The 144179-nt window shown below is 42.2% G+C and overlaps 2 protein-coding genes and 3 long non-coding RNA genes across 6 annotated transcripts; 3 read left to right on the top strand and 2 right to left on the bottom strand.

Annotated features, from left to right (window-relative positions):
• Positions 1 to 6499: 6499 nt before the first annotated feature.
• Positions 6500 to 7479, bottom strand: LOC140351345 (uncharacterized). Its single transcript, XR_011925355.1, has 2 exons — positions 7118 to 7479; positions 6500 to 7071 (listed from the first exon to the last, which is right to left on the bottom strand). It is a non-coding gene; the product is annotated as an uncharacterized lncRNA (long non-coding RNA).
• A 16808-nt stretch (positions 7480 to 24287) lies between these two features.
• On the bottom strand, positions 24288 to 35373 carry LOC140351580 (uncharacterized). The gene is made up of 3 exons (XR_011925375.1): positions 35318 to 35373; positions 24421 to 24486; positions 24288 to 24349 (listed from the first exon to the last, which is right to left on the bottom strand). It is a non-coding gene; the product is annotated as an uncharacterized lncRNA (long non-coding RNA).
• A 24798-nt stretch (positions 35374 to 60171) lies between these two features.
• Positions 60172 to 90231, top strand: LOC140351318 (myoferlin-like). Of its 2 annotated transcripts, XM_072437105.1 has the most exons (54): positions 60172 to 60330; positions 60618 to 60673; positions 60752 to 60843; positions 66753 to 66861; positions 66944 to 67040; positions 67547 to 67716; positions 69853 to 69981; positions 70061 to 70123; positions 70213 to 70263; positions 70387 to 70417; positions 71587 to 71702; positions 72047 to 72173; positions 72256 to 72359; positions 72436 to 72504; positions 72636 to 72679; positions 72756 to 72838; positions 72914 to 72940; positions 73036 to 73151; positions 73508 to 73621; positions 74236 to 74413; positions 74534 to 74658; positions 74734 to 74840; positions 75348 to 75543; positions 75613 to 75768; positions 76864 to 76995; positions 77079 to 77242; positions 77896 to 78010; positions 78651 to 78753; positions 78845 to 78984; positions 79051 to 79215; positions 80525 to 80603; positions 81385 to 81462; positions 82061 to 82242; positions 83541 to 83699; positions 84016 to 84117; positions 84187 to 84348; positions 84451 to 84613; positions 84689 to 84759; positions 84854 to 84868; positions 85775 to 85873; positions 86141 to 86269; positions 86955 to 87110; positions 87228 to 87319; positions 87391 to 87561; positions 87654 to 87802; positions 88342 to 88481; positions 88551 to 88639; positions 88720 to 88815; positions 88876 to 89017; positions 89088 to 89187; positions 89337 to 89530; positions 89599 to 89708; positions 89855 to 90002; positions 90084 to 90231. In XM_072437105.1, exons 1-54 carry the CDS (start codon positions 60243 to 60245, stop codon positions 90120 to 90122), a joined length of 6132 nt encoding a protein of 2043 aa, XP_072293206.1. In that variant the 5' UTR covers positions 60172 to 60242; the 3' UTR covers positions 90123 to 90231. The 2 variants fall into 2 exon arrangements, with proteins under 2 accessions (XP_072293206.1, XP_072293204.1); XM_072437103.1 differs by lacking the exon at positions 84854 to 84868 and having other exon boundaries at positions 84689 to 84777; positions 85778 to 85873.
• Positions 90232 to 90987: 756 nt separating this feature from the next.
• On the top strand, positions 90988 to 122192 carry parga (poly (ADP-ribose) glycohydrolase a). Its single transcript, XM_072437043.1, has 17 exons — positions 90988 to 91059; positions 91143 to 91715; positions 91831 to 91963; positions 92136 to 92258; positions 92332 to 92409; positions 93937 to 94011; positions 99812 to 99904; positions 103289 to 103443; positions 106780 to 106859; positions 106937 to 106997; positions 107219 to 107294; positions 110497 to 110644; positions 114411 to 114489; positions 114563 to 114671; positions 116917 to 117022; positions 119431 to 119559; positions 121840 to 122192. The coding sequence occupies exons 1-17, from the start codon at positions 91043 to 91045 to the stop codon at positions 122019 to 122021; spliced, it is 2217 nt and encodes a 738-aa protein (XP_072293144.1). The 5' UTR covers positions 90988 to 91042; the 3' UTR covers positions 122022 to 122192.
• A 597-nt stretch (positions 122193 to 122789) lies between these two features.
• Positions 122790 to 124690, top strand: LOC140351269 (uncharacterized). Its single transcript, XR_011925347.1, has 2 exons — positions 122790 to 122992; positions 123024 to 124690. It is a non-coding gene; the product is annotated as an uncharacterized lncRNA (long non-coding RNA).
• The last annotated feature ends 19489 nt before the right edge of the window (positions 124691 to 144179 follow it).

Genomic DNA, 144179 nt, shown 5'->3' with positions numbered 1-144179 from the left:
ACTACTGCTGCAGTCCAACATGGCTTCAATACTCGCAGCCATAGCGTCTATATCGCATCCGTCCGTACTACTGCTGCAGTCCAACATGGCTTCAATAGTCGCAGCCATAGCGTCTATATCGCATCCGTCCGTACTACTGCTGCAGTCCAACATGGCTTCAATAGTCGCAGCCATAGCGTCTATATCGCAACTGTCCGTACTACTGCTGCAGTCCAACATGGCTTCAATACTCGCAGCCATAGCGTCTATATCGCAACTGTCCGTACTACTGCTGCAGTCCAACATGGCTTCAATACTCGCAGCCATAGCGTCTATATCGCAACTGTCCGTACTACTGCTGCAGTCCAACATGGCTTCAATACTCGCAGCCATAGCGTCTATGTTAACAAGGGTCTAGTGTCTGCATGTAAATATAGTGTTTGATTTGTCCATCATTTAGTTAGTCACTCCGGTTTAGTTATTAGTTTATTATTAGAGCTATTCTTTACGTTCCTATTCTCTATTTGTAACCTGATCTCCAGCTATAGTCCAGCCAATCACGTCCTCTTACTCTCCACCAATCATAGTTCAGCACCTGACGGGACTTGTGTGTTTAGCAAAGTTGTTGTGTTGTTTTCCCCCTTCGTATGGCACAAGGTGCCTCCGTCTGCTTCCCGTTCCTCGTGTGCTTTTCCTGTGTGTTTGGTCCTTGAGAATGTGAGTTTAATCCTCCTAATGCTTCGTCTTTGTCTGTTTTAACTGTGCTACTATTAGTCATTACCTGTAGTTAGTTTGTCTTATTTATCCGGCTCCATCTCGGCAGTGTAATCTGCGCCGACGATGCGTTCACGGCCCATAGGCTAGCATCACTCCGCAGCACGCTGGCGCTAGTAGTGATGCGTTCAAGGACGATCGGAATTTATAGTTTTTGGCGAGAAAATGGCTGGAAATCATTGCTCTGTTGTGTTGTTGTGAATGTTGCTGCTTATATACTGTTTATTTCCCATTTGAACTTGTTTTAACGTTGCAAACTATTCACACCTTTACTGTCTGTATATTCTATGTTTATCTGTCTATATTCATTGAATTATTGTGTTTTAATATCCACTATTCACTGTACACGAAAGTGAACGTTTGATTTCTCCGCAAACAATCCGGAGCCTCAAGCCGCTCGCTTTTCAGTATTTCGTGGATTAAAAAGCCCTCCTCACTTTCTAGCTCCAGCCTGAACTAGCCTAGCGTAGCCTAGCCGCTAGCGTCATGGCTGGATCTACCTTTACCTGTTTGAGCTGTCATATGTCGAGTCAGAACCCTGGCTCCTTCTCTGATGATAGGTGCGTGAAGTGCAGTGTAGTGGTAGTTTTGGAGGCCAGGGTTATGGAGTTAGAAGCGCGGATCCGCTGTTTAGAGGAGCTTAAGTCCAGTTATAGTTCGGTTTTAGCGCGAGGGCTACCGGACCGCGCTGCAGGGCGTAGCATTAGCAGTAGCAGTAAGGCCGAGCTCAGCCCCTCAGCGTCTCCCGTGCAGCCGGGACTAGACCAGGAACAGAATAGGGACCATTTTGTGACAGTTCGGAGGGGACAAGGCGCTAAACGCCGAACCTCAGAGCGCCGTGAGCTTCACGTCTATAATAGGTTTTCTCCCCTCAGCGATCACACGCCCGCTGAACACACGAGAGAAACTCTTGTAATCGGGAGTTCTATTGTCAGAGACGTGAAGCTGCCAGTTGCTAGCGTTAGGTGTTACCCGGGGGCCAGAATGGGTGACATCGAAGGAAACCTTAGGATCTTAAAGCAGAGTAGGACCCGTTTCCGGCGAGTCGTGGTTCACGCAGGCGGTAACGACGCCCGTCGGAGACAATCAGAGGTGCTCAAAGTTCAAGTAGCCGCGGTGTGTGACTTAGCGAAGTCGATGTCAGACACTGTCATATTTTCTGGTCCCCTGCCCAATCGGATCAATGCTGAATTGTACAGCCGTCTCTCAGCATTCAACAACTGGTTATCCAGATGGTGCCCTCAAAACAACGTTGTCTTTATTGATAACTGGAGTGCGTTTTGGGGAAAGCCCGGGCTCATACGCAGGGATGGCATCCATCCGACTTCTGAGGGTACATCCCTATTAGTTCGGAATTTGACCGATAGTCTTAGTCGTGTTAAGTGACCATCTAGGGATGAGCCCCAGGTGCAGAGCAGCAGTTCAAGACGCTCCTCTGTCGCCGAACTCTCGCCCGTTCTGTTACCTGTGAAGTGTTCAGATTCAAGACAGATAGAGACTGTGTGTGTCCCTCGTGTCCCTCGTGTCCCTCGTACAAATAATGCCAAAAAGTCACATCTCAGAAAAAATATTTCAGGCGTCAGACCAAATAACTTAAGGAAAATAACAATCACAAATGACACAAATACACAAATGAATAAACACGTAAAATGTGGACTGCTAAACATTAGAGCAATTTCCTCCAAATCGCTCTTAGTTAATGAATTAATTAGTGACTATAACATAGATCTTCTAGCTCTAACTGAAACGTGGCTTCAACAAGACGACTACGTCAGACTAAATGAGTCCACCCCACCCACCCATGTTAACATTCAGACTGCCAGGAGCACAGGCCGAGGTGGTGGTGTGGCAGTGATCTCACACTCAAGCCTACTCATGAGCCCTAAAACTAACAATGCATTTCACTCATTTGAAAGCCTTATGCTGTCGATCACATGTCCAAATATGAAAAACCTAAAAGGAGTTTTGTTCATAGTTATCTACCGACCTCCTGGTCCCTATTCAGAGTTTTTAACAGAGTTTTCTGACTTTATATCAAACTTAGTGTTAGCCTGGGATAAAATAGTTATAGTTGGAGACTTTAATATCCACGTGAACATGAGTGATGACGCTCTCAGTAATGCCTTCAGCGCCTTGTTAGACAGCATTGGTTTCACTCAGAATGTAAATAAACCGACTCACACTCACAAGAACACTCTGGATCTTGTCCTAACGTATGGAACAGAGATTAGTGACCTCATTGTCCTCCCTCAAAACCCTATATTGTCAGATCATTTCCTAATTACCTTTCAGTTTATTCTTAAAGATCATCCAGTCCCACAAAATAAAGTTATAATGAAAAGGACAATATCTGAAAAATCTATCTCAAAATTCAAAGAAATAATAGAGCCAATATTCAGTGACATGTCATGTGATCCTGCTGAGAACAGCTTTAGTCCCAGTTTAAGTGATCAATGTGTCGACTTGACCATGAATTCTCTGAAGTCTGCTCTTGACGTTGTCGCGCCGTTAAAACAGAAGGTCATTAGGCCAAAGCGCGCCTCCCCATGGTACAACCAAGAACTGCGTTCACATAAACAAAAAGTTAGAAAGTTAGAGGGATTATTTCGTCGCTCTCACACCGAAGAATCCCTAAAAGCATGGAAAAGTTGCCTGCTGTCCTATAAGCAGGCTCTGCGTAAGGCCCAAACCAGATATTATTCAAATCTAATAGAAGTCAACAAAAGTAACACTAAATTCCTTTTCAGCACTGTAGCTAGGCTAACAAACTGTCACAGTGCAGTAGAGCCCTCAATCCCAGCTACACTTAGCTCTGATGATTTCCTCCTATTTTTTAATAATAAAATAAAAACAATCAGAGATAAATTAGATGAAATTACCCCCGCTATTAGCCCTGAACTAGCCCAAGCTGTAAATCTAACTTCCCATATAAATCCACCTGTAAACCTAGAAAGGTTCACAGCTGTTGATCAAGCAGAGATAACTTCAGCCATTATGTCCTCTAAAAGCTCAACTTGTGTCCTAGACCCCATTCCAAGCAGACTCCTCAAAGACATTCTTCCCCTAATTATAGACCCTATTCTTAATATAATAAATACTTCACTCGAAAGTGGCTATGTTCCACAGTCCTTCAAACATGCAGTCATTAAACCTCTTCTGAAAAAGCCTAATCTAGATCCCGACCTATTGGTAAACTACAGACCTATTTCAAATCTTCCCTTCGTCTCTAAAATCCTTGAAAAAGTTGTAGTAAAACAGCTTTGTCGCCACCTGCAGGACAATAACTTATTTGAAGTTTTCCAGTCAGGGTTCAGAGCCCACCACAGCACTGAAACTGCACTAGTTAAAGTCACAAATGATTTGTTATTAGCCGCTGACGATGGACTGGTCTCAGTCCTGGTCCTGTTGGACCTCAGCGCAGCGTTTGACACCATCGACCACAACATTCTACTGCAGAGGTTAGAATGTGATGTAGGTGTTGGAGGAACAGCCCTCAGCTGGTTTAAATCCTATCTATCTGATAGGTTCCAATTTGTTAATGTAAACCAGAGCTCCTCACCAAGCTCTAAAGTAATTTACGGTGTGCCACAGGGTTCGGTACTCGGTCCAATTCTGTTTACTCTTTATATGCTACCATTAGGCAACATTATCAGAAAGCATGACATTAACTTCCACTGCTATGCAGACGACACTCAGCTGTATTTATCAATGAAACCTGATCAGAGCGATCAAGTAGACAGACTTAGTACTTGTGTGAAGGAGATAAAAACCTGGATGACACTAAACTACCTGCTTCTTAACCCTGAAAAAACCGAGGTCATTGTGCTTGGCCCTAAGCATCTACGAGACGCTCTATCTGAGCAGATAGTCACACTGGACAATGTCAGTGTAGCCTCCAGTTCTACTGTAAGAAACCTTGGAGTCTTATTTGACCAGGAGCTCTCATTTAAAGCTCATATAAATCAAGCTTGTAAAACAGCCTATTTCCATTTGCGCAACATCGCCAAAATCAGAAGAATCCTGCCTAAAAGTGATGCCGAAAAACTTATCCATGCATTTGTAACGACTAGATTAGACTACTGTAACTCCCTGCTTGCAGCGTGTCCTAAAAGCTCCATAAAAAGCTTTCAACTGGTTCAAAATGCAGCAGCAAGATTACTAACAGGAACAAAAAGAAGAGAGCACATTACGCCGGTGCTGAAGTCTCTTCACTGGCTCCCCGTCGAGTTTAGAATCAAATTCAAAATTCTACTCTTGACCTACAAAGCCATAAATGACATGGCCCCATCCTACCTCAAAGATGCTATAGAACCATATCATCCAAACAGAGCTCTTCGCTCTCAGAATGCTGGCCTTCTGGTGGTGCCAAGAGTCTCTAAAAGTACTGTAGGAGGTAGAGCGTTTAGCTACCAAGCTCCTGTGTTATGGAATCAGCTCCCGACCCATGTTAAATATGCTGACACAGTCTCTTCATTTAAGTCCAGGCTTAAAACGTTCCTCTTCGAAATCGCTTATGGTCAGACTAGTTAGGAACAGAAACATAAACCCACAGCTTCAGCTACGCTGCCCTAGGAGTAACTATGCTGGGGGAAGTATGTCAGCTTGAGCACTATCCTCTTCTTCTTCTGACTACTTATGCTATCAAACAATATTTATTTTTTGATTCCACTTGCAAACTGTTCACCGCCTTCTTTTCTTTCTCTCACTCCTGAGGACCTGTGGACCCAGATGCCCCTCCCCTGGTGAAGTGGTCCCTGCCCTGTGTGGACGGTCCCTCATCTGCCTGAAGAGTGGCTCCAGCTCGCTTCCGACGGTCCCTCATCTGCCTGAAGAGTGGGTCCAGCTCGCCTCCGACGGTCCCTCATCTGCCTGAAGAGTGGGTCCAGCTCGCCTCCGACGGTCCCTCATCTGCCTGAAGAGTGGGTCCAGCTCGCCTCCGACGGTCCCTCTTCTGCCTGAAGAGTGGGTCCAGTTCGACTCAGACGGTCCCTCTTCTGCCTGAAGAGTGGGTCCAGCTCGCCTCCGACGGTCCCTCTTCTGCCTGAAGAGTGGGTCCAGCTCGACTCAGACGGTCCCTCTTCTGCCTGAAGAGTGGGTCCAGCTCCAGTCTCCTTGTGTCCGTCTGTCCGTCTGTGAGAGTCGGATCTCTCCTTCACTGGAACTCCTCCAGGTTTCTACGCTTTTTTCCCAAAGAGGTTTTTTTGTAGTTTTTCCTGGCCGAGAAGGAGAGTCTAAGGACAGAGGACCCTGGGACATCGTCCCTCGCCACCACAGACATTGTCTGACTCCCTCGCCACCACAGACATTGTCTGACTTCATCGCCACCACAGACATTGTTGATTCATTTCTCCCTGTGGCCCTCAGAGGCAACTGTTGTTGTGATTTTGGGCCTTACAAAAATAAATTCATTTGATTTGATACTTCTGCATTGTAGAAACCAAACATCAAACCACACATCTAACCCCGAACCTCAAGCAAATAAAGAGTGATAAGCAAAGCTGACGTCCTCCTTTGTTCTGGCCGGACAACCTGGGAAGATTAGGGAAATATATATCCAGTAATTATACAGTCCTTCAGAGGTCGCAAGATTGGGTCTCCTTCCCAACGCCTCATTTACATGGTCCTTCGAGCCGGATTTCCTCAGTTTTCCCAGTCCAACCATGGCTCACCCTCGTCCTCGTCGTGATGTCCATCAGCCTCGCTATCTCGACGACTTCCTCGTATCACTCCCAAGACGTCAGCTTGATCACTCCAACGAGGGAGCAGCTCCTCATCCTTCTGCCCAAATCTACTCTCCCGCTCCAGAGAGTGCTCCACAGAACCTCAGCTCAGAAGCAGTCCTGTCAGCGCTTCAGGAGATGAGAGAGGAGAACAACCAGCTCAGGAGAGACATGCAGAATCTGTTCAGCTCTCTTTCCCAGAGACCTGCTCCTCCACCTCAGCCTCAAAGACAGCCTGATCAGCTTGATGTCAGCGCTGTATCATTTGTGCCAACTCATCCTCCAGAGAACACTTCCACTCCTTACTACTACTCCAGAGAACCAATGGATGTCCATCTACCGCCGTGGCCTGAATCATCACCTCCTCCATTAGATGGTCCGCTGCCTCCACCCCCTCCTCCGGCAACAGACCATCCAGCTCCCGCTCCTCTGTTTCCTCCAATGTACGTCGACCCCTCGTATAATTCAGGTCTGCAGTCCACTCCACAGTATGTTCAGCCATACACCCCCGCTCATGTTCCTCCTTTGACCGAGACCACGTACAGAGGGCCGAAGCCACATATTCCCCCTTTCACCGAAGATGATCCTCGTCAGTTTGCTCGCCTCAAAATCGCACTGGACAATATCTTGCCCCGGGATGCCACAGAGCGATTCAAATACCAGATATTAGTCGATCATCTCAAACATGAAGATGCCCTCCTCGTAGCTGACTCCTATAGCAATAGCTCAACTCCTTATTCCAAAACAATGGCATCACTCACTGAGATGTATGGACAGCCTCACAAACTAGCTCTGCAGCGCATTAACGAGGTTCTTGCAGAGCCTTCCTTAAGGAGTGGTGACAGCAGAGGGTTCCGTCACTTTGGCCTGAAAGTCAGAGCACTTGTCGGCATGTTGGAGCAGTTAGGAAGAGAGGGGCGGACAGAGTTAGAATGTGGGTCACACACATCACGTCTACTATCCAAGCTGCCACATGAACTGAGGACACAGTTCAAACGCTTCATTGACCCCATTCGTAAGCCCATACCCACATTGCTGGACTTTTCAGACTGGTTGGAATGTGAGGTGCGTGTTCAGGATGAAGATGTACCATCTCATTACTCACACTCACCTCGGGACGACCTCCACAAAGCTACCAAGCCCAATTTACAGAGACCTACTGTTCGCCCCACCACAGTCCTGTTTGGCTCTGACCCTGCTTCCAAGTTCATTAAGCCTTCATCACCAGTTAGACCTCAACTCCCCACGTCATCAGAACAACCCCAGAAATACTGCCCCTATTGCAATGATAACATGCATTATTTCAATCAATGTTCTGAGTTCAAGAAATTCACCCCTGGGCAAAGAGCAGCCTGGATCAAGACGGAGAGGCGTTGCTGGAGATGTGGCCGGAACCACTTAGCTGCCCAATGCTACCTCAAAGCTAAGTGCCACCAATGCAGTCAAACTCACCTTGACATTCTGCATGAGGTCAACTCTCCATCAACAGTGAAGACAGAGCGACCAGCTCCAGAGCCTGGGCAGCCCGTCACTTATTATCTAGATCCAGATCATAGAAGCAGCAGTGTTCTGCTGAAGATGGTTAAGGTCATCCTCCACAATGGCCAGCACAGCCTGGAGACTTATGCTATTCTTGACGACGGCTCCGAACGCACAATCATCCTCCACAGTGCGGCCCAAATACTGCACCTCCAGGGACAGAGAGAAGATCTGGCACTGAAAACAATCCGTCAAGATCTAACAACAGTTTCAGGCAATTCGGTGTCCTTCTGCATATCCTCCCCCGTCCATCGCCAGAAGCGCTTCCGCATTCACAGAGCCTTCACTGCCCCAGAACTCGGCCTCTCGAAACATTCTTATCCAGTTGAGGCCCTCCAGAAATCATATCGCCACCTCAGGGGTCTCCCACTCCATTCCTTCAGCAATGCTCAGCCACTCCTCCTAATAGGCTCAGACTACCCTCACCTCCTCACACCAGTTGAGCCTGTTCACTTAGGACCACCAGGTGGTCCCGCAGCCCTCAAGACACGTCTTGGATGGACTCTACAAGGTCCTGCAAAGGTTCTGCGTCACCAGCCCTCTACCCCTCAGCGTCACAGCCGCCGTAGTAATGGACCCCCCTTCCTACATGAGAGTGACTCCTCCTGGCCCCCCTGTCCAGACCTCTCCTGTCCTGATGACCCCGTTGAGCTGCGTAAGGCCAAGTTTTGTGGCCTCATCACTTCTTCCCCTCCTACATGTTTGCCTGACGCTAGCCAGTTCAATAATTTCAAAGAGCTGCTAGACGCTACAGTCCGGGCATGTCACGGGGCGGCCACCGACCACAAGGCCACAGCTGACGAATTCAGACAAGCTGAACTGTCACTCCTCAGACAGGTGCAGAGTGACTGCTTTCCCGGTGAGTTTGCCCTCATCTCCTCCCAACAGACTATCCCGTCCAGCAGTAGACTCCTCACTTTGGCCCCAGAATATGATCCGGAGACTCACCTAATCAGAGTTGGAGGTAGACTACGACGCTGTGACTCCCTCAACACAGAAACATTACATCCCATCGTTCTCGACCCTCATCATCCCATCACAAAGCTGATCATCGCAGACTATGACAGCAAGCTCGCCCATCCAGGTCCAGAGAGAGTTTTCGCCGAGCTACGCAGAAGGTTCTGGATCCTACGTGGCAGAGAGGCAGTGCGCAAGCATCAGCATCACTGTGCAGACTGTCGTAAGTGGCGTGGCCAACCCATTATCCCCAAAATGGCAGATCTCCGGCTGCCCATCTTACGATTACGCCAGCAAGTGGAGAGCATCGTCAACTCCAAGCCCCTCGGTTACACCTCCTCGGATGTAGCAGATCTAGATCCCATCACTCCCAATCTGCTGCTCATGGGGCGGCCGGACCCCCCCACTCCTCAAGCTGTTTCTCCAGCTACGGAGGTCCTCAGCCGGCGTAGATGGAGACACTGCCAAGCTCCTTTGGACCAATTCTGGATCCACTTCATCAGGAACTACTTACCATCCCTTCAAAGCCGCTCCAAGTGGCAACAGGACGTTGAAGACATCTCTGTTGGTGATATTGTCCTTATCGTTGACCAGCAGCTTCCACGTGCCCGGTGGCTCATTGGCAGTGTCACAACTGTTCTCCCTGGACATGATGGCAGGATTCGTACTTGTCATGTCCAGGTCAAAGACAAATCCTATACTAGACCAGTTGCCAAGCTCATCAGGCTCCCATCTCTTCCTCATGACTCAAACTGACTTTATTCAACTTTGCTTCTCAAAGTTGGGGGCGGCTGTTAACAAGGGTCTAGTGTCTGCATGTAAATATAGTGTTAAATTTGTCCATCATTTAGTTAGTCACTCCGGTTTAGTTATTAGTTTATTATTAGAGCTATTCTTTACGTTCCTATTCTCTATTTGTAACCTGATCTCCAGCTATAGTCCAGCCAATCACGTCCTCTTACTCTCCACCAATCATAGTTCAGCACCTGACGGGACTTCTGTGCGTTTAGCAAAGTTGTTGTGTTGTTTTCCCCCTTCGTATGGCACGGTGCCTCCGTCTGCTTCCCGTTCCTCGTGTGCTTTTCCTGTGTGTTTGGTCCTTGAGAATGTGAGTTTAATCCTCCTAATGCTTCGTCTTTGTCTGTTTTAACTGTGCTACTATTAGTCATTACCTGTAGTTAGTTTGTCTTATTTATCCGGCTCCATCTCGGCAGTGTAATCTGCGCCGACGATGCGTTCACGGCCCATAGGCCAGCATCACTCCGCAGCACGCTGGCGCTAGTAGTGATGCGTTCAAGGACGATCGGAATTTATAGTTTTTGGCGAGAAAATGGCTGGAGATCATTGCTCTGTTGTGTTGTTGTGAATGTTGCTGCTTATATACTGTTTATTTCCCATTTGAACTTGTTTTAACGTTGCAAACTATTCACACCTTTACTGTCTGTATATTCTATGTTTATCTGTCTATATTCATTGAATTATTGTGTTTTAATATCCACTATTCACTGTACTTCTGTATTGTAGAAACCAAACATCAAACCACACATCTAACCCCGAACCTCAAGCAAATAAAGAGTGATAAGCAAAGCTGACGTCCTCCTTTGTTCTGGCCGGACAACCTGGGAAGATTAGGGAAATATATATCCAGTAATTATACAGTTCTTCAGAGGTCGCAAGATTGGGTCTCCTTCCCAACGCCTCATTTACAGTCTATATCGCAACTGTCCGTACTACTGCTGCAGTCCAACATGGCTTCAATACTCGCAGCCATAGCGTCTATATCGCAACTGTCCGTACTACTGCTGCAGTCCAACATGGCTTCAATAGTCACAGCCATAGCATCTATATCGCATCCGTCCGTACTACTGCTGCAGTCCAACATGGCTTCAATACTCGCAGCCATAGCGTCTATATCGCAACTGTCCGTACTACTGCTGCAGTCCAACATGGCTTCAATACTCGCAGCCATAGCGTCTATATCGCATCCGTCCGTACTACTGCTGCAGTCCAACATGGCTTCAATACTCGCAGCCATAGCGTCTATATCGCAACTGTCCGTACTACTGCTGCAGTCCAACATGGCTTCAATACTCGCAGCCATAGCGTCTATATCGCAACTGTCCGTACTACTGCTGCAGTCCAACATGGCTTCAATACTTGCAGCCATAGCGTCTATATCGCAACTGTCCGTACTACTGCTGCAGTCCAACATAGCTTCAATACTCGCAGCCATAGCGTCTATATCGCATCCGTCCGTACTACTGCTGCAGTCCAACATGGCTTCAATACTCGCAGCCATAGCGTCTATATCGCAACTGTCCGTACTACTGCTGCAGTCCAACATGGCTTCAATACTCGCAGCCATAGCGTCTATATCGCAACTGTCCGTACTACTGCTGCAGTCCAACATGGCTTCAATACTCGCAGCCATAGCGTCTATATCGCATCCGTCCGTACTACTGCTGCAGTCCAACATGGCTTCAAGAGTGGCTTCCATCGCATCTTCATCCCATTTGTCCACCATCTTTTCCTCCCTTTCAATTTCCAGATGAAGAAACTGTAAAAATACAAACACGTTACATTTTTGTCCTTGTATAAGTAAAACATATGTTTGACTGAAAGAGAATTTTCTGCACAAAAAGGAGATGCTTTTCCCTCCAGAATCTTAGAATGAAACTATACAAAAAAACATACTGAGACTCACTTATGTGAAATGAATGGTTGATAATATTAATAAATCATAAATTACATAAAAGATTGTCCCTGTTTGAAGCTTGGGTGGTATACATATATATAATTTTGGTGCCTTTTGAACACAAACATTATCTGCACAGGGACAGTGAGCTGCTGCATCTGGAATGGATTAACGACTACGACTCTCGTCTACTCTCTGATATTATTGTTGTTGCGGACCTGTTTGAGGTGCGTCTCTCAGTTGACTCGGACGTTGCAGATCTCACAGTGGAAAATGCGTTCCTGAGAGTTTGGGTCCAAGTGCGGGTCCAAGTCCTGGTCCTGGATCGTTTTGTGTTTGTACCTGCAGGAACAGCACAGACATAGTACTTAAAGAAGCACAATCTACTCACTTGAACACGTATCAATACTGAAAAATGTCATATTAAAAAGCACAAAATGAGACATTTCATGGACAGTTTTATATAAATATTATTATTATATTATTGAATTAAATGTTTATCTTTATCAAGACCAAAAAGTAACATTAGAGAAACTATTATTATACAATGATGAAAGTAACTTCAAAAGTAACTTTTGAAGTTACTTTCATCATTGTATAACAATAGTTTCTCTCTCTTATCTAAGTATCTCTGTACTTTACCCAAGTACATTTTACAGTAGATGATTTTTTACTTTTACTTCACATTTGAAAGGAAATATCTGTACTTTCAACTCCATACATTTTTAAACTGGAAAAAAGTAAAAAATTCTTTTTTTCTGATTTGAGGTGTTGTTTTTTTCCAGCTTTGAGCAAACAAAACAGATACATCAAATTCACTAGAAAAAAAGGAAATTGATTCTAATCAATAACTTTTACTTTTACTCGAGTATTTTTGGCATCTTTATCTAGTGGCGGCTGGTGGTACAAATTATAGGGGGGGCTATTTGACATGACCGTTTTTTGTTTTGTTTTTTTAAACGTCCAAAATTGAAATCTTTAACATTGACTGTATGGATGCATATTTTAAATACACATTTACAACTGAATTAATTAAGTAAACACACTTTATTTCCACTTTTGTTAATGATAATACAATGACTTAGAGGCAGATTCCATTTGTGAGAAAATACATTTGACATAAAATTACATTTGGCACTTTATAAAATAGAGCTTCAAAATTAATACACCTATGGAGGATTAATCATATATCAACAAAGTTCAGATTTTGGATAAGAATGTTTGACATTTCTGTTTTGTGTGTTTGTGTTCAGGCTATATGCTGTTCACCCTCTCTTCACCCTCTACACTGCAGACTTCAGACACGACACGGACAGCTGTGTCCTGCAGAAGTTCTCTGATGACTCTGCCATCATCGGACTCATCACGGACGACGATGATGCGGAGTACAGAGGACTGGAGCAGGACTTTGTGGACTGGTGTCAGCGGAACCACCTCCTCATCAACGCGGGGAAGACCAAGGAGATGGTGGTGGATTTCCACAGATGCCACTCTACTGCCCCCTCACCAGTGAACATCCAGGGACGGGACATTGAGAGAGTGGACTCATACAAGTACCTGGGTGTTCATCTGAACCACAAACTGGACTTGACTCACAACACAGACTGTACATGAAGAGCCAGAGTCGGCTCTACCTCCTGAGGAGACTCAGGTCTTTTGGAGTGACAGGGCCACTCCTGAAGACCTTCTATGACTCTGTGGTGGCATCAGCTCCTGTATGGTGTGGCCTGCTGGAGCAGCAGCATCACAGAGAGGGAGAGGAAGAAGCTGGACAAAGTCATCAAGAAGTCCAGCTCCGTCCTGGGCTGTGCTCTGGACTCGGTGCAGGAGGTGGGGGACAGAAGGGTCCTGGCTAAACTCACATCTATGGTGGACCATGAGTGTCGCCCCCTGCAGGACACTCTGTCCCCTCTGGAGAGCAGCTTCAGTGAGAGACTGATCCACCCTCGCTGTGTGAAGGAAAGGTTTCACAGGTCTTTCCTTCCTGCTGCTGTCAGACTTTATAACAAACACTGTTAGCCCTGAACACGTGCAATACTTGACATACTTGACTGACTTAATCATGTGCAATACTGACTTAACCATGTGCAATACCATCATATTCATGTGCATTTACTGTTGTACTCACATGCAATAATGTCACATTCATGTGATAACTGATGTAAATAGTGTTTATTTTACCATTACCATTATTATTATTATTTTGTCTTACGCTAGCTGTTTTTATTAGGCCCGAGCGCCACAAGCTGGCGAGAGGCCTATTAATCTCGTAAGGCCGTGCGAAGCACGGCTGCAAAAGTGCGCACGTAGTGCGCACGAAATCGAGCGCGAAGCGCTCGCCCACTTCCAAACACTCACTAACGCACTCCTCCACTCATGCACGCCCCGTGCATACTAATTAGTTGTAGGAAAATGGAACATTACCGTTGTAAACGGGCGAAGCCCGTGCAAAAGTTCGCACTAAACGAGCACTTTACATTACATACATCCCCATATAAAGCACTCATTTGCGCTAAGTAGCTCACGAATACGTTCCCCATCTCTTGCATGTTCCGTGCATATAAGCATGTAATGCAAAAATTGAACATTATTACTGTATAGAGGGCCAAAAACACAAAGTGGGCGGAGCCCACTCAAAATTATCGAAAGTACCCGTCAGTGACCAGGGACCCACACCATGAGGTAGGAAAGCGCGAGCGCTTTCCGAAAATGTATAGTTTATGATATTTGAAAAATGGGAAACATTGTTTTCGCATCGGAATATTATTCTTTCTTTCTTCTTCTTCTTCTTCTTCTCGGGACCAACCCCCCTATTTTTCACCCAGTGAACATTGACGAAAAGTCACAAAAATTTGCACACCTCTAAAAATCGTGCCTCTCTACATTCTGGCTATTTCCCTTTTCTAAAATAAAAAAATTGGCGCGTCAGCGCCACCAAATGTACCAAAAATGCATTGAGAGATGGGAAATGACCCAAAAAAAATCTGATCGTAGAATCATGAAATTTGGCGCAGAGGTAGATGGTGACAAGAGAAGTAAAAAATATTATTACGGCAACGCCGTCCCCCGAACCAAATGTCGGCCATATTGCTTCAAAAATGGCTAAACATGACTTCGGAGTTTTTCCAAACGTCGTACTTTTACGAACTCCTCCCAGGGCGTTGGCCCTAAAAAGCTGAAATTTGGTGAAAATGCTACTGAGGAGTGGGACATCAAAAGTTATCCAAATTACATTGATACCTCTCAAGGTCTCTGTGCGGCGAAGCCGCAAACTGTAACTAAAATTTCAGAAATCTCCCATATTTAAAATTTCTGCCGTTTGCGCAGATAAAGTCCGAATTGCATCAAATTAGAATCAGTTGTTAAACTCTTTGCCCTAAACCTACTTGAAGTGAAATTAATTAATTTGGCGCGACAGCGCCCCCTATAGATTTTATATGGAGGTTAAATGTTTAGTTTTGCGAAATTATCTGAAATTTGACACACAACTTAATTTTAGCATCCCCATCAAAAAAGTAAATGAGACCCATGTCATAATTGTTATGGCTTTGCCGTAGCGATGATCGAAACCTCCCATGTTATTCCAATGGGGAAATCACCAGAACATGCTTACACTTATAAATACTTTCACCAACTCCTCCTAGGGCGTCAGCCCTATTAACGTGAAATTTGGGGAGACTCATCTTCAGGTGTGGACCATCAAAAGTTATCCTAATTTTTATTCTAAGAGTCACGGTCTGTGCGTGAAAGCCGCACATTTTGCCAAGAATTCAAAATAAAATTGCTTTTTGATGGTAAAACAAAGGGGAGAAGATGTGACAGCGTCACAGATTCAGCAGTAGGCGTAATAAAAGGACAATTGGGGCGCGTTAGCGCCCCCTCCTCTTGCGGCGTGGCGGCGGCGTAGCGAGGGCCGATCATTGCCGCTTGCGGCTATATTTTTCTTTTATCTTTATTTTTCCCCTCCATTCCTTATTAGGAAATGAGAGGTTCTGTCTATAGGAGTTTTTGTTTATGAGTTTTTGTTTTTAAAAGTTCTTTTATTAAGAGTGTTTTTTTAAACTTCCTATACGTTATCTGTCCTTTTTTTCTGTATCTACCTGCGTTGAAACAACGAAATTTCCCCATGGTTGGACAATAAAGGAATATCTTATCACATGATATTGTCCTGATTGTGATTTCCAAGTCTGGAAAGATTTCTGGAGTTAGAAACAGCATAATACACATTGCCTTGCACTTCTGGTGCTTCATCAGATCTTTTTTTTTTAAATGCCTGATCATTTGGTCTGAAGTTTTTTTAGCCGGGCAGGCCATCTTGTTGGTCTGTGGCATTTCAAGTTCACATGCAAAAAACAAAACAAAAAACAATGGTTTCACAAAAGATACATTGCTATCTCACCTTCTTCCCATCTGCAACATGCTGGGGCTTCTTTGAGTGCACTGTGTACCCCACTATCCCCATGTTGGTCTCCACATTAGGGCTGACTAGATTATTGTTGTGCGAGGAATTGTGATATCGAACAGGACCGTAGCCAGCTCGGGCGCTCCGTTTCTGCTCCGGAACACAAAGTAGCTGCATCTGTCGGCCTGGATGAGCAGCGCAATACTTTGGAGAACTTTGTGCAGCGCCTTCTCCATTTGGCTGTTATCCTGCATCTCTTTCACCAGCTCAAAGATGAACTCCCGACTCCTGGATGGCGGTGACATCTTTGTAGGAGGACGGTTCTTTCACTTGGACTTTGTTGTTGAATGTGAGAGAGAGAACTGAGGTGGGTGGGCTTTGAGAGACTTTCTCAAAAAAGACAGAAGGCTTTCATATAAATATATTGTCATAACTCATTAGAATTCTATTGGGGGTTATTATTAGGGGCGGGACGTGACACAGTTCTCACAAGACAAGACGAGAATGAGAAAAGATTTTCACATCTTTTATAATAAATCTATCAAAAGCACAATTTTTACTAAACGGATTAAAACAACAATACAAACAAATCAAAGCATAAATAATCATTATACAATTCCTTTTAAAAGAGAAAATACAGATCAAATTAAGATGAGCTGTGGTTCACAATTTTGGCCTCACACTTTTTTATTTATTACATTTCTGCTGACTTTGTAGAGGTATAACTCACCCGCATTATCCCTTTTTTGTTCAAAACACATGTAAATACATGGGGAAAAATCTCACGAGATTATTTTTCCACATGAGTGCAATTTTATCTTGCGTGATCCTGAGGCACAAGGTCTTTTTTTCCCTCCCTAGTCATTATTGTGTAATTATTATGGTAGTTCCTTATTCTGATTCATCTCTATTCATGGGATTCAGTCAAAAGGATTCCATCCTGAGGACCGTTGTCAAAGCAATAGCACTTCAATTCAAATCCATCCATCTTCCGCTTATCTGGGGCCGGGTCGCGAGGGCAGCTCCCCAGACACTTCATCCAACTCCTCTGGGGGGATCCCGAGGCGTTCCCAGGCCCAGAGACATAGTCTTCCCGGGGCCTCTTCCCGGTGGGACATGCCCAAAACACCTCCCCAGTGTGGCGCCCAGGAGGCATCCGGAACAGATGCCCGAGCCACCTCAGCTGGCTCCTCTCGACGTGTAGGAGCAGTGGCTCTACTCCGAGCTCCCCCCGTGTGACCGAGTGAAGTGTATTAAAACTAGGTCCATGCAAAGTTAGGCCTCATTCTGAGACTGGCTTTTAGGAATATGTGTGTTTCTACCAAAATGTCTATTCCACGGAATGTAAGGGGCCCACATCTGATTAACTACCGAATGGGAGATGTCTCCATTGGCTGCGAGGCCTTGAGATGCCTTGTGTACATCTGTGTAAGCGCATGATCTCATTTCTGTAACTTCTCCCCTGGTGCTACCCAAATAAGGATACCTTTACATCTTGTTCTCTCATTGGCTAATCCGTTGGTACATGGATAGGGTCATACCTGTCAGATATTGTTTATCGGTCTTTGTGCGTCTTCAGTATATAAGGGAGGTGCGCCCAGAGAGGGGGGTCCCTGATCATCGGAGACCCGGGCGCTGTTTTCTGCTGTCCTGTATTTGACACTGCTTTCTCTGTAAATAAACTACCTTGAAAAGATTGCAGAGCTTTGTCAACGTGAATCCTTTGTCTACACCCTACGCCCCAAACGAGCATTGATCCAGCCACCACACGAGCTCCTCACCTTATCTCTAAGGGAGCGCCCAACCACACAGCGGAGGAAACTCATTTCGACCGCTTGTATGCGCGATCTTGTTCTTTCGGTCACTACCCAAAGCTCATGACCATAGGTGAGGGTAGGAACGTAGACCGACCGGTACCACAACAGTCCGATGCAGCGACTGCATCACTGCAGCCGCTGCACCGAGCCGCCTGTCGATCTCACGCTCCATCCTTCCCTCTCTCGTGAACAAGACCCCGAGATACTTGAACTCCTCCACTTGGGGCAAGGACTCCCCACCCACCTGAAGAGGGCAAGCCACCTTTTTCCGGTTGAGAACCATGGCCTCGGATTTGGAGGTGCTGATTCTCATCCCAGCCGCTTTACACTCGGCTGCAAACCGTCCCAGTGCATGTTGCAGGTCGGGGTTTGATGGAGCCATCAGGACAAGATCGTCTGCAAACAGCAGAGATGGAATCCTGTGGTCCCCAAACCGGAGACCTTCTGACCTTTAGACCGCGCCTGGAAATTCTGTCCATAAAAACTATGAACAGAACTGGTGACAAAGGGCAGCCCCGGCGGAGTCCAACATGCACTGGGAACAGGTCTGACTTACTGCCGGCAATGCAAACACAGCTCCTGCTCTGGTCATACAGGGACTGGACAGCCCTGAGCAAAGGGCTTTGGGTGCCCAAAGGACACCCCGAGGGACACGGTTGAAAGCCTTCTCTAGATCCACAAAGCACATGTGGACTGGTTGGGCAAACTCCCATGAACCCTTGAGCACCCGACGGAGAGTATAGAGCTGGTCCAGTGTTCCACGACCGGGACGAAAACCGCTCTGCTCCTCCTGAATCCGAGGTTCGACTATCGGTCGGGTTCTCCTCTCCAGTACCCTGAAATAGACCTTACCGGGGAGGCTGGGGAGTGTGATCCCTCTGTAGTTGGAACACACCCTCCGGTCCCCCTTTGAACAGAGGCGAACATGTTGCAGAGACGTGTCAGCCAAGACAGTCCTACAACATCCAGAGACTTTAGGTACTCAGGGTGGATCTCATCCACCCCCAGAGCCCTGCCACCGAGGAATTTGCCAACAACCTCAATAACTTCAGCTTGGGTGATGGACGAGTCAGCCTCTGAGTCCCCGGTCTCTGCTTCCGTGTTCTGAGTTGGACTCCGAAAACACGTTACCCTTTGTGGCTAGGTGTTTTTAATATAGTTAATTTTATTGTATTTCTGTTTCTGTAATTTCTTTGTGATTTTAATGCAATTTTCCTGTTGTGTGAAGCACTTTGAATTTCCTTGTGTATGAAATGTGCTCTACAAATAAACTTGCCTTGCCTTCCTCTTCATAAGACGTGACGGTGGGATTAAGGTCCTCAAAGTGTTACTTCCAACGTCCGATGACATCCCCAGTCGAGGGCAGCAGGTCTCTACCCGCACCGTAAACGGTGTTGGTGAAGCACTGCTTCCCCCTCCTGAGGCGCCGGACGGTTTGACAGAATTTCTTTTGGGCCGACCGATAGTCCTCCTTCATGGCCTCCCCGAACTCCTCCCAGTCCCGGGTTCTCGACTCTGCGACAGCACGAGCTGCGGCCCACCGGGCCTGCCGATACCTGTCAATGACCTCAGGAGACCTACAAGCCAGAGTGGCCTGATAGGCCTCCTTCATCACCCTGACGACATCCCTTACTTCCAGTGTCCACCACCGGGTTCTGGGGTTGCTGCCGCGACAATGGAGGTGGAGAACATGGTCCACTCGGACTCAATGTCCCTAGCCTCCCCCGGGATTTGGGAGACTCTCTCCCGGAGGTGTGAGTTGAAGACGCTACAGAGGGCTCCGCAAGATGTTCCCAACAGACCCTCACAATGCGCTTGGGTCTGCCAAGTCTGTCTTGCTTCCAGCGGATCCAACTCACCACCAGGTGGTGATCGGTTGACAACTCTGCCCCTCTCTTCACCCGAGTGTCCAAGAGGTCAGATGACACGACAACAAAGTCGATCATTGACCTCCGGCCTAGGGGGTCCTGGTGCCATGTGCACTGATGGACACCCTTGTGCTTGAACATGGTGTTCGTTATGGACAATCCGTGGCTTGCACAGAAGTCCAATAACTGAACACCGCTCGGGTTCAGATCGGGGAAGCCGTTCTCCCGATCACCCCTCTCCAGGTGTCACTGTCATTGCCCACATGGGCGTTGAAGTCCCTCAGTAGAACAACAGAGACCTCTCCCAAGGACTCCAAGAAGGCCGAGTACTCTGCACTGCAATTCGGCCCGTAGGCCGACACAATAATGAGACCTGTCCCCCACCCGAAGGCGTAGGGACATGACCCTCTCGTTCACTGGGGTGAACTCCAACACGTGGTGGCTAAGCTGTTGGGCTATAAGCAAGCCTACAGCAGCCCGCCACCTCTTCCCGCGGGCAACACCTAGAGCCCAAACTGTGCGTGGAGGTGAGGCCGACTATATCTAGTCGATACAGCTTAACCTCCTGCAAAAGCTCAGGCTCTTTTCCGAGGTGACATTCCATGTCCCCAGAGTTAGTTTCTGTGTCCAGAGATCTGGTCGTCGAGGCCCCTGCCGTCGATTGCCGCCCAGATCACTCTGCACTCGCGACGTAACTGGCTTTGTTGTGTCTCTGTTCATAAGGGGCTTCTGAACAACTCAACGACCTGTTTTCCTTGGGAGGCCACTGGTCGGTTTAACTCAAATCAAAATAGTGTATCATTTGAATGGAGAAAGGTCCATTGAGGTCCAAATCTTGTGCAAGAAACACTTTATAATAACTATACATTACCTAGCCTAAATAAAGCATGAAGAAAGACTTATTTTGTAATGAACAAATAGTTTATTAAGAATGATTTAGGCTTAGTAACAACTTAATTGATAACCCTAACACCGAACCCCTAATTAAGTATTTACTAAGCCTGAATCATTCTTAATTACCAATTTGTTCAAATAAGTCTTTGTTGGTGTTTTAAATCATGCTAATTAAGTTGTAGTTATCATAAAGTGTTACCAAAAACAGTTTAACAGAGATTACTGTTCTAACTGAAAGAGATTCTAAACCTCAGTGGGATTTTCCTGGCTAAATAAAATAAATAAAAGAAGTGACTTGCTATCTCACCTTCTTCTTTTTTTCTTTCTATTACCGGTAATTGTTTTTTAAAGACATAGCAACAAAACTTCCATAAAACAAACTAACCTTTATAAAGAAATAGAGAAAATAAATATATACAAATTAATCCGTTTATACTTTAGGTTCTCTCCGCATTGCCCCCTAAAGCCCTCTTGACGTGTTGGAGGACCTCCTGTGCGTGACTTGTTGACAAATTCTAGTTATCATTTTTATTTTCTGAAACCTGAATCTTTGTAACTCAGTTTTGGCAGTAGTCCAGGTGGTCGATGAGCTCCTTGTATTGACTTGCGGGATAGACGGCGTGGCACACGGGACACTCTATGAAACTGTTAGTGCCTTCTTCCTCCTCTGTTTGTGTTTGGACAGCTTCAAGTTGCTGCTTTAGATATAAACTGTTCTTCTCTTTCTTGTCATTAAGATCACGGACCAAAATCCTGATCTGAAACCCAAAAGAGTGAGCGGACAATGATTACTTTTGCCATTTTCTATATTGTAAAACTATTCTATTAGTATCTACAAGTCTATTCACTTTGACTGTATTATTGCACGACTCCTACCAAGTCCTTTTCTTTGTATATAGACTAGAACGTTGTCTTGTGCACCATCCTTCAGTGCTGTTAGGTCCAATCTTGAGCTAGGTTCATTGTAATGAGTGCCTAGCTAAAGGACTGTCCTATCGTGGTTACACATCATTTTCCTTCCCCATAACAGTAGCAGAGAGTGGCACATCTATGGGCAGCACAACACGGACTCAGGTATATTTAATTCAAAGCCTGGAAGATAATAATTTCAACTGAGTGTGATCCCAATGTCTGTATCAGTGATAAACGTGATGTAGCTGCCGTGTTCCTGTTATTTATCTGCTTTTCTACAACTGTTTACTAGATTTCCATTTTTAAAAGATATCAGGTACAAACTTATAAGTTATAGATATTTATATTTGTAATTAGACTGTAGAAGCTCTTTCACATTTTAGTTTAGTTCATACTTCCCAACTTATCCCAGGGGGAGATAACGCATAAAAAAGTGAGAGATTGCCCCCCTAAAAGGGAGATTTCAAATTTCATCAGAATTGAGAGATAAAAACAAATAAAAAACGAACGAAGACAGACATTTTACTTTATCTGCTACATTCATACAACCTACACATGCATTTATTTTTTTCCGTCGGTTTGTCATTGTCGGCGCCACTAGGTTCGGCACCACTCACGTCGTTCATGAAGTTGATTTCATATTAAATACCACATGCACACTTTAACTTTGCGATTTGCATTCTGGGACGGAAATACGCCCAGCGTTCTTAGCGTAATAACAACAGACATGGCGGCGTCCTTGTCAGCTGTTTCCCCCGCTCGCCTTCACTACCAAAATCAAGGATAATGGTGTAGAAAAGGTTGATTTTACATTTTTCGATTGAAATATCTTTAAGAGATTTAGTCTCCCAAATCGGGAGACTGCCGACTAAATTGGGAGGGTTGGGAAGTATGTTAGTTATTGTTTTGTGCTTTTACATGATTCACAATTGACACCATTTTGCCACTGATGTCATCTTCATAACCTCTATTCTGTTTGAGAATGATGGATGAAAGCAAAATAGCTCTTCTCAAAGCTGATATTACAGTCTCCAGACTCAACACTGCCTAAAACACGTTAGACAACAAAAGTAAACATTCCTACCCTGCGTTTAAACTTTTCCATCTGCCTCTGAGCATGGTGATAGTGGTTGAAGAAGTACTTCTGCAGACCCGACTGAAAGATGACAAGTAGTTTGACTTTAGCTGACACATTTACACGTTTAAACATACAGCCTCACGTGTGCTTGTGTACCTGCCGCTCTAAAGTAGCAGACTTGTGCCTCTCCTGGTCTTCAGCCTCGATGGCTGGATTTTCCTCCTCATCACTCGTTATGTGCACAGAGTTCTGTGCATCTTTATCACACTGCAGATGCTGCTGGAGTTGATCCACTTTAAACTGCTTTTCTCTGCACCTGTGTATCAAATGAATATTCATGAATGGATTAATCATAATCATAATCACACATTTGGGTCATCATTTTGAATCATGATCATTTGATACTATTATTTTTGTACTGTCAAAAAGTTATGAATAAAGGAATAGATTTAGATTCATGGGTATGGCTTTTATTTTTCAATTACCGGTACATATATTTAGTCATTCTTTTTGGAGCAGTATTGGAATAAACATAATCAAAATACAATAAATGGCCCAGTCTAAGAAGATGGAATGAATGTAAACAGCACATACTTTGTCTGGGCCTTGGTCAGCTCACGCTGCAGGAGACAGACCTGTTCTCTCAGGACGTCTAACTCCTCGCTGCTTTTCTGCATCAGTCCTTCATAGTAACACTCCACTTGTTTGATCTTCCTCTTTTCTGCAATGCCATAATCAGAAGAGCAGGATTAATCAAACTTTCACCATTTCGTACTGGTTTCATTGAGATCTAGTCCAGGTTTAGTTAGTTAAAGGTGGTATGGACGATTTTTTTCAGCAATTTTTTATCATATTTCCTCGTGGCGTGGATAAATCATTAGTCCTGCCACGTATCAATCATAAAACGCACCTATCGCTCACCTGCAGCCGCGTCAGGCTCGTCCCCACGTTTCTGCGTGCCTAAGCACATGGATCTATCATAATATAGTTCCCTCAGTGTACGGGGCAAAATGAAGACGGAGAAAGACAGTTCGAGCTGATGCAGAAGTAGACAGAAATCTACGGGAGACGAGAGATGCGATGTGATCCGTTGAGCTGATAAACAAACGAAAAATCGTCCATACCGCCTTTAAGTGAAGCCACATAATTATATTTAAAGATGATTTCCTGTGCTGTGCTGTTTTCCGTCTGCCTTTCTACAGTACGTAACCCTAATCCTGCTTTCAATTGACTTTTACCGTGCTGTGGAGAGCTGCAGATCACAAGAGCGATCAGTGGATTGTTTTTTATTGATGAAGCATATCACAGTTTAAGACAAAAAATCCAAGAAAAAAGTACAATGGCCTTGACTGCAGAAGAATAAAGATTACTCAAACATGTATGAATCACTCTACTCATTTGAGTGAGAAACAAAAACTTATCGCTAAAAGTTGATTTTGCTTACTATGTCAAAGTTGTTCCAGGTATAAAACTATTGATATTTACCATGTGTATTCTGCTCCCAATGTAACAAAAAGAAACACCAAAAAATGTCATATTTATTAATATGTTAATCCTTAATAGAATCTCTGCGTTTGCTCTCACCATCTGATAAAAACTCATTCCGTTCTGCCTCCCGGAATTGACTGACTTCATGCAGACGCCTCTCCAGCGACAACATTCTGGTCTCCCTCTTCTGGTCATAATTCATCAACTGCATATTTTTCTCAATGGCCTGGAGGCAGTTAGGAAAAGGAAGTGAGAGTGGACATGGACACTTTGTAGACAAAGAAAAATCAAACCTACATCGTTGAGTTTGTTTTGGAGCTCTGTAATAACGGCACAGTCGTCCTGCACATCGACATCACCCTCCTGTTCAAAAGAAAAGACAGAAGGCTTTCATATAAATATATTGTCATAACTCATTAGAATTCAATTGTGGGAGCATGAGTAATATTTTTTAAATTAAATTAAAATAAAGCTTAATTATTTCTCTTTAAAAAAAAAAAAGAGACAAAAGCAGATAAAATTAAGCTGAGCTGTGGTTCACAATTTTGGCCTACAATTCTGCTGACCTTGTAGAGGTATAACTCACCCGCATTATCCCTGTTTGTTCGAACCACATGTAAACACATGTGTACAAAGGACTCTGTAGAACCTGTCGTCTTCTTCTTCTTCTTCTTCTTTGTTGTTGTTGTTGTTGTTGTTGTTGTTTTATGGCGGTTGGCATCCAATTGTTGCATTACCGCCAGACTTTATTCCTCAGACTTTGTCGTAGTCCTCAGACTCTGTCGTAGTCCGTAAAAGAACTCCTTCCATTGCTTTGGTGTTACAAAGCCCATGAGGTCATGATATGTCTTTGTGACTAGAATAGTTGTTGTTGTTTCAGAGACCGACCGGCTTTATTCCAGGGAGACTCTTCTTCATCTTCCTCTCCTTCTTTGACGTTCGGTGCTTCCACCGTACAGCTTTATTCTTTAGGCTTCATTCCATAGGCTTTAATATTTCCACTGATGTCGCTGCTTGGTAGCCGTGCGTCTACGAGACTGGGCGAGGACAGGAGACCACCCCCTTGTTTTATGGCGGCTGGTATAGAAGTGTTACATTACCACCAGAATTTATTCTTTAGACCTCATTCTTCAGTTCAAAGTGGTGTTTTATGGCGGTTGGCATCATTGCACATAAGGTGCTTTATGATGTCACATGTATTCTATTGTGCTTTGACCTCATGTGCCTTTTCTCTCTTATTCTCTCTCTCTCTTTTTTGGAGGGGGGAAGAAGTCTTAAAGAATAAAGTCTAAAGAATAAAGTCTAAAGAATAAAGTTTAAAGAATAAAGTCTAAAGTCTAAGACGTACAACTACAGTAGGTGGTGTTGTTGGTGTTGTTGTTTTATGGCGGTTGGCATCCAAGTGTTGCATTACCGCCAGACGTTATTCTTCAGACTTTGTTGTATCCTTTAGATGTTCTTCTTCCATTACTTTGGTGTTTCAAAGCCCATGTAGTTGTTGTTGTTGTTTTATGGCGGTTGGCATCCAAGTGTTGCATTACCGCCAGACGTTGTTGTTCAGACTTCATTTTCCAGAGTCCGACCGGCTTTATTCCAGGGTTGACTTCTTGGGAGCCACGCTGGCTTCTCTCACTTCGCTCTGGCTGGGAGCAGCGCTGGCTCCTCTCTCTGTATTTACGTGGTGGTAATTTAACACTTGGATACCAACCGCCATAAAACACCAAAGAAAAAGAAGACCTCATGTGCTTTAGAGATAGGGTATAGGGGATTTGAATGCCAAAGACGGAGTCTAAAGAATAAAGTCTAAAGAATAAATCTAAAGTCTAAGACGTAAAACTGCGATGGAATGGGCTGAATCTACTTTACAGTATCATAACATTGTGGTAGCCTCTGACAGCCTCTCTGCACTGCAAAGCATTACATCTGGAAAATCTGATTGCAGACATGATATTCTATATAGCATCTTCTATCAGATACTCTCTCTGTCCAGGAAGATTGTGAGGATCCTTCATTTGGGTTCCTGCACATGTGGGGGTAGATGGTAATGAAATGGCTGATTCACTGGTTAAAAATTGTCTTCATCAATGGATGTGGTGGTTGAAATGAGCAAACTTGAAATCAAGCCTATTATCAGGAGTCGTGTATAAACTTTGGCAGGACTAGTGGAATCATTGTGATACTGGACGGCATCTCTATCAGATACAAAGTAGTGTTGGTTCATGCAGATCCATGGGCAGGAATGCGGGGGAGGAAAGGGCCTTTGCTCGCATTAGAATGGGCCACACTGGACTCAATTGGTCGCTGAGTAGGATAGGCAAACATCCTACAAGTTTGTGTAATCACTGTCATGAACCAGAAACAGTTGAGCATGTGCTGATTCACTGTACGGCTTTTAAAAGAAAGAGAACTGAATTGGCTTTATAGTTTCCAAAATAATAGGCAGGAATTTAATCTGTGGAATATTCTTACAATCCAGTCCCATGGATCATGTAAGGCTATAGTTACTTACTTGTATAACACAGGGTTAATTGGAAGGTTATAGAGCTAGGTGTGTCGTTGTAGTGTTACACAACAATCGCGGATCTCCTGTCCAAGTTCAACTGCCGGATGCCATGGAGGGCGGCAACAACAACGAAAGAGACTCCAAGAGTCAAAACTACAGTGGGTGGCGGTAACACTATGGATACCAACCGCCATAAAACACCAAAGAAGAAGAACAAGAACAACCACACCAAAGACGAAAACAAAGAAGATCCGATCGATCCGTTCAGAGAAGACTCAGAGAAGAAAAGAGACAACCTCTGTGTGCGATACTATGTGCGTCCGGTATGCACTGATTATTGATAAATCTTCAGCTGAGTCTTCCTCGGTCAGAAGGAACACACAACTCCAGTTCACACTTTGAACATTTATTGAGGGGATCAAACATTGGGAGGAGGAGGTCTATATACAGATGGGTTGAGAGGAAAGGTGCGTGGGTGTGTGTGTGTGTGTGTGTGTGTGGTTATCTGAAAAGAAAAACAATAAAAACTGTCAGGAACAGTCACAAACAGGTTGCATTGAATATGGATTAAGGCATGTAGTTACACTCGGCGACCACCAGAGGGAGCCCTGATGCAGTTACATTCGGCGACCACCAGAGGGAGCCATAGTGTAATTGCATTAAATGACCACCAGAGGGAGCCATAGTGTAGTTACATTAAATGACCACCAGAGGGAGCCATAGCTTATAAGAGGTTACAGGTGAAGCTTAACTTTATACAAAGTAAACTGCACAAATATACATAAGGGACTATTTACCAGGAAACATACAGGACAGAGGATTGGATTATGGACATGCATGTGTAGAATTGAAGAACTATTTGTAGGTAGTAACAGGTGGAGCAGAGCCGCGCGCTATCACTTTAACAGGCACGCAAACAAGCATCTGCGCTCTAACTTATAGAACTTTAATATGCATGCATGGTTACAAACAATACTCACATCATATGGACGCACACGGTACCTATACACACAGGATAAGGTTGGATAAAAGGGCAAGATAAAAAGGCCGGAAAAGGGCAGGATAAAAGACAGCGAACCTGGGCTCTGCTCCTCACACAGTGATGGCAAAAACAGTAATGGAAAAACACACGGCATACGGGCCTTAAGGAACTACAATGAACCCTGTTGCATTGTGGGATGTGTAGTTCTTTCCCGGGGGACTTTTAACAGCCGCCCCTGTATTTGCAGGGCAAATACACACATACTAAAGTCCACTAGTCTAGAGAAATGCTAACAGCGTCTTCAGGCACTGCAAGGAAGCTCTACCAGTTTGGTTACAGGGCGAACGTAGGTACTGTCATTAACCTGAACCTCTGCGGCTCTAACAACGCTGTCTGATCCAGGGAAAACTTTGGTGATGGTGCAAACTGGCCACAGTCCTCTGGGGAGATTTGCATCCACTATCATAACCACCTGTCCTACAGCAACATTGTCAGTAGATTTACGCCATTTCTGTCTCAGCTGAAGGCCGGGGAGGTAGTTCTGGACAAAGCACTTCCAAAAGTGGTCACTTATCACCTGGCTGTGTTTCCATCTCCTGTTGGACAGAGCATCATGAGGTCCGTACACAGCCTGAGGTAGTGCTGAGTCACGCCGCCCCATTAGCAAGAGATTAGGTGTGATGGGGTCCGCGTACGCTACATCGGAGGAGGCGTACCCGAGAGGTTTTGAGTTAAGGATACCTTCAACCTCTATCAACGTGGTAAGCAGGACCTCTTCTGCCACAACTTGGTCCTTCAGGACAACCTGCAGAGCCGACTTCACCGACCTTATTTCCCTCTCCCAGGCTCCACCTAAGTGAGGCGCGTACGGTGGGTTAAAGTGGAAGTTGATCGTATGCTTGGCCAACTGTTGCTGTAGTTCTGGGGCCATGTTGTCAAAGGCGGTCTGGAGCTCTTTGTTGCCACCCCTGAAGTTCGTGCCTCGGTCTGACCACAGCTCGTATGGCTTTCCCCTGCGTGTGATAAACCTGCGTAAAGACATAAGAAAAGAGTCAGTGTCAAGGCTAGGCAGGAGATCCAAGTGCACACATCTGGTGGTGAGGCACTTGTAGATGATCCCCCAGCGCTTCTCTCTCCTGTGGCCAATCTTCACCAGGTATGGGCCAAAACAGTCCATGCCTGTGGACCAGAATGGTGGTTTGTACAGTCTCAGGCGAGATGAGGGAAGATCCGCCATTTTTGGAGTAGAAGGAGAAGCGCGCCATCTTCTGCAGTCAACACACTGGTACTGATGTTTCTTAATGGCCTGGCGTCCTCTGATGATCCAGTAGGTGCGCCGTATCTCTGCATAGAGTCTCTCTGCGCCAGGGTGGAGGAGTTGAGCGTCGTATTGTTTGATGACAAGCGTAGTCAGAGGATGATCTGCTGCCAGCACTATAGGATGAATGCTGTCTGGGTCTACATCTGTGGCCTGACGCAGACGTCCTCCAACTTTGATTAGTCCGCTGAGCTTGTCGTATTCAGGAGAGAGAGCCCTCAGACGGCTGCTGGTTGGTACTGTGTGGCCTGTTCGGAGGGCTTGAACCTCTTCAGGAAAACTGTCTGTTTGTGCAGAGCGAAGCAACTGTGTCTGTGCCTCGAGACGCTCGGCTGCAGTGCAGGAAGTGGCCGCCCCATGCAGGGACTGGTGAGTGGCCAGGACCAGGTTGTCCAGCGTTGCATACTGTGCTGGATTTGGGAGGCTTGGAAGTGCAGCGGTATGGCCACAAAATGCTGCTTTCTTGAGCTCCTCACTGCCACAGTCTGTGAGCTCTGTCGGGGTCTGTGGCCACAGGTCCGGTGATCGAGTCAGAAAGTGTGGCCCGTCCGACCAGCGGCTGGAGACAGTCAACTCTGCCAGGTGTTTGCCTCTTGTGAGGTCATCAGCAGGGTTATTTCCAGAGTTCACATAATGCCATTGCTTTGGGGAGGTCAGCTCGTGGATCTCGCAGATTCGAGCCCCGACGAATACCTTGTAGCGGCAGGAGCTGGACTGGATCCATTGCAGCACTGTGGTGGAATCTGTCCACAGGTAGACAGACAGCAGTGAAATTGTGATTTCGGTTTGGAGCACCTTTGCGAGTTGGGCTCCGGTGAGCGCAGCACACAGCTCCAGTCGGGGCATTGACACTTGCTTGCGGGGCGTGACTCTGGACCGGGCCATGACAAATGAAGTGGAGATGTGCACTTGCTCGTTCTTCACTCTGAGATAGGCTACAGCCCCATAAGCCCTCTCAGAGGCATCACAGAAGATGTGGGCCTCATATGTCACACCGTTGCTTTGTTGAGGAGGAGCATAACAGCGAGGAATGGCAATGTGCTGAAGGCTCATAAACGTCTGGGGGCCGCTCTGTTTCACCATCTCGCCACAGGAACCGCAGGAGGGGGCGGTCCTCTGGCAGCAGCCGGACCTGGTGAAACATGGCTTTTATGTCTCCGCTAACAGCCACAGGAAACTGTCGGAAGCGGAGGAGCACGCCGAGCAGCGTGGGGCCCAGTGGAGGTCCTGGCAGGAGGTAGTGGTTGAGGACGGTCCCCTGGAACTCAAAAGAGCAGTTAAAGACAACCCTAGACTTGTTGTTGAGATGTACTATGTGGTGTGGTACATACCAAGATTCAGTAGAGCTATCTATCTGGTCTGGAGTCAGCTTAACAACATAGCCTGTGTCTACTAACCTTTTGATCTCCTTGTTGTAAGTGAGCGCTAGATCAGGGTTCCTAGCTAGCTAACGTTCTGTGGATCTCAGGAGGCCTTTGACTACTTCCAGAGAGACTTTGAGCTGTGGGAAATCTTTCCTCCTAAGCAGGGGAGTGGCATATCTCTCTATCCCTTCTTCAGGAACTCTGATGGTCTTGGCCTCTAACATATCTATGGCTTCTACATCCTCTTTAGAGCGTGTAACCTCCTTCTCTGGTCTGTAGAGGGGAGCGTCTAGTTGCCACAGACGCTGTACATTCTGCTGTAGGGCTTCTGCAGGAGAAAGGCACGATATGTTCAGGCAGTGCACCTCCCCCTGCTGTGTAGGCAGACTGCTGCTTGGACCCTGGATGGTCCACCCGAGCTTGGTGCAGATGGCCACGGGCCCATGGGCTGGCCCACGCAGGACTGGACGGACAGGAGTGATGAGGTGAGCATTGTCAGAGCCAATTAACACCAAAGGCTGCACCTGTGTGAAACCCTCAAGCTGTACCCGCAATAGGTGGTGGTACTTCTCCTTTAAGAGCTCTACTTGGCATGACTGTTCAGCTAGACTCAATTGTGTAGCGGTGAAGGCCTGCGTTATCTTGTAGCGGGTTTTCGGCTTGGACTTCGGTGAGAGCTGAAATGAGACATAGGCTCCCTGTACCTGGATCACATCATGACGGATAGTCCTCAATGAAAGGGTCTCCTCTGCCTGTTCTAAACCTAGGGATTTGACTGCCGCTGGAAGTATGATAGTTTTCTCTGAGCCGTCGTCCAGAAGAGCAAATGTGTCCAGGGACTTGCTGTCATGGTGTAGCTGAACGGGAACGACCTTGAGCATAACACGCCCTGAGTGTCCGAGAGGACCCATGAAGATCCTGCTGGTGCTCACAGTTAGAATGTTAGGGTCGCGTTTCTTAGCTTCAACTAGGTCATGTAGCACTGACAAGTGCTGATCTCCGCAACTGCTGCACGGTTTCTTCAGGGTACACTGATCAGGAAAGTGTTTACGGCCACAGCGCCAACATTTGGATTTCTCTTTTACCCAGGAGGCTACAGCTTTAAGGTCTAGCTTCCTGAAGTCTTCTAAGGTAGTGCTCTGTGCCTTCACAGTAAGGGCAATATGGCTTAAACTTCTGCCTCTGCTTAGAAGGGACAGAAGGAGAAGCTTGTGCCCTGGGCTCTGGCTTTGGTTGTGTTTGAGCAGGGTCTGAGCCATAATAAATGGAGGTAGACTTACTCTTTGACTTGGGCCCTGTAGTGCCTCTTGGGTTGCTTCTCTCTTGGCGTGGCTTGTCTGCCAGCTGAGGTTGAGAGGTGTGTCTTGACAGCTGCAAAACCTGTGATTTCCGTTCCAGCCATTCTGAGATGTCATACATGTTGTATGTGCGGCTGCTACCAGTGCGGATGATACCACGTGTGATGCAGTACTCAATGAAACTGTCCCTGTAGCTTGGAGGGAGCTTGGTGAGTAGTCTGTCGACATGTGAACCACACTGAAGCTCACTGGCTGCCACATCATCTATAGAGCTGAGGAGACCGACCAAGCTGGATACTGCTAGTGAGAAATCTTCGAAGGCCTGAGTGTCACCGGCCCTAATAGGAGGGCAATTAAGTATGGCACCCAACTCACTCTGGACTAACTGCCTAGGTTGTCCGTACCTCTGTTCCAGCGCCCTCATAGCACTAGTGTAGGGAGTGCGGTCATGAATGTAGCGCCGGGCCACCTGTGCAGCACACGGATGCTCTAAATGGTCTAGCAGGATGTGGAATTTATACTCCTCTGTGAGATGAGTATGTGGGCCAAGTAGACTGTCTAGCCCCTTCTTCAGCAATGCAAAGTCACTATCTCTGCCTGACCTGAACGTCGCCAGCTTAGGTTTAGGGATGCCATATGATGAAGCTACTATCATTTCCATCAGGTTTGGCGGGGTTACATCTGCGGTAGGAGGATGATAGGCATTGGCTATATCAGTGGGCGGAGAAACATATTGTTGGTTAAGGGCAATAGGCTGCTGTACTCCTGCCACCCGTGACGGCTGATACAAGGGTGTAGAGTAGTGCCTACTGACATCTGCAGGCGCATGAGGCTGTGCAGAGTTAACCTGGTTAGAGTTGTGTAGAGGAGGCAGATGTTGCAAACTCGGGCTGTACAGGAGTTGGTCCCGACTTGGCTCCATTCTTTCAAGCTGCATTGATTGGGCTACTCGAACGGCAGGTTGTCGCTCAGGATGAATAGCATGATTGGCTCTAGGTGGGGGAGCAGGTAGTGGAGCAGGCCGAACCATCGGAATAACTCTCGGGTGCGGAGCAGGCTGGACAATAAAGCTTGTATTTACTGCAGCAGGTTGCACTGGCCTAAGCAACAGGTTCACGTGTTTCGGTGTCCTGCCTTGAGGTTGATGCTGGTTCAGCTGTAGGCGGAAGAGAAGAAACTGACTGGTGCAGGCACATCACTGCGCTGAGGAAAAGGGCTACTTGACGTACAGTCACGCTCTAGGTTTTCCACGCGCTTGGTTAATGCACTGCTGGTTTCCGTCATGGTGACTTGCATCTCTTTCATGGTTGTCAGCACTTTGTCCCAAGCATTCTCCATCTTCTCCCATCTAGACCTCTCCTCCTTGTCTGATTCTACTGAAATGCTGTCAGATAGGTCCTCTGGATCAGATAAGGCATGTTTGTAGTCTGCCAGATGTCCTGGAAGCTTCCTGCTCCTGCGTGGACGGTGACTACGCTCTGGACTCTTCTCCTGAGGCGTCTCATCTGGATTCTGTGGAGTTGTCATCTCGTTGACTCAGCCAAAGATTATCCGGCTCGAAGGACGACTTGTGCGATACTATGTGCGTCCGGTATGCACTGATTATTGATAAATCTTCAGCTGAGTCTTCCTCGGTCAGAAGGAACAGACAACTCCAGTTCACACTTTGAACATTTATTGAGGGGATCAAACATTGGGAGGAGGAGGTCTATATACAGATGGGTTGAGAGGAAAGGTGCGTGGTTGTGTGTGTGTGTGTGTGTGTGTGTGGTTATCTGAAAAGAAAAACAATAAAAACTGTCAGGAACAGTCACAAACAGGTTGCATTGAATATGGAGAAAGGCATGTAGTTACACTCGGCGACCACCAGAGGGAGCCCTGATGCAGTTACACTCGGCGACCACCAGAGAGAGCCATAGTGTAATTGCATTAAATGACCACCAGAGGGAGCCATAGTGTAGTTACATTAAATGACCACCAGAGGGAGCCATAGCTTATAAGAGGTTACAGGTGAAGCTTAACTTTATACAAAGTAAACTGCACAAATATACATAAGGGACTATTTACCAGGAAACATACAGGACAGAGGATTGGATTATGGACATGCATGTGTAGAATTGAAGAACTATTTGTAGGTAGTAACAGGTGGAGCAGAGCCGCGCGCTATCACTTTAACAGGCACGCAAACAAGCATCTGCGCTCTAACTTATAGAACTTTAATATGCATGCATGGTTACAAACAATACTCACATCATATGGACGCACACGGTACCTATACACACAGGATAAGGTTGGATAAAAGGGCAAGATAAAAAGGCCGGAAAAGGGCAGGATAAAAGACAGCGAACCTGGGCTCTGCTCCTCACACAGTGATGGCAAAAACAGTAATGGAAAAACACACGGCATACGGGCCTTAAGGAACTACAATGAACCCTGTTGCATTGTGGGATTGTAGTTCTTTCCCGGGGGACTTTTAACACTCTGTGTGTATCTGTGAGATTCAATAAAGCTCCTGCCCGTCGCCGTGCTTCTAAATTGTCTTCACTCACCTGAATATTATTTGCCTGACCCGCCAGCCCCTCCCAGATTCTGTTCAAATGCGGAAGTTGCTTTTCACCCCCGTTCCAAAACATTCAAGATGGCGGACCCAGCTCGTGACCGAGTGTTTACTTCTGCTCTCGCTTCGGTTTGAACAATCAGGAAAGTCCGCTTTACTCGCCGTGATGAATGTGCGTTAGATGCGGTTATACAAGGGTGTCATCGCGATTCAGGAGACATTTTCTGCGTTCGGGGACGGATAACGCGGAACACGCCTTGTCGACATGGGCTATGTAATATTCGGTTAAGCGTGTCGCGTTTTTTGCGTCACTTCTGGCTTTATGTGATCGGTTCTGTCTCTGCTCTCTAAACTCCGCCCTAGAAATTGAAATTCTGCGAAAGTCTGTCAAAACATGTTGGGAATGGCTGGTCAGGCAACTTGAATATAGCATTGCTGTCCTGACTGACCCGACACCCTGCGGTGATGGCTAACCAGTATCTAAACATCTAAAATATCAAGATATTACAGTCCTCACTACAACATGTGAAAAAATCTCACAAGATTATTTTTCCACGAGTAAACAATCTTGTGGCAATTTTATCTTGCGTGATCCTGAGCCACAAGGTCTTTCTTCCCCTCCCTAGTTATTATTATTTTGTAATTATTATGGTTGTTTCTTATTCTGATTAATCTCTATTCATTGATTTCAGTCATAAGGATTCCTTCCTGAGAACCGTTGTCGTAGCAATAACACAATTCAAATAAAAATAGTATATAATTTGAAAGGGGAAAGGTCCTCACAAAATCTTTCAAATCAGGAAGGAATCATTCACATGGAAGTCATGCATAACTGCTGACTCCTGCCATCTAGTGGTTTAGAAGAATTAAAACAGAATAGAGTGCTGACGTCTAGTAATGCATCATAGATCTATTAAAATAATGTATGCTTGGAAGCAGATTTATTACATACTAATGTGTAAGCATGTCTGCAGGGGGCACTCTCACTTGCACAATCATCACATCAATATTGGGACCAAAAATGGAAGTAAATCTGGACTAGACCAGGACTAAACCAGTACTAGAACAAGACCAAACAAAGTCTACATTTGGACTCGAACAGAGTTCTAGGACCAAAAAAGTGTAAACGCACCATAAGACACATATATATGACTGAATCAAAGAACATTTACCTGTTCTTTTTCAGCGCTGCTCTCCAGGTAATGACACCTGGCTGAGATGCTCAAAAGCTCGTCCTTTATTTCCTCGATCTCTAGTTGTGATAGCAGTTGCCGCTTGTGGATGTTGGAACACTGAGCTACTAGTTGTTTGGTTGTTAGTGTTCAGTTTTCCCCCCAGGATTTCAGAAGGGCCCCTCAACGGTCAGCAAAATCAAATAATTCAATGTATTCTGGGACATGCGGTTCCTAAGGTCTGTTTTAACTCTGTTAAAGGCGCAATGGACGATTTTTCGGCGATTTGAGAACACAGGCGGAAGTGCGCATGCGCACTCCCCCGTGCAGACTGATACAACACACGTGCGTTTGTTTAGTAGCACGATGGATCGCATCACATCTCTCGTCTCCCGTAGATTTCAGTCCACTTCTGCGTCAGCTCGAACAGACTTTCTCCGTCTTCATTTTGCCCCGTACACTGAGGGAACTATATTATGATAGATCAATGCGCTTAGACACGCGGAAATGTGGGACGATCCGCACGCGGCTGCAGCTGAGCGATAGGTGCGTTTTATGATTGATACGTGGCAGGACTAATCGGCAGTCCATGCCACGAAGAAATAAGACTCAGATTTATGCCAAAAAAATCGTCCATTCAACCTTTAAGAGCAAAGAAACCTCTCTCAAAGTCTGGAAAAAAGAAATGTAATTGAAAAAATTATGCATGAATACTTTTGATCTACAATGATACCTTTCTTTTTCCTCTTTGTTCGAGTAGTCCATATGTCATCAAGGTGCTCTGGTCCCCCAGCTCCTGACGCAGATCTTGTTTGGCCGGGCGACGTCTGAGCTGGCATGTCATTCATTTCGTTTGCTCTCATCATGGTATGAGGAAGGCAGTAGCGCGGACGGTCTTGCCTAAGGACCCCCACTGGCTGTATACATCTCGGAATGTTGGAATGTCATTCGGACTAGAGAAGTGTGGTCGGATGGTGACTAAGAGGGGCAAGGTAGTCCACAGAGAGGGGGTGTCACTCCCAGAAGGAACGGTAGCAGACATTGAGGACAGTTACAAGTACCTGGGAATTCCACAGGCAAATGGCAACCTCGAAGGAAAGGGGCTATGGCCAAATACCTACAACTAGTTTGGCAAGTCCTCATAAGCCAGCTCAATGGTAAAAACAAGTTCCGGGCCATAAACAGCTACGCCCGCCAGTGATCCGATACCCTGCAGGAATAATCAGTTGGCCAAAGGAGGAGATACAAACCACAGATGTTAAGACACAAAATCTCCTGACCATGCATGGAGGGTTCGATCTCAAATCCAGCACCCTGAGACTGTACACTAGCCGTAAGGAAGGAGGCCGTGGACTAGTGAGTGTGAGAGCCACTATCCAGGACAAAACGTCAAAGATCCATAAGTACATCAAAAACAAGGCTCCTACAGATGATGTGCTCAGTGAATGTCTCAGACAATGGAAGAGAGGATGATTAGGTGCTAGAGCAAGGGTGGGCAATTATATTCCTCCGAGGGCCATATTCGAATCCAGGCAAGTGGCGGAGGGCCGGCCCGCGTGTGAAAGAAAAAAAATCCCAAAAATTAAATATCAAATAAAAGATCACTTTTCTGTCAAATATAGGCTATTGAATCTATTATTTAATTCATTTCACGTCATATTCATTAAGAATACAAGTGCAAACAAATGCCTGAGGGCAAAAAAGAAAAAAAAAAAAAAAAAATTTAAATAATATTTGGACAAGCTTTGCGGGCCGGATTGAAAGGCCCTGCGGCCGTATTTTGCCCACCCCCCTCTACATGGGATGTACCACCAGAACATAACTGATGTGGCTGATATAATCAAATCCAACCAATGGCTAGAAAGAGCCGGTCTGAAGGACAGCACAGAGGCCCTGATCATGGCAGCACAGAGGCCCTGATCATGGCAGCACAGGAGCAGGCCCTGAACACCAGATCAATAGAGGCCCAGATCTACCACACCAGACAAGACCCAAGGTGCAGGCTGTGCAAAGGGGGCCCACTACGTCCAATTGGCCCACTATGTTCAATTGGTTCTGCAAAAGTTTTCCTGAGAGAGCTGGTCAGTGGTCAGGTGAAGGCCCTCCCCTACACAAACCTTTGATCAATGAAAAACAACAGGCATTTGGGGTAAATATTGTTAGTGTATTGAAAAAACATTTGATTATTTCAGAAAAAAAACAATGAACACCTCTTTTTCCTCAAGCAAGCTACATGAATATAAGTTTGTTATCTTAAAGGCGCAATGGACAATTTTTTGGCGATTTGAGAACGCAGGCGGAAGTGCGCATGAGCACTCCCCCGTGCAGACTGATACAACACATACGTGCGTTTGTTTATTAGCGCAACGGAGCACATCGCATCTCTCGTCTCCCATAGATTTCTGTCCACTTCTGCGTCAGCTCGAACTGTCTTTCTCCGTCTTCATTTTGTCCCGTACACTGAGAGAACTATATTATGATAGATCCATGAGCTTAGGCACGCGGAAACGTGAGGACGAACCGCACGCTGCTGCAGGTGAGCGGTAGGTGCGTTTTATGATTGATACGTGGCAGGACAAATGATTTATCCACGCCACGAGGAAATATGATAAAAAATTTGCTGAAAAAAAACGTCCATACCACCTTTAAGTTCCCGGTGCAGGACCACACCCCTTTCACACCCCTTCCTGCGGCTACACTATTTAAGCACGGTGTTCATGATTTTCGTGCCCCTCACTCCCACTCTCTTTTATTCTTATTGATGTCCTAGATGGGGGTATCGAGCCCCAGGAGCCTACAGCTCTAATCTACAGAAGCCCCAAAACGGCATACATTTATTTACATTTGTGTTCATGTTTCTCGTACGCCAATAAACACTTTGGATCGTAGCGGGGGTTGTGGTCCTTGCTCATGATATTGTGCAGCCCTATTTATGAGTTTCAATCTTCTCTTAAATGATAAAGCTTCTGGACTTTTTCTCCCATTTTTTAAAAATGGGAATTGCATATTTATATTTTTATTTTTTTCTTAAAGATTTAATCTTGGTTTTGAAAGAGAGTCTGACTAGTAAATGAAGCCATGCATATTTTAGTTAAATGAAGCCATGCATATTTTAGTTTCAATATAACGGAAATGCTGGTGTAAAAAGGCATTAAACTCAGTACTGTAGTAATAAACAGTAATATTGCATATTTTAATCTTTTCCCTACTCCTAAGCGAATATATGATCTCATACATTTTTGTTCTGGCTCCTTATGAGCCATCCAGAGGTTATTTTATGTTGTAAACGCATTTATATGCCTTCTGTTTTGTTTGGAAGAAGTCTGAATTTTACGTTTTTATTTTGGTGAACCGGAAGTTGCCTTGTTCCTCACTTCCTGTTAAAAGCTAGCACAGACGATAGCTGAAGTCAAGCACACATTACCACACTGAGTCCTGAGCCAGCACAGCCTGTACGTTGGTATAAATTACACAACCAATGACTGTGCACTTATAACGCACTATTTGAATGCTGTAACGTTTTGATTTGTACTGAGCCGAGGATGAGGAGCAAGAGGATGTTCTAACGCGATTTGACTTCATGGGCCTAGAAACGCCAAAGTGATGGAAGAAGGACTTCTAAAGGATAAAACAACAAAGACGTCCCATGACCTCATGGGCTTTGTACTTCCAAAGCAATGGAAAAAGAATTTTTAAGGACTACGACAAAGTCTGAGGGGAGGAAGAACTTCTATAGGATACAATAACAAAGGCATCTCATGACCTCTTGGGCTTTGTCAAAGCGCTGGAGGTCAAAGCACTGGAAGAGGAACTTTTAGGACTACGACAAAGTCTAGGGAATAAAGTCTGGCGGTAATGCGACACTCGGATGTCGACTGCCATAAAACAACAACAACAACAACAACAACAACAACAACAACAACAACAGCTGAAGTCAAGCACACATTAGCACGCTGAGTCCTGAGCCAGCACAGCCTGTACGTTGGTATAAATTACATAACCAATGACTGTGCACGTGTGCATGTTAGCGCCGTATGCTAGCGTTAGCATGTTAGCTCACACTCACTGTAAAGGCAATATTTTATTTAATTAATAATTGATTGCATTCTTTGCGTTTCGGTAATTGTGACCATTCAAATTCTGATTTCTATTTGATTCCGATACATCTTGTGGCTCTAGCAGTCAGATTAGATGCATTGGTCAGCATATAATCTGTCTTCAAATAGCACAGGATTAATTTACACAACCTTTGAACTATATATGAGACCTGGTTAGAGACATATTGTATACATAGCTAATTCTTAAAAATGACTTGTTGACAGATTCCAGTTATATTTTTTTATTTCATGAACTCTGAATCTTTTGAGATGTGACACGTCTTAGCTCAGTTTTGGCAGTAGTCCAGGTGGTTAATGAGCTCCTTGTACTGACTCGCGGGATAGACGGCGTGGCACACGGGACACTCTATGAAACTGTCCTCCATCACACTTTTGTAAGGGTCAGGTCAGGTTTTAGGAGGAAGAGGGGGGAGGTCTGAGCGATGAGCCCTGTTCCGGTCCGGGTGATCAGCCTAACGAACAAAAAAACAGATTTAGCAATTATTAAGGTGCTTATGAGCGATTTTTCTCTTCTTGACTAGTACAAAACTACAATGCTTTGCATGTCCGTTCAATTGCCAATCTTTTTAAGGAAAGCTTTTTCCTTAAAGGACCTTTTACGAGACAAAACCTTGATTTCATGTGTCTTACTGAGACATGGCGGAGAGAGGGAGAGTTTGTTCATTTAAATGAACTCTGCCCACCTGGCTGCTCTGTTGCTGCGATGCCCTGCACTGGTCGACGCAGTTGTGTCCCAAAGTCATAAACTCAAACAAACTTTCACTTCTTTTGGATCACAGATGATCAAGGTTGGTTCTTCAAGTTCATTTTACTGTGATTTAGTCTACCGGCCCCCTGGTCCTGCTGCTGTCTATTTAAAGGACTTTAGTGACTTTTTATCTTTTATTATGAAGCTGGAAAATGTTTTAATTCTTTTGGATGTCAACATTTGGGTCGACGACTCATCATGCCCTGCAAAGGATCTTTTAACTTTGACTGAAACATTTAATTTTGAGCAGCATGTCTCTGGTCCCACCAACCAAAAGGGACACACGCAGACCTGGTGTTTTCACTTGGCCTGAGCGTTGCTAACCTCTGTGTGGAGGATGTCCATATGAGCGATCATAGCTGTGTTTTATTTGAATTGAACTTTTCTCCTGAGCCTGTGCCCTCAAACACAAGGTCTCAGAGGTGCATTATCACTGGAAATACAGCTGTCCAATTTTCTGCTATGTTTGATCCTCACATGTTTATGAATTGTCTTGATTTGGACAGCTTAATTCATTCCTTGCAGCCACTGGTTATCCATTTTAGATCAGGTGGCACCTGTAAAATCCACCTCGTCAACACAGAAAAAAGCTTGTCCTTGGATTAATGAAGGTATCCTAAATCTAAAGAGACTATGTCGGAAAACTGAGCGTCTGTGGAAAACCTCCAATCTTGAGGTCCATATGTTACACCTCAGAGATCTTGTATCGTCTTACAATGAAATGATGGAAAGTTCCTGATACTACAGCTAATAACATCGAACAAGAAAAAACCCAAAGTGTTGTTTGACACTATCAATTCTATTGTATGTCCTACAGCTGCAGTTACTCCTGTTTTCTGCAAAGCTGAATCAGGTTTTTCACCGATGAGATTAAGATGATCAAAGACCAAATCCCACTCCTTTTGTGTGATAACCCTGTTTCTGTGGAGCCTGTTCCCTAAAATTGGTCTTCTTTAAGCCTGTCACTCTAGGGGACATCTCAGCTCTGGTGACCAAGATGAAACCCTCCTCTTGTACATCTGATTCCCTGCAGGCTCTTCCTTAAATGTCCCATATCATGCAAAATCGACTTTTCAGAGCTTTTAATCTTCTTACAGTGCTATTGGAGCCTCATATATGTGCCCAAATTGTTTTTTGATTGATTCCTGCAGTTTTTAGCCAGAGTACAGTCTATATCCTCCTCCTCGGATCTGCAGACAAACGGGTGCTACTCACATTGTCACTATTTCCCCCTTCCCCCCACCCTCCTCTCCCTTCCCCTTCCCCCCGCCTCCGTGTCGAGGGGGAAAGGGGTGGTTGGGTGAGAGGCGCCACGACAACTGTTGCTCTACGCGGAGACAACCGTGTACGTGAAAGAGACCACCGCGGTGAAGTTAGTTTCACGTTGGACAGGAGAGCCTGCTGCGCTGTGAATCTTCGGACTTGTGGGGTGGAACTTACAACAAAGTTACATTTGAGTGCTGGCACTATTTCGACAATAAAGACGACGATGGAGCGCGAGAGCTGTAAGTACTAAAGCTACATGTAAATGTGCGACTCACGCATATTTTCTGACGAGGTGTTTGTTATTATATTGTTTTGTGATGTTTTTTATTTATTAGGATGACTGTGCAAGTGCTTGAAATGTGATTATTGCTTTTATTCTTTGATAACTTGGCATTCCCGCTGTGTAGCAACGGCTCAGCCTGTGTTTACATTCACCGTCTCCACGCTGAGACTACCTCACAGGGTGGGCGGGGGACACACGCTCTCGCTGAGACTACCTCACAGGGTGGGCGGGGGACACACGCTCTCGCTGAGACTACCTCACAGGGTGGGCGGGGGACACACGCTCTCGCTGAGACTACGTCACAGGGTGGGCCGGGGACACACGCTCTCGCTGAGACTACCTCACGGGGTGGGCGGGGGACACACGCTCTCGCTGAGACTATGTCACGGGGTGGGCGGGGGACACACGCTCTCGCTGAGACTACGTCACGGGGTGGGCGGGGGACACATGCTCTCGCTGAGACTATGTCACGGGGTGGGCGGGGGACACACGCTCTTGCTGAGACTACCTCACGGGGTGGGCGGGGGACACACGCTCTCGCTGAGACACGTCACTGGTTGGGCGGGGGAGGCAGATTGCTCTTCGTAAGGATCGGGGTCTCAAACCAAGCCGTGTGCATTTCCGGGTTTGTGAATGGGGTCCAAGATATGGGTGATATTTTATTTTATAACTATTATGTTATGGGTGTTGCACATCTTTAAAGTGTTTGATGTTATTGGCCCCTGGGTTACCAAAATTGTAAATCGCTTTCTTTCTACAGGTGTGTTTGCTGGTCCATTTAAACATGCCATAGTAGAGCCATTACTGAAAAAGACAAACTTGAACCCGACAGACCCAAAGGTTTCAGAACTATTTCAAAGCTCCCTTTCATGTCCAAGATCCAAGAGAAGTGGTCTCGGAACAATTGTCAGATTTCCTTGAACAGTCTAACATTCACGACTCTTTTCAATCTGGTTTCAGCAAGCATCATTCTACAGAAACCGCATTGCTAAAAGTGTCCAGTGACATTATGATGTCTGCTAATTCTGGAAAATGCACTGCTCTCGTTCTGTTGGATCTGTCTGCAGCCTTCAACAATGTTGACCATCATATCCTGTTAAACAGATTGAGGGACCTGATTGGACTATTAGGGTCAGTTCTTCATTGGTTTTCCTCATATTTCGGTCGGAGTTTTAGTGCCGCTGCAAACCAAATAATGTCTGATTCTACTGATCTGTTGTGTGGAGTTCCTCAGGGCTACGTTTTGGGTCCTGTCTTATTTTTGCTTTATATAATCCCCCTGGGAATGATCATTAAAGAGTTTAGTGATGTGTCCTACCACCTGTTCGCTGACGATTCAGCTATATTGCGCTTTTAAGCCTTCTGATATCCAAAAGCTGATCTCCTTGGTCAGTTGTTTAGTGCTAATAAAACAATGGCTGAGTCAAAACTCTCTGCAGCTATGTGCAGACAAACCAGAAACACTGATGCCATTCCAGGGATAAACCAATATTTGGGTGATTTAGGCCAGACTGCTTAATAACTTGGGGGTTATCTTTGACAAAGACATGTCTTTAGAGCACCACGCTGTGGACTAGGAACTGTTTCTTTCAGTTGAGGAAAATCTCTAAACTCAGGAAAATGGTGTCTCAAATTGATCTGGAACTAATGCTTTTGTCTCCTCACGCTTTCCTGTCCAAACAAGAAGGAGCTCTCTCGTCTGCAGCTGGTCCAGAACTCTGCAGCGAGGATCTTGACCCGCACAAATAGAAAGGCCCACATTTCACCCATTCTCAAAGCCCTTCATTGGCTGCCGGTCTCCTGCCGGATACAGTTTAAAATTCTAGTCCTGACTTTTAGAGCTTTGCATGGTCAGGTCCCTCTGTACATCAGCGATCTGATCACACCTAATACTCCCTCTCGCTCACTGAGGTCTTTGGATCAGAAACTGCTGTTGGTTCCTCACACTCGTTTTCGGACCAGAGGAGACAGATCCTTCCAGGCTGTTTCAGACTCTGGAATGATCTTCCGCTCTCCCTGCGGTCACTGGACTCTGTGTGAAGCACTTTGTAACTTCTGTCTGTGAAAGGTGCTATACAAAATGTACTTACTTACTTGTGCCTCTCCTTGTCCAGCCTCACGTGGAGGTCTTCAGCCTCAAATATTTGGGTCAAAATTTGTAATCATGACTATTTGAAACTATTATTTTTGTACTGTCAAAAAGTTATGAATAAAGGAATAGATTTAGATTTTTTTTCAATTACATATATATGGTCATTCTTTTTGAAGCAGTATTGGAATAAACATAAATAAAATTAAATAAATGGCCCAGTTTAAGAAGATGGAATGAATGTAAACAGCACTTACTTCGTCTGGGCCTCAGTCAGCTCACGCTGCAGGAGACAGACCTGTTCTCTCAGGACGTCTAACTCCTCGCTGCTTTTCTGCATCAGTCCTTCATAGTAACACTCCACTTGTTTGATCTTCTTCTTTACTGCAATGCCATAATCAGAGGAGCAGGATTAATCAAACTTTCACCATTTAGCACTGGTTTAATTGAGATCTAGTCCAGGTTTACACTTTCAGCTACGCTGCCCTAGGAGCAACTATGCTAGGGGCACTATCCTCTGCTTCTGACTACCTATTCTATCAAACAATATTTAATATTTAATTACACTTGCAATCTGTTCATTGCCTTTTCTTTTTCTTTTCTCACTTCCCTCTATCCCCGAGGGGAGTGGGATAGACTCATCGATGACCTGTGGACCCAGATGCTCCTCTCCTGGTGAAGCGGTCGAGATAGACAGCTCCACTGTCTATCTCGCGTCCGTCTGTGAGTGTCAGATCCCCGCTTCACTCTGGAACTCCTACAGGTTTCTACTTTTTCCCAAGGAGGTTTTTTGTAGGTTTTGCTGGCCGAGAAGGAGGGTCTAAGGACAGAGGACTCTGGAACATGAACATCGACCCTCGTCCCCACGGTCATTTTCAATCTGGTTTTCACTGTCATCCTCAGAGGCAACTGTTGTGATATTGGGCATTACAAAAATAAATTGAATTGAATTGAGTTTAGTTAGTTAAGTGAAGCCACATAATTATATTTATAGATGATTTCCTGTGCTGTGCTGTTTTCCGTCTGCCTTTCTACAGTACGTAACCCTAATCCTGCTTTGAATTGACTTTTATCGTGCTGTGGAGAGCTGCAGATCACAAGAGCGATCAGTGGATTTGTTTTTATTGATGAAGCATATCACAGTTTAGAACAAAAAATCTAAGAAAAAGTACAATGGCCTTGACTGCAGGAGAATAAAGATTACTCAAACATGTATGAATCACTCTAAATACAAATTTTAGTGAGAAATTAAAACTTATTACTAAAAGTTCATTTTGCTTACTATGTCAAAGTTATTCTTGGTAAAAAAACTATTAATATTTACCATGTGTATTCTGCACCCAAAGTAACATTAAGAAACACCAGAAAATGTCATATGCATTTTAATATGTTAAATAATGAATAGAATCTCTGCGTTTGCTCTCACCATCTGATAAAAACTCATTCCGTTCTGCCTCCCGGAATTTATTGACTTCATGCAGACGCCTCTCCAGCAACAACATTCTGGTCTCCCTCTTCTGGTCATAATCCATCAACTGCACATTTTTCTCAATGGCCTGGAGGCAGTTAGGAAAAGGAAGTGAGAGTGGACATGGACACTTTGTAGACAAAGAAAAATCAAACCTACATCGTTGAGTTTGTTTTGGAGCTCTGTAATAACGGCACAGTCGTCCTGCACATCGTCATCACCCTCCTGTTCAAAAGAAAAGACAGAAGCCTTTCATATAAATATATTGTCATAACTCAGTAGAATTCAATTGTGGGTTACAATGAGCGGTGGGACGAGACACAATTCCCACAAGACAAGAATAGAATGAGAAAAGATTTTGATACTAAAAGCATTTCAAAGTGTGCTACAAAACAATTATAAACATACAATGGATTAAAACCACAATACGAACAAATAAAAGCACAAGTAATAATTATAAAATTGATTTTAAAAGACAAAAAAGCAGATAAAATTAAGCTGAGCTGTGGTTCACAATTTTGGCCTACAATTCTGCTGACCTTGTAGAGGTATAACTCACCCTCATTATCCCTTTTTGTTCAAACCACATGTTAACACATGTGTACAAAGGACTCTCTGTAGAACCTGTTTGGTCTTTGGTGTTTCTTCTTCTTAGTTGGTATCCCAAGCGTTACATTACCTCCAGACTTTGTTGTTGTTTTATGGCGGTTGGCATCATTGCATGATAAGGTGTTCTATGATGTCATATGTATTCCATTATGCCTTGACCTCATGTGCTTTGATCTGATGTGCTTTGAAGATAGGAAAACAACACCAACAACAACAACAAGCAAGGGGGGCCACGAAAAGACGTACCAAACCGAAGAAGAGTCTCCCTGGAATAAAGCCGGTTGGTCTCTGACACAACAACAACTATTCTAGTCACAAAGACATATCATGACCTCGTGGGCTTTGTAACACCAAAGCAATGGGAGGAGTACTTTTACGGACTACGACAGAGTCTGAGCGGAAATGCAACACTCGGATGCCAACCGCCATAAAACAACAACAACAACAACAACAACAACAACAACAACAACAAGACGTACCAAACCGCCACGAGAAGGAATAATAAAGTCTAAGGAATAAAGTTTGGCGGTAATGTAACACTTGGATACCAACCGCCATAGAAATCAAATCAAATCAAATCAATTTATTTTTGTAAGGCCCAAAATCACAACAACAGTTGCCTCTGAGAGCCACAGGGAGAAATGAATCAACAATGTCTGTGGTGGCGATGGAGTCAGACAATGTCTGTGGTGGCGAGGGACGATGTCCCAGGGTCCTCTGTCCTTAGACTCTCCTTCTCGGCCAGGAAAAACTACAAAAAAAACCTCTTTGGGAAAAAAGCGTAGAAACCTGGAGGAGTTCCAGTGAAGGAGAGATCCGACTCTCACAGACGGACATACGGACACGAGGGAGACTGGAGCTGGACCCACTCTTCAGGCAGATGAGGGACCGACTGAGGCGAACTGGACCCACTCTTCAAGCAGATGAAGGACCGACTGAGGCGAACTGGACCCACTCTTCAAGCAGATGAGGGACCGTCTGAGTCGAGCTGGACCCACTCTTCAGGCAGATGAGGGACCGTCGGAGTCGAGCTGAAGGACCGTCGGAGGCGAGCTGGAGCCACTCCTCAGGCAGATGAGGGACCGTCCACACAGGGCAGGGACCACTTCACCAGGAGAGGGGCATCTGGGTCCACAGGTCCTCAGGAGTGAGAGAAAGAAAAAGAAGGCGGTGAACAGTTTGCAAGTGGAATTAAAAAATAAATATTGTTTGATAGCATAAGTAGTCAGAAGAAGAAGAGGATAGTGCTCAAGCTGTCATACTTCCCCCAGCATAGTTACTCCAAGGGCAGCGTAGCTAAAGCTGTGGGTTTATGTTTCTGTTCCTAACTAGTCTGACCATAAGCGAGGAACGTTTTAAGCCTGGACTTAAATGAAGAGACTGTGTCAGCATATTTAACATGGGTCGGGAGCTGATTCCATAACACAGGAGCTTGGTAGTTAAACGCTCTACCTCCTACAGTACTTTTAGAGACTCTTGGCACCACCAGAAGGCCAGCATTCTGAGAGCGAAGAGCTCTGTTTGGATGATATGGTTCTATAGCAACTTTGAGGTAGGATGGGGCCATGTCATTTATGGCTTTGTAGGTCAAGAGTAGAATTTTAAATTTGATTCTAAACTCGACAGGGAGCCAGTGAAGAGACTTCAGCACTGGCGTAATGTGCTCTCTTCTTTTTGTTCCTGATAGTAATCTTGCTGCTGCATTTTGAACCAGTTGAAAGCTTTTTATGGAGCTTTTAGGACACGCTGCAAGCAGGGAGTTACAGTAGTCTAATCTAGTCGTTACAAATGCATGGATAAGTTTTTCAGCATCACTTTTAGGCAGGATTCTTCTGATTTTGGCTCTTGTTGTGCAAATGGAAATAGGCTGTTTTACAAGCTTGATTTATATGAGCTTTAAATGAGAGCTCGTGGTCAAATAAGACTCCAAGATTTCTTACAGTAGAACTAGAGGCTACACTAACATTGTCCAGTGTGACTATCTGCTCAGATAGATTGTCTCGTAGATGCTTAGGGCCAAGCACAATGACCTCGGTTTTTTCAGGGTTAAGAAGCAGGTAGTTTAGTGTCATCCAGGTTTTTATCTCCTTCACACAAGCACTAAGTCTACTTGATCGCTCTGATCAGGTTTCATTGATAAATACAGCTGAGTGTCATCTGCATAGCAGTGGAAGTTAATGCCATGCTTTCTGATAATGTTGCCTAATGGCAGCATATAAAGAGTAAACAGAATTGGACCGAGTACCGAACCCTGTGGCACACCGTAAATTACTTTAGAACATGGTGAGGAGCTCTTGTTTACATTAACAAATTGGTACCTATCAGATAAATAGGATTTAAACCAGCTGAGGGCTGTTCCTCCAACACCTACATCACATTCTAACCTCTGCAGTAGAATGTTATGGTCAATGGTGTCAAACGCTGCGCTGAGGTCCAACAGGACCAGGACTGAGACCAGTCCATCGTCAGCGGCTAATAACAAATCATTTGTGACTTTAACTAGTGCAGTTTCAGTGCTGTGGTGGGCTCTGAACCCTGACTGGAAAACTTCAAATAAGTTATTGTCCTGCAGGTGGCGACAAAGCTGTTTTACTACAACTTTTTCAAGGATTTTAGAGACGAAGGGAAGATTTGAAATAGGTCTGTAGTTTACCAATAGGTCGGGATCTAGATTAGGCTTTTTCAGAACACCAAAGAAGAAGAAGAATAACACTCTCTTTTCTCTCCTTCTCTATCCTTCGTTTTCCATGGTATAGCATAAACACGTACTTTGAAGACATACAACTACAGAACCCCTAACCCTAAGTTTTTGTAGTAGTTAGGAGATGAGGGAAAAAATGTAAATGTTTGCTCACCTGGTCATCTGATCCAGCCATTATTTTCTTGAAGTTGAATAATGACAATGAATGAGGAAAGTTAGGTTTACTTCGTCTGGTTTATGCCATGGCTCTGTATTAGCAAGAGTGTAGCTAACTCATCCTAAAACAAACTAGACTGCAATCTATAAGTTTAAAAAAAAAAATCTCTAAAATTAAAGAAATCAAACCCATGATCTACTGCACCTTAAGTCGTGTCTATAACCACCAGGCCAACACAGCTAGAGATTTTCCGCTGCGAGACAGAAAATGTACCTCCCTCACCTACCAGGTGTCGCAAAATGGTGAAGACGATGGTGAAGTGATTTGGGCCGCCAAGAGGGCCACCATATTGAATTCTGTAACTTCCGTTCCGATAACTTCCGTCCCGATTCCCTATCTGATCTAGTGCTGACCGTGCCACCCTCTTTTACTTTTATTTTTTCAAGTCTTCTCTCTCTCCTTATCTATCGTTCTCTCTCTATTTCTCTCTCTTGTTCTCTATCTTTCTCTTTCCTTTAAAAAAAACCCGGTATAGCATAGAACACACATACTTTGAAGACAACTACAGTAGGTGGCGGTAAATGGACCTTTTTCAGTTCAACTGCCATTAAAAAGCAGCACAGCAACAACAACAACAACAACAACAACAACAACACTGGGCTTTGAAACTGTGCCTAAACTCTCCCGTTCCCTCTTTTTTATGGTATAGAGTAAAACACATACTTTGAAGAAGTACAACTACTGCGGGTGGTGGTAATAAAGTCATAAAGGCGCTGGCCCCGCTGGCAGCCTGCTGCAACGCTCTGCTCTTTTCTCACACTTTTTTCACACTTATTGTGCTTTATCTATTGTATTTTTGTAAATATTTGTTCTACATTACTTGTACGATCAGGACACGCGCTGGAACCGCTTTAATTCAACTTGTTTCGACTGGATTATTGCGTGTTTTCTTCGTGTCGTTGTGATGTGCGCTGGCTCCGAGCCCCCCCGCGCCCCCGGCCGGTGCGTGTTTACACAAGGGAGGAACTCATGAAGCTGCAAAAAGCCATTGTCTTACCCGGTGATCGTCACGTTATCCCGGCGGACATTCTAAGGAAACACAGAGGAGCCGGGATGCAAACTCAGGGAAAAGCGAGAGCGCCGTTGTCATGGGTAACGTGAGGTCTCTTCAAAATAAAATGACGGAACTAGCGAGCCTCATGCGGCCCCAGAGGATTTAGAGGGACAGCAGTGTCTTGCTTTTCACAGAGACCTGGTTAACAGCAGAAATGCCGGACTCTATATTCGGTTTGGACAATTTTCATCTGCTGCGGGCGGACAGAACGAGAGAATGCGGGAAGAAGAGAGGAGGTGGCCTGACTGTGTATGTAAACACAAAATGGTGTATGCCTGAACATTGCACAGTGAAGGATCAGCTATGTAACAAAGACATTGAACTGTTGGCTATTGGCATGAGGCTATATTATCTTCCCCGGGAGTTCTCACATGTGATTTTGATCGCAGTCTATGTGGCCCCGTCTGCGCATGCCGATAATGCTTGTGAAGCATTGCCCTCATGCACTTGTAGGCTCCAAACACAGCATCCACAGGTGCTCTTCCTCGTCTCTGGTGAATTCAACCACGCTTCTCCCTCTTCTGTTCTGCCAACATACACCCAGTATGTTACCTTCCCCACCGGAGACAATAGAACATTGGACTTGTTTTTTGCCAACACCAAGAAGGCTTATTCTTCTTCCCCCCTCCCTCCCCTGGGCAGCTCGGACCACAACCTTGTACATCTGAGGCCTGTGTATGAACCCATCGTGCGCAGGCAGCCTGTGGTGCCCCGTGTGGAGGTGGTCTGCTGAGAGCGAGGAGGCTCTGAGGGACTGCTTCAGTACCACTGTCTGGACTGAGCTTTATGACCCACATGGGGTGGACATCAACACCATCACAGAGTGTATCACGGACTACATAAACTTCTGTTTTGAGAACATTGTTCCCTCCCGGACGGTGCGGTGTTGTCCAAACAACAAGCCGTGGATTAACCGTGAACTGAAGGCTATGCTGAAGGAGAAGAAGATAGCCTTCAGGTCAGGGAACAAGGAGGAGCTGAGGACTGTGCAGAAGGAGCTGAGGAGGAAGATCAGGCAGGCGGAAGCCGGCTACAAGAGGAGGATGGAGGAGCAGCTGCAGCAGAAGAACATTCAGGGAGTGTGGAGGAGCCTGAAAACCATCTCGGGACTGTAGGTCCCCCTGCTCAGACGGAGGGGGACCTACAGTGGGTGAATGAGCTTAATTCTCACATCCTAAGATTTGATCAATCGCCCACCCCTCCCCCTGCACAGCTGCATGCTCCCTTTTCCACAGCTGGACAATGGCCTGCATCCATTCCTCTTCACATCTCCGCCCCGGCCCATCAGCTCTCCACTTCACCTGGACTCACCCATCCCCCCAGCACACAGTCCCCCTGCCAACCACTGACTATCACAGCAGCACAGGTGAGGAGAGAGCTGAAGAGGATTAAAGTAAGGAAGACAGCAGGACCTGACGGCATCAGCCCCAGGCTGGAGCATGTCTTCAACATGAGCTTGAAGCTGAGGGTGGTACCACAGGTCTGGAAGACCTCCTGTCTGGTACCTGTGCCCAAGACACCGTGCGCCAAAGACCTCAACAGCTTCAGGCCGGTGGCTCTCACATCCCATCTGATGAAGACACTGGAGCGGCTAGTCCTGGACCACCTCCGCTCCATCGTAAGCTCAGCCATGGATCCGCTGCAGTTTACATACCGACCTGGCAACGGAGTGGAGGACGCCGTCATCTCCCTGCTGCACCGCTCTCTCTCTCACCTGGAGAAGCCTGGCAGCTCTGTGAGGATCCTGTTCTTCGATCTTTCCAGCGCCTTCAACACCATCCAGCCGATGCTCCTGAGGGACAAGCTGGAGACGGCTGGTGTGGAGTAAGACCTGGCAGAGTGGATTCTGGACTATCTCACAGACCGACCCCAGTTTGTGACGCCCGACACTCAGACCTGCAGTGTGGGGGCGTCACAGGGCACCGTCCTCACGCCCTTTCTCTTCACCCTCTACACTGCATACTTCAGACACGACACGGACAGCTGTGTCCTGCAGAAGTTCTCTGACGACTCTGCCATCATCACGGACGACGATGATGCGGAGTACAGAGCACTAGCGCAGGACTTTGTGGACTGGTGTCAGCGGAACCACCTCCTCATCAACACGGGAAAGACCAAGGAGATGGTGGTGCACTTCCGCAGACGCCACTCTGCTGCCCCCTCACCAGTGAACATCCAGGGAAGGGACATTGAGAGAGTGGACTCATACAAGTACCTGGGTGTTCATCTGAACCACAAACTGGACTGGACTCACAACACAGACGCACTGTACAGGAAGAGCCAGAGTCGGCTCTACCTCCTGAGGAGACTCAGGTCTTTTGGAGTGACAGGGCCACTCCTGAAGACCTTCTACGACTGTGGTGGCATCAGCCCTCCTGTACGGTGTGGCCTACTGGAGCAGCAGCATCACAGAGAGGGAGAGGAAGAAGCTGGACAAAGTCATCAAGAAGTCCAGCTCTGTCCTGGGCTGTACTCTGGACTCGGTGCAGGGGGTGGGGGACAGAAGGGTCCTGGCTAAATTCACATCTATGCTGGACCATGAGTCTCACCCTATGCAGGACACTCTGTCCGCTCTGGAGAGCAGCTTCAGTGAGAGACTGATCCATCCTCGCTGTGTGAAGGAGAGTTTTCGCAGGTCTTTCCTTCCTGCTGCTGTCAGACTTTATAACAAACACTGTTAGCCCTGAACAAGTGCAATACTGACTAACCATGTGCAATTACTGTTGTACTCACACGCAATAATGTCACATTCATGTGCATATAACTGATATAAATAGATTGTTTATTTTACCATTATTATTAGTATTATTTTGTCTTACTCTAGCTGTTTCTATTTTATTCTATCTTTATTTTCCCCCTCCATTCCTTATTAAGAAATGAGAGGTTCTGTCTATAGCAGTTTTATAAGAGTTTTGTTTATAAGGGTTATTCAATTAAGAGTGTTTTTTTTAAACTTCCTGTAAGTTATCCGTCCTTTTCCTCCGTATCTACCTGCGTTGCAACCATGAAATTTCCCCATGTATGGACAATAAAGGAATATCTTATCTTAAATGCACCTTTTCAGTTGGCTGCCAACCGCCATTAAAATCAACACGACAACAACAACTATAGTGGATGGCGATAATGTAACACTTGGATAACAACCGCGATAAAACACCCAAGAAGAAGAAGAACGTCAAAGACAAAAATGCAATTTAAATTTCAATAAAGCTCCTGCCCGTCGCCGTGCTTCCAAATTCTCTTCACTCACCTGAATATAGCATTGCTGTCCTGAGCCGACACCCTGCGGTGATGGCTAACCAGTATCCAAACATCTGAAATAACAAGTTATTACAGTCCTGACTACAACATGGGAAAACATTTCACAAGATTTTTTTTTCTTCATGAGTTAGGGCTGAACGATTCTAATCGTGTACGTTGCGATTGGCAAATCGCGTTTGATCACAAATTTGATTGCAAATGATTGCGATTAGAATGTGGTCATGTGCAGGGGTCTCGCTACGGAGATTAGCGTTGAGTTAGCGCCGGCGGAGCTAGCGCTACCCGGAAGAAGGACCAAAACAAACCCAACCCGCATGGGGTTTTGGCCAATCACAGAAGCTGTACACATGCTTTCGTCTCAGTGAGAATCTCTTCTGACAGCAAAATGTAAAATGTGGGAAAGAATATTTTACACTAAATGTATCTAATATTGTGTTGGTCTTATTTAAGTCATTAATTACATTTCCTTACGGAAAAAAAAAGAGGATACAATACTTTTTTTTTTTTTTAATCGCACATTAAATCGCAATCGCAATATTGGGGGGGAAAAAAATTGGAATTAGATTATTTCTCCAAATCGTTCTGCCCTCAGATGAGAGCACAATCTTTATCTTACGTGATCCTGAGGCACAAGGTCTTTCTTCCCGTCCCTAGGTATTATTATAATTATTGTGTAATTATTATGGTAGTTTCTTATTCTGATTAATCTCTATTCATGGATTTCAGTCATAAGGATTCCTTCCTGAGAACCGTTGTCATAGCAATAGCACAATTCAAATAAAAATAGTATATTAATTTGAAAGGTCCTCACAAAATCTTTCAAATCAGGAAGGAAACATTCACATGGAAGTCATGCATAACTGCTGACTCCTGCCATCTAGTGGTTTAGAAGAATTAAAACAGAATAGAGTGCTGACGTTGTTGTTGTTGTTGTTGTTGTTGTTGTTGTTGTTGTTTTATGGCGGTTGGCATCCAATTGTTGCATTACCGCCAGACTTTACACGAGCTTCTTCTTCTTTGGTGTTTTATTACCGATGGTCTAGTAACACATCATAGATCTATTAAAATAATGTATAAAGGAAGCAGATTTATTACATACTAATGTGTAAGCATGTCTGCAGGGGGCACTCTCACTTGCACAATCATCACATCAATATTGGGACCAAAAATGGAAGTAAATCTGGACTAGACCAGGACTAAACCAGTACTTGAACAAGACCAAACAAAGTCTACATTTGGACTCAAACTGAGTTAAAACTAGGACCAAAAAAAGTGTAAATGCACAATAAGACACATATATATGACTGAATCAAAGAACTTTTACCTGTTCTTTTTCAGCGTTGCTCTCCAGGTACTGACACCTGGCTGAGATGCTCACAAGCTCGTCCTTTATTTCCTCGATCTCGTTGGCGTAACAACGTAGTCGTCTCATGTTCACATCAGACTGCCCCTTTGGCATCAGCAGTGGCATGTAGTCTGTGCTCTCTGCTTCAAACTCTGGGGATGAAGGTTGGTGGGCCACGAGGGCAAGACATTTCTACAAACAAATAATTTTAATTAACTGCAATGACAATGACACGGCTGAGTCCATATTTTAGACACAGACACAGATTAGGCTATTTTTAAAGAAACGTGGACATATTTTGAACCACCTCCAACTGTAGTAAAAGTGATAGAAATTCCATCATTTTGGAAAAAAGTTAAGATAAGATAAGAAATTCCTTTATTGTCCCGCATGGGGAAATTTCATTGATGCAACGTAGGTAGATACAGAGGTATATACAGAAAAAGAAAAGAACAGATCACTTATAGGAAGTTTGAAAAACACTCTCAGTAGAAGATCTTCTATAAACAAAAACTCCCATAGACAAAACCTCCCATTACCCAACAAGGGATGGAGGGGAAAAATAATAAAGATAAAAATAAATAATAAATAAATACATAAATACCATTGCATGTGGTCACGACAGTAATTGCACATGAATATGTGTCACAACGGCACATGAATTTCACAGTAATTGCACATGAATCACGACAGTGATTGCACATATGACGGAATTGCACATGGTTAGGTCAGTATTGCGAGTGTTCAGGACTAACAGTGTTTGTTATGAAGTCTGACAGCAGCAGGAAGGAAAGACCTGCGAAACCTTTCCCTCACACAGCGAAGGTGGATCAGTCTCTCACTGAAGCTGCTCTCCAGAGCGGACAGAGTGTCCTGCAGGGGGTGACATTCATGGTCAAGCATGGATGTGAATCTAGCCAGGACCCTTCTGTCCCCCACCTCCTGCACCGAGTCCAGAGCACAGCCTAGGACGGAGCTGGACTTCTTGATGACTTTGTCCAGCCTCCTCCTCTCCTGCTGCTGCTCCAGCAGGCCACACCGTACAGGAGGGCTGATGCCACCACAGAGTCATAGAAGGTCTTCAGAAGTGGCCCTGTCACTCCAAAAGTCTCCTCAGGAGGTAGAGCCGACTCTGGCTCTTCCTGTACAGTGCGTCTGTGTTATGAGTCCAGTCCAGTTTGTGGTTCAGATGAACACCCAGGTACTTGTATGAGTCCACTCTCTCAATGTCCCGTCCCTGGATGTTCACTGGTGAGGGGGCAGTGGGGTGGCGTCTGCAGAAGTCCACCACCATCTCCTTGGTCTTCCCCGCGTTGATGAGGAGGTGGTTCCGCTGACACCAGTCCACAAAGTCCTGCTCCAGTCCTCTGTACTCCGCATCATCGTCGTCCGTGATGAGTCCGATGATGGCAGAGTCATCAGAGAACTTCTGCAGGACACAGCTGTCCGTGTCATGTCTGAAGTCTGCAGTGTAGAGGGTGAAGAGAAAGGGCGCAAGGACAGTGCCCTGGGGCGCCCCCACACTGCAGGTCCGAGTGTCAGACACACAGTTCCGGGCTCTCACAAACTGGGGTCGGTCTGTGAGGTAGTCCAGGATCCACTCTGCCAGGTCATACTCCACACCAGCAGTCTCCAGCTTGTCCCTCAGGAGCAGCGGCTGTATGGTGTTGAAGGCGCTGGAAAGATCGAAGAACAGGATCCTCACAGAGCGGCCAGGCTTTTCCAGGTGAGAGAGCGAGCGGTGCAGCAGGGAGATGACGGTGTCCTCCACTCCGATGCCAGACCGATATGCAAACTGCAGCGGGTCCATGGCTGAGCTCATGGTGGAGCGGAGGTGGTCCAGGATCAGCCGCTTCAGTGTCTTCATCAGGTGGGACGTGAGAGCCACCGGCCTGAAGCTGTTGTGAAAATGCATATAATCTACTTTATAGCAACTAATAATTATTTTGCTGTTTGATTAGTCCGAGAATATTTTTTATTAGTCACCTAATCAAATAGCTATTTCTATTGTGACTATTCTATTGACATTTTTTATTTTTATAGAAGTATTTGACCAATTTAAGCATAAAATTTGCAAACTGATTATTATTAATATTGAATAGTAATTAATAAAGACTATTTTTCATTGAAAATATCAGAAAATAACGTTATATATTCTACCTGTGTCATTTGGACTTAATAATGGCGCTAACTTTGTGATAAATTCTGTTTTCTTTGCAAATGGCATGTGTCGAGTTTGATAACAGCTCCAGATAACAATGAATGATTATGAGTAAAAAATAGTCAACAATTATTTCAGTCAGTAGCTGATTATTCAAGATTAATCAGTCCAAATGTTATACACAGTGACGTGCGGTGAGGTTCAGGGTCAAAGTCTTTCAGAGTCAGATTTACAAATGGGAATAATAATAATTAAGGAGCACCTTGAACATATTTTAATTGACAACAGACAACAAGTTATGCTATATATCTCATTTCTGCATTATTTACACAAACCATGAGGCAAAGGTATTGTTTGCCTCACCGAGTGAATTTTTACGGCGGTTTTTTAATGAATCTGCAAGCCTAAAATACATTTCAGAAATACATTTCATACATTATCCAGAATATGGAAGTACAGAGCATATCATCAGAGTGTTTTGTTTTTTATAAACAGAGGGACAGTAGGACACGTTATCTGCATGCACCAGCACAGTTTGTGAGGCATTATACTGTGCTCCAAGAGGCAGAGCGAGGTGCTGCCTCATCGCCCCTCATCCTGTATCTGAACGGTAGTTACAGGACATGCGGAAATTCTGATGTATAGAAAATTATTGTTCCATATTGGATTTAAGGGAAAGGTTGTTCAAAATACATATCAGATGACAAATATTAACACTTATTATATTTCATAAGAAGGTTTTTTTTCTCAGGTGAGGCCTCCTCTGAATGCACGTCACTATTTATACACTATAAATAGATAAATAAATAGCAATTCTTTATCATAATAAAGTTCAATCAGTCAAGTTTATACATATATATATATTTGGTCAATTCAAATTTGATAGTGTAAATGACTTGAGCTGTGTCATATTCAAGCACAGCGAGTGTAAAATGTAAAATGCATATAGTAAGATTCCCTGAGCTCAAACCAAAAAAGAGGCCTGTTTATTTAGGCCGTGGCTGGAGAGCCGCGGCACGGTCAAATGGCCGTGCAGTTTCAGGGACCGCGGCATTTCCCTTATAGATAAGATAAGATAAGATAAGATATTCCTTTATTGTCCCACATGGGGAAATTTCATTGGTGCAACGCAGGTAGATACAGAGGTAGATACAGAAGAACAGATCACTTATAGGAAGTCTGAAAAACACTTTCAGTAGAAGATCTCCTATAAATAAATAAAAACTCCCATAGACAAATAAATAAATAAATAAATACCATTGCATGTGATCCCGACAGTAATTGCACATGAATATGTGTCACGACAGCACATAGATTGCACATGAATTTCACAGTAATTGCACATGAATTGCACATGAATTCCAACAGCAATTGCACATACGACAGAATTGCACATCAGTATTAGGTTAGGTCAGTATTGCGACGGGATAACGTGACGATCTTCGGGTAAGACTGTTGTCCGCAGTTTCATGAGTTCCTCCTTTGTGGAAACGCGGTACGGCGCCGGCCGGGGGGCGGGGCCGGAGCCGGGGGGCGGGGCCGGAGCCAAAACACATCGCAACGACACGACGAAAACACTCAATCCAGCCGAATAAAGTCAAAACAAGTTAATTTAAAGCGATTCCAGTGCGTGTCCAGATCGTTCGTGAAGTTCCTCTTTCATATAAACGTGTATATAAACGTGTACCGACGACACGCCGTACTTTAGCGCGGCCGGAGGGCGCGGGGGGGGGGGGGGGGGGGGGCTGGTGGGCTCGCTCGGAGCTAGCTCACGTCACAACAACGCAACGAACGCAACGAAAAACGCTCAAATCCAGCCGAAAAAAGTCAAAAACAGTTGAATTAAAAAACTATTCCAGCGCGTGTCCCTATCGTACAGTAAAATAGAAAAAATATACTATTTACAAAATATAGGAGATAAAGCACAATAAGTGTGAGAAAGAAGAGAGAGCGTTTACACCGGGCTGCCAGCTGTACCAGCGCCTTATGACGATAAGCCTATATAGCCTGTTATAGCCTCATGGCTAACCCTAACCCTAACCCTAACCTTAACCCTAACCCGAACCCTAACCTGAACCCTAACCTTAACCCTAACCCTAACCTTGACCCTAACCTTAACCCTAACCCTAACCTTAACCCTAACCCTAACCCTAACCTTGACTCTAACCTTAACCCTAACCCTAACCTTAACCCTAACCTTAACCTTAACCCTAACCCTAACCCTAACCTTAACCTTAACCCTAACCTTAACCCTAACCCTAACCCTAACCCTAACCCTAACCTTGACCCTAACCTTAACCCTAACCCTAACCTTAACCCTAACCCTAACCTTGACCCTAACCTTAACCCTAACCCTAACCCTAACCCTAACCCTAACCTTAACCCTAACCTTAACCCTAACCCGAACCGTAACCTTAACCCTAACCTTAACCCGGCGCGGTCTAAAACGCGGTCAAATAGCAGCGCAGTTTCAGGAGCCGCGGCGCGCGCCCGGCACAAGAATAACATGGCAGTTTCGACCGCGCGCCGCGGCTCTGCAGACACTCCCGTTTATATAAGCTGAAGTAAACTGACATGAACTCACCTCTATGATCCTGTTGTGCTCATTGTAATGACGAGTCTGCTCATTCAGCCTCTTCAACAAAAATGTATTTTCTCTTTTCAGATGGTCATTTACGACCCGAGCCCGAGCAGCTGCCATTGTTCTGAAGAGCTTTTTGTGATGAGCATGTGGTAGTGGAATCTTCCCAGTAAAGTAAACAGCTGTCTGGATATGAAAAAGAAAAGTAACACAAATAAAGCTATTTTAAGAGCAACAATCTATTATTAATCACATAGCATACAGAAGAAAACACTTTTTGTCTGTACCTTTTTGCATTAACGTTAAAAGCTAGCATAATTACCACGTTTAGCATAACATTTGTATTTAACAAATTTAGCCTGCACTTGAACTTCGGTTCTCTCATTAGTTGCATACAATTAAAACAAAGTATTCCTATAATTCAAACACATTTAAATGTGTGGACATAAAATAAAGATGAAATAGCCTGAAATAACTGGAGGTCAATGTGGCAATTAAGTGGAATTACTTTTGCTCTGTTTCATTTGCAGTTAGAAATAGCTTCGAGCTGTACTTTAAATGTATAAAACATGTAATGTCAAAGGAAAAGTGTCAAAAACATACAGAATGGCGCATTTACACATTTAGATTTAAACCGTGGTAAAATTGTTACTTGAAATACGAAGACAATTTTATGTTTCACCACCAGATGTCACTGTTCTATAAGCTACATTACTGTTATAACGGAGGAGGAAGAAAAACAAAACAAATAAAAAACGTACTTTGTAGAAGTAAAATGATAGTTGTGTAAATATGTTTTTCTGTTCTTAATGAATATTGTTTTGCTTTTTTGCAGACAATGCAGTTGCACACAGGAGGACTCATCGGTGTTCTCACAAAACAACAACAACAACAACAACAACATCTCCTCCTCTTCCTCAGTTCCTCTGCCCTGGCTGCTGTCGACTGGCTGGGACTGGCTGGCTGCACTCACTCTCTGTGGAAAATGCTCAATCTGTGAGAAATAAAACCAAACTTTGCCAAAATGCTGCGAGTCACTGTGGAGTCTGCCAATGGAATACCTAAAAAGAAACTTGGAACTCCTGATCCAATTGCTGGGGTTTTATTCAAGGGTAAGAAATCTGACTTTCTTTACATTTACATTTCCTTTATTTCATTTCCAGTAACCTTAATCCGAGTATGTGACAATCTCCATAAACTACTATATAGAGCATCTTTTGTTTATGATTCATCGCAGCGTGTCCTTAAAAGGTCAGGTATCCACTTTACAGTCTGTCTGGCCTGGGCAATTGTAACAGCTGCTTTTAAGCGTAGTTCAGCTTAAGTACCATTCATTCTAAGAAACAAAACATTACCTTTAGGATATGTATTGCTACAACAGTTGTTTTTGTGTTTGCAGGTGAAAAGAAGAAAACAAAAGCAGTAGACAACCAACTGAATCCTGTTTGGAATGAGGTATAAAGTGGAAATATGGAATAGTCTTTTTATTGTATTAAGTGTAAACTATTCTTTGTTTTGTTTTTTTGTGAATAGCTGCTGGAATTTGACCTTAATGGCTGTCCATTGGATGCATCATCTTTTGTTGACGTGGTAGTGAAAGACTTCGAAACACTTGGAAAAGACAAGTAAGTGCTAAATAAACTAACTTTACATGTATCGGCTGCATTGGGATGTGGTAAGTCTTAAGCTAAGTGAAACCACCAAGCTTTACCTAAATGCTACTTACAGGAAGGACTTAATGTGACCCTGATATATAATTAGTTTGTGGCAAAAGTTGTTTAAGTTCAGTTGAAAGTAAAAAAAAGAAAAGAAAAAATAACTTCAAAGTAGCTTAAATGTAGGTCAAATGTCCTCATAAATATACAAAACACATGCACACATACTATCAGAAGTACCTGTAGTAGAAGTAGCAATGAAAGTAGCAGCAGTGCATAATAAAGTACTGTACATACACATAGCACATAGCATTATTTCTACTTGAATAAGGTTTTGAATAAACTTAAAAAATCAAAATGTCCAAACAAAAAGACAATTTCTGATTTTCATAATAATACACTTTATTCCTAATGATCTATCTACAAGCCATCAGTCACCATATTTTAACCTTTATTTGGTTGAGAATGCATTTACAAAGGCTCGATATACAATAGAAATAATCGTTTGACTAGTCGACTATTAAAATAATTGTTAGTGACCACCATGTATGGATCCTTTCCCAACGTTTGGCTACACATACACTACATTTTCCATTTCTCACTGTTTGGACTTGTGCTAACTCACTTATTTGTCTTGTCCAAGAAAGAATGTTCTAACTAATGTTTCAGTCAACTTTATCTGCGCCTAACCCTTTGAATGTCTTATAACTCAGTAGGTTCTTTATTTTTTCATTACACTAACAACATTTCCTCATTTCCCTGGCTGTAAAGTCATAATTATTTTAGGGAAGGCTCTTGGCAATGTGTGGTGGTGATGGGTGGGGGGCGTTTCAGTCACGCAGGCTCTGGGATAGTTCCCCTTGTTGCTGCCTGTTAGTGAGGGCTGAGCCACAAAGCATGCGCTGACTTGTCGTCACTTGCAATCAGCCCTTTATGAGAAACAACATCCTTTTAATCCACACAATAGGGGACGAAGAAGTTCAGTGTGATTAGAACACAGTAGGAAATTGAATGCTGAATGTTTTTGCACTGTGCAAAGAGAGATTGTGAGCTTATAAAACATGTACACTTGGAAAGGGAGGTGGAAGTTGTAGAAGTTCATTGAGATGGGGCAGGAGATGTGTTTTAAGTGATGTAGTTGGATTATAGGGGGTAAAATGGGACTGGGCACTACTTAAATGATCAGGTTAAACATTTGTGAATTGACTTTTTGGGATTCCTTTTTGTAGTATTTTCCCAGAGCTTGAATCACAATTCCTATTTTTATCATCTCCATCATCTGCGAGTTCATACTTCACTGTCATTGGTGGAATCCGCCTGTCAATCACTCAGAGCATGACAGACGCTGACCAGTGCGAGGAGTTTGAGGGGAAAATATCTGTGTTTTAGTTTTACCTGTGTTAAGATAAGATAGCCTTTATTTGTCCACACATGGGGAAATTTCTATGTTGCAACGCAAGTAGATACAGAGGAAAAGGACTGATAACTTATAGGAAGTTTTGAAAAAACACTCTTAATAAATGAACTCTTATAAACAAAAACTCTTATAAACAAAACTCCTATAGACAGAACCTCTCATATCTTAATAGGGAATGGAGGGAAAAAATAAAGATATCAAAGCCGCGGTAGCGGCAATGATGGCTCTCGCCACCCGCGCGACCGCCTTCCCGCGCGACTGTTGTTGTTGTTGTTGTTGTTGTTGTTGTTTTATGGCGGTTGGCATCCGAGTGTTGCATTACCGCCAGACTTTATTCCTTAGACTGTTGTTGCTGTTGTTATTGTTTTATGGCAGTCGACATCCGAGTGTCGCATTACCGCCAGACTTTATTCCCTAGACTTTGTCGTAGTCCTAAAAGTTCCTCTTCCAGTGCTTTGACCTCCAGCGCTTTGACAAAGTCCAAGAGGTCATGAGATGCCTTTGTTATTGTATCCTATAGAAGTTCTTCCTCCCCTCAGACTTTGTCGTAGTCCTTAAAAAATATTTTTCCATTGCTTTGGAAGTACAAAGCCCATGAGGTCATGGGACGTCTTTGTTGTTTTATCCTTTAGAAGTCCTTCTTCCATCACTTTGGCGTTTCTAGGCCCATGAAGTCAAATCGCGTTAGAACATCCTCTTGCTCCTCATCCTCGGCGGTTTGATCGCGATTGCCCCGACACTGCATTCTCTTAGACTTTAGTCTTAATACTTTATTCTTTAGACTTTATTCTTTAGACTTTGTTCTTTAGACTTTGTTCTTTAGACTTTGTTCTTTAGACTTTGTTCTTTAGACTTTATTCTTTAGACTTTAGACTTTGACTTGATTCTTTAGACTTTATTCTTTAGACTTTGTTCTTTAGACTTTATTCTTTAGACTTTATTCTTTAGACTTTATTCTTTAGACTTTGTTCTTTAGACTTTATTCTTTAGACTTTATTCTTTAGACTTTATTCTTTAGACTTTATTCTTTAGACTTTATTCTTTAGACTTTGTTCTTTAGACTTTATTCTTTAGACTTTATTCTTTAGACTTTATTCTTTAGACTTTGTTCTTTAGACTTTATTCTTTAGACTTTATTCTTTAGACTTTATTCTTTAGACTTTATTCTTTAGACTTTATACTTTGGACTTTATTCTTTAGACCCCCTCCTCCCTGTTCCTCCGTCACGCCGCTAATGCTGATGCTAACGCTAATGCTAAGACCTTGGCACGAGAGGAAATGTTCCATCAAAATAAAAGAGGAAGAGGAAGTAAAGGCATCAATTGCGCCCCTGCTGGCCAATTGTGAAAATACACAAAATCTGCAATTCACTTTTTCTCATAGCGTCTCGAGGAGAATATAATCCATGAGTTTCAAACAAATCAGACAATGTAGAGTAAATGTGTTACATGGGTATTTATTATTTCTATTCAGACCATAAAAATGTAACATAGTGAGTGAAATATGAGCTCCGTAGATATTCCATTAGGCGTGACTTGTCCTTGAAAAAATAGGGAATTAAGCCTTTTTTGAGGGCGTGTTACGCGGAGACCGTGAAGAATATCAAAACATTTTTGAATATTTATTACATTTCAACGTCCATCCATCCATCCATTTTCTACCGCTTGTTCCCTTTCGGGGTCGCGGGTGACTGGAGCCTACCCCAGCAACGTCTTTAGATGCAAAAAAAAGTTGTTTTGAGCTCGATCGTACAAAAAACCTATGACAAGTACGATTTAGAAAAAAAAAAGTCAAACGTGGCGGTGCCACTTTGATTTGACATGGCTGACTTCCTGTTTATCATAGAGCGATGCTGCCAGTTGTGTTTTACTCGTCAAAGGTCAGAGGTCAAAGGTAGCTCTATCACTGTCCCAAGTTTCATGTGCCTAGGCCAAAGATTAAGCGTTTCATGTTTTCTCTTTTTTGAACCAGTCGGCACTGTTGCGACGGGCGTTCTCGCAACCTCCATTTTATTTGAGTTTGGGCCGACCCGATCGTGTCTATGCGCCTAGTTGTGGCAAAATGACCATGAAAGAATAAGAATATAAGAGTAAGTATAAGAATAAGAATAATGGTTCTCGCCTCCCGCGCGACCAGAAAATAAAGAGGAGGAACTACAAAAATGGAGTGAGACTACAAAATTACCCGGGCTACAGAGTGGAAACGCATCAAAAATCTTACAATCTCCCTCCCTCTCTCTCTCTCCCTCTCGAGTTGTGGCAGAAAGAATAAAGCCTAAAGAATAAAGTCTAAAGAATAATAATTCTAATGCGGCACGAGAGGAAATGTCCCATCAAAATAAAAGCGGAAGAGGAAGTGAAGGCATTTATTGCGCCTCTGCTGGCCAATTGTGAAAATACACAATATCTGCAATGCACTTTTTTCGAGGAGAATATAATCCATGAGTTTCAAACAAATCAGACAATGTTGAGTTTTTCACACAATGGGTATGGGGCGCTATAGAGTAAATTTGTTACATGGGTATTTATTTCCAATCAGATCATAAAAAGGCATTAGTGAGTGAAATATGAGCTCCGTAGATCAATTCCAATAGGCGTGACTTGTCCTTGAAAACCCTGAAAATTAAACCTTTTTTGAGGGCGTGTTACGCAGAGACCGTAAAGAATATCAACATTCTTTTGAATATTTATTAAATTTCAATGTCTTTAGATGCAAAAGGTGTTTTGAGCTTGATCTTTATAGCTTTTTATAACTGTATCATCCAGGCCTTTTACCAAATGTAAAAAGTATTGCTTATTCTGCTCCTAATTCTACTACGCTCTTAAATAGTTTTACTCTTGAACATTTTAAAGTCAAACTGTTTACTCAAAATGTTTTATTTCTGTTTTCTTAAAGTCATTTAATCCTATTCTCCAAGTGAGAAGATTTATGTCACTTTCTTCCATTTATTTACCTTCCGTTGTTTAAAATAGTAGTCTGGTTTGAAGCGTTCAGACTGATAGTGCGGCTTAAGGATCATTAAAGTGACTGTGGACTGGAAAGCTTTAGTCCAAGGCCTTAAGCAACACAAACGTTTGAGTTTTTGGTGGTTTTGTTTATATTGGGCACAGAACGCCCAGTGCATTGCTTTGACAAAAGCTAATAGTTCCCATCTGTACTCTTAGAGCTAGTTTAAGCAAGTGTATATATTTGGCCCAGCCCAGTCATATATTTTCATAGAGTTTATATAGTTTGTTGATATCACTCATTGTCATTGGTGATTCATTATGAACAAATGTCAGATTCATTCTTCACTTTACACATAACTGGTGGTTTCCATGGTTTGGCAACACAATATTGTGCCCACAAAGATCATTTCAATCCACAAAGAAGTGAAAATGGGAAGTTAAAAAAACATGTTGCAGCTGTATCTATCTACAGTATTGTCAAGTAATTGTGTAATTTAAGCCCATGATTTATGATTTACTGTGGATGTTACAGTTTAAATAATGGCTCTGTTTGGTGCAGGGGTCTGCAACCCGCGGCTCTGGAGCCGCATGTGGCTCTTTCACTGTGGCTTTTGAAAATAATTAACACGCATTTAAATAAAATGTATTTTGTTTTAGTTCATTTGTTTTTAAAATGGGATTCTAAATTTCAAGATTATGGTGATCTTGTAACATCTAAATAAAACATGACAAAAAAGATATCGCTCTTAAAATGTCATAACTGCCAATCTGTGCCTTCCAATAGTGGGCAATTTACGCGCAATTTCTCAAACTTTTTGAACCCCAAGTAGGACAACTATGAAAGATTCTAAGAAAAGTGTTTGAAGAAAAAGAGAGTTCAATCCAAAGTCTTTTTTTTGGAGTTCAAAATATTTGTATAAAATACACAAATGCAATTTTCTTCTCTGCTGTCGTTCCTTGATTTAATTATTAAATTGAATTGATTGAAATGCAGCACAGTTTATACATAGCATAAAGGCAAAAAAACAAATACTTATATGAACTGTTATTTCATTTAAAATGTCAAAAGGGTTTTGTGGCTTCCGGTGTTTCCTTTACTGTGGAAAATAGGTCCAAATGGCTCTTTGAGTTGTAAAGGTTCCCAACCCCTGGGACATTAGTGGGATAGAAGTTGGTTGAAAAATGAAATCCAGTTCTGAGTTCTAGAAAGAAATCCTCCACATATTTGTCAGTTCAGTCAATCATTCAACAAAATAGTTGTTGACATGTATTTTTATTTGTCAAATACATGTTATTGTGAAAATTAGATGAGCTTTGGCCTTTGTTTGCATTATATTCAACAGTAATAGATTTACCTTTACACTCATGTACTGTCCATGTCCAAACAGGAAGTAAAACATGCATAAACTACCTACAGTACCTACTTCACATAAGGAGTCCATCCTGTCATATACACTTGAACGTCTCTGACTGTACAAACTGTGTCAACTCTATTTTTCTAATCTGTTTTTCAGGTTTATTGGTTCTGCAAAGGTTTCCCTGAGAGAACTGGTCAGTGGTCAGGTGAAGGCCCTCCCCTACACCAATGTGCCATTGATCAATGAAAAACAACAGGCATTTGGGGTAAATATTGTTAGTGTATTGAAAAGAGAAACATCTGATTATTTCAGAAAAACTAAATGAACACCTCTTTTTAATTTTAAAGGCAACAATAAATTTGCTTGTTGGATATGAACCACCTTCCCACTGCTCTCCAAACATGAACGATAATGCTGATGGAGACATTTCCAACGTGGATGGAGGTAATTTCAATGTGTAGTCAGTAAAGCCTTGGTTTGGTCAAGTTTTTGAAAGAGAGTCTGGTAAATAAAGACATTTCCATTTTAGTTTCAATACATAACTCTTAACTCAATATTTTAGTAATAAACAGTCATGTTGCATATTGTAATCTTTTCCCTACTAAATGAATACAATGATCATGAGGCAAATATTTTATTTCATTAATAATTCCCTTAATAATATAAATAAGGAAAATCATTTATTTGATTATTTCATTCTTTGCGTTTTGCTAATTGTGACCATTCAAATTTGATTTATATTTGATTGCAATACATCTTGCGGCTCTAATAGTCAGATTATATAGTTAATTACTCAGAGTTAGTTATAATTGATGGAATTGGTCCAGTTTTCAGCCACCAATTTTAATTCTGTTTGCGTTGGGTGAGGGTTGATAAACTTCCGTTTCAAGGAGTTCTGATGAAATTTGGATTTACTTTCTATGTTTCTTTTGATTGTCATTGTTTGGTAGACCACACAGTGGAGGGCGATGAAGGGGACTCAGATGCAGATGGAGGGGTCGGGGTTACGACTCCAGGTGTAACCGCTCTGTCACACCAGCCCGGTAAACCCAGCCACAAACCAGTGCGACTCAGCGGAAAGAGGCACAGGGCCTTGGCCAATAAACCTCAGGACTTCCAGGTACAAGAAATAAATGAAAACCACTCAGATACATGTGAGTGTTTATTTAATACATATCATACATTACACCCATCCATTTTCTACCGGTTGTTCCCTTTCGGGGTCACGGGTGACTGGAGCCTATCCCAGTGACTTCGGGCCTTAGGCGGGGTACACCCTGGACAGTGGCCAACTTGTCGCAGGGCCAATTTAGAGTCACCAATTTTACCTAACACATGCATGTCTTTGGACGGTGGGAGGAGCCGGAGAACCCGGAGAGAACCCACGGTAACACGGGGAGAACATGCAGACTCCACCCAGAGAGATCATGTGATGTAGGTCTGGTCCGGGAATCGAACCCATGATCTCCTTCTTGGGAGGCAAGAGCGCTAACCGCCTTTGCCACCGTGCACCCCATACATTACACCCACTTAGCATTTTTGATGAAGCCTAAATGCTATATAAATGTTTTTCTTCTCGATTTTACTGGACCAATACTTGGAAAAATGTTGACTCTATAGTTTTTCATTTTATCTACAGATTTATTACATGTTTTTCCACAAATTATACTTTTTGTAAAACTCAAATACAATTTTGAGACAGTATATTTTAGTTCCTTGTAACAGACAAAGCAAACAAACTTTTCACTTTAACGCCAGTTGCCTGCCCACCTTAAAACTGGCGTAAAGAGGCTGGACTTGGCCTCTGGAGGCTGGAGTGGGATGTGCCAGTCCATATATGGTGATAGTGTTTGATCCAATGACATTCAAAAGCACCCCCTGTGGGAGATGTTTGTCATGCCTCATATACAGGAAATGAAAGAAGTGAGCAATAAGATTGTTTGATTTCCCGTTTTTCACTGTGCTCCCAAAATATTTATAAAATAAATATAATAAAATATTGAAATGCTGCCTCGGAGAATTGTTTTTTTGTTTAATTCACCTTAATTTGTTTTTGCGCGAAGCAGGCTGCTCGGACTAAACCCAGACAAGAACATGCACATCTCTGCTTATAAACTCCACTTGTAATCCATAAACAAGGCAGGCAGCAGCAGAGCTTCACAAGAAGTGAGACCTTTGTTCACGCACCTCGGGCTGTAAGAACAAAACGACGTCATGATGTCATTTTGTTCTCACAGTCTTTGTTGGTCAGTTTTCACAGTTGGTTCTTGACACATCAGCTGAGCAGAAGTTTGTTCGGCGAGACTTTCCTTCAACTAGGATCTGCTTGGCTAAACCATTGGTTTTCAAATTTACACATAAAACACTTTCTTATTCTCAAAACCTTTAATGCTGAAAGCATGCGCTCTCTCTCGCATGTCCGCGCTTCGCCCGAATCATTGCACTTTGCGTGTTTAAATTCAGTTCCTCATTTGGCTCGTTTCTCTATGAATATGTAACTGATTGAAATAAAACATTAAGCATTTTGGAGCTTAAAATACAGAGAACAGGTTTGCTCTGTCTCCTCTCTCCACAATGTTAGTGAGCTGGTTTATCTGTTTCCTGCACGTCTGACCTATTAGAACAAATGGACCAGTTTTACGCTGAGACTGGGAAAGGATTTTGGGTGAATGTGTTTCCCAAATAGACGTTCCACACATGAGTCAGCACAGTCCAGTCTAGTCCTGACCGCGCAGGTGTCCAACACGGGAGGTAGAAGTGTCCAGCAAAGAGCTTTAAGAGCTTAAGTGTGTAACGGCGCTGCGCTGTTTACGTGAGTGGGAGAAAAATACCCACGTAAAATTTGATTGTATTCATTATTCTATAGCTAATAATTTGTGTTATTTATGCCCATGAATGTTGTTTTATTATGACTGTCTCGTCCATATGAGGATAGTAACATGACTCCAGTGCATTAGTTTTGAAGTTTATTAGTTATGATTCTGGCCACTCCCAGAATGCACTAGACCACGCCCTCAAGTTGCTTCACTCCACCTCATATTTTGGCATAATCACACCTCTTGTCTAGAATTCCTCGCCCTGCGCTGTCATCAATTGCGCTGACTGCAAGATGTGGTGAAATTTGACCCGAATTTGACCCTTAGAGTACTTGATGATAGATTGAGCAAATTTGTCTTCCATGGTTATTAAAATCTGATCAGTATCCACACATTTGATGTTTGCGCAGCTGACCCACTCTTTCTGTTATGTCTGACAGATTCGTGTTCGAATAATTGAGGCCCGACAGCTTCCTGGTAACAACATAAAGCCAGTGGTGAAAGCCAGTGTGTGTGGACAGACCCACAGGACGAGAATCCGACGAGGAAACAACCCTTTCTTTAATGAGGTACTATTCTCAATTAGGAAATACAATTAGACATACAATAAGTAAAAATAATTAAACAAAATGCGTCACTTTTTTCCAGATGTTTTTCTACAATGTGAATATGCTTCCCTCAGAGTTGTTTGACGAAAACATCATTCTGAGGGTTTGTTCAAATATGCTTTGTTTTAAAACCAAGCAGGGTCATTATAATGATAACCATGACTACATAAGCTTTACTTCTATGTTTGACAGGTTTATGACTCCTACTCCCTTAGATCCGACTGTCTAATGGGAGAATTCAAGGTGGGTCTTTGTTATTCCAAGAGGAGTGTGTGTTTGTTTTTTTCCAAGCGCTGATATCGATATTAAAAAGGATTCTTTGAGAGTAGTGGACTGTTGATAATGCATCTTTTCTCTTCACTTTAGTTGGATGTTGGCTACATTTATGATGAACCTGGTGAGTTCATGTGTGGTTTGTCAATTATCATATGGCACATTATATCACTCAATACAAATCTAACTCAATACCAGCGGTTGTAATGAATAATATCACTACTGCTCTAAAAGTTACAACCAAAGGGCCAATTTGACATTTCAAACTGTAGAAAAACATTTATTATTATTACTCACTGACACCCATAACATCATCAACGAGATTGTTGGCTTTTCAGTAGTAAGGATACAAATGATTTGGACAGCTTTTATGAATATAACAGTTGTAAATACCAGCTGTAATAAGTCTGTAATTAAAATACCCAGCAAATAATAAATTATGAGATATATATGTATACTGCTTATTGCTAACACGGTACACTTATTAACATCTAACTAGTTGCGTTCATATAAGTGGTTAACTCAGTGTTACTTAACTTAACTCAGTCTGTGTCTTATATTGCATAACATTATTCTGCTGCTGCTTAAAAAAGCATTACAATATTATTTATCTTTGAAATCAGATTGTATTTCATAACGCTTATTGAATTGAGCGTTTCCCTGTGATCTACAGCCCTATAAAGATGTGTTAAAGGGGACATATGATGCAAAATCACCTTTACTGAGTTTTTAACCTTGTTACAACGGTGTTTCCGCATTATTAGTTTACTCAAAGTTGTGTTTGATTGATTCCTGCATGTTTGAGTAATCCTGTATTGTCCTGCAACTGAGGCTCGAGTGCTCAGAACATTTCTGTTTTCACCTACCCCCTGTCCCCGCCCACATCCCTGTACTTGCTGTGATTCACTGAAAAATGAAGACTGAGTGACACATGTAAGGTTCTAAAATGTCACATAGCCACTTAAAACACACTTGTTACTGTGAGATGTCACTACGAAGAGGCGGGGCTTATCAGTTCTGCAGTTTCGAACAGGAAGTCAATGGACCTGTTAATATTATTAAGCCGTTCTAGGTTAATATTGCAAATTATAATGAACCAGAATATAAAATGTTGATCTGCTTATGTTATAGTTCAATTCAAAGTACCTGAAAAAAGCACAATATGTCTGATGAATATGTTAAATTTACAGAACTTTAATTGTTTTTCATCGGTAATAAACATTACAGCCATAACATATTTCTGTAACACTAAATAATTATAAACATTATGATATTTTCCATGTCACTGTGTAGGTCATGCTGTGATGAGAAAATGGCTGCTGTTGAGTGACCCGGATGACGCTACATTGGGGGCCAAAGGTTACCTCAAAGTCACCCTGATTGTCGTGGCCACTGGAGATGAACCTCCTGTACAGTAACACACACACACACCACACACACACACGCACACACACGCACACGCACACACACACACCACACATACACACACACACACACGCACACACACACACACACACACACCACACACACACACGCACACACACACACACACACCACACACACACACGCACACACACACACACACACACCACACACCACACACACACACACACCACACACACACACACACACACACACACACACACACACAGACACACACACACACACACACAGACACACACAGACACACACAGTAGTGTTCTATTAGCAACTATATATTACGCTGAATGATCTTGTTCTGTTTTTTACTCAGTCTGAGAAGCGGGAGATAAACGAGGAACAGGACGACATAGAGAGTAATCTTCTGGTTCCAGCCGGAGTCACAATGAGATGGGCCACACTCATTTTGAAAGTCTACCGCGCTGAAGATATGCCTCAGAGTAAGCAAGAAAATCATTAAAATACTAAAGATATTTTCTATGTACTAATTCTACATGATCATTTTCTATCATTTTCATTTAGTGGATGACGCCTTTTTTCAGACAATGAAACATGTTCTGGGTGGAGAGGTAGACAGGAAAAACCTGGTAGATCCATATTTAGAAGTCAGTTTTGCTGGAAAGAGGGTAAGAAAAGTAGTTCACAATTTAAAAGCTCTAGTTTGACAGAAAATGTTGCTGAATCGATTGATTTCTTTTTAAGCTACGCACCAAAATAATCGAAATAAATGCAAACCCAGAGTGGAATCAGCTTGTCAATCTTCAAGTTAAGGTATAAAAATCATCGTAATGTTTTGAGCTTTTTATTACAATTAATCTTTATTCTACCAAATACCCATGAAAACTTAAGCAAATTATTTATTGTATTGATTATATCTAATAATTGAATATGTCTTGATTTAGTTTCCCTCTATGTGTGAACGCATTAAGCTCACTATATATGACTGGTAAGTGGCAAATATTACTGTACATAGAAAAAGTGATTTCTAGGTATATCCCATAATGAATACTTTTTGTTGCTAGGGATCGTGCAACAAAAGATGATGTCATTGGAACAACATTTTTAAATCTGAGCAAAATGTCCTCATCTGGCGGAGAAGTTGAAGGTTTTTGTTTATTTTACGTTTCTTTTTTACATGTTTTGACAATATAATGACTATGACTGATATTTCTTGTTTTAGACTCAAACAGCGCCACTATGTCTGAATGTAAGTATAATATGCTCTGCTGCTCTTCTTTTATGAAAACGTGTTGCATAACTGTAACTGTGTAATGTTCAAATCATTTGTTTACTTGTTTACAGCTCAATCTGAGGTTGGGTTTCTTCCTGCATTTGGCCCCTGCTATGTCAACCTGTATGGAAGCCCCAGAGAGTTCAGTGCTTTCGGAGACCCATATGAGGAACTGAACTTTGGCAAGGTAACAGTTCACTTATAACAGTTCACTTATCCACATGTGGGTTCCGGCTCCAGGCCACAACAGCAAATACTCCAAACAACAAATACAAAGACCAATGTGTGTGTGTGTGTGTGTGTGTGTGATTGTGCGTGATTGTGTGTGTGTTTCTGTGTGTGTTTGTGTGTGTGTGTGTGTGTGATTGTGTGTGTGTGTGATTGGGTGTGTGATTGTGTGTGTGATTGTGTGTGTGATTGTGTGTGTGTGTGTGTGATTGTGTGTGTGCGTGTGATTGTGATTGTGTGTGTGTGTGTCTGTGTGATTGTGTGTGTGATTGTGTGTGTGTGTGTGTGTGTGATTGTGTGTGTGTGTCGTTGCAGGGAGAAGGCGTGGCCTACAGAGGCAGAGTCCTGGTGGAGTTGTCCACACAGCTGGATGCCAAGCTTGATAAGTCTGTGGAGGACATCTGCAGTGATGACATTCTGGTCGCTCAGGTTTGCACTCCGACATTTTAAATTGAAATGTTTAGGAAAAGTAACTGTATTAACTCAATAATATGTAGAACTAAAGACACGGATGTCATTTCAATAGTTTTGGTGAACACGGAGGGTTGTCGTGGGTGTTGTGGGCAGATGGAAGGAGAGCATAGAGAGTGCATTTATAAGAATCCTCTTTCCCTCAAATTTAACATTTTAAAGGACACATATGATACAAAATTTACCTATTTGAATGTTTACATTTTGACGCTTGTTTCATTAATCCGGTTTAAAAAGTCTTCTCCCTCCGAGTGTCAAAAATGTCTGAATTTCTCCGATATCTTGCAATGACATGGCTCCAAGATCTTCTGCTCTGTTTAAGGCCATAAATAAATCATCACCAGACCTATCCTGAACATTTCTGCCTCACAATTATGATAGCAAGGACTATACAAATAATGATTGTCCATGATATCCAAATGGAGAGATTATTAGTGGACACTAGGACAGTACAGACCATCATTGTGCTTCCCATAGATCTACAACAGCCTCTATCTTAGTCAAATCATTGTTTTGTAAATAAACTAAAGCTTTGACCAACTGTTGAAATGTTCTGTGCACATTTTTTCCAGAAATACCAGCGCAGAAGACGGTTCTCTTTATGCGCGGTCTTCCACAGCGCATGCATGCTCCAAGAACCCGGAGAGCCCATCCAGTTTGAAGTGAGCATCGGAAACCACGGCAACAAGCTGGACTCCACCTGCAAACCTCTGGCCTCCACCACACAGTTCAGCTTTGCAGTTTTTGATGGTACAAAAACACACACATTATTATCATCACCATAGCATTGTTATCTCGTAGTCCAGGTGGAGGCTTTGTTGATAGTGACACCCTGAGCTTGTGGCTGTATACTTACGTTGTGCCTCACAGGTAATCACTACTATTACCTTCCATGGGCCGACACAAAGCCAGTGGTGATCCTCACGTCATACTGGGAGGACATCAGCCACCGTCTAGACTCAATAAACCTGCTCCTCTACATCGCGGACAGACTGGTACGTACCATTCCACCGATTCAATCTATTCAATTCATCATTTCAGAATCAAACAAATAATCTTATTTGATTTAGGAGTCCCATCTCACATCTTTAAAGATCGCCATCTTAGCCAAAGTATCAGAGACACGCCTGGCAGAGATTTGGCTCAAGTTGATCGCTCACTTGATTGATGACCTTGGGTAAGGATATGACCGGTTCCACAAAGGATGTAAATGTATAATGTATAATTCTTCGCAACTTCAAAGGTAAAATTTTTATTACACAAAAATTGGTACCACTTTATAACTACACCTTAATACACCTTAATAAAGTACTTAATTAAGGGTTAGAGTTAAGAGTTAGGGTTGAGGTATTAAGCCTGAATCATTCTTAACAAACTATTAGTTCATTATGAATTCCGTCTTTGTTTATGTTTTATTAAAGGCTAGTAAAATTGTAAAGTATTAGTACCCCAAAATCAAATGTGTAAAATTAAATTCTATATAGCCACAATGTATTTATTTTGATATTTTATACTGTGTGTTATACTGTGAACGTCTCACACACTTTTGGCTTGTTACTGTATGCTGTCCTGAACACATGATGGTTTTATTTATGAGTGTTTCCCCAAAAGATTTATGTTATTATATTCCACACACATTGCTAAAAACCTTTAGTCACACTTACTATACTATATATTGTTCCAGCAGTGTCCAGTTACCGGTGATGGAGGGGCAGCAAAATTTGACCACGTTGGATTTGCAGTTGAAAGGTTTGCGTGACGCTGCTCTGGAGAACATCAGGCAGAAGGCAGGTTGCATGAGGCAGGAGGCCACCGATATCAAGGCGACCATCGCTGACATCGAGGATTGGCTGGACCGAATCAAGCAATTAGCAGAAGAGGTCCGGTGAATTATATTGTTGACTGTTCTTAAGCATAAAACGTAACAGTTTGCCTCTCTGATTCCACAGCCTCAGAGCAGCCTGCCAGATGTAATCATTTGGATGTTGAGAGGAGAGAAGAGGGTGGCCTATTCACGGATCCCGGCCAATCAGATTCTGTACTCGAGCTTCAGGGAACAAGCGTGCGGGAAATACTGCGGAAGAACACAGACTATCTTCATGCAGGTACAGTTTGACTCCTACGTAACATTTAAGGGTTACAGCAGTGGAAAGTTACAAAGAACAAACGTAAAAGTACTGCACTTTATTATACGTTTAGCTCTCTGTACTTTACTTATGTCATTTATACAGTTCTACTTCCCGAGAGCATGTTTACTTTCTACTTGAACTGGACTGAAAAGTAGAAAGTGCTTTTCATGGTTCGAAGTTATTGTTTATTAGCACGTTCATGGTGACATCCTGCTTAAAGGTTTGGAGTTGAAGCCCCAGCTTTGAGCAAAAAAATATATACCGGTACATACAGTTCACTAGAAAAATAAATAAATATATATTTGATTCTCAAAATGTCTGTGAAATACTTTATCCTTGAAGTACATTTTTAAGCATGTACTTAAAAACCTGTACTTAATTCGATTTTTAAATGCTCTACTTGAGTATTTGTTTTACTTCCTCCTCCCTGAAGGGTTATTAACACAGTATTCTGTTTCCTGACAGATAACATGTTTAGCTGTCTAAAAGAAAATGTTTAAAAAAATACTCCACCAGCGCAGTCTAGAAAGAAATAGGTGAACTATAAGCACAGGACAGAATAGTGCAGCTCTTTTGGTTATAGTTTGAACAGAAACATTAAAAATTTTGACTTGAAAATGTCAATTCGATGCCATTTCACATATTATGTTTCTAAATCTTCTTTATTTTTGACATAATTTATATTTTAATACTTCACCAATGTTGTCTACATGACTTAGCAGAAGCAAATTCCTAGTTTGTAAATTTAGTAGTAATACAAGATTGAAAACAGAACTTAAAAACACGCAGGAACAACTATGATATTATTATTAAAGGATATATTGAGCTTTTCCAAGGTACTTAGTATTGAACATAAGTAGATCATGGTTTTGTTCACTGTAAACCACAATATTGATCTAAAAGTCCCTAGTAATAGAAACATGTCCATTGAACTGATAAGGCCAAAATACAACTTTAAGCAAACTAATGATAAGGAGGTTGTAAGGTTAAACGCTCATGGAAGTTGATTTTGCCTGTACTGCCCCTTTAAACCTCTAAACTTGAACTCTTACCAAAACTGTTGATGTCCAGTACCCCATGGATAAAAACAAGGGCATAAAGATCCCAGTCCAAGTGCGTCTCAACATGTGGCTTGGCCTGTCAGTCCACGAGAAGAAGTTTAACAGCTTCTCGGAGGGGAACTTCAGTGTTTATGCTGAACTGGTAACGTACAGTACATACATTATACAATTTAGCCCCATTGGCAAGTTTTCCCGTTTTTATGCACTCTCTCTCTTTTATTGCAGTATGAGAACCAAGCCAAGGTGATTGGAAAATGGGGAACAACAGGGCTCGTTGGGCGCCATAAGTTCTCAGACGTGACGGGCAAAGTGAAACTCAAACAAGAGCGCTTCCTGCCCCCTGTGGGATGGGAGTGGGTGGACGACTGGTTTGTTGACCCAGAGCGATGGTATGTTCAGCGCTGTAACACAACCCCCTTTTCATTTGTCAAATGGTGTTGATGTAGTAGGTCATGATAACATAGCCTAATGTAGGGTGTGACAGTGACTAAGCAGTTAGCACTCGCGCCTCACAACAAGAAGGTCTGTGGTTCGACTTCTGTGTGGAGTTTGTATATTCTCCTGTAAAAGGTCAAAAAATAAATACAATTGAAAAAACACTGTAGATACCCATGTACTTAATGCAATATAAAATATCAGTGTTAGTTTTATTCTTTATAATCCTAGTCTTGATATTTGAACACCTTTATCTCTCAATCTAAAAAGACAATTAGAAAAACAATTGAAAAATTGGCCACAAACAATTCAAAACGTCATTCAATTTTCAAACTTTGTTTCTAAAAGTATTTTGCTGGAATTTTACTGTTTTAATGTTTAATGTTTTCCCGAATTCCTTCCATATCCCCTTCCTTAATTTCTCCAGTGTTTTCATTCTTGAACTTGAACTTTGCCGTCCAGTTTCTGTGCCCTTAAGGGGCAAATTTGGACGAATGCTCAAACCGTAGGATCCGCGCCACAACAACGCTCAAAATGCTTTGACGCCGCGGTGTGAACGCCCCTTAACATAGCTGTAGTCTGACTCACATTCCCTATCTTTCTCCAGCTTATTGACAGAAGCTGACGCTGGCCACACAGAGTTTACAGATGAAGTTTTTGAGAATGAGACACGTTTTCCTGGTGGAGAGTGGAAACCTGCTGCAGAGCCTTTCACAGATGTGGTATGACAGGATAACATTCTCTGCTATACACAAACAGTGACTGTATAATATTTCACATAGCTCAGGAAAGATAACATAACACAGGTACAGCAGTGAACTGCAGTGGTCTTGCCTGAGCAGCCAGTCCCAACACGTTTTGACAGACTACTTTACAAAACCGTGATTGTCTGGGATCCAACCCAGTCGCTCCAATTTCCAAAGGGAGTGATTGACAGGCGGATTAACCAATCAGACAAACGCATTGTCCGTCCGTGTCTAAACAAACATGGTGGATTACGAGTAAAGAATAAAAATAACACAGGCGACTGAGAAATGTTGCTGACTTCTGCTGAGTCAACAAGCGTAAATCTGAGGTAAAGGAAGTTGTATATTTTGTTCTGAATGGTCCGAAAATATTTGAGAGATGTCTTCCGCATTTGAGAGACACGTGACACAAATTACCGGCGGTGGTTGGACCGGTTAATGCTTAGAGAGTTTTTTGGACGGCCCCTAATGGTCCGAATCCAGACCGTTCTGCATTTGAACATAATGTGGGAGGGACTGGCTGGCCAGGTAAGCGGTGATCAGCAGTCACAGTATTTAGACGCTCAGCCACTTAAGGGTACTTGAACATTTTTACTATTGCAAAACGTTTGTATAGAACGGAGAAAAAGCCCAAAGCTTCCGAGAGTTTGAGTGTCCACCTGGATGGATGTGGGAAGATGAGTGGACCTTCGACACCAACAGAGCGGTGGATGAGAAAGGTGAGGCTATTTATGAGTGAAAGACATCACTCACAGGTGATAGTATTCCTTCTAGTTAATGGGTAAATGTGCTTTTCTTATCCAACTTAAGGCTGGGAATATGGCGTTACGATCCCTCCTGATGACAAGCCCAAATCCTGGGTCGCAGCAGAAAAGATGTACCACGTCCATCGTCGAAGAAGACTTTTTCGCAGAAGGAAGAAGATCTCTGATAAAGTGGCCACGACAGAGGTAAAGTTTGTATATGCAGATTTGTAGTTAAATAGTTGGTAGTTAAATTTGATTTATTTTTTACAGAGGAGGGATCCAGGAGAAGGTTGGGAATACTCATCGCTGATTGGCTGGAAGTTTCACAGGAAGGAGCGCTCTACTGATATTTTTCGCCGGCGCCGCAGGAGGAGGAAAATGGTCCCATCGGATTGCATCGGAGCTTCTGCCATCTTTAAACTAGAGGGGGAGCTAGTGAGTAATTATGTAATCAGGAAATAACAGTCATTTGTCATTCAGAGTTCAATGGTTTGAACTCTGAATGACAAATGACTTTCTACATTGACATATAGAAAGTGGTAAAGTTTGAGAATGTTACAATAGCTGAGTAGTTTATATATTTTTTCCCTCAGAGTTTGACATTTGATTCAAAATTGCAGCTGGAGGGACAAAAACAAATATATATGTGCAAATACATCACCTTTAGTTCAATGATGTCAGCAAATTAAAGTGTTTCTTAGTAGGGCTGTACGATATTAGAAATGGTTGCAGTATGGCTCTTTATTATTACCATATCAATATTTTTTGCAATATTTGTATATCGTTTTTAGCACAATAACATCAGTTATATCAAAACAAATAAGTTCATGCCTATTCATGGGTCCAAAGTGATGTCACACACTCATTCTTACTGCCATCTTGAGGATAAAAGTCGCATGCTCACTGTGGGCTTGGCCAGCTAACGGTCTCAAAACAAAGGATTCCTCTTCTGAAACATCCTCAAAGACCAGTGGTGTGCGGTCAGTGCAATCAAGGCAATCAATGATTGACCAATAAAATCTAAAATTACCCTCATTGCTGCTGCTGAATCTTGGCTGAACTCACAATGTCTTTTAGTGGCCACTCCAGACTGAGGCTCTAATGCTAGTTTAAATATTATTGTGTGGCTATGCTAATAAAGGTTAGCCTGCAGACAGTTTTAAAGAGCCTAACAGCCAACTGTCCAGGTGTTGAGTTTTAGGATCAAACACAATGTCTGTGCTCTTGAAAGCTGCTTTTAAGTGTCAGCGACTCGCCGCTGTAGATACGGATCAAAACATCCGATGTGCTGTTTTTCATGCGGAGGCAACAGTATGCGGCAATGTCTTTAACATGGTAGTGACAACAAATAAGTCACATGACTGAAACTCCATCATAACAAAAACAAAACTTAATCAAGGCTTATTTAGACTTAATAACGAAAAGCCTTCTTCAATGTTTTCCTTTTAGAAACTTTATATTTCTATCTGACATTGTTGTTATTGCGATTGCTACGTTGATTATTCTCTCAGCCAAGTAATGATACAGGAAAAATTGTGATCGTGGGTAGTCATAGTAACCATCATTTGTTAAGCCCTCTGACTCACATCCTCATTTCCACTATTTTCCTACATGAGCCTTTCCCGGCAGCATCTGTTAGGAAATATGTATAGTGAATAGTTCTGCATTTTAAAGTGAGTAATTGATGGGGAAATCAATGAGACATTGACCTAGAGCTGATTTTCCATTACTCTGCTGTTCACAGGGGGTTGATGTGGACGAAAAGACCAGCAAAACAGGTGGTGCCTCTGCCAACACACCCACAGTTTCCTGCCACTTAAATAGTAAGTGCAAGGGGCATTCCTGATGATGATTAAACAGTTTGTCCCTATAGACCATTTCCCGACTGACTGATTTGAAGGGATATGGACAAGCTCATTGTTCAAAGGACCTATAGTATGCAAAATTTACTACGGTGAAGATGTTTTAGAATATTCTAACTTCATTGAAAACTTTCTCAGAGTTGTGTTTTTTTTTTTCATTCACACATTTTTGAGTATTCCTTTATTTTTAGGGTTAGGGTTAGTCTTTATCTCCAAAACTCAAAATGCTATTCTTCGCCTCCGTTGAACTGCTCTAAAATAAAAAAAACTCTAAAATAACCTTTAGCGGTATGTCGGTGTAATCCCTCACTCGTCCAGGCGTGTTCCATTGTAGAAAATGGTACTCAGAGTAGATACCTTTAGCGGTATCTTTTTTATTTTTGTAATACGCTTTGTTCAGTTGAGATTGTCACAGAAAGTTTCCAATATAGAAGTGAAAAAGTTTTAATGAAGCTAAAACAATAGCTTAGGCATTTGTGTGCCGCACGCACAGCCTCCGATCCATCAGCAAGTCAGTATTACTCATTAATGACATCACAAGATGGAACAGATTGTTTTCAGTCTGAGAGAAGAACACTGCCTAAATATGCAGGATTTACTGTATGTATTAAAAGAGTGTGAATGAAACAAAACATAACACAAATTCAAGTATGTTTTTGATGAGGAAAGTACAGTATAACATTGATTAAAACAAATGTGTAATAAAGGTCCTTTAAAATAACTGTGTTCAAATGTTGTTTAGGTTCCCACCGCTATCACCTGAGAGTGTACGTCTATCAAGCCAGGAATCTCTGTGCCATGGACAAAGACAGCTTTTCTGGTAGGATCATTTTATTTTTTGAAAAGGTGAGGTGTAGTCAATAGTCCTCAATACTGTTCTAGGATTTTATATCATTGTTACAGATTTGGAGCAGGTGTCTATATGTTTTTGAAGAAAAAAGCGAACAGAAAATCCACAAATGTTAAAGCTTATCTTACATTTTGTCTTGGATTGGGTCCACAAATTTGACATATCAAGTTTGTGCCTTAAAATACTTTAATCTGACAATAGTGACACTTCATTATTGAATAAGAACACTTTTTCTTTTTCATGTGGATAGGCCCAAGAATCACAGCCATATTAACCATAAACCAGGTCAAAACATTTGGATTATTTGAATGGATTCATTGAGCTACCTGGCTTATTTTAAAATGGGGTGTTCAGAATGTTATTATGTTACATGAACCCAACTTATTATCTGGCTGAGACCCAATTTTACCTATAAGATACACTTGAATATTAATTTGAATGTTTACTGCACAACTTCCTTAGAAATCTAATGTAAGTAAACCTGTATGTACGAAAGGAGCGATTTGAGAATAATTACAGAGTACACAGATTACCTTGAATGCTAAATGCTTGTTGTTCTTCATATCAGATCCCTATGCACATGTGTCATTTCTACATGTAAGCAAGACTACAGAGGTCATCAGAGCCACTCTAAACCCAACCTGGGACCAGACACTCATCTTTGAAGACATCGAAATATATGAAGACCCCAAGACCATCGTCCACAATCCCCCCGATGTGGTCCTGGAGCTCTATGATCGCGACCAAGTGGTGTGTGATTTCACTTTAGGATGGCACATGCAATTAGACCTGTTTTTAAGTGCAATACCAACTTGAGAATGTGAATTAGGAAAGACACTTCACCAGTGACGTGCGGTGAGGTTCAGGGCGAGTGAGGCACCAAAAAAACATTTGGGACAAGCAGGAGTTGAACACACTTTCTCTTGTGTTCAAAGCCGTGTTGCTCACCATTAGGCTGTGTTCAATAAGTGACATCAGTGCTAGATATATAGCTCTGTCTAAAACAACCCGTTCAACTCCGGTGTAGGTCTTTCTTTAGTTATAACCTCTTGCTTTGCTTGAAAATCCAGATTTTTGAAACGTTTTAACTTGGAAATGTAATCGTCCAGATTCTACAAACACAATAATAACAAAGAAGATAGTGAAACCTGTCCACACACGGCCGGGCTCAGGAGCATGCGCCTTCCTGCGGTGAACTCTGAGTGAACTTTTACTGCGGTTTTATAATGAATCTGTGAGCCTAAAACATGCTTCAGAAATACATTTCATACATTATCGAGAATATGGAAGCACTGAGCACATGGCCAGGGTGTTTTATTTGTTATGAACAGAGGAAGAGAGAGTGACACATCATTTTGCATTGCACCAGCTCAGTTTGTGAGGAGTGTGTGTGTGTGTGTGTGTGTGTGCTCCAGCGGCTGAGCAGGAGCAGCCTCCCCCCTGTATGTGAACGGCATCTGAACATTTTGACATTCTTATTTGACATAATATTGTAATTGTAATATTGGATTCAAACGGAAAGTGGATTTATAATACATACCAGATGACAAAATATATTTTTTTTTATATAATTTTTTTTTTATTTTATTTTTTTCCCCCCAAGATTGACAGGTGAGGCCCTGCCTCCCCTGCCGCCCCTGAATGCACGTCCCTGCACTTCACCCACCTTGCCTCGTATGACTGTGATTGTGTGATTTATTGTGGTGTTCAGATGTCTACACGCTTTTACAATACTTTACAAAGAAGTCTGAAACCCTATCCTGTCACCACAACTTCTGAAGGGTGGGACTGGCAGACAAAATAACCAATCAGAGAAACAAAATCACAACAGCAGTTGCCTCGCAGGGTTTAACTAAAGTGCTGACCAATATTAGTCAACAAGGAAAAAGCAGATGGATAACTGTCCCAAAACCAGATAGAAATAAAAATAATGATTACGTATGTTGCGACAGACAAATGTTATAATGAGGATTACACTATGTAACTGGCACCAAATCCCTAACGTATTATTTTCTCTGTGTAAATGCTCTTCCTGTTCTCTCACCTAGGGTAAAGATGAGCCCATGGGCCGTTGTACATGCCCCCCGGTGGTGAAGCTGAACCTGAGTGTAGCCGTGGCTCCAAAGCTGCTGTGGTTCCCCGTGATGAAGAAAGGACGCAGTGCTGGGGAAGTCCTGTTGGCTGCAGAGCTCCTGCTCAAAGACACGGTAATCTACTGTTGATGTATTTAGATTTGTCCCTGCTAATAAATTACATCTATACTGGTAATCACATAGTAAAGTTTTTTAGCAGGTGTAAAAGAAAATGAAAAAAGTTCTGATATTTGAAGGATATTTTGAACAGAAACAAACTTTGATAGACAACCAGGAAATTAAACAAAGCAAAGCTCTGATTGAAATGTTTATTAAAGTATATAAATCAGATCACTCCAGGGGCATCATGATGGGAACATAAGCACATCTCAATCGTGTTTGATCATTCTTTTTTAAATAAAATGAAAAAGAATAATAACGTTCCTTGTAGGCAAATGATGCAGATATGCCCCTGGTCCCTGCTCGTCGGGGGGAGTCGCTTTACATGGTTCCTCAGGGGATCAGGCCAGTGGTGCAACTCACTGCCATTGAGGTACAGTTTGCTTCTCTTGTGTTTGTGTTTTGTATATATAGTTTGACTCATATTGTTCCATGTTGTAAGGTGCTGACTTGGGGCTTGAGAAACATGAAGACGTTCCAGCTGGCCACAGTCTCCTCTCCCAGTCTGATAGTGGAATGTGGAGGTGAAATTGTTCAAACTGCAATTATCAAGAACTTTAAGAAGAATCCAAACTTTCCTGGATCCGTTTGGCTGCTCAAAGTGGTTTGTTCATTAACCAAGCACTTTTTCAGCACCATCTTTATCAAGTCGAAAGTGCGTTTAATGCCACTTGCGGGTTTAATTTATATTTGTGTTTACTGCTAGCTCCTGCCTAAAGAGGACATGTACACTCCTCCGATCGTGCTGAAAGTCATAGACCACCGTCCGTTTGGCAGAAAGCCTGTGGTGGGCCAGTGCACCATCGACTGCTTGGAGGAGTTCCGCTGTGACCCGTACAGCGTCAACAATGAGGTCATGTCCTCCAGAGGTGCAAAACAAAAATAAAGGTTCATAAAAGATTATACATTTTATAGTAGTCATTAAACTATTGAGTGTTTTGCAGTGGCAATGATAGCGGCGGCCCATGGGGATGTTGTCATTAACATTGAAGACAGACCTATTGTGAAAACTGAGGTAAACAATGGAAAAGATGTGCACTTAGGTTAGGTTAAGAACTTAAGGCATACTTTTTAGTTTAATCACTAATGTTCTTTTATTTTCTTTATAGCTTCAAACAGAAAAGGTAAGTTTTTAATTGTTATACATTAAAAAGTGTTCAGACCTGGTCAAAGGAACAAATTTACTTAAAATAATGCTCAAAATGCAATATTTTTTCTTTTTTTCTTGTGCCATTAATATGTTGGTAGATTTCAATATGTGAATTCTGAGCACTGTCAAAATAAAATAAATTATTGGTAATCATGCAGAATGTTTGACATTTGGAAACTGTGGTGTTATTTGATACGGGTAATGATTATTCCTACAGGGAATCATTTGACCTTTTGTTTCCAATAAATCCTTATTGGACTGTTAATCTGTCAGAAGTTAAAGATTTATCTAACTATTCCAGTGTTTTCTGTTCACTTTGAAACATATTCTGTCTTTTTCAGCCCCTGACCGTTTATTTTAACATTTTATGATCATCTTACCACAATCATCTTTAGTTTACATTGCTCCTTTATTTGAAGGAGCAATGTACAGACATTGAGCTCATATAAAACAGAGCTGTTCCATAACTACAATAAAAAGAGAGTTTCCATCTGCAGTCCCTGATTTACAGGAATAAATTAAACAATGCAGTCAAGAATACATTCACAATGTCACAATGAATACACTCACACATTATCACACATGTGCAATACAACAACACATCTCAAACAGCAATGAGCATTATTAAGTATTTACAAAATAATTTGTTTTATAAAATACACGTTTTTGGCATTTACGTCAATACATAGATTACATATCAGTTTTATAGCACTCTAAATAGTGAATGAGATGGGAGAAAAAAATGTGTATTTGTTATTTATTATTATTATAAGGTGAAGCAAGCATTTCATTGTCAGCACTGGCAAGTCTGACTATAACCATTCGTCATATATATTTGGACTACCTCAAATCATCTTTTTTAAATCATGACTTTGCTCAGGAGGAGGAGACTGTGGACTGGTGGAGTAAATTCTTTGCCTCTGTTGGACAGCATGGAAAGTGTGGGCCCTATCTTAAGAAAGGATATGATTGTCTACAGGTAAGAACATGCTCAAGCAGAACTGTGTCATATCTGAGTTGCATAGAACAAAACAAAAACTTGATCTGGATTCAACTTTTATATAATGTTTTTATTTAATCTTATTTACAGTAATCTGATCAATATGCAACATGATATATTAGACACACCTATTTGTAAATGTGTTAAGATCTTGTAACAGATGTGATCAGATCATCTATAATGGTTGTTGCAATGACCTTTAAAGATGAACCTCAAATGTATTTTCTTAACTTTTTGTGGTTTCAGGTGTATGATCGTGAGCTCGAGGAAGTGGTTGAGTTTCAGCATCTGACAGATTTCTGCTGCACGTTCAAACTCCAGCGCGGAAAGACTGATGATGAGGAAGAGGATCCTTCTGTGGTCGGAGAGTTCAAGGTTAATTTCAATTTTAAAAGGTGCTTAGTAGTTGGGTCTGTATAGTTCTTTATCAGAAGTAGAATCACAATTATATTTTTTCATGATTAAGGGAAAATGATCTTTGTTAGAAACACTCAATCGACCAGCAGAAGCATTAAAAGTATGAAAAAAATAAAAGAAGTTCAAATGAAATGTCTGTGTCGCAGTAAGAATACAATACTAGACTTTACTTAAAAACAAATGGGGATTCGTGTTTTTTTTAATATGCTTTTCAAATCAGCAGAACTACCAAACCCCTCCAGTGAAAACTTATTTAATTGACTTTTAACTTACTTTAACAGACTCTGACAACATATTTCCATATTCATGTACAATTTTAGCAAGTGGTCTTAATATTTCACAATAACTTTACAAGAGGATAGAATTCAGCCGTGTGCTTTGTCTGCCCTCTAGTGGATGATAAAGGTCAGTCACTAAACCGCAAGTAGTTTCAACCATTTGCATTCTTTCATTCCTGGAGTGTTGAACCTGATAAGTTATAGAGAAACCTTGAAAGACATCTGTGTTGATCGCCTAATGAATTTGCTTGATTTTAATGTTTTTGGACTGCCGTGATCCCTTCTGCAAACAATTTCATATAAAAGACACCTTGAACCGTAATACCCTACCATAAGAGTATAGTGTTGTTGTCTTTGTTGTACAGGGCTCCTTCAGGATCTACCCTCTGCCTGATGATCCGGGTGTGACCTCTCCTCCTCGTCAGTTCCGAGAGCTTCCGGAAAGTACGCCTCAAGAATGTCTGGTCAGAATCTATGTGGTTTGCTGCACTGATCTACAGCCCAAAGACACAAACGGCCTGGTGGGTTTAGCATCAACACTTAATTATAATGTACTTGGTATGAATGTATATTGTAAATGTATCTATTTATTTGATGTAGATGTCATTTTAATGTTTGTGTTTTGATCTGTGTTGCAGTGCGACCCTTACATAAAGTTAAGTTTGGGCAGAAAAACAGTGGATGACAGAGATCACTACAAACCAAACACACTCAATCCAGAGTTTGGGAGGTGAGCTGTTGTTCTTATACTCACATAAAAGTGCTTTGCTTTTTTTTATATATACACGTATTTTCATTTAGGCTGTTTGAGATGTCCTGCTTCCTGCCTCAAGATAAGGACCTGAAGATTTCTGTTTATGATTATGACTTACTGAGCAGAGATGAAAAAGTCGGTGAAACAGTTATTGATTTAGAAAACCGACTTCTGTCACGGTTTAGGCCTTCATGTGGTCTGCCCGAGACTTATTGTATGTGAGTATATCTACACTTGATCTTATAAATAATGTTCTTGAGATGTCAAAGCAAATTGATCAGAGATTTCTTTTTTCCCCTCATCAATTTAGCTCAGGAATCAATCAATGGAGAGACCAACTTAAACCATCTCAGATTCTCCTAAATGTTGCAAAGATAAAAGGGGTGACTGCACCTTGTTTGGAAGCAGATGGAACCACAATGACCTTTGCTGGAAAACGATACAACCTGCAAGAGTTCGGTGAGTTTTATGGATGTATCTGATGTCATTTTACTTTTATAGTCTATTGCCATGTGTGTGTTTTTTAAAAGAGACATATTATACATTTTTTCAGGTACTTAGTATTGAACTATAATATAAGTAGATTGTCAGTTTACATTTTGCTCATTATAAATCAATATCAATCTAAAACGGGTTCATAATAGAAACGGGTTCATTGATTTCCTGTTCTAAATAAGCCCCAATTTCACCGTTTTACATTTCAATTATATTTTAATGTTGAAAAGTGTCTAAATGACATTTTAGAACTCACTCTGCATCTTAATTTTCCAAATAATGTTAACTAAGTACAGGGATGTGGGCGGGGATAGAAGGTAGATGAAAACAGCACTTTTCTGAGCACTGGAGCCTCAGTTGCAGGACAATACAGGATTACTCAAACATGCAGGTATCAATCAAAACACAACTTTGAGGAAACTAATGATGAAGAAACACAAATTTTACATAATATGTCCCCTGTAAGTTACGGCCAATTCTGTTTTGGAATTCTACTTTTACAGAAGCCAACACTGTCGTCCATTCCCATCTGGGGCCACCACGAGAAAGACTGGCCCTTCATGTGCTCAGAAAACAGGACTTGGTACCAGAGCATGTGGAAACTCGGACGCTGCACAGCTCTCACCGACCCAACATCTCCCAGGTCCAATACCACAAGTATACAGACAATGGAATGAAATCCAAATCTTACATGTGAAATATGAATTCACAGGGACAAATACAGATGTGGGTGGACGTCTTTCCTAAAAGTCTTGGTTTGCCTGGGCCTCCTTTTGACATCACCCCACGTACGGCCAAAAAGTAAGACACACTCGCACCACAAATGTATTTAAACATTACTCACTGAATAAAACACCAATTTCTAATCAATTTCAAAACAGATATTCTTTGCGTGCTGTAATTTGGAACACCACCGATGTCATTCTGGACGAAACTAGCATCACGGGGGAGAACATGAGTGACATCTATGTTAAAGGGTAATACTTATTCAAAGTAAGTTGCTAGTTATGTTTAAACTTAATTATATGCGGGTTTAGTTGGATGCCAGGAATGGAGGACGACAAGCAGAAGACCGATGTCCACTACAGGTCCTTGGATGGCGATGGCAATTTTAACTGGAGGTTCATCTTTGGGTTCGATTACCTTCCCGCAGAACAACTTTGTGTGGTATCGAGAAAAGTAAGCACCTCTATGTGAACAAGTATTTGTATTTTTTGATATGATAAATGTAACAGGTTTTCTTTTGTAGGATCACTTTTGGAATCTTGACAAAACTGAATTCAGAATCCCACCTAAACTTATTGTTCAAATATGGGACAATGACAAATTTTCCCTTGATGACTACTTGGGTAATAATCCTGATTCTTTATTTTAATATCGTGTGGTTTGCATTCACTCTCACACCCGCTGTCTTCTTAGGGTTTTTTGTTGTTGAAATCTTCAAATACCATATAATTCCGACATTTTAAAACCCTTTTTCTTTCATTGTTCATCACAGGTTCCGTTGAGTTGGATCTTCTAAACCTCATCCCGCCCTCTAAAACTCCGGAAAAGTGCAGCCTTGAGATGTTGCCAGGAAAGTCTACCTGTGTGCGCTCTACCGGTCGCACATTAACCTCTCTTTTCTCCCAAAAGTCTGTGCGCGGCTGGTGGCCATGTGCCATTGAGCAGGATGGGAAACTTACACTTGGAGTATGTTTATTACGACACAGCGCTTTAGTAAAAGGACACTTTGTAATAACAATATTATATCGCTTTAGGGCAAAGTAGAGATGACTTTGGAGATAGTAGAAGAGAAGGACATGGAGGAAAGGCCTGCTGGGAAAGGCAGAGATGAGCCCAACATGAATCCCAGACTGGAACCACCTAAGTAGGAGCTACTCATATCACTATTACTACTACTATTTATTACTATTATACTACTGCTGTTGCTACTGCTAATACTACTCATTTGATAAAAATGTAAAAAGAACATGATATTGTTATTGACTGTTACTACACAATTTTATTTTACAGTCGCCCAGATACGTCTTTCTTCTGGTTCACCAGCCCTTGCAAGACCATGAAGTTTATCGTGTGGCGGCGTTTTAAATGGATTTTCATTATAGGAGTACTCCTTCTGCTGGTGATCCTGTTCTTTGGAATTCTGCTCTACTCACTGCCTGTAAATATCAATAGTATATCACATGTCCTAAATAATCATTTGTATTTAGCTTAATTCTAAAATGTGATTTTATGTTCCCAGAATTACATCTCGATGAAGATTGTGAAACCTTTCTCCTGAAAAGAAACCATACTTTAAAACTTAAAAAAAAAAAAAAAACAGCCAGTAACTATAGTCCCTGTCTCTGGATATGCTAATCATTGATACTTTTGTACTTTTAATAATGTATATTGTTGTTTTAATAATTAATTAAATAAAACAGGAATTATGTAATGAAAATACATACAAATATCTGTGGTTTATTAAAATGTCAAAAGGAATGTCGAAACTCCTCATTCGTTTTATTCTGTACTCTCCCCTTAATTGTAGCACGACAATTACCACCTTTACGGCAGCGTTGCATGGAGACGAGTGCTTGGTCCCGCCTCTTCCTACTCAGAGGCTGATCTGATTGGCCGCGATATTTCCTGTACTGTACTGCAGCTGTAAACCAGATGAGAGTAAAGCAATAACAGAGCTGTGGAAAATTCTGAGTTTTACTGTCCATTTAGAAATAACGAAATACAATAAAATGTGTGAAATACTCCCCAGGAAATCTCTCACTGAGCGGTATGCTTGTAAGTTCACGTCTTCTCCCCCGCATGCTGAGCAGAGATGTTTTTGTGGCTGAGCTAGCTTACCAACGCTAACCTTTACACTATGCTAGCTACAAACCATTTTATTCTGTGAAAGCTGCTATTATGGACTAAATAAAATGTACCTCAATGCAATGATTCATTCGGCTCATTAATTTTACAGGGTGAGCTGCGTAAAGTAAATCACAGACTGGTGTTTTAAGCTATTGTTTTAGCTCATAGTTTACAGACATTTCCTGAGTCATACTAGAATGATGAGGAAAACTTGTTATGGTGTAATCATAAAAAAGAGTAGTTTATATTCTTCAAAGCCTCATTAAATAACTCCTTTAACGAGATACATTTCTCCATATGTAGAAACCCATGAGGTCGTATCATATTTGACCAGTCAAAAAAGAAGAAAGGATGGATCCTGACTCGAGGTGAGTTCATGTATTATGCCTAGATGCCATTCCTCTAAGCTGTGCTGTCATTGACCAGGATGTAACAGGTGTTTCTATTTCAGTGTCACCACTGAGGCCAAAACAGACATTGTAAACCATGCAATCCCAAACACAAGCCTAACGGATGTCAAAGATGAACTATTGGCAGCTACAGATGACTCAGAAACTGCTTCTGTACAAAACGATGTAGCATCAGCTCATTCTCACTCTTGCAACAAAAGTCAGAGTTGTAGGAGTTGCTGCGATGAACAGAGATCAACAAGTGCCAGTTCACCTTCCTCCCACCCTGGTGCAAGCACTGGATCTGTGTCTTTGGGGCACTCACCAAATCCCAAACTCACCTTGTGTCTTAGTAGTAGTCCCTTAAAAGGTGTGAGGACGCCTAATGATGTGGAGATGCTGAGCCCAGACAGCCCGGTGTGTAGAACCCTGCACAGCTCCACAGATGGGACTCATGCAGGTAGTGCTTGTTCTGATGGCTCCGAATTTGGGGACTCGCCACATCCTGTCAAACACTCTGAGTGTCAAAGTTTAGCCAAAGAAAGAAGAGGCCTTGTTTCTATGGGAACTGATTCACAGATACCCGTGTACAGTGGATCAGCTGAGTCAGCTCATGATTTCAGCCAGTCTGAAAGGTATTTAAGACTTTCATGCTCTCTTCTCTTTTGTGGTTTTTTTCACTTCACTTTTTGAGTAAACATACACAAAACAAACATTATTTTAATAATGATTCTCTTCTGTTTTGCACAGTATAGCCTTTGCTCTGCATAATCTGGACCACAGTTGGCGGGGGACACCTATAGACGAGGTAAACAGAATGCCCCAGTGCGCACCGCCTCTGTCTCACCTGAAGGCAGTGCCTAACCACACCATCACCATCAGAGTAAGTACACAGGCTTTGTGTGAGCTCTTTTTTTTGTTTAGTGTATGCATGTGTTTATTTATTCAACAATAGATCTTGAATGTCTCTTGGGAAACACCAGGATGTTATTTGGGCTGCAGTAACAAAATTATCGTATAAAATCTTTATATTTGCATGTTTGCGTTTTGTACAGACAGATCTCCTCAAAGAAGGCGAGAGTCCTGTCCCGTTCCCAACCAAGTTCAAAGATTCTTGGGACGATGTGTCTGTGAAGATGCCCTGCTCCGACAAGAATCTGTTTCCTATGGAGACAGAGGTTGAGAAAATTATCATTTTTGATCATGTGAAGTATGTCGTATTAGATGGTAAGTTTTCTGTTGTTTGTTTAGGATGGAAGAGTCCAGAGCCGATGGGAACTGATTAACACTGCCCTGCGTGGAGGATTCAAAAGCAGCCTGGATGTGAGGGTAAGTGTATCCAAGTACTTTATATACCTACTAGGATTATAAGTACTGCTTACATTCCGAGTTGGTATCCATCTATGACACAGATACAGTATTGCACTCTGATCTAAAACCTCTAAAAGCTGTTTGGCCACCACTTTTTCAACTTGTTTTATTGGATTGAAGGGTAGTTTTGAATCCAGAGCTATCCAGACCAGGCTTTTTGAGCAGTGGCTGCACTGACCCTGCAGCAAGATGCCGCGCAATCCAAGTCAATGGGCTGCACTCATTGGCCCATGTCGCCAGTTTAGCCTTTAGCAGCTAGCTACATTTGGTGGCTGTGCAGCTCGCTGACCATGTGCTGTAGTTCTCTTCTCCCATGTGAGAGCATGCAAGAAGTGCAGACTCGCACAGCATGTGACCGCTCTGACCAATCAGAGTTGCAAGAGCGGAGCAGAGCGAGCCGAAGCTCAAGACTGAATCCTCGACAAGTTTAAGCTAGTAATACCCTATCCAGTTATTTGAATAGATCCATGGGCAGCACACAGGCAGTTTTGAAGGACTAAGTTACAGTGCTGTTTAAAATGGCAAGCAAACTCTGGAAAGTTGCATTTATCACTTCTTTTATAGGTTTAGGAGGCACTATGTCCTCTGACTTATAGATCACTTCACCCGAGTCATAGTTTTTTAAAGATAATTAAGGGGTTGTTCACATTTGTTTTAGTCATCATAACTGAGAGCAAACTGGGACTAAATCCCGAACTAAACCAAGACTAAACCAGGATAAAACCAAGACCAAACCAAATCCGGACTAAACTAAAAGTGGGACCGCATCTTATAAACAACTGTCATACAATCGGATTAAATATTATGACTAGGACAGGGAATGTTAATAAAAGCTGCAGTGATACAGTATTTAATCATATTTCCCTGACCTTGTTGTTAAAAAATAAATAAATATATATATATATCAAATGTGTTAAAAAGGACTTTTTGATATTTTTGTCATTGATTAAAACAGAAACTTAAACCTTTTCATTTAAAAAATAAAAGCATGTGATTTTCTATCCTTCCACAAGGAAAACAATAGGGCTCATCACAGCATGCTATTATGTGCTTGATTAGGGCCATGATATTGCTTTTGTATTATGGTTTTGCATAAAACTGAATGCTCTTTCTGGTTTACAGCCTGTTTACATTGTAGTAATTATGATTCAGTCCAGGCTTAGGCCTGTTTAACCTCTTTATGAAACATTTTTAGTTTGGTCTAGTCCTGGTGTCTATTAGAGAGTCAAATATTTTATGACGCGATTTATGCTGTGAAAAAGCTTGAGAAAATGTACATACTACTGTACAGACAACAGTCTATGAGTGTTTGAACTGAAAATATTAAAAAGAAAATAATATGTTACATGTTTTGAATATTGTTACCCAAAGGTATTTCCATAAACAACCACTAGATGGCAGGGTTTGCTCAACTTAGTACTCTCAGTTGACATCTGTGTATCACTGGTGCATATTTGATTTGTCTAAATGTCTCTTCTCTTCTAGGATGCGATTCTGAGATACAACGTGGCCCATGCTAAGAAATGGGACTTCACTGCTCTGAACCTGCTCTGTACTGAGGTGAGTGAGGTCAAGGTGATGTATTTGTTCGACTTTTAGGTCACACCTAAATCATTCAACCCTATTTTACAGACTATTTTACACAATTAATTCATCTAACCCAGATGATAATTGTTGAAACTTGAACCAGGAATGTTAGTTGAAAGTGATGTAAACTGTAGAACATTGTATTAAAAATGTATGTTCTTACAAGGTCAACATTTTCTATTTAAAAGGTAAAACAAAATACAACTGAAACTTTGGACTTCTTTTCTGGGAGGTATTCCACCACTACATTTATTAATTTGCCTAGAATGTTTACATTATGCCATTTGGGAAAAACCTGCTTTCTTACTGTAAACGGACTCGCCTTTCCCCAGATCCGACCTGTAACTTACCCTGGTCGTGTCCCCTGCTTGTTTCCGTGTAGATTGATATGTTAAAAGCCATGATGTGCCAGGGAAGCCAAAAGCAATTACCTTAACCACAAAAGCTACATCATTTTAAAAGAAAACTACTAAATCGTGTTATGTTCATTTTGAATTGTCTGATTAGAACGGACACAAGACGACTGTAACACTAAAACAAATAATTGCCCTCCCACTTCAAACTGTACCTCCGTGGATGTCTAAAATGCCTTGTCAGTTCTTCGACCCTCCTCCACATATAAAAGCCTGGTGTTTTGCCAGTGGATCTCATAGGAAAAGCCTCTTGTAGCGCACAGTGAGCGGCGCAGATGGGCCGGGGAGCACGGCGGCAGCAGCTGGTGCAGGTGAACCAGGGGAATGCCTTTCCTTTGGTTGTCTCTCTCCAGCTCTGCATCATCTGACAGTTTAGGCTTATAATTACCTGTTGGTTAAGCTATTTCTCCCAGGTGGCATTATTATTCATCACATTGTGTCAAAATATTTATCCGAACATAATGCTTACTGGAGAGACGTTTTCCTTAGAGACTACATGTTCTTTGTCTCTGTATTACTTCATAGATATACTATATGTACTTGGAAATGAGGATGGACAAAGTGTAGGTGCGATGATTGAGATCGGCCGATATGGTGTGTGTGTTTTAGTCTTAGTCCCTGATATATATTGCAGATGCCCCAGTTCGTGTGTGTGTCCATGTGTTATTCTCTGTTTGTCCGCAGTGCATCAGATGTGTCTTTTAAAAAAACGACTACTTCCTGTTTGTGTCCATTGAGATGTGTAATACCATGAAAATTTATACAATTTATACAAGTGAATACAATTAAATTTCCCCATGTGTGGACAATAAAGGATTATCTTAAAAACATTCACACTTTTTGTGATCTAGCTTGCCTCTCCACAGATCTTACCTGTAACTTGACCCTAATGGCATCCCCTGCCTGTCTCCATGGCAAGTGGACAAATGGCAGACGCCTTAATTTTAAACTTTCCAGGCCCAGCTATAACATTTAGTTTACAAAATGTAAAAATAAATATATTATATTTACTACAATTTGTGGGCCATGCTGTAAATTTGAAAAAAAATTCAAAATTGTCATTGGACAAATTTTGGATATCGTATTAGTTCAAACCATCCATACTTCCAAAGGAATAAAGGAATTAATAAACAACAACATATATTTTTCCAGGTCAGTCTTAGAACATTTGTTATTGCAGAAATGCAGTTTGTATAAGATGGAATAGTTATTGTGATGGCATAAAGCATGGTAATGAGTAATATGCACTAATACAGTACAAATGATCACAGTCTACACAGTTCTGCTACTGCGACAGGAGACGTTTTAGTTCCAGAGTCTTGTGCCATTTAATAGTCTGTTATAATTGGTACAAAAGTTTAAGATTCCTAATAGTTTTAAGTGGCCTAAGGATGTCCTTGCGTTTCTAACAATCATTGTAGACTATTTTATACCAAGAAGACAAATTGCTCAAACTAAATGTAGATTGTGCCTAGTCACTCCCTCTCTGTGATGTAAAACAATATCTCAGCGTGGGGCAGGGAGCGAGCTTGATCAATAGCTGCGTGGGTGTTTTTTATGACTTTATCCAATTTAATTAAAAGGAGCACTTTAAATCCATAAAGATGCTAAGTACTGCCAGCAACAAAGTCACCCTCCATCACAGAGAGGCTAATTCCATCTGCAACTCTAAGTGCCCATTCACTTAGCTGCATTCCTTCTACCCCTTTTACGTTGCTAGGAGAAATATTCTTTTTATTTATTAGTTTTTTTTTTTTAACATTGGATAAAGATCAAATCTGACTTTATATAAATACTTTTTTAAATTGGATCCCATTTGAGATGATGGGTTCTACTTCAACGTTATCATTTAATTCATAGGGGTTTAGTGGATTGCCCTGTTACCCGGGGGTTGGTCGATTCCCACTGTGGCCCAGTCTACACTGTTGTTTGTCCATGAGCAAACGGTCTTGTCACAAAGCTAACATTTCAAACTGTATTTCGATACTAAGGAATGTACTCGGTTCTCAAGATCGGTTTCGATGCCACACTAAAATGCTCTTTTTCATTCTCAACACTAAATAATGATAATTTCTTGATTAAATATTATGATGATCTGATTAAGCTCAAATAATCACATAGTCACATTTTGTCTGTTTTTGTATCGATACTTAATTGTCCAGCCCCATTAAATAAAATTAAATGAAATCAAAAGAGTAGGTGGCTGCTCCTTTGCACAAGCTTTACACAAGTTTATTTATTTTAACACAAAATTACTTCAGTTTGTTGGACTTGTTATAGATTTAAAAATGTTGATATTGATCATTACAAATATTGGTTAGCAGTCTCAGTATACGTATAACAGTTGTTGGATTGATCCTTAGCTCCTCTTTGTAATATTCAGCGCTTTTCTTTCCCGTCACCAACAATGCTTGTTCAAATGCAGTTGAATTTGTGTGGCACCGGTGTATTTGTGACGCATTGCCCCCGGCCGTGTGATTGACAAGCACTTCCACGAGTAATAGCTGCAGGTAAAAAAAGAGTTAGCCAAATTAGAGCTTGTCTATAAATTGTCTTAGTGTGGCTCTGGCGGCCCAAATGAAACTGTCAGAGTGTCACTGTCTGATGAATGTGTGAGAGATGAGCAGGCACCAGGCGACTGTGATGCACCTGCTGAGGCAACAGGCTCCACCCAGCAGGCTCCACAATATCATAATATACTAATATATGTACTCCGCAATGTGCCTTCAGTCATTAACTCATTAAATATGGACTGTAACTGTCAATGAGGCAAAAGAGAAAATATAAATATAATATAATAATATAAAAAAATAATACAAGACATCAAAATAGCAATTAAAAATACAAATGGCACAAGTAAATCATTCAGAATTAATATTAACAATTAAAAGAATTGTTACATTGTATAGAATGAAAAATAGTATTTATAAATAAAGGATACACAATATGGACAATAAAGGATTATCTTATCTTATCTTAAATGTACATCGTCCTAGTCCAATAAACACATAAATCAAAAAATACATTGCCATTTATGTGCCATTTTACAATTTCCTTTTTTTTTGTGTCTGACAGAAACATAATACATTTCTGATCATGTTTGATGTATTTTAGTGAACCTTTAAAAACAATAATAATAAAATAAAAATAATATCATACAAATAGTTTATTATATTACTTAAATCAACAGAATGTAACTTTCTGTTGGTGGCACATCACCTGCACGATTCCTTTTGTCTTTTTATAATTCTTAGATTATATTGTACATGTAGTAACAGTACTGTAACTTGTATTCAGTTTTCACACGTAATTTCCACCTCAAACAAGAGAGGATTTACCCAAGTATTCTGTATGTAGTTCTCTTGAGTCATATCTCCCTGCCCTGCTACCGTAAATGTTTTAAACATGCTCTTGAATTAGCCTTTCTTGCATACACTACATTTCAAACATAAGCTGCGCGCTGCTTAAGCAATTCGAACAGCGAGGATCATCTTTCTCTCCTCAACCAGCCCCATCCATTACTCTCGCAGGTCTACTTTATGGTATCTGCTAGCTCATTACTTCTGACAGCTTTTAGTCAGGCTCGTTCCCTTGCAATATAGCTGCCCCTATAGACGAATCACCCACCAAAGACTCCCTGTTTCAAATCAAGCGCCTCCCTCCCTCTATTTCTCTCCACAGTTGGTCATTTGCATTTTTGACCCCAGGAAAAGGTACATTTAATCAGGCCCAGCTCCTCTGCTTTACTTTGAGAGAATATGGCGTGTGATTGATAGCGGTGACATTCGAAGCCAATACGTTGTAAGTAATTGCGTTGTAAATCTGGGCTATGATAGTATAACTGGATGTTTATTTTGGAGGGAATTGCGGATGGATGCTGAGGTAAGCTGGAGAGTGAAGTATGGTATGGGCCACGTAAGACCAATTGGAGATTAATGATTAGGGGTTCAAATCTGCTGAGTAATTTTTTTAAGGTATTTATTTACCTCTCATTTACTGTATGTCTTACATTTCACCCAATAGATACAACAACTCATTTGTTCTCAAATTTTGTTTTTATATTAATTATTAAATAACCAGCCAAACTAACCAAACAAGACCAGAAATCAAAAACACAAAACCCAAAAATGAGTCAGTGGGCCTTCAAGTTCAAAGTAAATTAAGTTATTTTAGTCCTTGATAGTTGGTTCCATTTCCTTGTTTTTCCTTTTTTTTGCTGTAGCAACAGTTCATTCCACAGGTTTCCATCACATCATTTCCATTGTTGGCATTTTATGTCTCAGATACATTGTTTAAAGTCAAATGTCTATGTGGAAGTTTGCTGTGTCCAATATTTTTGAATATAAGGGCAGTTTCATAAGGCTTGTTTCAGGCTTTCTGCTTCTCTCTTGGCTGAGCATAATCACAGGAGTTCAGGCTTAGTCTTCTTCACTAGTCTCACTCAGGACTTTCCCAGCCACACTCGGCCCAGTCAATCTCAAAAAGACCACCTTTCACAGCCCACAAGTTTGGAGCCAAAATATGGGCCGACCTGTCAATCCACTCAATACGAGACTATGGGGAGGACATGCCCACATCCATCAAAACCACTTTAAGACACGAGGGACACATGCCTGTGTTTAATGAGACATGATTAGGGAAGAGAAAACATAGATAGATAAAAAGAGAAGAGGAATTCAATGAGAGAATGAGCAAACTTTGAAAAATCTAAATATGAAGAACTAAATTTAGACACAGCATTTATTTTATTCATCATTATTTGGCTTTAATTTGGGGTGTGAAAACATGGATAAATGTGCATATCACACGTGTCTGTGGGCTGTACATTTTTGTCTATTTTGTTTTGATGATCCACTGCACAGATGTCATTGTTAGTTGAGCATAAGGGCGTGTCTGGAATCGCTTGCATGTTTCTTGATGTTCCACAATATGGCTTTAGATGGCAGAGCAATCTTAGGATTTTATAACTCAATAGATTCCATTGAAGGGTCCTTTATGAAATGCAAGACCTCATAGTATTCATGGTGGGTGTAAAATTATTGTTAGTTTAGTTTGTCTCATTGAATCATGTGCAAGGGTAAAGTTCATTTAATTTAACCGTGACCAAGTCATTTATGGTCAACTTGAGATTATGGTATGCCCCCTTCACCTATTGATCTGAATTTTATTTTAGACTGAGCTAGTATTAGCAATCCATACACAAAAGTGAAGGGACAGTTTCATGTAATAGAATTCATGTTTTTATATACTGTGAATTTGTTTTTGTTGATTTTTGTTAGAGATCGTATCACTTGAATGGTATACTATTACATGGTCTGTCCTGCTCTGTTTAGAATACACTTTTTCTTCTCTTGTTTCAGTATCTGGAGCATTCTGAGGCACAGCACCTGTTTGAAGTGGTGCTGCCTGCCATGGTCGAGCTGGCCCTCAGTGCTCCACGCCTCTGCACTATGGTACGTAGATGTGTGAAAGCCACAACTGCCATCAGTTTGACGATAAGGCCTTGAACCTCTTAAAAAGCAAGACAGTTCTGTAGTTTTGAACAGGAAGTCTCTATTTTTACTCTCTTTACTTAGGGTTTTGACCACCCATACACAGGATCGAAACCGGGCTGTTTGAGGGTCCAACCTGCGACATTCTGAATATTATTAAGAGTATGAAAGTATATATATATATTTATTTTTAATTTTTTTATTTCTAAAACACAAGATGCCAAACTAAAGGTACTCAAGATCATAGGCTGATAAAAATAATCTCAAGCTCATTCTATGCACAATTCTTGCTTGGAAACATCAGTCGAGGAGAAAGTAGAATTGAAGTGTGCATCTAAACTGCTATTGAAGATTAAACAGCAGATGTCGTACAGGATCAGCTCGTGACTCACTACCAGGATGTAATGAATCGGCCTTTTTGGTCCACATCACAAATTGCTTCATTATAAAATAGGGCTGAGGGAGCAGAGGTCCGTCTCCTGCCCAGTCATCCATTTTATGTGTGATGCTTGTGCACTTTTGGGAAATTCTACCAAGATTTTTCATTCACAGTTTTACCTATGACTAGTTTTCAAACACAACATACATAGAAGAGGTCGGCTGATTTCTTGCTCAAAATAGCTCATGTCCAATGGAGTTGATTTATGTTACAGGTCCTTAAATGCCAAGTCCATTTGTCTTTATTTTACATCCGCTATCATTCATACTAAATACTCTTGGAAATCCTTCATGTTTGCCATTTGTCTAATCTGCTTATCAATATCAACATTTAAATATCTCAAGACAACACTAACTGTTAATCAGCTGCAAACCCACGATCAAAAGAATAGAATTGCTATCTTTGTATTCAATGTGCAACAAAATTGAAACGTAAACCCATAATAATGATATACAAAATGTTTATAAATGCTATAGAATAAATAAAAAAAAGACAATCTAATATGACAATGCCTAATACAGTAAATATTGACAAAAATACTTATGTACAGACTGAGATAAATAAATACATGATAAATAAATACTTGCTTTATAATACGTACAGTATCTGCTGTGGCAGGAGTGGGGAGACTGTCTGTATATGTTTAATTTTATGTCTATATCGCATTGTATGTCTAAAGTTTTTGTTATCTGTGTTATGTGTTTAAAGGTGGTATGGACGATTTTTTTCAGCAATTTTTTTATCATATTTCCTCGTGGCGTGGATAAATCATTTGTCCTGCCACGTATCAATCATAAAACGCACCTACCGCTCACCTGCAGCCGCGTCAGGCTCGTCCCCACGTTTCCGCGTGCCTAAGCGCATTGATCTATCATAATATAGTTCCCTCAGTGTACGGGGCAAAATGAAGACGGAGAAAGACAGTTCGAGCTGACTCAGAAGTGGACAGAAATCTACGGGAGACGAGCGATGCGATGCGCTCCGTTGCGCTAATAAACAAACGCACGTGTGTGTTGTATAAGTCCGCACAGGGGAGTGCGCATGCGCACTTCTGCCTGCGTTCTCAAATCGCCGAAAAATCGTCCATACCGCCTTTAAGCTCCCTTTAAAATACATCCAAAAAAACATTTTTTATGAAAAAATTAAGAAGGGATTAGTTGCCAGAATAATTTGTGTAATAAACTTTATTACGGGTATTAAATGTGTAGTAGCTATAAATAAATAAATTGGGTAAATAAATACAAAATGATTAAGTAGAATTTGACTAGGCCTAAATAAAACTCAAATACTGCTTTATACAATCCTAGAATGTATTTTTAGCTTTATTTTGTCCATTCCTGATGCGCACTTTCCCACCCAGCAGCCTAACGTTTCACGCAAAATCTCCCCATTACTCACCTTCTAACAAATTAAGATATGCCTGTATAAGATAAGATAAGATATTCCTTTATTGTCCCACATGGGGAAATTTCATTGGTGCAACGCAGGAAGATACAGAGGTAGATACAGAAGAACAGATCACTTATAGGAAGTCTGAAAAACACTTTCAGTAGAAGATCTCCTATAAACAAAAACTCCCATAGATAAATAAATAAATACCATTGCATGTGATCCCGACAGTAATTGCACATATGTGTCACGACAGCACATAGATTGCACATGAATTTCACAGTAATTGCACATGAATTGCACATGAATTCCAACAGCAATTGCACATATGACAGAATTGCACATCAGTATTAGGTTAGGTCAGTATTGCGACGGGATAACGTGACGATCTCCGGGTAAGACGACTGTTGTCCGCAGTTTCATGAGTTCCTCCTTTGTGGAAACGCGGTACGGCGCCGGCCGGGGGGCGGGGCCGGAGCCGGGGGGCGGGGCCGGAGCCAAGACACATCGCGACGACACGACGAAAACACTCAATCCAGCCGAATAAAGTCAAAACAAGTTAATTTAAAGCGATTCCAGTGCGTGTCTCGATCGTTCGTGAAGTTCCTCTTTCATATAAACGTGTATATAAACGTGTACCGACTCGGAGCTAGCTCACGTCACAACAACGCAACGAAAAACGCTCAAATCCAGCCGAAAAAAGTCAAAAACAGTTGAATTAAAAAACTATTCCAGCGCGTGTCCCTATCGTACAGTAAAATAGAAAAAATATACTAACTATATTTACAAAATATAGGAGATAAAGCACAATAAGTGTGAGAAAGAAGAGAGCGTTTACACCGGGCTGCCAGCTGTACCAGCGCCTTATGACGTAATTATAACTAGTATAATTACACAAGTTGAACATTGGAGTTCCCTTTTCTGCCGTGAAGTCGCATAAGCGCGTCTTTAACAGTCAAGGCAAGTATCGATCTGCTAACTGGGCAGCCTTGGGGAGGTTCTTTAGCTGTAATCAGTGCAAATGGATGAGCTCTGTGGGTCTAACTGAAACCAGGACCTTGATTACTGCCACCAATTTACCTAATGGAACTCGCCTTGTCTCTCCTCCGCTCCAAACTGCTAAACTAATTATGTGTTATGGCCCTGACCAACCGCACTGCCCTCCCTGGAGTCACATGGGTCTTGTAGCTCACAATTAAATATCCAAATCTTTAACGTTTTATTATTTTCACTTATAATGATATGCAAGAAAGATATAAATTAATACCTACCTGTCTTAGGTATTAATATTAATATAAATTAATACCTACCTGTCTTACCTGAACTAAACACTAAACACTGCCTACTCCAGAGTTCTTGTTTTAGTAGTGAAAGTTACAGTATACAGTATACATTTAGTGTCTCAAGAAAAGTATACTGATGGAAGCAGCTGTTTTACAATTTTACTGAATCTGAAAAAAGTAATCACCAGCTTTCAAATGAGTGTTTAGTTACATTCAGCTGTTCTTCTTTGGCAGCCCATTCCCTTGCTCAAGTCTCGGATGAACCACTCCCTGACGCTGTCTCAGGAGCAGATCGCCTGTCTGCTGGCCAACGCCTTCTTCTGCACATTCCCCCGACGCAACTCTCGCAAGTCGGAGTACTGCAACTACCCCGAGATTAACTTCAACAGGTATGTTGTGTGGGCGGATGTCACTACACTCGGCTCTGCTGCGTGGCCCCCCGCAGTAACTATGGACCCGCTGTAGTCGATGAGCCCAGTTCCACAGCACTTATATGCACCGCACAGGTCTGTGTGGCTGGTCCTGTAATGTCTGTTTCCTTTTGCGCTGTCGTTCTTCAGTTTGTTGTAGTGTGCCAAAACTACTGGGATGAGTTCCAGACACCCTTATCCCCTAAATCAATATAATGTCATAAACATGATCTTAAAGTGCACTAAAATTACAAAAAGTTAATAGAAACAGTAGACAATGTTTTAAAAAAGACCATGTACATGTGTTTTTTTGCAAAAAATTTTTTTAGATCGTTTATAATAGTTAGTTCTGTCAGTGGCAGTGTTTGATCAAATCAACGCCACAATTTTTGATCAGAAGTCAGCTGACTTTTCATTCATGAAGTAATTTTAGATCAATATGAAAATATAAAATAGTGGTCGGCTAAACGTGCACATAGAAGCACTTATTTGAGGACGGGGAAGAAGTCTGTACTTTTCTCTGACTGGATTTATCAACAGTTTGATTTCTCGGCTTGTTCATATTGTTGTGACACTTTGAACAATCAGATTTCAGTATTTCCTTTTCCAGACTGCTTTCGCTGAGAGCCTCTTCAGATTGATATTGTGTTGAACTCAATTCAGAGTGACACACATATCAATCTGGCAGAGCCATGGTGGTGAAATACAACACTGTACCACAGTAAGATAACTGATGGCACCTGGGTGTTGCCTGTTTTCGAAGGCTCTAAAGTCTAGACAGTGGGAGTGGGAGAGCAGGAGTGTTAAATTGCAGTTGTCTTTTTCTGCCTACTCAAAAGTGGCAGACCGTCACAGTCCCCGAGGACATTTAAGCGAAACAAGATTACACTTTAAAAGTCTTCCCCATCTTCACAACTTCTAATACATATTTTGAACCAAAGAACATTTAAAATAATATAAGAAATGATAAATATTATTATTCAAAACTGCTCCCTTCTGTAACTCATTGGCTCTCAAACTCGGGGTCACAACCCAAACATGACTCGCAGTGAAAAGTTTTGAGCCGTGGAGCACGGGTTGTCTTTTGACTTGCGAACCTGGGTTGAGCCAAGAAGTTCTCATTAGATTATGGGGCAGGTTGGGACGGGTTATAGAATGCTGACCGCAGTCTCGTTCCTCCGCGCTTTGCATATATCGTTGCATTTTGCCGCGTCTAAATTTATTCCGTAAATATAGTAATAAAACATCTGGCTCTGGCTTGTCCATTAACAACAGTTCAGTGGCTTAAATGTACAGCTAAAAAGCCTATTTCTCAATATTACACTGCCCAGTCCACTTTCAAAAAACCTGACCAATTAGAAAAAGTTGATCTCCAGGAAAAAAAATTGAGAACCACGGGTATAACCGGTTGACATGATAAAACACATTTTAAAGTACAGGGTTTGTTTTAGGCTGAGAAACAACTTGAATATGAAGGATTCCCGTACGTTAAAGATATTTTTATTTATATATTTTTATATATTATTTATTTGGTAACAACCTTTTTAAGAAATATCTTTTAATCTTTATTTTTTCTCTCATGTGAAATAAAAAAATCTGTGCATGAATCTGATTTGAGGTCCCCTTCCGATATTCCCTGTAATCTGCATATCCTCTGGTTAATCCCATTAGCCGTCCTTCTCCCCGGAGGCTGTTTTATGATCAGACCGTCGTATTGATCATAGAGCTTGTTCACATGAATCCCTCGCGCTCGTCGCTTTTATCTGCTCCTCTGGCCTCCTGTTACAATCAGTCATCTGTGTAAGTGGCTGCTATCTGGGGCCACATCAGATTTGTGTTGGGGGCGGTGCGAGTGAGGAGGCCACGCTAATGATTTAAGCATTGATCCTGGTGGCTCCTTCTGACCGGCTGTACGCTGGCTCCGGACCCCTCACCATCAGATTTTCTCCCTGCGGCAAAACAAGAAAAACTTGAATAAAGAAATGCCTTTGCGTTTGGGAGACAATGAGACCGGACAACGACGTAGTGGGAAAACAGTGCGTGGATCGTTACTGTGCCCCCTCCTTCCCCCCATCGCTGCTGTAATTGAGGGAGTGTCCATCACTTTGCTTATCGGCTACAGTAGCACTCTGTCTTGGACAAGCAGAGCGGCAAGCAATCTGCTGATTGCTGTTTTGGCAGAAGTGTCAGGGTTTGTCCTCTGTTAAGTGATGGATAGATGGAAGGGGTGGAAAAAGGCTGAGGTGCTGTCTCTCAGCTTTCCTTCAGTTTGAGGAGAAAATGACACAGGGAAACACAGTTAAACATAAGTACTGGTAATGGTAATGGTAATGGTAATGGTAATGCCAAGATATGTTGGCAGTGTTGATTTGCTGGATTTATGAGAAGATCATGTATATTAGTAGTATTAGTAACATTTAGGTTCAGTTCGGGCAACCAGCAACTGATCCAACTAAAGAAAGTAGGGTGAGCATCTTGTGCTTCTTTTACCAAGTAGTGTGTCAGCATTTAATCCATCAGGATTTAGGCTGACCAGTCAAGGCCACACACTTTGACAATACTTTACAAAGATGTTTTGGTCTGGAACCATGTCCTTTCTTCCTGATTTCAAATGGGTGTGATTGATAGGCAGATTAACCAATCAGAGAAATGCCTGGTCCATTTATCCGTTCTAAACAAACATGTCGTCTTACAAATAAGGGGGAGAGAAAAAACTGTGGATTGAGAAACAGTGGATTTTTGCAGAATTAACTTTGTTAAGGCAAGTATTTTTTTAATTAGTTGTTGTTGTTTTTTCCTGTTTTTGCGGATTTTCCGCAGTTTTTTGTTTTTGTATTTAATTAGAATTTAAAAAAATAAATAAATTCATCTCTGACTTTTGGATGGTAGGAATGTGATTTGATAATGGGAAAATAAAAAAATATTTTTATTTTTATTCCGTCCTCCCCTTTTAAAAATGCCAAGGAAAATCCGCGAAAACACAAATTAAAAAACTCTCGCCTAATCTAAAAATGAATGATATATTTTGTTAAGAATGATACAAGGCTATTTGAGAGACATATGTCACAAATTATTGGCTGTAGTTTGACCCTGCATGCCTTTTTATGGTCCCATTTTAATCCCCCCCTCTACATCCAAACAGAATGTAGGAGGGACTGGTCATGCAAATCAGGACCAAGGACAGCGCCATAGTGTGCACTCTGAAAGCCATACTTTAAAATCAAAAACACTGCGAATATCAATTGTAGATACTTATTTTAACATTTAATTTTTTATTATATGTGAAATTGTGTTATTTTTGATGTTGTCTTCCAGGTTATTTGATGGTAATTCAACGCGGAAGATAGAGAAATTGAAAACCCTGTTGTGTTACTTCAGGAGAGTTACACAAAACAGTAAGTCTGTTTTTCTATTTACATCTCCTGTATTTACTTCAATTGTGTTTGATGCGTTATATTTCAAAATTTTCCAGGGCCCAAGGGTCTGGTTACATTCAGAAGACAAACATTAACTAGTTCCCTAGACTGGGAAAGGTATGTATTAGTTTATGCATTTTTATGACGAAGGAAAGCTATTGCTAGTACATTGCACTGAATTCTTAACTAATCCCCAAAAAATAATGTGCAATGGTTCAAAAAGTACTGGTAGTCAAATTTCCCATTCATGTTGTCATGTTGTCATTCATTTAGTAGGTACAAAGTGTGTTTTTTGAATACGTGTCTCAAAAGCTGAAGCTCTTTGTTGTATCCTCCAGTTCTCAAAGTCAGCTGACACTTCTACACATCACCTGTAAGGGGACCATTGAGGAGGACGGATACGGGATGCTGCAGGTGCGTGCTCATTTATGTACTTTGTCAGATTGGACAACCAGGCATTTTCAGACCCACATACTGCACCTGCATTTGACAAAGCACATACCTTCCTCTAAATTAAGTTGAGAAACAAAACATGAACAGATGCTTGATTGGTTACATGCTCTTAAAGGACACATATTTAGCCAAATTGACTTTTAACCATTGTTTCCTCATCAAAAACACATCTCAATACACAATATATATCTCGATATCTTTTTTATTTTCTTTTTAAAGTGAAATACATTTTTTTCCAGTGAATATCATTTGATACAATCAAGAAACAAGAGCGGGAAGCCTTCTCAGAGCACATCAATGTGGTGCACTCGAATATCAGGTTTAGAAGAGAAGACGCTAAGGAGAACTGCTTGGCCTTTCTTGATTGTTCTACTATCAGAGGAGAGGACAGAAAGCTCCAGATAAAAGTATATAGGAAACCTAGACACGTGGAACAAAGTCAAGAGCCAAAAAGCAGGACAAAAGGGACAAAGAACCAAGAAAAAATGCTGTCTCTGTCCCTTATGTGTCTGGATTTTTAGACAACACAAAATTCCTGTTTATTTACGGCAACACTTTAAGACAAAAACTGGTTCATCCTAAGGACAAGACGCCGACACAGAAGTTTACATTAGGATGTTAATAGCCTATTACAGGGCTGTGAAGAAGAGTAGTTTCAATCCAAACTGTAAACAGCTATTATCATGAGGTCCCGCCCGGTGGGCAGGGCCTACTCAGAGTAGAATAAATGAGTTCTTAGACTAGATCCGCAGATTGAGAATCACTCTTGGGAGAGTTAAAACATCTTGTTTTTCTAAAAACTGTCCAGATGACTACAGCTGAATCTTTTCTACAAGAGAAAGATAAGCATAATGCCATACTGTGGGACATCTAGGTAAAGCAATAACTTTTCCATGGAGACAGGCATCAGAAAACACATTTGCACATTTGAATGGACATCAAATGCTCTATTATTATTTGTTTTGCAATTCTTCAGGTGTTTTGATCTTCTCTTGGACACCTTTGCATTGGTAATACCATAAAAACAATTCAAACTGCAACAAAGACGGAAAGATTTCCGATTGTGGTTTTGAAGATATTCAAAATTTGAATATAGAGTGTAAAATTATACAAAAAGAGGTAAAAAGAAAAGTGTTACTTTCATATGGGTGCACTTTTGTGATTTATTTTCGAGACATTTCACATTTGTCTGATGAATAAACCTTAACCAATATTGAGGACCTGTTTTTACACATTTCTGTTGGACTGAAAGTTGTTATCGGTATACTCCACAAAAATATCAAGATATTCATTTTAGTCAATATCGGCCACCCCAGCAAAGTTGTACACTGAACCAGCCCGTCAGGTTTACCACATGAGCGCTCTACTTCAGGGCCTACATTGTGTGTCCGCTGACAGCTGACGTACACACATGAGCAGCTCTGAGAGGCAAAGGGTGCCGCAGAGGACCCGAGGCTGGGGTGTGTGGGAGAGGGGGCCGAGCGCAGCTTTCTTTGGGGTGACCCGGCTCGGCTGCACGCGGGCTGTCATCCTGTCAGGGGGTGAGATTGAGTGGTGAAGAGGTGAGGCCAGGGGTGGGTGAGTGAATGGGTGAAGAAAGGGAAATATACATACAGACTTTGACCGTCACTGGACTGATGGAGATACGGGCCAGTGAGCAAGACCCCGACCTCCGACTGCAAATAGTGACACGCTTACTAAGTGGGATGTCTTTAGCACAAAAACAATTGTCCTGCTCCCATTTGAGAAGCTGAAGACAGTCATTGGTATACATGTGTACATCGCAGACCTTCCATGATAACATACTGTGTAGTTTGATATATTGCGACCGAAAATATTGTAATAAACGACGATATTGAAGACCCAATAACCCTTAATGATTATGCCAGTAAACCTTTGCTAAATTAACCATATTGTTTTATAGAAATTAAGCGGCAATAAATAAAAAGAACAAAGAAATGTAGTATTGAATGTAATTAGTTAGTAGGATGTTAAAGGAAATGGGCTCTCTTTCAATTGTTCTGCAATGTTTGGGGCTCCTTATTAAAACACATGACTGAAAGACCAGTGATATAAAAATTGGAGGTTGGAGATGTTAATTTCACTTGCCCAGTTTATTAGTTTATTTATTGAGAAAGGGACAACGTATACATTAACTTTAACCGGAGAGATGCTTTGTACCAGCTCAAGTGCTAAATTCCACCTGTCGTCCCTGGGCAGACTGAGGTTATTAATTCCCACTGAGATGTATAAGAATGGTATGAGTACTACATAGACACAGGGAGAACATGCAAGCTCCACACAGTAAGGCCTCGGTAACCAATATAAGGACCTTCTTGCTGTGAAGTGAGAGAACTAACCGCTGCGCTAGAAGAATAATACCAATGTAATCTAAAAATGCTCTTGTGAGGGCTGAAGCTTCCTCCCCCTTCTCTCTGAAACCTCTGGGAAACGCCGTATTATATATTTTAGGGCCACTCCTTTCTCTAGTGGAGCCATAATGTAATGTAAGCAGTTCTTTTAATTATTTTGGCTCTGTATGTTTGATTCCCCACCTTTTATTAAAGTAAATTTAATTTACTCTTGAGCCTAATGGACTGCCGTCTCCATTCAAAAGGTTGCTCCAAGACTGCTTGTAAAAGAGGTCCCAAGAAGAGAGCAGTCCACAGCTTTTGACGAATAACCTGAATATTTAATGTGCGTTTTATTACTGATAAAAATTAATCGCATATTGTAATAAATCTTGCGTTGCGTTTAACATTCAAATTCTCTAAAATGTCATTATGTTGTTGGATTTCTCATAAACTTTGCAATTTTTTCAAATGTGTTCACCAAAATTAGTTCAGTATAATTATAGTTTTAGTGGTGTTCCTGCTCAGAAAAATACAATGTTAAGTTGAATCTATCCAGAGAACAGATTTTTCATCTTCTGGCCTTCTTCCTGATATGCTGTAATTGTTTACGTGTAGGAAGTGGAGACGAGATGAATATTTCAATGATCTAATTATGGTCAGTGTGATATTTTTTCATTAAATAATGCATGTTACAGTGCTTTTACTAAACAACAATACACCGGGTAGTGAACAATTAAGTCACAGCTGCAAAAGTATAAAAAAAAGGAATAAAGTTTTTGTGTGTCATATTGTGTGTGTGTTGTTGTTAGGTGGACTTTGCAAACAGGTTTGTGGGCGGCGGAGTGACAGGAGGAGGTCTTGTCCAGGAGGAGATCCGCTTCGTCATAAACCCTGAGCTCATCGTGTCCCGTCTCTTCACTGAGGCTTTGGAGAGCAACGAGTGCCTCATCATCACAGGTCACAGGTCACACACATACACGCACACACATATACACACACATACACACGCACACACGCACGCACACGCACAGACACGCACACATACACGCACAAACGCACACAAACGCACACATACATGCACAAACGCACACACACGCACAGACACGCACACGGACAGACACGCACACACACGCACAGACGCACGCGCACAGACACGCACACACATGCACAGACACGCACACACACACAAATATAAAATACAACAGCTACAACCCCTTAATATTCAATTTTGAACGTGAGAGTCAAATTCAGTGTGAGGGGGAGTGTTGTAACTTTGAAATATTATTGTTAGTGACCCTAATAATTACTATAGTAAGAGTGATATTTTAAATGTAAAAATAGTTTAAAATCTGTTTTATGATTTAGATGAGTTACTGGTATTTAATTTAATAACACACCGGTAATAACATTTAATATTTGAAGTTAATGTTTAAGAACCACAAATTATGGAATTATTTAGTAAAAGCTACTACTTTGGTATTGTTACTTGAAACAAATATGACTCAAGTAGAGGTAAAAATTATGATGTCTGAAAAGTACAGTTTCTTCAGGTTCTGTTGGATTCCAAACTTTTTGTAGGTCCAGTTTGTCTTTTATTTTTGTAATTCTTTTTGCACATTTACCTTGACAGAACGTTTTTTCATTCATATTTTGTTTACTTGTTACTTCACAGAAAATGCATTGTCCATTTTGATTCACTCTTTAGTGTATATTTCCTTTTCACTCTGCCTCTCCACACACTCCCGATCCTCCTCCTCACGCTGGCCCGCTGGAGTTGGCCCCGTGTTGTGATCTCTCCAGTTATCTTCCGCCCTTTATTAAGCCCTGTGCGTTTATTGTGCTCGGTTCATTTCTTGCCCGTTTTCTCATCCGGTCTGAACGTAAATCTATTGCATTGATTCACATGGGACTGCCCAGTTATCCTTAATTTCTCTGTTGCAAAATTGCTCTATTTTTCAAAATCACTCTCGCTACGCTACCGTCTGCCTTTAAAAACTATCATCTTTTTGTTGTATTTTTTATTCTATATTAGGAATGTATTTATGACATCAAACCAATAAGAATAAATAGATTGTTAGCGCTGCACGTAACAATTATCAGTCACATAATAATAATAATAATAATAATAATTTTGCAGAGAAGCTTTACCTAATTTATAATCAAGGCAACTTATTTATTACCGCAAATTATTAAAAGTAAAAATCAGAGGAATTTATTATTTAAAACGTTGCTTCCTAAATACACCTTTAAAAAAAGCTTTTTTTTTAAATTATGCTCAATTGTTGATTTGTTATTGTTTAAAAAAATAGGTAACCTTTTTTTTTTTTTTTTTGGTTGAATCTATATTTGAGTCTATTATTAACAAAAAAGTAAAATAATAATCTCCTTGCTTCATTTAATGCTACTTAGAATGTGACTTATTTCATCTTTTACTTTTCATGTATTATTTATTCGCATGTGATGTGTTTAAATAGACATTAAATTAATAATCAAGTTAATTACAAATGCCAGACTATGTGATTGTATAACAAACTAAGCTCCATTACCCGCTTTGATTAATCGATCTTATTCTTAAAACGACATATGATATAACTCTCCTTGATTGAACTCGCTATTCACACAACGCTAATATATTACTCCGAGACACAAAACACACGCGGCAAGTATCGACACGTAAGAAAACATTTGAGCGTTTTTAGTGAATTCTGAGGCGATTGGAAGATGGCGGACCGATAAAAGAACCTCCTCTCCCTCTTGTCTGATCCGTACGGCGCCATGTGGTCTGCGAAAGGAACACACAAGTCACCTTCAGCCGCCCACCCGCCGTCTCCGCCCCCGCCACCGCGCCCGCCCCTCCCCACACCGCGCCTCCCATCCACTTAACTTTATTACATTTGGACAGAAAGGAATTTATAACCCAACTAAGGTCAGCGGTCCCCTAATGGAATGGGCCAGTTACGCCATAGATTCATTAAAAGCCCTGGCCAATATTCCCATCACGCATTCGCTTTAAAAGTCTGTTTGAAAAATTCGCTACACCTAAGCAAACTGCAGTTTTGCAATTTGTTCATGTTTCTATTTAAAGTTGGTATTTGTTTAGTTACAAAGCAAGTAGGCAGTTGATGGCCATGGCGTAATCTTACAAACTCGTATGACGTGATATTGACCAGAGGCGGGATGAATGTGACGGAGGTGAAGGAGGAAGTGGGCGGTCACGATTAAGAGAGTGAGACAAGTGTTCTGTTTTTATAACGATAGGAGTCGCTCGCCCCCTAGAAGTCCTTGTTTCTGTACTTGTATGTACTACGGAAGGTTAAGGATATGTTTCTTCTAGTCGTGTAGTATTAGTTTATGTGGTTTAGCAATATTTACTTTGGATTTCAATTTGAAAAGGTCTTGGCCCACTACTATTCCAAAAACACTGAGTAATATTAGATTTATTGTATTGTTCTTGAGTTATTTCATGGTAGAATTGTCAAAAGATTCGATATCCAGATCCTAACAAGGACAAAGTTGGATCTGAATAGTGTTAGAATGGCTTTGACTGTTGAATATTAAAATGGATTGGATTTCCTTTTAAATAACTCTAATGTTTTTCTTTAAAATGTCAAAGTTTTGTGTCTCTTCTGAGGAACATCGAGGTATTAAAAACCGCTTTGGTCTATTTAAAAGAATGTACAAGCTGATAAGATCATTGTTGGTGTAGACAATTACTCTGTATTTAAAGATAAAAATAAAAAAATAATTGTGGTATCAATGTTGAATTTGTAATTTTACCATTTTAGTGATTTGTGACTTTGATTCAAGTTTTTTTTTTTAAATTAGCTTTGTAAAAACTATTGATACAAACAGATACTAAAACTAGAATATTTTAGTCGTTTTAGAACAGTCCTGATCTATATAACACCACATGGTACAGATGATAGTAAAGAAACTACTACTGCTATTTTGGCTTGAAAAATGCAAACATTATAAGTAATAGTATTAAAATAATTGTCTTGAAACCAATATTTATTTACTCTACTTGCCCATGAATGGAAGGTAAAAAAAACAAAAACGGATACGTTCCTTGCTGTTTGCAGATTGGACACTGAATTTTATGCTATCAATGACAAAAATAGAAGATTTTGTTAATTTGTGCTTGAGAACTTGACCTTAGTTTATCTATACTAGCTGTTAAACAAACAAAGACATTTATTCATGACGTGTAACTGCCACCAATCATGGCAGTGTCGCGTCGCTCCCTCACGCCTTATCACACATTACGCATTATGTATCAGGTCTGGGGGCTTTTATAGGCCTCATTTTCAATATCAACTACATCTTTTTTTTTTATATCGTGACGGAAAATGAACAAATCCGCAAAGACATAAGTACGCAACATTTTAACCTATAAGTATAAATGCCAACTTGTCAATTCCAGTGTTAGCCATTTCCTTTTGCTTAAGCATTTGTTGCCAAGGTTAGCTTCTCCTGTGTAACAATTTCCTGGTATTGCCCCCAAAGGCTTTTTATTTCAACCCTCTAAGCGGATTACTTAATCAATCAATGCACTTTATTTATGACAATCCAATACCACAAGAGTGTACAAGGCAAGCCCGAGAAACGGATCGGCTCAATTGAATTTGGGAAGTAAAGCGATTATCCAGATTCAGATTTGTGTGCTGCGACTGCCACATACTTCCTAATGGATTCTCCTCCTTTCTTTGCTTGTGTTTGGCAGGTACCGAGCAGTATAGTAAATATTCGGGTTATGCAGAGAGTTACAAGTGGGCGGGCAGTTACCAAGATGAGACGCCAAGGTAATTATTCATTTCACTAAGAATGTCATTGAAGTTGAAATGAATGAGCGATTGATTTCTCCTTTTCTTCCAGAGATGACTGGCAGAGGCGCTGTACGCAAATAGTGGCCATCGACGCGTGCAAATTCAGAAATTTCTTAGAGCAGTTCTTTCCGGAGAAGATTAGACGAGAACTTAATAAGGTGAGAGCGATGTGTGAAGGAAACTGGAGTGGACATGACCACTGGACAACTGTGCACTGGTGGAGTTAACTCTGATAGAGGGAACAATCCAAAAGGCAACTTCACACATTTTGATCGTTTGAATTTATATCAGTTGTATCCTGCTGTAGTTGTCCAAGCCCACCACAAAGGGGCTACACGAGGTACTCAGGGGTGACAGTAGCTGAAAAGTGGAGTGTCTATCCACCGTTGACTGTTAATAGTGTGTAAAATGGGTAAGTGGTTCTTTAATGTAAAGTGCTTTGAGGTTTAAAATTTGCGATACTGTATAATATATATGACCTTTTACCACAAAATCTGCAGATTAACTGGAGAAACATGTTCTGAAATGCATGTGATTCTTGTATTAATTTAGCAGGTTATATTTCAGTCTTCTCTCAAATGTAAATTGCAAATCCAGGCACAAAAAAATTCCCAAATTGTTCAGCCTTACTACATGCTGTGGAACCACCAACTTCTTCTTCTGCGTCGCTTGAGCGTCGCTGAGTCGTTTTAGAGCCCTCTTGCGGTTGTCATGTGAAATGCGGTTGCCAGTGTGAAAATACCAAAAATATCACAGATAAATCGCACCCCGGCCAAAACTATGTAAAAAGTGCGACTTATAATCTGGAAAATACGGTACCAATTTTTACAGGCTAACAGCCTCTAGGGGCGCTCTAGCAGGAATCTCTCTCAGTTCTCACAGAAGCAGAGCCAGATGTGGAGGAAGGGTAAATCAGGTAAATCAGCTCACACAGAAATCAAGGACGGGAGGAGGGGACGGATGGATTCTAGTTAGTTTCCACCCCTGCTAATGACTCAATTTCAGTTACCCCGCAGTTGGTTGCGTAAATTACAACAAAATAAAACACTTCATTCTAAATGTATGTGTAATATATAGAGTACATTATTGTGCACAGTTGAGTATCAAATTTTAATTCATTTCACTCCACACCTACTTGCCCTGGAGTAGAACTGCCATCACTCACACACCACAGTCTTAAGTGGCTTGTCACCATGGAGACCAGTTTAAAGACATACTGTGGGGAAAGCAAAAACATCTCCATTGAGAAAAGCAGGTTGCGGCCGAAGACCTACCAGAAAGGTTACAGAATGCACCTTTAAATATGTCTTTAAAAATGGGCTTTAATTGAATAAATAAAATGTCATCTCATGGCTTTTATATAAAACACTTGCATAGCTGTTCTTAAGCCGAGGTGTCTATAAACATAAGTAGAAGGGTTTGGGTAGGGTGGTCCTTCTTTGTGGCCACTTCTAGACATGACGTAGCGGCACTAATGGGAGTGGAGCATCTGCAAACAGTGCTGAGGCCTACACACAGTGACAGGGGGACAATTTAGTGCTGTCAGAAAAAGACAAGGCTGTTTTAATGATGTGACTTTTAACGCTTTAAAGCTAATTAAATTGTGTAGCTTCTGCATTATAGCAGAGGTCACTTTTATTTAAGACAAGATAGTCAACCTCCCTTAAGCATGCTGTGGTCTATTGGTCACAAATTAAACAGTGATTTTGAGGTAATAATATGTACTTTATCAGATAAAATGTATAAACTGTTTGAGCAATAGGAACTGCATTGTTTTTTTAATTAATAGACGAGATCAGTGAGTTGTTTCCAGGTCAAAAGATGTGAATCAAACAGTGACTGAGCTGAAAAACAATTGAATTTAGCTTAAAGCCAATAGTACATTGTGTTACTCTACAGTATTTTCTGTTCAAAACTGGAAAAATATGTGATATTCAATCGCTATGTTCATTTTTGCTATATTTTTATATGTTTGTGTTGTTGTGATATTGATTTTCTTGCTATATCAGTTATTGCATTAGCCAATAAATTGTGCTGCCCTGATTAAAATGGGAAATTGCAGTTTTCAGACAAATAAATGAATCCAGATCCAGTCACAGTTAAACACATCAGGAAGACTTGAAAGACTCAAATCTATAATGCAAAACCAATCAAATAAAAAATGTGCTTCATAGGTAATGTATTTTTTTCCTTGTTAACTGCCCATTGAAATTGTGAATCCAACATTTAATGCATACAAATTGCTAAATCTTTTCTACACGTCACTACTCCTTATATATAGAGGGGTGGATTGTCGGTGAACTGAATAATGTACAATGTTTTAATGTCACTCACAGGTCAATCTTTTCTTTGCAAACATAATTAACATAGTGTATTTCTGCTTACTTCCTGTATTCCCTCCAGGCATACTGTGGATTCTTCCACCACAACGCCAACCGCCAGCATCTCTCTGCTGTCGCTACGGGTAACTGGGGCTGTGGAGCTTTTGGAGGAGATACCAGGCTAAAAGGTAACGTTAACACAAGACATGTTTAATAACACTCAGCCTTTTTATTTGGCTTAATGATTAAATTAATTTGCTTAATTAAATGCATAGTTTTTTTTCAATGAGAATGGGCACCAGATTTACACAGATTTCAGGCGCTTAGTTGTTATACAAGAACAGTCCACAAAGACACTACTCCGATGGACAAAGGACACTAGATAGGTGTGATCAACAGCTCTATTAGCCAATCAGGGACATGCATGGTCCATCCATATCAAAACAGCTGCTTACAAGGATGGGAAAAAAAGGGACTGAGAAATATCAGAATGCAGAATCAATGCGTGAAGTACAAAACACTATTAAACAGAGATTGTTCTAAATGATAGACGACCTATGAACATCTCCTTTTCCCTTCCGTTCTCACACACGAGTCAAGCATAAACTGAGCTTTGAATATTCTTACCACTTTCACATTTGAAAATCAGTTACCCCAGCAAAATATCTCCAAAAATGGTATCTGATGATCTTCTGTAGGTTGTCATAAATGTGCAAAAGTGTTCCAGTGAATGCTTTACTGACATTTAAATATCACGCAAATATTAAGTGCTATATATATATATATATATATTTGTTTTTCCAATCAGATCTTTGCATTTCTTTAAAACAAATATATGGAGATTATCTTGTACACAATTAGTTTTTCCTCACATATATCCACTGTTTGGTTGTTATGCTAGCTTGCACTACACGGACAGTTGCTAGTCTATTTTAAACTTCCCTGGTCAAGTATCTGTCTCGCTCTGTCACTCAGCCGTACCTTCTCGTGCATTGATCGCTGACACAGGTTTATGCCCTCCATTAATAGGCCAATTGATTACAGGGTAAAGACGTGATAAATCCTGCCTGGTACAGCTCTCAATGGGCCGTTTAACACATCACTCTGTGCAGGAGGAGCGCCTTCTGTTGTCATATTTACTGCTCTAAGCTGTCATTCTGTTAAATAACCACGTTTTATGTAGTGTAAATATTAGCGTGCTTTAAAACATGCAATGCAAACAAATGAAGTGTTAAAATTAAGTTATGTATTACTTTTCTTAAAGGGTCTGTAACCAATTCACGGTTCTTCGGGTCAAAACACAGCGTTTTCTCTGCGTCTAGATACAGAGTGTTTTATTCTCTATGAATCAGGGAGTGCACTGTTAGCACTGTTAGCATAGTGAGTATTGAGGATGTGCAGAATGCATTAGGTAAATTAACAATACCGTATTTTAAGAACTATAAACAAAACTTTTTTAATATTTCATGAACATTACCTATCATCGTCCGCAGATATGTATGTTATACTTATTTTATGTTTTACTGTTTACCTTGTTCTATGTTGCATCATTTATAGTTTGGGAACTATAAATGATGCAACCCAGATTGGCTCCCAGATTGTGAGTTTTAAGTTATTTAGTTTCGGGGTAAAAGCTCTATTCACCTTATTCCGGAAGTCGCCATTCCACAAATCCTTCTTCCGGTGTATTGGTTAACACGTGGGTGCCGCGCGCAAGAGAAAATCAGTTGGACTTTTACACAAATCTACATTATAGCATATTTTAGCAGCCAGTACAACAGAAGTGCTGATCCGTGGCAAAAAGAGGAAAAAGTGGGTGAGGCAGAATAAGATGAATAGAGATTAAGAGAACAGAGATTACATTCAGATTTATTTGTTCACATTCAGGAATATTATCACTGAAATAAGAACTCCTGTTTGTTTACATATTTGCCTAAACTGTTTAAACTAATAATTCATTTGTTCTTGACTCTTCTTTCTCGAGTTAGTCACTTTACTAACACGTTCACAACATTAGACGGACGCAACGTTTTGACCCCAAGAGCTACTTTTACAATATAACATTGGTTACAGCCTCTTTAAGTAAGATATTTCCCTTTATCTTTAAGTATTTCTGTTCATACGTATGTCATTATTGGCTCTCCTTGGCTTAGATGTTAATGGGCTTCTTTGCTGCCTACATTGAACTTGTCACGGGCTAACATTAGCTCTTGAATGACATGCCTATTAGCTTTATTTCAGCCTGCCTGCTATTTTTTAGAACACCATAACTATAACTTACGCTAAATGCTAATATGCCGTAATTCTACTTATGTTACTATAAAGATTACAAGCCTATTGCAAAGGCTGCTCTGTTTTCTACAATCATTATTCAGGAGTCAATAGCCATTCTTGTAAATATTTAAAGGCTTTAGAGCTAATTTGCCTGGGATAAAAAATTGAGTGGTGTTGATGAGGCAGTGTGACCAGTGGAGGATTATTTACTCTTCAGATACAAATTGCACCTGTCACTTGTGTTTCCCGGCTAAAGCTCTGGCGTACTTTGCTTATTGACCAATTAGCAGCTGAGTTTGCGCATGCTGTTGTCCTTCTCCAGCTCTTATCCAGCTGATGGCTGCAGCCGAGGCCGGGAGGGACGTGGCGTACTTTACATTTGGAGACGCACAGCTGATGAGGGACGTTCACGAAATGCACAAGTTCCTCACGGAGAAACGCATCACAGTGGGTAAGACGGAGTCCACGTGCTAGCTGCCATGTTTGTGTTCTTGTAGCTTGTATGCTAGTTCAGGATATTGTTGTTTTGTACACTCTCGAAACACTTGTGCCTCATTATTCATAACTCACATAAATATTGTCACACTAAAGGGAACAAATTAGGCTTCATATATTCCTTTTTGGACACTTTTGAACACCATAGCATTGATATTTACGGCTGTTAAAAAAGAAGAAAGAAAAAAATCTCCCTCATATTGAATAATAAAGATTTTAAATGATTCTATTTAATCTAATTAAAACAAATTCAAATTGCTTTCAATATTAATTTCCCGACAAACACGACAAACTTTGAAACATGAACACAAATTTCATCCCTGAATTTTTAACACTGCACCCGAGGAGATTATTGATTAGCGATATCTGAATCTCAGTCTTTATTCACATTAAATTAATTGCAAACTTAGATATGAAAATAATAATAACTGACATTAATTTTCTGCATGTTTTATTCTAGTTGAATCCATTTTAGCAGATGCATTGTTTGATGCCCTCTGCTGGTAAGACTGGGGAGAGGAACATTTTGAAATGACAAATTAGCAGCACGGCTATTATTGTCATGATTCTAAGATAAATGCAGAGTTGAAATCTCAGCAAATTAGATAAAATTTAAAAAGATATGTATATTTTTTTACATAAAATCCGTCAACATTTCTCCCTCTAAGGACATTGGGGCATTCCTACATTCAAATGAACTTGCCGTGTTGATTCAATTTAGAAATGACAAAAGTGTCTAGTAATGTGCCATTACCACAGGGACAAGGCTATTGCTTTGTCAGTTACTGTTGGTCGTTCTAAGCAGGTTCACTTTTACTGCTGACTGTATAGAGCTGGAGGTCTTGAGCTGGAGGTCTTGAGCTGGAGGTCTTGAGCTGGAGGTCTTGAGCTGGAGGTCTTGAGCTGGAGGTCTTGAGCTGGAGTTCTTGAGCTGGAGGGCTTGAGCTGGAGTTCTTGAGCTGGAGGTCTTGAGCTGGAGGTCTTGAACTGGAGGTCTTGAGCTGGAGGTCTTGAGCTGGAGGTCTTGAACTGGAGGTCTTGAGCTGGAGGTCTTGAGCTGGAGGTCTTGAGCTGGAGTTCTTGAGCTGGAGGTCTTGAGCTGGAGGTCTTGAACTGGAGGTCTTGAGCTGGAGGTCTTGAGCTGGAGTTCTTGAGCTGGAGGTCTTGAGCTGGAGTTCTTGAGCTGGAGGGCTTGAGCTGGAGTTCTTGAGCTGGAGGTCTTGAGCTGGAGGTCTTGAACTGGAGGTCTTGAGCTGGAGGTCTTGAGCTGGAGGTCTTGAGCTGGAGTTCTTGAGCTGGAGGTCTTGAGCTGGAGGTCTTGAGCTGGAGTTCTTGAGCTGGAGGTCTTGAGCTGGAGTTCTTGAGCTGGAGGTCTTGAGTTGGAGGTCTTGAGTTGGAGGTCTTGAGCTGGAGGTCTTGAGCTGGAGGTCTTGAGCTGGAGGGCTTGAGCTGGAGGTCTTGAGCTGGAGGTCTTGAGCTGGAGTTCTTGAGCTGGAGGTCTTGAGCTGGAGGTCTTGAGCTGGAGGGCTTGAGCTGGAGGTCTTGAGCTGGAGGTTGCAGGTTTGTCCTGCACACAGGCTCATGCAGGCTTTCCCGCATCGATGTTATTACTGGAACTGTCCGCATAAATAATAACCAAGTCCATCTGTATGTTAAGTTATTCCACTGTATGGGCCATCTCTGTGTCTCAGCCCATTCATTTAGGCTTCGCAGGAGAGTGGATTACTGCCTCAGCTGACCCTCCTTCTCTCCCCCTCTCCCTCCTTTTCATTTTTCTTCCACTGACATTTATTGAAGCCTTTCACAGAAATTCCCCTCTAGCCATCCATTTCCTAAAGTGGAGGAACAGAGAAGACTTGCGTGTGCGTACATGTGTGTGATTTATAAAGCTGCTAAAATGCGTACACAGTTTTGGTCTTTCTCATTGGTCTGGTTTTGGTATGTTTTTTCTAACTTGGAAGAAAATGATTTGTGCTACGATGACGGCAAACACATAAAATAAAATAAATCGGACGTTGTGAGGCCAAAATTGTGAACCGAGCCGCGCAATTTATTTGGTATAAATTATGTCAAAATCTCATCTCGTCGAATCTTGTGAATTGAGAATTGTCTCGTCCCGCTCCTAGTATCAAATATCAAGCCTGTTTCTTAGTTTCAAAATGGAGTTGGACATGTTCTCATGGTGACAACACTGCTGTGACCATAATCCTCCTGTGACTCTTGCGTCTCTTCGCAGGTCGACTCTACAGCCTGCTGATCCAGTACTCCAGCGTGGTGTGTAAGAACTGCCGCACCTCTCGGCCTGACGTCACCTTGTACAGTTTCATCTACGAGAACATCTCCTCCCACTGCAGGGGCGCTGGGGTCCCCGACGCCAAAGAGCCCGGACTGTGCTCCCTTACGTCAGAGCACCATTAACCCTACAAGGACTGTCGGCTCCGTAAAACCAGGTTCAATCAAGAGACGTCAGTGTTGTGCTGCAATCACTTTAAACGGAACGCTGGTTTGCACTGAGTGGTACTGCACTTTTGTAGTACTCGTCCCAAACTGTATGCGTAATAGGTTGGGTTATGATGGAGGGCGAGGGTCTAAATTGAATTCATGGTCGTTTCACTATTTTTGAAAGTAACATCCAAATTCAATGTGCTGACAGAGAGGATGTTATATTTTGTACATTTAAACCATAATATTCATCTAAATCGGCTTAATAATAAAACTGGTCCATTGACTTCCTGTTCAAACCTGCAGAACTGATAAGCCCCGCCTCCTCATAGTGACGTTTCACTGTAACAAGCAGCATATTGTCATTGTCAATTTTTTACTTTACATGTGTCACTCAAAATCTTAACTTTTCAAATAAATTGCAACTAAGTACAAGGATGTGGGCGGAAATAGGGGGTAGGTGAAATCAGGAATTTCTGTGAGCAGTACAATACAGGATTACTCAAACATGAAGGAATCAATCAAAATACAATAATAATATGCCCCATTTAACCATAAACTGCTAATAGACATTCTACTATATCATTATTTATTTTTGCTTGTATGAATAATTAGATAAGACCGTGTAGCGTGCAATGTTACTTTTTTAGCAGCAATTTGTCATAACCAGGACTCACAGCGTTGAGGCTGACCTCACAGAGCCTGGCACATGTGCTGCTGCTTTAACCACTCCACCACCTTCTATTCAATACTGAACCCCACCTATTAAGTTGTCCTTAACATTTATAAACCAGTAAGTATTTGGATTACAAGACTAAGGCCATTTTAACAACCTCTAGATTAGAGTGTTTCCTGCCTTTTTCTCTCAGTATTAAACGCCTTTTTTATCTGGACACACTAGCAAACCCAACGTTATTCTACAACCTGACAAACTACAGTCTTATGAGGTAAACTGAACTTGTTTTATGGTTAATAAAGATCAAGAACAGCAGTTATTTTGAAATATTGTATCGAAGCAATGAACAGGCCATGTTTTCATTATAACTGAGGCCGCCTCGTTTGGGTCTCCTCTTTAGAAACCCCTGTGAAGTCAGGGTCCTGATCCTGATCAGGTTCTGAATCACAACTGTGGACAGGAAATCACTACAGAAAAGCTTCAAAAATGATGTCACGCAACCACTATATACACATTTGCAGTGTTTAATTTGAGTCAATCTTTTACACATAATATTAGTTTTAAAGCTTTACTATGTCACTTTTTGTCCTCGTGGAGATGTTATTGCTTTGTCTAGAATGTTCCAAAGTATGGCATTAGACCTGTTTACCTCCATGGAGACAAGCATGTGGCACCCCCAGGCCTAGTTACAGGTCAGATCTGTGGAGAGGCAAGCAAGTTTAAAGGTGACATATAATGTTTTTACCCCCCAAGTATTTAGTATAACATTTATATATATTTTTTCTTATATTTTATTCTGTTTAAACCACAATATTGATCAAAAACAGCTCATTAATAAAAGGTTCATTGACTTCCTGTTCAAAACCGCAGAACTGATAAGCCCCGCCTCTTCATAGTGACATTTCACTGTAAAAAGCAGCACATTGTAATTTACATGTTTTTATCTTTGATAAATGGTTATTTGACCTTTGTTAACCCGACATGTTTGACCCAGAGTCTACATTTTAAAAAAGTATTTGAAAACTGACATTTTCTAAGCACTAAAGCCTTAAATATAGGGCAGTGCAAGATGATTCATACATGGAACATTCCAGGCAAAGCAGTTTTAGGTCCCATCTATCATCCCCTAACAGAAAGTTACATAGTGCAGTTTTAAAAAGACCTATATTAGCCCTTCTTTATTTGTGATGTTTCATTCTTACTAAGATATAACACTTGTACTGTACCTCTCCAGTGTAAACCAGCTCACTTCTCCCTCGGACGTTCCCTTTACGTTTGTGAGCCCAACACACAAACTACCCTTAACCAACACACTTCTGCCTTTAGCACTGGTTGGTTTTACTGTAGGAGCCTCGTATTAGTGGTGACTTATAGCAATAGTAAATCCGATTGCTGTTTTAGGCCTTTTTAGTCTTGATGTAACAGGGAGAAATAGGACAAAAGATATCCAGAAATGGCCAAATATTAGTAATATATGCATGGTGGTCAGTTTTCAATATGATGCGGGTTCTTCTGCCATAGACAATGTTTAGTTTTTTTGTAATACCATAACCAAGTGTGAGTGCTGACCGGTTTATCATATAGTAGTCTATGCATGGGTTACAGTTATTCACTCAAGACTATTAAATGCTGCTCTTTTCTGATCTTCTGAGATGTCAACATTATACACAAATTATCATTTATTCAAGATTCACCAACAACATGTCATTCCATTTTAATTGAGGGAACAAATCATAAAGAAAAATGGATTATTGTATAAACAGTATAATTTTATTTTCATTGTTTTTTTTTACAAATTGCATTTGGGTTGTTTTCATGTGTTGATTGCTTTGATATGGTTTAACAGTAAGTCACACTATTTAATAATTCATAAATTAAAAGGTGTATTATATTTCCTAAAATTATACTGGTACTTTTATGTTGTACCCTTTGTATTATAATTTCTTTAAAATAAAATATATCCTCTGAAGCGTTACGGACTATGTGTCTCTCTCTAAAATAGTAAGAATAATAAAAATATATATGCTTTTTGTTTTACTGCAAAAACAACATTTATATTAGATAAATATAAATATATTAAATAAATATTTATATTTTAGTGATTTTGACAAGATTTAATTTAGTGAGTAAGTACTTGGATTTTTTTTTGACTGGTTTTGTTGAAGTTGACCTTGAAGTTTTTTCCAAATTAGATTTTATGTTTTATTTTTTTTATCAGAGATTCCTTGAAAGAACTCCAACTCCAATTCATTTCAATCAAAATGACTCAAATCAATCAATGCTGTGTTCTCCTTTAATTTTGCTCCTGTCCTGAACCTCTGCAGTCAAATTGAATTCACTGTCCAAACGTGATTTATTAGATGAATTATGGGGCCTAAAACAGTCCGTGACGTTGCTGTGTGTAGGCTTGGCTTGGTTAAATGGATTACATATTATCTGCTGCTTAGTACCGGACTGGCATTGCCCAAACGAGCTGCGGACTCGGGCCGGAGCTAATTGGGTTTGGTTGCTCTATCTCTACGGGGCTGTCTTCTTGAGTCACCTGGATGGGAACTTTGATCTCCTGGAATAAACCATGACAAAATGATGACATGCACTAATGGGAAAATTAAAGAGGCAGCAGCAGAATGTAGTCTGTTTGTAGCTGCAGTGATACCTCTTTTGTTCACCTGTCACTCAACACTTAAAGCAACAAACTTTAGTCATTGTTTATTTCACCATCAAATCATCATCCTGCAAAGATCAAAAAAAGACATCTTTACAGTTTGGATATCGCAATTAAAAAATACATTTTAAAAAAGTACAATGACAAGCTTTAAGTCTCATAATTGAATTAAAGTGTACATATGTTGCCCACTCTAGTCATTGTAGTTTGGTCATTAAATTATTATCCTGCTATTGAAAACTTGCATTTTTAATTTACATTTTGTTAAGTTGTTAAATGATTTGGCTCATAGTAAAAAAAAAAAAAAAAAAAAAATCGAATCATATATATGTATATTATTTGGCGAATATATATATATATATATATATATATATATATATATATATATATATACATATATATATATATATACATATACTGGTACTTCTAATCAAGCTCAAGTTCATTGTAAAAAAAAGAAAAGTGGCCAGTTCATTTGATTATTTTTAGTTGCACTATAGTTTAAATTGATTATTTATTGATTGATTGATTGATTGATTGATTGATTATTGATCACAACATTACTCCTACTTTCTGGCTCTCACCTGGAAAAGCCTGGCAGCTCTGTGAGGATCCTGTTCTTCGATCTTTCCAGCGCCTTCAACACCATACAGCCGCTGCTCCTGAGGGACAAGCTGGAGACTGCTGGTGTGGAGTATGACCTGGCAGAGTGGATCCTGGACTACCTCACAGACCGACCCCAGTTTGTGAGAGCCCGGGACTGTGTGTCTGACACTCGGACCTGCAGTGTGGGGGCGCCCCAGGGCACTGTCCTCGCGCCCTTTCTCTTCACCCTTTACACTGCAGACTTCAGGCATGACACGGACAGCTGTGTCCTGCAGAAGTTCTCTGACGACTCTGCCATCATCGGACTCATCACGGACGACGATGATGTGGAGTACAGAGGACTGGAGCAGGACTTTGTGGACTGGTGTCAGCGGAACCACCTCCTCATCAACGCGGGGAAGACCAAGGAGATGGTGGTGGACTTCCACAGATGCCACCCCACTGCCCCCTCACCAGTGAACATCCAGGGACGGGACATTGAGAGAGTGACTCATACAAGTACCTGGGTGTTCATCTGAACCACAAACTGGACTGGACTCATAACACAGACGCACTGTACAGGAAGAGCCAGAGTCGGCTCTACCTCCTGAGGAGACTCAGGTCTTTTGGAGTGACAGGGCCACTCCTGAAGACTTTCTACGACTCTGTGGTGGCATCAGCTCCTGTAGGGTGTGGCCTGCTGGAGCAGCAGCATCACAGAGAGGGAGAGGAAGAGACTGGACAAAGTCATCAAGAAGTCCAGCTCCGTCCTGGGCTGTGCTCTGGACTCGGTGCAGGAGGTGGGGGACAGAAGGGTCCTGGCTAGATTTACATCTATGCTGGACCATGAGTGCCCCCCCCTGCAGGACACTCTGTCCGCTCTGGAGAGCAGCTTCAGTGAGAAACTGATCCACCCTCGCTGTGTGAGGGAAAGGTTTCGCAGATCTTTCCTTCCTGCTGCTGTCAGACTTTATAACAAACACTGTTAGTCCTGAACACTCGCAATACTGACCTAACCGTGTGCAATTCCATCATATGTGCAATTACTGTTGTGATTCATGTGCAATTACTGTGAAATTCATGTGCAATCTATGTGCGTCGTGACACATATTCATATGCAATTACTGTCATGATCACGTGCAATGGTATTTATGTATTTATTTATTTGTCTATGGGAGTTTTTGTTTATAGGAGATCTTCTACTGAAAGTGTTTTTCAGACTTCCTATAAGTGATCTGTTCTTCTGTATCTACCTCTGTATCTACCTGCGTTGCACCAATGAAATTTCCCCATGTGGGACAATAAAGGAATATCTTATCTTATCTTAAGAATGGGTCAAATGCACTCAATGAATTTCAATAAAACACTTTAACCTTATGTCACCCTGGAGAGACTCAGACACAAAAGCAGAAAAGATGTTTTAGCGAACTTTATTGCAAAGTTTATTTGGCGCTCAGACCCCGGTGGAAGGCGTAGCTATCATGGGCACTCCATGATCTGATTGAATTAGATACCTTCCCCCCGGAGCCTGGAGACTGGTGGTGGTAGATGTGGAGAGAAGGTAGAGAGAATAATAGATGCAGAGGAGGAGCAGGGGAGGTGGTGGGTCGCAGATACGGTTTGAAGCGACTGAGCCATCAGCCTGAGCGCTTAAATGCTGCCGCCTGTGCGTTGATTGGAGCGGGGAGGAGTGACTGAGAGCGTTGATTGGGGATGAGGAGCAGGTGTAGGGGCCATGACGCGGACGTCCCCGTCCTTTTACCATCCTTCTTGGCCGGGAAAAACTGCATAACCTCTTTGGGATAAGCGCAGAAACCTGGAAGAGTCCATGGTGAGGGAGGGATCTGACTCTCACAGACGGACAGGCCACGCCCGCTTGAGTGCGATGATGGAGCTGGGGAGAGGGGTCCTTCCATGGAGGCCAACGCAGATTTAGGTTAGGTCTTCCAGGTGAACTTACGCAGGCTTCATTTGAAAGATTACCTTACAAATTACTTTTCATATTTTATTTTCATGTATTTTTTATTCTTTTGTACCAACACAAAATATGCAAATAAAAAACTTCTCATATTTGAAAAGGAGTGATTAGAATCTGTCTTATACTTCCATCATAAATGTTACGATTATTACATAAAATATACATTGTCTCCCATTATCCCTAAACAAAATCCAGCATGAAATTCCTTACAATATAAAACCAAAAATAACAACACACAAAAGCATCAGTTATTGTTTGATTTGACTTTCTCATACTTTTCCATTTTAATTATTTAGATCATTTTCTTGAGTCATTAACTTGATTATGTAAATGTCTTGTAAACATATGAATAATGATCATGAAGTAAAAAAGGGAGAAAAATAAAAGAGTTATTTTAAAATTCAGTGCACGTTGTCTTCCAAATACATCAGTTTTTCCTGATCACATTTTTATAATTATTCAGATTTTCACTGATGTCTGAGGTTTACAGCACGCTTCTTTAGCACTAAACGCTGAATGCTCTCATAATTATTCTAAACAGGGTATAATTTAACACCGGGCCCGTATTGTTAGCCCAGCGGCACAAGTCTTCAATGGGAACTATTAATATCGTGCCACAACAGAGCAACTGGTTTTCACTCCATCTCTGTCAGCGCGCACAGTCCCAGGAACAGAATGCCATTTTACTTCATAATTGCCTGACCCCATGTTCTCCAGGTCAGCTGTAGACGCAGCCATGGAAACAAAGTAAATGGGAAAGCCCTGTGTAAGGGTCTACTGTTTGGTAACGCCAAGATGTAGAAGAACAGGCCAAACATTTACATTCAAGTACGTGTAAATACTTACTTATACATCATGAAGGAGTACGATGTAGTGGTGCAGGAAATTAAAAAAAATGTTTTGGGGAAAGACTAACTGTCTGGGCACAACATCTGATTTATAATTGGAAGTTAATGTGATAATATAATTTGGAAAGTGAAAACCTGAAATGTGTTTTGTTTTGTATGTCGTCACAAACATGAGAAAAGAGCAGTGCAAGAAACATATGGTCTTTTCAATCGCTGATATTAATCTTGCTGTTGTGGCCGATAGCCAATATTAAGATTTTTATAATCCATAGCAAGGCTCATAAAAAACAGGATCATGAACTAAAATGAAAAGTCTGCAATCTCAGACCACTGCAAAAGGGAAACCCACGTTATGGGTTGGGACAAAGCCAACATCCTCGGGACAGAGGAGAACAAATACCACAAAACAGGCATGTAAACTGCACTGTAATGTAAAATAATCATAATATGTTATTATCTTGGATATAAAATCATTTTTTGAATGATTGTATAAAAATACAGCCTTATTCTTAGCCTAATTGCTCTTCTATACATCTTTACACATTAGTCTGTTCAAAAAGACACATCTGTTGTACTGAGGACAAACTGGATTGGGACATGGGCACACTTGGACTAGAAAAGATATTGCCAAATATTGGCAACATTTTTAATATTGGACTGATGCCAGTAAATGGAAAACCCTCCGATATCGCAATATCGAAACCGATATGTCTTCTATCCCAATAACAACAACATTAACCCTTCAGTGAGTGACCATTTTCAAGATCTTGGCTTATTGCGTATGCATATTATTTGAGGTTGATGGTCCAGAGCACTTGGAGGAAACCCACCCCGACCCAGAACAACAACAGATCCCACGCGGCTTAGAAACCTGACCCACCCTGCAATTTTATGGAAAGGTATGTTAAAATGATTGTAGCCATATATGATTGATCATGCTCCTCCTTGTTTTCCGGAGAGTCTGACTGATGAAGATCTAAACGAGGAGGAGAGACGGGAGGGGGCCGGGCTGAGGGGAAAAGCTGGGGGCAGTGAGCACCAATTATCCCTTTGTTTAACCCACTCAATATAGAAGGCCATCAATCTGTAACCACTTGCTCCAATGATTCACAGTCGGCCATTTTGAGAGCTTAATTAACTTATGTAATTAATGAAGGGACAAACTGTATATACAATTTAGAATGATTACCTGTCATTTGGAGTTGTGTGTCGTTATCACTGATTAATTATAATTGGTCTTAACTTGTTGCAAGCTTTAAATGACAGGCTTATAAAAACTCAAAATAAAAAGAAAAACAAGCCTGTAAAGCGTAATTAGCATAACCTTGTGCAAAGTGACTAATTTGTTTAAAACAAATGTGCCAGGATTATGTTTAGCATATTTTAGCCTGCAAAAAAAATACTGCCTGCACAAAACTAACAACAAAACGGTCATTTTAATCTCTGAAGTGTTCTCTGTATTGTATTTGAACTACGAACCTTCTTGTTTGTGGGCCTTCTGTACATGGGACAAAGGACTACAGAGGGAAACCTTCCTCTAGGCTAACTCTGGCATGTTACACACAAGTACTGATGGTCACTATGCATCCTTGTAATAAATAAATCATCTGTCCTTTAGTTCTCGACCCATCTTTATGGCCGTAGATGGGAGTAGGAATATCGCTGATGACAGGACGTCCTCATGACCTCCTCCAGGGGGTTGGACAGCAAGAGGAGTCATCATTAACTCCAGCAGCATTTTCTGAAGCCTTTGAGTGCCTTCTTGGTGACTCCAGTGTGTCTGGTGGGGAGGGACAGTGACAGCCTTCCACTCTGCTGCTGGGACCGTCCTGACTGCTGCACAGAAGAGGTACCACCTGCCTGCGGATCTTCTGATGTGAGTGAAGATAGAGGTTAGGTACAAACTGGTAATAGTTCAATGGATACCTTGCAATTGTACACGCTGTTGCTATTCAATCACTCGCCACATTCATGCACAACATGACGAAGTATTTTGCCCAAGGACACAACTTCTAACCACTGAGCCACTGCTGTATGTCAAGATAGTAACATTTTAGTTTACGGATCATATTAGTCGCAAACTAAGTGGTGACTGTATGTTAGTTAGTGGTTATTCAGCTATTAGTTAATATTTTGAAAACGCGTAATGCTTAAAGGTTGAATGGACGATTTTTTTGACCCAAATCTGAGTCTCATTTCCTCGTGGCGTGGACTGCCGATTAGTCCTGCCACGTATCAATCATAAAACGCACCTACCGCTCACCTGCAGCGCGTGTGGCTCGTCCCCACGTTTCCGCGTGCCTAAGCGCATGGATCTATCATAATATAGTTCTCTCAGTGTACGGGGCAAAATGAAGACGGAGAAAGACAGTTCGAGCTGACGCAGAAGTAGATGGAAATCTACGGGAGACGAGAGATGCGATGCGATCCATCGTGCTACTAAACAAACGCACGGGTGTGTTGTATCAGTCTGCACGGGGGAGTGCGCATGTGCACTTCCGCCTGAATTCTCAAATCGCCGAAATATCGTCCATTGCGCCTTTAAGATAACACCACAAAGGCATCTATTGCTAACAATGCTAATTCATTTTAATTTAGAAAAAAAATACTTTTTACAACACCTTTTGCTTGATTTTTCTTAAAGTCTTGGACAGAAAAATCCTAATTATTCCCCACAATGAGTTTATAAGATATTTTCACAACTTTCAGAGGCCAGAGCAGAGTTTATCGTCACAGTAAAGCTAAAAAACCATTTGCATGCTAATGGCGCACTTCCTGCTTCATTACTTTTTTTTAACCGAAATAACTGCTTTTTCAATATATCTGTTCTGGGGTAAAATATATTAGATTTTATTACATTAATACACGGCAATGATTACAAAAAACACCTTGCAATGTTTCTTTACACATCAAGCATACTAGCTCTGAAATAAGACATCTGTTAAACTCTACAGTTTCTCTAACCACTATTGGCAGTCTATTTGTACCGGAATGAAAAATGCATTACAGACACAGAATGCACTTGGCATGCTACGACAGATGCTAACTGGCACTGAGAGCTGTTTACCCTGCTGCGTATTAAAAGGAATACACAATTTGTTTGTCGCAGCGCTAGGTTATGCTAATTACAAGATTAACGCTAACCTACTTAACCTCTTTACTTTGAAAAATGCTAAATCAAAGAGACTGCCTAAACAAAACAGGTGGTAACATTTCCCCTCGCCCCCAATTAATGCAGAGACTTAGCTCGGGGATTTCTCTGAGTCGGTGGATTGGCCAAAGTCTCACGTGCGCTAGCAGCTTGTAGCTATCCTGCTGCGGATGTGTACGAACATGAAAGAACTCCCAACGTGGGGCTTTTTAACCATTTCTGACCCAGTGAGGCGTTAATCGCACCTTTAATCTCCATGGAGACAAGCAGTGGACGCCACCAGGGCAAATTACAGGTCAGATCTGTGGAGAGATGACCCAGCACATAGTATGGACACATCATTTTCAATTTTTTTGGTAATTAAAACACTTGTAATTAATAAATGCGAGAATAAATGGCATATGGTGGAACATTTGGTGAAAGCAATAAAATCTTCATAGAAACAAGAACCAGAGAAGTTCTACAGTGCACATGTGAGCTTCTTAAACTAATAGAGTATGGCAGGTCAAGGTGAGGTTAAGGCATACTTTTTGGTCTCCCTGGGTAAATAAATTATCCACATGTTATCCTTTTGTTAGTGCATTTTTTTTTTCTTCAAAAATGCATAACATTCTTTTTAGTTTCCTGTTAGGTCAAATCATTAATTTCTCCTCTTTTTTATATCTTATTTCATTCATTTGTTCATTATTTCATTTAATTTCCCTCCAGATATTAGTCTCAGTGTCGTTTGACATGTTTTCCCTTAAACAAAGTGTCGTTAAACAGGCTGGCATTGTGTTTTAATCATCTTTCCTCCAAGTCCACAGAAATGTAGACAGGAGCATGATCACTTAGGTCTTTATCTATTCTGGAATAGTTTGTGTGTGAATTAGAAAAATGTATATACTGGTGTGCACTTCTGTTCATCTCCCTCCAGATGTCAATCAGTCCCATATTCTTCATTCTTTTACGGAATTTGTTATTTATTGCTATTGATTTATTATGTATGTGTGTTTTAAATGTTATTTTTTGTTGTTTTATTCTCTGAGTGTATCACAAGGGTCAGTGTTCTGTGATACAACAAAGACAGTATTAAGAGTTACATGTCTAAAATGTCTAAAAATAGCCTGCCTGTTCATATGGAGTTATTCTAGAGGCTGAATGTTGATGAGCTACATCTATAGTCCTTCTAATTAACTCAGTGTACCTCTACATTGGAGCCATAAGCATATTCCACAGCATGACCCACTTCACTGCCATGCTGTGTTTGTGCAAATATTTATTCTTCTCTTTGCATTATTGAAACGTTTTGCCTTTATCATAGAGATTTACAACATATAACTTCAATAGCTTCTGACAGCTGCCCTTGTTCAGCAGCAAAAATGGATGAAAATGGAGAACAGGTGAAGAACTTTGTGGTTGGGCAAAGGTTTAATCCACTGCATAAAAGCTGCAGTAATTATACAAATAAAACTGGCATTGTGTTGTTGAGATAATTAGTGTTTGTAGTGTAATCACAGTGTACTCTCTGAGAACCCTCGTGGTGAAGAGGTGGCTCCCTCACCTGCTGTGGAGGAGTCAGGACGGCCTCACAGACAACATAAGGTCACCCAAGAGATACTTATGGCCTTGTGAGCAGTAGTATTGTATTATTTTGTTCTACATCTCATAGTCTGTTGCAGGATCAAAGCATCTACGCACAATGTCAGGAGCGTGAATGGTATATGAGGGTATAAAGGTTTTTTGGGGGGGTATACGAATTGTGCAGACCGACATGCTCACCATCTTTGCCAAATAATATACAGTGTGATGCAGAAAACCTTTACATAATGATTGCAAATAATAATGACAATGACAGTCCAATTTCCCAAAAGAAATCTGACTAAAATCTCATTATTATCTGATTTCTGAACATTTAAGATTATTTAAATGACATGCAAACAAGAAAATCTGATGAAAAAATCATCTTCTAGCTCCAAAACTTTGATAATAATCTGATTATTGCATCAGTTGCTCAATGGATTTCAGAGTAAATGTTGTATTTGGAGGACCAAGCACTATTCATGTCGAATTTTAAAATGACTTTAATATTTTCTCTTTAATTTTTGTCTTTGCCACATTGAGAGAAATTCGATTACTCACAACAGATAATGACATTTCAATAATCTGATAACTCCTGAAATAATGGTAATGGTTATATTTTGAGTGTGCAGTATGGTAAATGCTAATTACCTCTGCTGCCTAAGGGAACAAGGTAAAGGAAAGTATAAGGTTTCATCAAAAGAATGGACAACAACAACAAGCACTGCCCATGTTTTTCTTTTACATTTTACAGTCATCAACGGTCTTAACAAACATAACGTAACTTTGGTCCAGCGTGACTCGCCACACTGTGACCGCACGGGCCGGCTGCTGTTATTAATCTTGGCTTGTTCCTGTCATTGTCCATTTCATTTCGCAGAGCGACCGTTGGCGTGCGAGCAACAGCCGGGGCACCGCAATCGAACGCTGGGCTAATGGCGGATTCAGGGAGAGGGGCGGGGTCTTTATCAATGCTCCCAGTGCTTCTAAGGTCAGAGTGTTGCGTAGCGGAGGTGGCACCAAATGCAAATCTGAGGCAAGTCAAAGAAAAGCAATTCCTTATATCAAATTACCAAATACCGCTCATATTTTTGTGAATGGAAAAAAAAGTCCTGGTCACGAATGGAGAAGTGAGAGGTTCCAGTTTGTCCCGACACTCAAATTAAAGCGAACTATCTACTGTACTTGGAAAACTCCTCCACAAAAATACAAAGTACTTGGAGCCTTTTTTAGAAATGAGAAAAAGAGTCAAAGTAATAAGTTACACAGTTAAAATACATCTCAAGGAAAGTACACATCCTCAAAAACTGTACTTTTGTTTTGATTGAAATATGTGTTTGTAGTGTATGACATCAAACTGATCTATCTCAATAGAGACTATCAAGTAACACCACCAGGCCAAGTTTACCGCTCAGATCTGTGGAGAGGCAAGACCACTCACAGTAAGAATACATGTTTCTCCAGGTGAGTTATAAAACACACCTGTACTTGAATAAATGCATGACACCATATTGTGGATCATCCAGGCAAAGCGACAATATCTTTGAGAAAAACACATAAAAGGTTCTGTTTAAGGCTCCACAACAGCACTTTGAAGCCATGAGGCGGGATCAGCTCGGGACAATCAGGTACTCATCTGTGAGGAGGGAGCTACAACCAGCTAACAACAGGATTTATATTACCCATTACAAGGCTGTTAGGGTAACAAAGAAGATGAGTTTAAGTGGAAACTTAAAACAGTGCAAACCAATAGATAAAGAGGACATGCTACATATGCAGCGCAGAGAAGGATAAATATTACAGTTTCCAGACGAGATCTGCAGATTGAGAATGACTTTTGGATGAATACATCATACATGAAACATCATGTTTGTTTCAAAAACAGCGTCCAGATTTACACACTCCAGAATAAACTATAATATTTTTCTTTTAAAGATATGAGGCTTACTCGGTCAGCGTTTGTGCTCATCCCAGCTGCGTTTTGTCTTAACTGTTCTTAATCAGATTTGCACCTGTCTCCTCTTGTGTGGGCTGTAACACTGAGCAGGGCCAGTTCTTTCAGGTGCACACAGGAACCTCCAGTCCGCCTGTGCTATGTCTCTTTAAGTGAACCTGAAAGACATCGACATGTTTTATGCTTAAGAGAAATGTGTGTGTGCAAAGTATCATAATCCAGGCTAATGTACACTGGCTGTTTGACTAGCTTTAGTCCATGTTTATCACAAATGTACTATTTCTATTTCTATATTTTCTTTCACTTTAAGCTTTGAATAATTTTATTTAACTTATTTTCTTGGAGGTTTGTACACTGCCCAAAATGTCTTCTGATGTAGCACATAACAGCATCCATTTCTGTCAAATACAGCATTTACATTTCAGAAAAGGGCCATTTAAAGCTAATTTAGGCTTTATTTGTTTGTTATTGCACACATTATTATAACTTTGGACAGCAGCACTGAAGAAGCATTCAAACTCCTCCACAGATTAAAAATATACACTAAATGCTTGACAATTGCCTGTTTATTTTGGATTGCATAAAATTAAACTGATAACTGAATAATAAAGTTATTATTTTCACATAGGAGAATGTGGACTTATTCTGCAGGTACAGCTCCCACAAAACACAGATTTTTTCTTTATTGTAACGTAAAGCAAGGCAAGTTTATTTGTAGAGCACATTTCATACACAAGGCAATTCAAAGTGCTTCACACAACAGGAAAAATGCATTAAAATCACAAAGAAATTACAGAAACAGAAATACAATAAAATTAACTAATTAAAAAGAATTTAAGTCATAAAAGAGAAGAGTGCAAAGAAAAATCCTTTCAGTCGTATGCACAGCAAAACAAAACTGTTTTTAGCTTAGATTTGAACATTGTCAGAGTAGAACCTGTCTCACATTTTCAGGAAGATTTTAGCTGCATAAAACTGAAACGCAGATTCCCCATGTTTAGTCCTGACTCTGGCACCAGCAGGAGGCCGGTCCATGTTTACTCCTGACTCTGGCACCAGCAGGAGGCCGGTCCATGTTTACTCCTGACTCTGGCACCAGCAGGAGGCCGGTCCATGTTTACTCCTGACTCTGGCACCAGCAGGAGGCCGGTCCATGTTTACTCCTGACTCTGGCACCAGCAGGAGGCCGGCCCATGTTTAGTCCTGACTCTGGTACCAGCAGGAGGTCGGTCCATGTTTAGTCCTGACTCTGGCACCAGCAGGAGGCCGGTCCATGTTTAGTCCTGACTCTGGCACCAGCAGGAGGCCGGTCCATGTTTAGTCCTGACTCTGGCACCAGCAGGAGGCCAGTCCATGTTTAGTCCTGACTCTGGCACCAGCAGGAGGCCGGTCCATGTTTAGTCCTGACTCTGGTACCAGCAGGAGGCCGGTCCATGTTTAGTCCTGACTCTGGCACCAGCAGGAGGCCGGTCCATGTTTAGTCCTGATTCTGGCACCAGCAGGAGGCCGGTCCCTGAGGTCCTCAGAGTCCGAGATGGTTCATATGGCACTAACATGTCTGAGATGTACTTTGGTGCTAGGCCATGGAGAGACTTGTACACAAGCAGAGCTGCTTTAAAGTCTCTTCTCTGAGCCACAGGGGCCAGTGCAGAGACCTGAGAACAGGACTAATGAAGCCTGCGTAAATTCAGCCTGGAAGACCTAACTCATCCATCTACGTCAAGGCCTCCATGGAAGGACCCCTCTCCCCAGCGCCATCATCGCACTCAAGCGGGCGCCCGCCTGTCCGTCTGTGAGAGTCAGATCCCTCCTTCACCATGGACTCTCCCAGGTTTCTGCGCTTATCCCAAAGAGGTTATGCAGTTTTTCCTGGCCAAAGAAGGAGGGTGAAAGGTCAGGGGGCGTCTGTACCATGGCCCTCGCACCTGCTCCTCATCCCCAATCATCGCTCTCAGTGACTCCTCCCCGCTCCCAATCAGCACCAGGCGGTCACATTTAAGCCCTCAGGCTGATGGCTCGGCCGCTCAAACCGTACTGCGACTGATATTATGTCAGAGTTCATATCAGATGACCCTCCATGTTCCTCTCACGGGGGCTCCGGCTCCTCCCGCGGTTCTCCGGCTTCGGAAGAGCGCACCCACCTGACCCGGAAGAGCTGAGCGGCTCGCCGCGTTCTCTCATTAGAGAACTCCTCACTTTCGCTCGAAACGCCTCCCATCCACCAGCCGCGCGCCCCGCGGCAGGAACCAGGAAATCATCAGCCGCTCCGCGCACGCTGCGGTGCCGCGGCGCCTCCTCCGCATCGAGCGTCGGGACGTCTCCTTCACGTGGCTCCTCCCGCGCACAGCGTCTCTCCACCGGATCACACTGACACCGGGTCCAGCTTCATCGCGCAGCAGCTCCAGCACACGCTCCTCTCCACGTCAGGCTCCAACACGCGTCAGCGCCCTGTCCTCGACTCCAGGGGGCCTGTCCCAGGCCCGCCGCTGGCCATATGGGGCCCCTAGGCCGAATCTCGCGAATATTGCTTGAATCACAATCTTTAGCAAGATTTCAAGGTTCTCAATTACGGCGTCTCCAACAATTTAACTTACCTTTTGTTTTCATTCCTAACATCCTTGCCCCGCCCTCTCACCTCACGCAGGCTGCTCCTCTGTGGAGCAGATCGAGGCAGCTCCATGCATTGTACATATCGTGCCATTCATTCCTTTTAGGGCTCTTATTCAGCTCTGTCCAATCTCATTCATTGGAAAAGGTATCTGCTCCTCAGCTTTCCCAAACACTCTGTGGTTTCATTAATAAATAGATAATATAAATAAACTATCAAATTAAATAAAATGCGCAGCACGTCTCACTCATTCACGAGAAATGGGTCCATGTGCCCAGTCCGCAGGCGCACCACAATCCCCCGGTCCAAAAGACAACCGTTACGTCGCATCATGTACTATATATTCACGTTTAAAATATCCCACATTACACCGTGGGCGCATGACGGTGCGGCCAGCTATGTACAATCTTCCCAAATTTCAGGGCAGCTCCCATTCTGGAGCACCCTTCTATAGCCCGAAAGTACGGTAATTCTAGTCATGTTACACTCACTGTTATATCGCTAAGCGACCAGCGCAAGCGCCGCACAAAAAAAGCCACGCCATTCAATTCAAACTGCCTGTCAAACCGGCTTACTCGCGCATGCGCGTATAAGGAGTTGCAGCACCGTACCAGTCTGTCCAGCCCCACAGACTGTTCCTTTACTGTCCCTCCCTGGAATCTGCCCGCTCCGGGCCCCTCTGGTTGTTTTCATGGGCCAAATCTGCTCCTCCAAGGCTATCTTGCTTCAAAGTTCTACCGGCTCTCTCAGCCCACGTTCTGCCGTCTACCGGCTCTCTCAGCCCACGTTCTGCCGTCTACCGGCTCTCAGCCCACGTTCTACCGGCTCTCTCAGCCCACGTTCTGCCGTCTACCGGCTCTCAGCCCACGTTCTACCGGCTCTCTCAGCCCACGTTCTGCCGTCTACCGGCTCTCTCAGCCCACGTTCTGCCGTCTACGGCTCTCTCAGCCCACGTTCTGCCGTCTACCGGCTCTCTCAGCCCACGTTCTGCCGTCTACCGGCTCTCTCAGCCCACGTTCTGCCGTCTACCGGCTCTCTCAGCCCACGTTCTGCCGTCTACCGGCTCTCTCAGCCCACGTTCTGCCGTCTACCGGCTCTCTCAGCCCACGTTCTGCCGTCTACCGGCTCTCTCAGCCCACGTTCTGCCGTCTACCGGCTCTCTCAGCCCACGTTCTGCCGTCTACCGGCTCTCTCAGCCCACGTTCTGCCGGCGCTTCCAGGTCTACGCTCTGCCGCCTGCCGGCGCTTCCAGGTCTACGCTCTGCCGCCTGCCGGCGCTTCCAGGTCTACGCTCTGCCGCCTGCCAGCGCTTCCAGGTCTACGCTCTGCCGCCTGCCGGCGCGCTCCTGTCCACGCTCTGCCGCCTGCCGGCGCGCTCCTGTCCACGCTCTGCCGCCTGCCGGCGCGCTCCTGTCCACGCTCTGCCGCCTGCCGGCGCGCTCCTGTCCACGCTCTGCCGCCTGCCGGCGCGCTCCTGTCCACGCTCTGCCGCCTGCCGGCGCGCTCCTGTCCACGCTCTGCCGCCTGCCGGCGCGCTCCTGTCCACGCTCTGCCGCCTGCCGGCGCGCTCCTGTCCACGCTCTGCCGCCTGCCGGCGCGCTCCTGTCCACGCTCTGCCGCCTGCCGGCGCGCTCCTGTCCACGCTCTGCCGCCTGCCGGCGCGCTCCTGTCCACGCTCTGCCGCCTGCCGGCGCGCTCCTGTCCACGCTCTGCCGCCTGCCGGCGCGCTCCTGTCCACGCTCTGCCGCCTGCCGGCGCGCTCCTGTCCACGCTCTGCCGCCTGCCGGCGCGCTCCTGTCCACGTTCTGCTGCCTGCCGGCGCTTCCAGGTCTACGTTCTGCCGCCTGCCGGTGCTCTCTCGTCCACGCTCTGCCGCCTGCCGGCGCTCTCTCGTCCACGCTCTGCCGCCTGCCGGCGCTTCCAGGTCCACGCTCTGCCGCCTGCCGGCGCTTCCAGGTCCACGCTCTGCCGCCTGCCGGCGCGCTCCTGTCCACGCTCTGCCGCCTGCCGGCGCGCTCCTGTCCACGCTCTGCCGCCTGCCGGCGCGCTCCTGTCCACGCTCTGCCGCCTGCCGGCGCTCTCCTGTCCACGCTCCGCCGCCTGCCCCGGCGCCCTGCCTGCACGCTCCGCCGTCTGCTCCGGCGCACTGCGCGCTCGCAACTGCGGCACGCTCCGGCGCACTGCGCGCTCGCAACTGCGGCACGCTCCGCCGTCCGCCCCGGCGCACTGCGTGCAGGCTCTGCCGTTCGCCGGCGCTTCCAGGTCTACATTCTGCCGTTCTTTCCAGGTTTCCGTTCTGCCGGCGCTCCAGGTCTACGTTCCGCCGTCCTGCCGGCGTTTCCAGGTTTACGTCCTGCCGGCGTTTCCAGGTTTACGTCCTGCCGGCGTTTCCAGGTTTACGTCCTGCCGGCGTTTCCAGGTTTACGTCCTGCCGGCGTTTCCAGGTTTACGTCCTGCCGGCGTTTCCAGGTTTACGTCCTGCCGGCGTTTCCAGGTTTACGTCCTGCCGGCGTTTCCAGGTTTACGTCCTGCCGGCGTTTCCAGGTTTACGTCCTGCCGGCGTTTCCAGGTTTACGTTCTGCTGTCTGCCGGCGCTATCCTGTCCACGCTCCGCCGTCTGCCGGCGCTATCCTGCCCACGCTCCGCCGTCTGCCAACACCCCCACTTCCTGTCGTCTGCCGCCTCCTTTGTTTTTGGGGGGTATTAGAAGTCTATCATGTAACTTTCAAATCCCTAAAGGCAAAACCCCTGCATCGCATAGCCGCACACGTGGCTCATTTTGCCTCTTAGAGCTTCGGCTAAACTCGCAATCGGGTCAAACTACGGGCGGACTTCATCCCCGGTGCTCCTGACTCCAGGAGGCCAGCCCATGACTGCAGCACCCTGGTTTCGGAAATATCCGAGGGTAACATCGATCCCATGCAATCTGCCCTCTCGTCTTCACACCGGGCACTGGTTTAGAATAGGAGCCGCTACATCCGCGGCCACTCGGGGCATATCCTCCACAGCCCTCTAACAACTCGGGCCCTTCTGCTCGTATGTTCGTTCCTACCTGCCTCCGATCTTGGTGGCTCAACGCCCCTCGCATCTCTAGTAAGTCTCGTCTCGCAACAAATACTGGTGGTGGTTCATATCCCTCATTACCTGTTCCTTAGCGGCATCCTCTTGCTCTCCCCGTGTCTACGTCATTTCTTATCTACTCCCAAGTGCTTCATATTCCTGTCCCCGGTCCTTCACCACATGTCCGTGAATAGAGGCCTCCATTTCAGACGCTTCGAGTTTTCAGGGCATCGCCCCCTACTCTCCCCGTCACTACGCATCCGCCCCTCTCGGGCCACCACGTGATCAATGGCGGCCTCGTGGCCTGACCAGTCTACTCTATATTAAGTATCTGCTGTTGCGTTCTTTCTGAGTATCAGTAATAACCTCGGCACACAGCTGCTCAGACCCCGGGTTTTTGGGGGGAGACATCTAATACAAATAGATCATGGAGTGCCCATGATTGCAACGTCTTTCGCCGGGGTCTGAGCACCAAATAACTCTCGAATAAAGCTTGCTCAACAGTCCATTCTCGTGGTCTCTTTGTCTCTCCAGGGTGAAATGAAGCCTGCGTAAATTCAGCCTGGAAGACCTAACTCCATCCATCTACGTCAAGGCCTCCATGGAAGGACCCCTCTCCCCAGCGCCATCATCGCACTCAAGCGGGCGCCCGCCTGTCCGTCTGTGAGAGTCAGATCCCTCCTTCACCATGGACTCTCCCAGGTTTCTGCGCTTATCCCAAAGAGGTTATGCAGTTTTTCCTGGCCAAAGAAGGAGGGTGAAAGGTCAGGGGGCGTCTGTACCATGGCCCTCGCACCTGCTCCTCATCCCCAATCATCGCTCTCAAGTGACTCCTCCCCTGCTCCCAATCAGCACCAGGCGGTCGCATTTAAGCCCTCAGGCTGATGGCTCGGCCGTTCAAACCGTACTGCGACCCACCACCTCCCCTGCTCCTCCTCTACATTCCCCTCATCCTCTACCTCCTCTCCACATCTACCACCACCAGTCTCCATGCTCCGGGGGGAGACATCTAATACAAATAGATCATGGAGTGCCCATGATTCCAACGTCTTCCGCCGGGGTCTGAGCGCCAAATAACTCTCGAATAAAGCTTGCTCAACAGTCCATTCTCGTGGTCTCTTTGTCTCTCCAGGGTGAAATGTGATGGTACTTCCTGGTTCTAGTCAGGACCCGAGCAGCAGTGTAGATTTATTTTATTTGATAGATTACGTCTGACTCCCATGTTCCTCTTCCACCAACAATAGTGTAAATGATGAAAACATAGTAATAATGATGATGTGTGGTGTGTTTAAGAGAGAAATCTGATCATTTATATAATTTAAATTATGTTCAACTATTTCTCAATCATTTTCTTTTATTGTCTCCACCACATTAGTTTGTCCTCCTTTCGGATAACTCCAGAAAACACGATAGCATTATTCATTATTATGACTTTTATTAAATTGTAAAAAAAAAGTCAAGACTCTGGCACACATACTTCAATAACATCATTCATCAGGCCTACCACTTTATAATGACTACATCTTAATTAAAGCCTTATTTAGTTTATTTTTAATAGTATTAAATAAGCCTGAATCATCCTTAACAAACCTTGCTCATTATATCTTAAGTCTTTGTTAATGGCATATTTAAGTGTAGTTATTATAAAGTATAACATGGATGTGTTGTGTGTCCTGGTGCATGTACTTGTACTGCCTTTTTATTAAACACTTAACAACAAATACAAGAAACAAAACAAGAACAAGCCCAGAAAGAACCTATTAGACAAAAGAAAACCACAATAAAAGATCAAATCCAGCAAAAACGAAGGCACACAAACTCCAAAATAAATGTCCCAATTCATCAAAATTCAATCATATCTTTCGAGTTTCAAATTAAGTCTAAATATGATCTAATCATATTCCGTACGTCATTGACAATGGTCGGTCCAGCTCTCGATCGACGGCGCAATTTGTGTCATACATTTTTTATGATGGCCTTTTCCCCGCTGCCAGAACTACATTCCAAAAGTATCCACTGCTTGTTTTCATGGCAGGAGTTTTGAGGCCCAAATATGTGACGATGTAGCTCTCAACAGGACGGATCACACAATAGTGCTTTACCTCCTGGCCTACCACAGTTTCACTGTGAATAATGGCCACTTAACGTGCTGTTATGAAGAAACATGATACATTTTGTGCTACATATTTTCCCATTCTTTGTCAGTGAAAATAAAGTAGCTGTCCTAAAAATACTTTTATTTAAATTAAAAATGATTCCACTTGAAAGTTCTGATTTATAAGCCTTAAATATTTCAGTCAGAGGGTTATAATGGTCATTACTGATTGTCTGATGTCTGATTGATTTTGGTCATAATAACTGCTAAATATCCGTATTGTCCTGCGTCTCTCTCACCCTTGCTGTTCAAAGTGCTGCTGCAGGACAGTGACTTGTTGTGGCTGTTTGTCATTCTTTAGTGTACTGTAGATTGGCTGTGTACTGTAAGCTGTTTTTCCATGCAGCGCCTCGTCTCGTTGGCTCTCTGCGTTCAATCACACTGGATATTACCCATTGCCTAAAAGCAACCGGTGTCGCTAGTTCCAATTTACTGCCGGGGTGAGTGAGTGGGGTGTATACTGCCCAATGAAGTCCAAATGGGATTGGTGCAGTTGTTTTTCCTGCTCAGGACGGACAGGTTATAGGATGTTTTATGCGGCGGTGGGACAGATATATGAGGGGAATACGTCTTGGGCTGGGTCACGACGTTTGATGAACACAGGCTTCAGTCATGTGACCCGCTACAGGCTGTAAAAGAGCATTTACGTTACCCCTGCTCTTTCCGTCATCTTTGACCATGTGCAGACTCTTGAATTAGTCGTTACAGCAATTTTAGAATGTAAAATCTGGTATTTTGGATTCAACTTTAGCATAAATAAATCATTACTTTTACATGTTGTTCATCGTAAACCAGAAGATGGATCTAAAACGTCTGATAGAAATGGGACAGTGTTAAAAATAGTGGCACTTCTAATGACTTTTTACTGTAACGAGCAGCACGTTTTCATTCACA

The sequence above is a fragment of the Eucyclogobius newberryi genome, unplaced genomic scaffold, assembly GCF_026437365.1.
Source record: "Eucyclogobius newberryi isolate DKJ021-1_F unplaced genomic scaffold, fEucNew1.0.hap1 SCAF_8, whole genome shotgun sequence".
NCBI lineage: Eukaryota > Metazoa > Chordata > Actinopteri > Gobiiformes > Gobiidae > Eucyclogobius > Eucyclogobius newberryi.
Note: the sequence above shows the minus strand (reverse complement) of the source record. Positions and strands in the feature narration are given on the sequence as shown.

Bases quoted from the DNA above. Each gene is read 5' to 3' on its own strand.
- LOC140351318 (XM_072437105.1), top strand. From the start codon at position 60,243: ATGCTGCGAGTCACTGTGGAGTCTGCCAATGGAATACCTAAAAAGAAA. The intron at 84,614-84,688 runs GTGCAAAACAAA...AGTGTTTTGCAG, and splicing joins TGAGGTCATGTCCTCCAGAG to TGGCAATGATAGCGGCGGCC. The intron at 88,640-88,719 runs GTAAGACACACT...ATTTCAAAACAG, and splicing joins ACCCCACGTACGGCCAAAAA to ATATTCTTTGCGTGCTGTAA.
- parga (XM_072437043.1), top strand. The intron at 99,905-103,288 runs GTACGTAGATGT...CTTCTTTGGCAG, and splicing joins CTCCACGCCTCTGCACTATG to CCCATTCCCTTGCTCAAGTC. The intron at 103,444-106,779 runs GTATGTTGTGTG...GTTGTCTTCCAG, and splicing joins CCCGAGATTAACTTCAACAG to GTTATTTGATGGTAATTCAA.